Source organism: Anabrus simplex, chromosome X (genome assembly GCF_040414725.1).
Source record: "Anabrus simplex isolate iqAnaSimp1 chromosome X, ASM4041472v1, whole genome shotgun sequence".
Classification (NCBI taxonomy): Eukaryota; Metazoa; Arthropoda; class Insecta; order Orthoptera; family Tettigoniidae; genus Anabrus; species Anabrus simplex.
Window position 1 is genome coordinate 184,921,744 of NC_090279.1, and position 144,179 is coordinate 185,065,922.

Genomic DNA, 144,179 nt, shown 5'->3' on the forward strand with positions numbered 1-144,179 from the left:
AGCACTAACTACCTCTCACCAAAGAAAGAAGAATGAAAAGTCAAACTACTGCAAAACTAATAGAAATCTAAATGAATAAGGTAAGGCTACGTTTACAAACATTTTACAAAGATAGAAAGAAATTGAATTCTTAAAGAATACTCATGTGGCTGGTGTGAACTGGATTCTGGCTGATGACCTAGCACGTGGTCACATCACCTTCCATCGAACAAAGTCTCGCCCATGTCCGACGCCTTACATGCTTAGTGACTCATGGAGGAGCTGAAGATACACAGGAACTTGTAGTATTCTTCGCGGAACTGGATAACCATCTTGCAGTGAACTCGAACCAAGGACCTTCCTTCTTCCAAGTTCTCGTAGAAAGCTGAAACTAACAAAAGTCTTAGCAATAGCCCAGGATACACACACGATGCTTTATAATTTGGATGTAGACACTTATATTAGGACAACCTTAAATAAAATCGTAGCTAATTTTTCCGAGTGTCTGAATTGCTGTTTATACAGTCCTCGATGCCTTCTCTAATGTAAAGTCTTCCCGTGAAGCAAACGACGTTCAGTCTCTTCCGTAGTTGCAGTCAGAGTATTGCTCAAATTTAGCGTTCAGAAGTACAAAACCTTCTATAAAATTTTCCTCTGGAATTACCATTAATTTCCTATCCTAAGATGTAGGTGTGCCCCTTAATTACATCTAATTGGTGGATTTGTTGCATTCCTGTGAAGATTGTCATTTTTATTGGCTGCTCCAGTTTCACGTCTCTTGACTTTCCATTTATTGATCGATTGAGATCAGGCTGCTCGCCGGGTCACGTGGTACGCACACATGTGTTTGAAGGCCACATAACAGGAATTTCACCCTGCTTCCTCGTTCTCTTGGTAGGTCGGGAAAAACCGGTTCGCAAAGTGACTGGCTCGCACTAGCACGGAAGTACAGAATCTCACCCTCTTGGCGATTAAATAATGTTCCAACACGCTGATGAAATAAATTATTTTCCTTTTACTAAATTATTACCACTTTTGAAGGGGACAATATAGATGTTGATTCCCATAGGGAATCTGAAATATTTGTCCTGAATGAATAAATTTATAATACCAATATAAATGGTCGGTTATTGGACATTATAAATTTTCCAGCTAACTCATTCTTGGTTGCCAGCGTTTCGCCCTCGCGTGCTAGGGTGGTCTCATCAGTTGGTACCCAGCACACCTACCAATATGCTGGCTAGTGCATACCGTGGAGGCCACTGTGTAGGCTAACTGGAGCCACCGGCAGTGCCAGTGCACTAAGAGACTTTGTCTCATTATCAAAAATTGATGCCTGCTTGGCCATCAGATGATATAGATGTGGATTCCCATAGGGAATCTGAAATATTTGTCCTGAATGAGTAAATTTATAATACCAATATAAATGGTCCGTTATTGGACATTATAAATTTTCCAGCTAACTCATTCTTGGTTGCCAGCGTTTCGCCCTCGCGCGCTAGGGTGGGCTCATCAGTTGGTACCTAGCACACCTACCAATACTCTGGCTAGTGCATACCGTGGAGGCCACTGTGTAGGCTAACGGGAGCCACTGGCAGTGCCAATGCACTAAGAGACTTTGTCTCATTATCAAAAATTGATGCCTGCTTGGCCATCAGATAATATAGATGTTGATTCCCATAGGGAATCTGAAATATTTGTCCTGAATGAGTAAATTTATAATACCAATATAAATGGTCCGTTATTGGACATTATAAATTTTCCAGCCAACTCATTCTTGGTTGCCAGCGTTTCGCCCTCGCGTGCTAGGGTGGGCTCATCAGTTGGTACCTAGCACACCTACCAATACGCTGGCTAGTGCATACCGTGGAGGCCACTGTGTAGGCTAACTGGAGCCACCGGCAGTGCCAATGCACTAAGAGACTTTGTCTCATTATCAAAAAATGATGCATGCTTGGCCATCAGATGATATAGATGTTGATTCCCATAGAGAATCTGAAATATTTGTCCTGAATGAGTAAATTTATAATACCAATATAAATGGTCCGTTATTGGACATTATAAATTTTCCAGCTAACTCATTCTTGGTTGCCAGCGTTTCGCCCTCGCGTGCTAGGGTGGGCTCATCAGTTGGTACCTAGCACACCTACCAATACGCTGGCTAGTGCATACCGTGGAGGCCACTGTGTAGGCTAACTGGAGCCACTGGCAGTGCCAATGCACTAAGAGACTTTGTCTCATTATCAAAAATTGATGCCTGCTTGGCCATCAGATGATATAGATGTTGATTCCCATAGGGAATCTGAAATATTTGTCCTGAATGAGTAAATTTATAAATTTTCCAGCTAACTCATTCTTGGTTACCAGCGTTTCGCCCTCGCGCGCTAGGGTGTGCTCATCAGTTGGTACCTAGCACACCTACCAATAAGCTGGCTGCGTATTGAGTGCATATATAGATGTTTCCATTAAATCACAATTAAGTATTATTGTGAGGTATTGTGTTAATGGTAAAGTCGAAGAGCAGTTTCTAGGCTTTTATGACGTGTCTGCTGATAAGACTGCTAGGGGTTTAGCTGATGTCAATCTCAGTTCTGAAAGAATAGAACATTGATGATACCAGACTCGTATGTCAGACGTATGACGGAGCTACAGTAATGTCTGGTCATAAAGGAGGTGTCCAGGCAATTGTCAGACAGTCTTATCCTCATGCCATCTTCGTACATTGTTACGCCCATCAGCTCAATTTGGTTCTTCTTCATTCTGCGAAAACTATAAAAGAGATGAAATTGTTCCTATGCAATTTATCTATCTTCCACACATTCTTCTCTCGTTCTTCACGTCGTGCAGAATTGCTGAGAGAGCAAGGTTTTCAGCTTCCTCATCCTTCCCCTACCCGATGGAATTACCATTCTCGGGCTGTTATGACCGTGAAAAAATATTATCCCGAGTTGAAAAGAGCAGTGGATCATATCATAAATTCTGACAACTGGGATCCAGAATCAATCCAGACAGCAATAGGAATAGACAATATATTGAACAATCACAAATTTTTGTTCCTCCTGTGTCTCTTTTCTCGAATTTTTGTCTACACTGACCTTGTTTAGCATTCTGCAGTCGAAAACGTCTTCTGATGTAAATTTTTTTATTAAAGAGGTGAAGGTTGCTACTACTAACATCAGATCGCTCAGAAGTGATAAAGTAATTAATGAAATTGAAGAAGAATGTTCTGCTTTGTGTTCAACTGTCATGAATACTAACCAGGGTCAAAGAAGAGTTGCCTACGAGGTTCTTGATTCAGTGTTGCTTCAGTTAGAAACACGCTTCGGTAATTACGAAAGCCTTCGTTTCGTAGAACTACTTGATGAAACTAAATTTAATATTTATCGTTCACAATTTCCCCAACAGCATTTAAACGAACTCGTGGCCATGTACCCTAAAGTTTTCCATGTGGATCAACTTAAGAGCGAACTTATCAACATTTACTCTGATCCTGATAAATATATTCGACCCCAGCAACTATTGGCTGACATTCTTAATAATGAACTCCAGAGTGTGTATACGGAAACAAAAAAATTCCTTAACTTGATGCTATGTATTCCGTTAACGTCAGTTTCTAGCGAACGCGCTATGAGTGCCTTGAAACGAATTAAAACCTATTTAAGGAATTCCATGACCAACCAGAGACTGTCCAACTTGGGAACTCTAGCTACAGAGAAGGAACTGCTGTGGCATCTTAGCAAGACGCCTAACTTCAACACGAGAGTAATAGACATATTTGCTGAAATGAAGGACAGGCGGATTGAACTCATTTACAAGAATATTGTTTAAGGTGAGTTGTACGAAAATCTATTATTAACCTCTCATTAAATTTACACAACAATGACTTATATTGCTATTTTTAATTCTAAAAGTACGTTGTTATTTGACAGTTCGCCGCAGCCAATTTATTTATTTATTTATTTATTTATTTATTTATTTATTTATTTATTTATTTATTTATTTATTTATTTATTTTCGTCGTGTTTCCTATGGCGTAGCTCAGGTTATAGATCCTGCTATTATGCCCAACCATAATACACTATTTAATTTATGTTAAATTCTACAACATACTAGAACTGTGCAACTTATAGACTAACTGGTAAAGCTCATGGCATAGCCCATAGATCCTACGGTTAATATTTACAGGAAGAAAGTACATTATCTTAGATATGTTCTATAAATTATGTTCTGATATATAAGTAATGTTTGCAACAACATTCTTTTGAACAGCTGAGTACTAGGAATGTTTCTAATTTCAGCCGGCAGGCAATTCCACAGGTGGATAGTAGCGGGGAAGAATGAATCACTGTAGTGTGGTGAGTAGGAAAACTTAGCAAGGAGTTAGCTAATGACCTTGTTTGGCGATTATTTCTGGATGATAGGTACTGAAGGTCATCTCTCAAGTAAACCAGTATATTGCTCCGTAGAACGCTATGAATAACTGTCACAGAAATAAAATGAGTGCACGGAGGGTTATACAGTAGGTTGTTATAGGACTTTTCTTAGTTTCAGAGTCATTAATATAATATTGATAATATGATTAAATAGCTTTAAAAATATCTGTCTACCCAGTTATTTAGCTCACGCTTCGCCACTGCTATCAAGAAATCCTGAGGATGGGCAGGTATCAGCGACGAATTTATTAGAGAGAGAAATTCCTGTGCCAACTAAGAGGCCCCAAACCGATCATGTGCTTCTTGCTATCCAGCGAAGGAATAATGAGATCGATTTAGAATTAATAAGGAAATGGCAAACTGAGGACATATCCTGTAACCGAATGAAATCCTGGATCAGCAAAAGCAGCACTAATTGTCGATCTGTCCCAGTTCAGTTTAAGATGTGCTACAAGAACTTTCGACTCGAAGACGGCATACTTAAATACATTTCACATCTGCCTGGATCTTCTCCGGTCATCGTCATCCCAAAGTTGCAAACCACAAGGATTTTGAATAAATATCAGGATGATCCAGAAGCCGGACATCCTGGTCAAAAGGAAACATATTCTTCGATTCAACGACGTTTCTTCTGGAAACATATGCGGCAAGAAATTAAGAGCTACGTCCAAGCATGTGATATCTGTACTCGCAGTAAGGCGAACAATCAGAAGGCGAGTACTAGCATGAGAGGACGCCGACCCCATCAACCTTGGGAGGTACTCGCCATTGACCTTATGGGACCCTACCCTAGGACATCTCAGGGAAAAACGGGAATCCTCATGGTGACTGACCTATTCACCAGATGGGTGGAAGCATTCACCATCCCTGAAGCTACATCGGGACGTATCATACAACTCTTAAAGACAGAAGTCTTCAGTCGTTATGGATATCCTCGGTGTATACTCACAGACAATGGTAGTCAGTTCACTTCGAGACAGTGGTTGCAAACTTTGTCAGAATGGGGAATCAAACACTGGACGACACCGATCTACCACCCACAATCGAATCCAACCGAACGAAGAAATCAGGAGCTGAAGATGTTTCGAATTCACTTGGTTGACAAAGAACATATCAAGTGGGACCAACACCTACATGAGTCCCTTCTGGCCATCAGACAGCGGATTAATTGTGTCACAGGTTTCTCGCCTGCAGAACTTTTTCTTGGGCGTCCAATCAAGAGAACCGGCGACTGGAACTTCATCCATGGGCGAGAAGAGGAACTGGAGGGTCTTGATACATGGCATGTGCAGAACCAGCAGCGAATTCAACAGGCGCATAACCAAGCCGAAGAGCGTTCCAGGAGAGAAGCCGAGAACAACGATACACCGGAAGAAACGGAGTTCAAACCGGGAACACTAGTTCTTCGTCGAAACCATCCCCTCAGTAACAAGCTTCAAAAGTTCCACGCTGGGATGCCTCCAAAATGGCTCGTCAACTTATTCTTATATAAATATGGTCACATAACAAAACATACCACTTACAAAATCATTTCTTTATGAAAAGTCCAAAAATTTTCTTCCAAATCGAGTCTTAAAATTTAAAATCTATTCTTTCCACACCTCAAATGTATTTCAGTCCATGTTTTCCTTTTATTGGTCTTACCCCTATTATGAGGTATCTCTCAATCTGCATCAGTCCTGAGTCATACATTTGATCTTACCATAGCTCTGCAACAAATTCAAATTAAATATGAATAAAACAGAACTGTGTGGGAAGCTTTACAAAACAAAATTTTCTTCAAAGGATCCAACTTTCTCCAATAAGGCAGTTCCTTTATAAGCAAATCGCACAATGTTCAAATCATACCTTCTGCCAACATGGAGAGTCGTGTATAGCCCGTCGGTAAATCACAAGCATGTGAAATTAAACTTTTAAGATCAGCTATGTAGAAAATGAGAAGGGACAGAATCAGGAATGAGCACATCAGGTGAACTCAACAATGGAAAAGACGGAAAACTGCACATCTGAAATAAATGATCATGAAGACAACACAACACATACACCCAGCCCCCGTGCCAGGGAAATTAACCAATGATGGTTAAAATTCCTGACCTTGCCGAGAATCGAACCCGGGACCCCTGTGACCAAAGGCCAGCACGCTAACCATTTAGCAGGACTGCACAACTGAAATGATCTTGCCATGCAAAGCAAATGCAGGAGATATGGATTTCCAGGCAGTGAGTGAAATGATCTTGCCATGTAAAGCAAATGCAGGAAATGTGGATTTCCAGGCAGTGCTTACAAAGAATGATGCCCGAAAGGAAGACCAGGAGGAAGAGGAGGAGGTAGGAATAAATTAAAGACAATATGAGACGCATTGAAAGATATAATCAGAGTAGTAGTTTACATAGACAAAATAATATGGAGGCATATCGTTCACATGTCCTACCTGCCCTGCTACAAGGTTCTGATGACGATGGATGAAGGAATGAAATGTTGTTGCCTGGGAAAATGATTTGTAAACAGAAATGCTGAAACTTATTTTTGTATGGAGATATTTTGCAAAAAATTAGAGAGAGTAACATCAAAAACAATGGAACACCCGGATACAAAGTAAGGCTAATTATGCTGGGGTTCAAGACCAGAAAAGAGCAGTACAGAAAGCCGAACCTACCCTAAAAGTATAAAGCTGGGAAAAAAAAGACTTTATGAAAGACTTTATTTGGTATATTCTGTTCCTATACACCTCATGTGGCAGTCAAGAATTGCTCACAATTTCTCTTCCTTTATCACAGATGAAAGTGTAACATTGTTGTATAGGTAAGACACCCTTCTTCTTTACATTTTCCTTAATTACGAATCAGGGAGGAGCAAAATGGCCAGCCTAGAAATTAATATTTTGCTACTTTTTTGCCTTAGATGCGCATATCACAAAATATTATAAAAGAATGAAATTATAATTTTCCTTTATGCTACTTTTGACAATTTTTAATGTAAAGATTCAATTGTGTGTACCCAAAAGATATGTTTAGAAATCCAACATGGCGTGACTCAGACATTAGAATTCAGTAAACAGGGCAGCCATTGCACAGCAGTGGATAAAAATTGAATTACACCTGGACAGCAAGTAAGCCCCCATGTTAGAGCTGCAAAGTGGCCAACAGGCCTTTAATATCCCCTGGAAAATGCACAGGTTTTCTTAAGCTGTTGCACAGTGGACCAACTCGTTCAAAACCTGGATATAATAGCAAAATGGATATAAAATTTAAAAAAAACCTAGTTCTTTTTTTTTACTTTTGGGGTCGCTGATTATGAATCTGATGTCAGAATTACAACATTCAAAATGGCGGATTCAGTATGGTGGATCAATTATAAATTTAGCAGATTCGAGTAAAACTTTGGGTATAAGGTATTCTGAGATCGCTGATAATGACTTAGAAGTCAAATATTTGCCTAAGCGTGTAGATTTTTGAAAGGGAAGTAGATGCTGAAGAAGAAATCATTCAAAATGTTCACCACAGAATTATCCCCAATACACTGTTGATTGATTAAGTGTTAATTCATTAAGTAATTGTTTAATTGATTGTTCATTAATTTATTAATTACTGTGCACTGGGCGAGTTGGCCGTGCGATTAGGGGCATGCAGCTGTGAGCTTGCATCCATAAGATATTGGGTTTGAACTAGTGACGGGACTATCAAATGAAAACTACCAAATTATTCGATAGTCGTCAACTACCATTACAACCGATTGTTTCCGTTTGCATTCAGTTTTTCATTCGGAACACAAATTCCAATTGTTTCCACTTGTCAGCGCTGGAATCTGCCTTCTCTTTCGCCATGGATTAAAGCCAGTAAAGTCAGAGTTCATAGTAGAATCTATACTCTTTGGCACAATCCCCTTGACTGGTGCAAATTATGATGTAAACTAATAAAACGAATAAGATATTTGGATTTATAAACCTCTCACATAAGCGAGCAAACTTTGCTCATTTATCATAAATGAACAGATATCTGACTCAAAGTTGTATAATGATAAATGAAATATTATTGTTCACTTTATCAATAGATAAGCATGTTATAGTTTTTTATAAATACTTACCATGTATGAACCATGAAGCTCTCATGATTGAACATTAACCTTAAATGAATGGAATTATTTTTAAATTAATGTATGCAGTATTACTTGGTCCTAGGAAAATATGTTGCCTTTTCATTTAGTTGAGTTTACTGTATTCACATTACTTTAATATGGGTTGTCATTACAATAAGGTGTAAACCTAACCTTCGTGTGAAATTACCTAACATTTGTTATTTTATGAACAGACGATCTTACATTCATTAACTTGAGGTTAGGGACACAGAAATGAATTTTATTTAAAATGAAACATAATGACCACAATTACTATAATCAGTGTTTTTTAGAGCAACGTATTTCAGTTTCCAGTCGCTTCACTCGAACATTGTGTAACGTATGTTACTAGTCTCTGTATTTCCACTTAAATCACTGCGAACAAAACAAACATGCTATAAAAATCAGTAGTATACTATCACAGTCCACATTTCAACATTTGATCTTTGTAGTTAGTAGCAAATGACTTATTACTACTAGTTGCTAGCAGTTGAACACTGCAATACAAAAGGTACATTACTACTTTATAACCAATTTCAAACCGAATAAAAACTATCGAATGTACATTCGATAGTCGTGCTTCACAATTGGTAGTCTACCGATAGTTTAAAACATTCTATATTCCCATCACTAGTTCAAATCCCACTGTTGGCAGCCCTGGTTTTCTGTAGTTTCCCATTTTCACACCAGGCAAATGCTGGGGCTGTAACTTCATTACGGCCATGGCCGCTTCCTTCCCACTCCTAGGACCTTCCTATCTCATTGTCGTGATAAGACCTACCTGTGTCGGCAAGACTTAAAGCAAATTCGATAAATAAATAAAAAAGTGCATTACTGCACAATAATTTTGCTGCACAAAAGAAAAATGACCATCCACTAAAAACATGCAAATATATTTGAACACTCTAACTATACTATTAAGGTAGCAGGAGAGCCATTAACATAAGTGGAGCCATGCAGAGGAAATTTTGTAGCCAACAATTTCAGATAATATCAGTAGTATGCGAAGCAGGTTAAAATGTACTTTAGTTTTAAATCAATATATTTGATTACACCGGTTAAAAATGTCATAATTTTAAAAAGAACGCACAAAGAAAATCTGAAAAATGTGTCGTTTTTCGATTTACTGTTTACCAGCAACTGTCACGGCATGTATCATACTGACTTGCGACTGGAATGCCACCGCAGCATTTGACAAGTATGCACCAGTGTCATCTACACAAAATTTCGTGGGACTAAAGTCAGAACGTGCAGCTCTTTTTTTCCTTTCGTTTTTCCTGTCCAGATTTTCAAGTGAGCTGATCCTCTGAGTGTTGGTCTGGTTTGGTTTACCAGGGTCTATTTAGGTCAAGTCCAGCAAGCGACACAACCGCTGGTCAGAAATTTCAAACTAGTGCTCCTCTTATTTTAACTGAATGTGGTGGCAGTCCTATTGTGAGCTCTATTGGCGACAATAGCAAACTTGCCTTCATCACAGCTGGCCGATAATAACACAGGAAAAGACTGCATTTGGCACATTTACACAGTCTTGTTTTAGTTTAGTTTAGTTTGTTGCCTTTCTTATATGGCGGGGCTCAGGCTATGCCAAACCATATTATACAACAGCTTTATATAATTTACAGAATAATGTACATAAAATCATTTTTACATATATTTAATCATCCTATACAAGTAAAAATACTTCTAGGGGGAGGTTGGCAGCTCCCTGACAACCATAAAAGAAGGATCTCACTTCTCTGCTACTTCAGGTAGCGCTTTACATAATTTTTATATGCTTTCTCTGTTTCTGAATTATGGGCACACACAATCAAATTGCTACATTTCTTATATCTACAGTAGGTATTTTATAATATTATGGCCTTAACTGTTCATATCTTGGCAAAAATATTTCTCACATCAACTAACTCTGAATGGAGGCCTCCCCAAATAAATGTGCTCCAACGTAAGCGGGAGAAGGCTGAAAAGTACTGTGCATGAGGTAGGACGGGAGGTGCTGAACACAAACAGGATCTTCACATTGACAATGATGCTCATGATGGGCTATTAAAAACCAAAGAGTGGGAAAATCCACAAGGGACAGCTTCCCTACAACAAGGGGCACTGTATGGTAACAACATCAAATAGATAGTAATTTTTGCACTATTTTTTCTTGGGATAAAATGAGCTTATATATTTTTGAATTTTGAAATTCCCCTGTTGTATAGCTATCCCCGATCAAAAAAACTTTATTTTTCTTTACATATACCACGTAAATGGCGATTTACCATTGACAATGAATTACGTAAAACATCTACCAGGGGCGGTTTCTCCATAAGGTTGCAGGTTTGCGCTACCCCCATTAAATTTTTATGTTTATTTTAGGTAAACTTTTATCATTTGGATTACTCAACTACTGTATTTTTATTCAGCAAGACAAACCTTTCAAGAGCTTGAAAGAGCAAATATTGACTACAGGGTACTTAACAAGCCGCAACTCTTAGATGTTCATTGCAGGAGTCGAAAAGTTTGCAGCGAGAAGTCAACCTGAGGTAGGATGAAACTTGGGCTGCTTGAGGGGTGCGCGGGGCTGCTAGAAGTGTGCTTTTCGGCTGCTAGAGGGGTGCGCGGGGAGAGGAAAAGATAGGTGTGGCTTCTTATACATTGCTTAAATGGAGGTTTATCGACCTGGCTCCTCCTACCACGGCCAACTGGATCCCTCGCTGCGCTAAGGAGCTACCTAGAGTGACGCATCAAATCGGCCGTGCTCCTACGTAACCAACTACTAGCGAAGTCGCTAGAGACCGTTGCTGCTCAATGTGAGATTCTGTTATAGAACAGGAGTGTCATCTAGCGACACCAGATGGAAGTTCATCTGCTGGATCACGGCCGGTTGGATCCCTTGCTGCGCTCGGTGAGGAGCTAGTTGGAGCTATTCGTCCTGGCTAGAGCGACGCATCAAGTCGGCCGTGGCTGGATATATAACTAATGTCTCTAAATTTGATAATATAAACCGCCATTTCTTTCAATATAGTCGTGAGCTTTGTTATGTGCGTACAAGCTAAGTAGATTATTGATTTCATTGTGTAAACATTCGTGTCAGCATGTGTGTTTTTATTATTGTGCGTTTTTATCAGTTAGTGGTATTTTGCCAGATCATGAATTCGGTGCAGTCTTTAATGTCTGGGCCGTTTCCGCAACGGACTGCTGAGGAACAATCCGAGGTGAAACGAATGGGAAGGCCCACGCGACGTTTAATTTCGAAACCAGATACCGTACGTTACAAAAGGATATTTTTTTCAATACCGGAATTAGGCTACCTCAAAGTGTTTCATTTCAGTATGGTAAAAGAGTTTTTAAATGAAAAAATGTTAATGCGTTATAGTAATATTCCTGAAAATAGAAATATAAAATGTTTGTTTAATTTTTAATAATAAAAAGGTATTGTTGATGTATCTAGATTTGAAAATTAGCCTGTAATCATATTATATCATTGGTAAAAACTGTGCACCACTGAACTTTTAAACCACCAGCCGCCACTGACATCTACACAAATATCTTTTAAAAACAAAACAGGAATACCAAAACGAAGGAAGAAATTCACTGAAAATATCGTGACTTATCCTCTCGCACCGAAGAGCAACCCAATCACCTCCCAGCGACTGGCGCGTATGTGATACTTTTCTTCAAAGTACTTCAAACAGGGTTCGTAGTGTATCTTCTTTTCAGAATCAACTTCTTTCACCTGTGAATCATTCCTCTCAAACCTTATTGTTGGATCAGTAACAATGCTGATGTTCCTCTTCCTATCAATCGCGACAATGTCTGCACCATACCCTCAAGAAACATCCAAAATTGCTAGGATTTACTCTTGATAGAACGCCGTTCTTAAAAAATTGCAGCCAAAGACTGATCAAGGGATTACGTCCTGCAAATATTATGTGATACTACTTTACAAGTGGCTACTTGTTGATCATCAGCCCCTACCTTACAATCTTCAGTTCTTGGGCTTGTTTCCTCAGCCGCAGAATACTGCTCACGGATACTGTAAACAGTAGCCAGATCAAAGTAGTTACTGCCTGGAAAGGATCAGCTTATGCAAAGAACGTAGATGTTGGCATAAATGAAATGGCCTGCATTATCACAGGATGTTTTAAACCAACATCAGTTCATAAACTCTATCGACTTTATTGGATTTCATTGCACCTCCTGATATACAAAAGAAAGTATTAAAGAAGTAAATGGAAGAGCCACCACGTCTATACAACCAATGTTCTTCCAAATGTCAGCTGAATATCCAAGACAAGAGCTAGCTCCTGGATGATATCTCCCTTACAACTTCTGAGAACCCTTAACAAATTTAAAATTGGCATTTCGAGGTGCAGGAATGGGGTCTCTTTCTGGTAGGAAGCAGTACTGAGTGTGAATGTGGAGACATCCACGACCACCACATCTCCATGTCTGCAGGAGACTAAGCAAGCAGTGCACAAATCAAGATCTCTGAGCGGCTGAATTTTGGAAAAATTGCATTTGAGCTGTACGCGGAACACAAGGAATCGTTAGTATCAGGAGACAAAACCTTGAGGTGGCTGAATACTTCAAATATTTGAGAAGTGAAATTATGCAAGATGCAAGGTTGGATAAGGAGATCAGCAGAATGGTACAAGCAGGAAATATGTTCTAGCAGAATATAAGGAACCTGGTGTGGAACAGAGAAGTTCTTATGAAATTTAAAGAGATAATACACAAGATGTACTAAACCCCTATATTAACGTATCCATCAGATACATGGAGTTTGACAGCAAGAAACGAAGGTACAATAAGTTCAGGCCAGGGAGATGAAGTTGCCGAGGAGCATGGTAGGGAAGACGTGGAGAGACAAAGCAAGAAAGAAATGTTAAGGTCAGAAAATAAAACTAGGGGTAGAAAAACTGAGTGATAGGATGGAGAAGAATAAATTGAGATGGTCTGGGCATGTTATGAGGATGGAGGAGGGAAGGATGCCAAAACAAGTGTTGGAGGCTAAGATAGAAGGAAAGAGGGCAAGAGGGAGGCTCAGAGCAAGATGACTCTGTCAAGAACAGTATAAGAAAAAGAAGACTGGACCAAAATGCAATTAATGAAGAGGAAGAGGAGTGATGGAATGAGAGGCAATGGTGGAAAAGTGCCATCAACACCCTGACCTGGCAAGAGCTGAAATGAAAATGATGATGACAGAACATAAGTGCACAATGCATGTTGTCATCATCATAATCCTAAACCATCTCCAGTTTCCTGGGTGTGGTATATGAGCCTCTTCCATCTCATCCTGTCCTTGTACCATTCCTCCTCCACCAACTTGTCCCAATCATAACCTCTCAGCAGTACATCATTCTTAACTAAATCTATCCATTTCCTTCGTGCCCTTCCCATTGTGAATCTATTGAAGTGCGATATGGACCATGAAGCTGATTTTATGTAATCCCTTCCCATAGGTCGTTTTCCTTCTACTTTTCTGTCAAATTCCTTCCTTGCAGTTCTTTTAACTGGCACCCTCTTCATGTGACCAAACCACTTCAGTCTTGAAATCTGAATCTCATTGAGGAGAGAATCATCTATTCCTACTTCTCTAATTTTCTCATTCCTAATCTTGTCTTTCCTGATTTTCTGGATCACAGTGCGTAGTGCATGTTGTATCACAGACAATTAGATCGACTCCCACTTTCTGGGTACCTGTTCTTAGCCATATGCCACTATCACATCTGCACCAGGAAAGTATTCTTCTATTAGAGTTAAAAAATGATTGACAGTGTTCGAATGCCAAACCATGAAGAATCCAGCATTGCTGACCATATCTCTTAGGATAGGCAGGAATCTAGCATTCTGATTCAGGCTGGTAGCGAGTATATGTCTCCAGCAACCCACAACCTACCATGGCTGACAAATAAAATCAAGGTTTTTTGTCATATCTCGGAAGATCTTGGCAACCACTGCCAAGATTCAAAACTCGCCATGACAGGTGTGCCGACCTGCTGAAGACATCTGTATGCAGAATGTGGCAGTGGGACTGTACGGCCAACAGTCTAGCACACTATCAAACAGTGTCCTCTCATCACATATCGGCAAAGCCTCATACCCTTTTTGATACAAACAGCATCAACTGTGGACTATAAAAGCAGTTATTCTGTGAATTTTTAAATAGTTTCTTAAGCGTGTAATAGTAATGTATTTCTTTTTCTGATCAGACATAGCCCGTAAATACCCACATGGTGGCCAATGATAGATAAGATGTGAAGTCTGTATGGTCTGACATCTGGTCTGGTTAGCCGGTTCAAGTCCCGTTGCGGAAAACATTTTCTCCATCAGAATGTTGGCCGGCAGGGTAGGAGAGGCAGGGGTATACAATTTCTAATCAGTAGATTGTGTGCCAAAAGCCTGGATTCAGTGCCAAACCTCTCCACGGTGTACACATGGAGTGAGAGCATATGGCACTGTTGATGATGATTTGTCCGTCAGATGGGGACATAAAACTTTGAGCAGACCCTTGGTGCTATTCGAAAGGAGAAGGCTATGTGTCGGCACCGGATTTCACCCTCTTCCTTCCCACTATCATATATCACATCATTCATTTCATCTCATTAACTCTTCTGATGAGATTGAAGGGCATCCGGTCGTAAAAACTCGCTAAAAAGATTCATCTCACTTCATACCCGATCCCGTAGAGAAAAGGACAAGGGTTGGATATATATACATACTTTGTCTGTAAATATCCAATAAGGAAAGTTTCTCGTGCCAATTGTGTTCGCATATTCCCAGGGCATATTTCAGAAAATATGCATCGACAGCCTCTATAGAGTGGAGGTTCCTCATGCTCAGTTTTTCCCAGAATCCTATTCCTTTAGTTAGTACAGGAATTACTTTTACTTGAAAGAGATGCATTCTGGAGACAACTGGAAGAGACAGCTCTAAAAAAAGGGAAAGTAAAAGAAGGGAGATATGGCCAGAATTTTATGTAATGGAGACCATGATAAAGAGATCATGGTCTGGCACGAACCAAAACCAACGGCATGTCATGTATTTACTAGCTGTACACGGATACCAGCGCAAACTCTGCAAGTCAGCTTTGCTATATCAATCTCTTCTTGAAGTTTACAAACTTGCACGCTTCTCCTTATTTCCTCATTTTGTATTCTATCTCGTCTTGTCTTTCCCTGTATGCTCCTCAAGAATCTCATTTCAGCTGCTTGTATCTTACTTTGGTTCTGCTTAGTCAACGTCCAGGCTGCAGAAGCATATGTCAGTATAGGTTTATAATAGGATGAGTATAAAACCTTCTTGTATTTCATTGGCACATCTTTGTTCCATACAATGTCTCTCACGCACTGGTAGAAACTTGCATACTGCTGTACCCTTAAATCAATTTCTCCATTCAAATTTCCATCTTGTGACATGCTGCCGCTGCCCAAATATTTAAAAATTTTCACTACTTCAAGGGGCTCATTTAATATTTTTATCACTCCCCTGGATTTTCTGTTACCTCTTGTCATGATCAAAGTCTTGCTTTTCGCATTACTAATCTTCATTCCAAAATGTATTATCTCCTCATTCAACAAATCAACTTGTGTCAGTATTTCCTCTTCATTATCTCCCCAAACTAGAATGCCATCAGCAAATAGCATAGACTTTACTTGCTCGCCCATCATCTCCTCCTTGATATTATGTAGAATTCTATCCACGATGATAATGAAGAATAAGGGAAACAATACACTTCCCTGTCTTAAGCCTGTCTCAACACTGAACCATTCAGTTTGACCCACTTTGGTTCTACCACAGCTTTTGCAATTTTGATACAATGCTATTACCATCTGTATTGTTTCATTCCCAGTCTGTGTGTCTATCAATGTTTTCCATACCAAATTCCAAAGAGGTGGTACGTGTTGCAATACATAAATGGGCAGCTTGTCTGAAGAAATGTGTCCAGATATATGGCAGAGACTGAAGGAGGCCCATTAAGGACCAAAACACGTATATTTAATAGTGGTTTTTAATCAACATTTGTGCACTGACAAAGGTGGACTTCGAAAACTAGATAGTTTCTTTACTCATGGGATATAAACTTGATGGTTTTGATCCGTATTGAATTGTGATCACATTAATAACTAAACCTATGTCATAATGGTCCACCTTTTCAATACCGGTACTATATTATGCAATGTTTAAATTACATTTTAAATCGAGGAACTAGTTTTGGCCTTGGCTGACCATCAGCCTTAATGCAAAACTGTACAAACAAACACACACAAATGATGTTAAAATGAATGAAAAACATGTGGGATGAACTATGTGCAAAACACGTAAAATATGACAAAATTAAAATCAAGCTCTAAAATTCTTAGATGTGCTGAATCAGGTTAAAGTGTTCCATTAGTGCTTGTTGTTAAAATATCATTAAAATGCTGAAAAGTTCCTCTGTTGGAAATTATCAATGGTTGAATCAAGGGCAGCACACAAATATATGATTAAACACCTGGCACGTTTTTAGATTGCAGCTGGTAGAGACTCACAATTCAATGCGGTGTCCATGAAGTTAACCTTTCGTTGCGGCATATGGTGCGTGGCCAACTGTTGTGTGCCTCATGTACCCTGCAGTGAAATGCGAATATCTACCAGCTGCAGTCTAAGAACATGCCAGGTATTTAATCATATCTTCATGTGCCGTCCTTGATTCAACCACTGACCATTTCCAATAGAGGAACTTTTCACCATTTTCATGATACTGTAAAAAGAAACACTAATCAAACATTTTAACATGATGCAGTGCATCTAAGAATTTGAGAGCCTGATTTTAATTTCGTCATATTTTACGTGTTGTGCACAATGTTCATCCCAGATGTTTTTAACACCTTTTAACGTCATGTGTGTGTGTGTTTGTATATTTCCTTTAGTTATTAGATCTGTTTGTACAGTTTTGCATTAAGATTGATGATGACCAGCCAAGGCCGAAACTAGTTCCTAGATTAAAAATGTAATTTAAACATTGCATAATATAGTATTGAAAAGGTGGACCATTACGAGATAGGTTTAGTTAGTTTTCTTTACTGTTAAGTCAATACCGAACAATTATGAGATTCTTAAATTGCCCTGTACCGGAACACAAGGATGATATTAGACTTGAAACTTCTACTGGGCACAAAACCAGAATGGACATGGACAGAATGACCAAACGGGTCGGTGCGACGTAAAGCAAATAGCAAAAAAAGAAGGTTCTCTCCTCTGTGCTACTTCAGGTATCATTTCACATCATTTTTACATGCTTTTTTCATTGATACATATGCAACCCTATTATAGTTAAGTGCTACTGAAATAAAATGGCGTATGGCTTTTAGAGCCGGGAGTGTCCGAGGACATGTTCGGCTCGTCAGATGCAGGTCTTTCAATCCGACTCCTGTAGGCAACCTGCGCGTCGTGATGATGATGAAAACGACACACACTCCCAGCCCCGGTGCCAGCTGAATTAACCATTGATGGTTAAAATTCCCGACCCTGCCGGGAATCGAACCCCGGACCCCTGTGACCAAAGGCCAGCTCGCTAAACATTTAACCATGGAGCCGGACAGTGCTACTGAGGTCAATGGAACAACTGAGGGCATCTGCGCGGAGTCAGTGTGAAATCTATATGGAAGAACAGGTGTTGCACTAAGGTGTAATATTTAGACAAGTTAACCTGGAATCCACACATACAAACATAACTCAGGTTAAGAACCTATTATACGCATGCAAGAGGGCAGTCGGGACAATGTGGGGTCTAAAGTCGGCAATGGTAATGTGGATATACACAATGATTATTAGACCACTGATGACCTATGCAGCATGTGATATAGTTGTTGATTCCCAAACGGAACCTGAAATATTTGTCCCAAATGAGTAAATTTATAATACCCGTTATTGGAGATTATAAATTTCCAGCCAACTCATTCCCGATATTATAAATTTACTCATTCAAGACAAATATTTCAGGTTCCCTATGGGAACAACATCTATATCATCTCTTGGCCAGGCAGGGCATCAATTTTTTGTAATGAGACTAAGTCTCTCATAGTGCATTGGCACTGCCGGTGGCTCCAAGTAGCCTACGCAGTGGCCTCCACAGTATGCACTAGCCATGCGTCTTGGTGGGTGTGCTATTTACCAACTGATGAGCCCAACTTAGCAACTGGGGAGAAACGCTGGCAGCCGGGAATGATAACTGCATACGGGAGATAAAACTCCACAATAAGATTGGGCCTCTTAAATAGGCTTCTGATAAATTCACCTGCATACACCCCAGCGTCAGTGGGTAGGGTCTGACACATCCCACTCTCATGAGTCTAGTGTCAGACCTAAGACGAAACGCAGGTTAATAGAGCAAATGCCTGAAAAGCCATACATCTAATTTTTGATCTGATTTTTGATATGGGGGCCGATGACCTTCAATATTAGGCCCCTTAAAACAACAAGCATCATCATCATCCTCATTTTTGATATGCTCCATGGGAACTTAAAATTTCCAATGAATCACATATCGTTCACATGAGGTACTAGTTTCAGCACTAAACTTGTGCCATCATCAGCCAACAAGTCATGCCTCAAGGAAAATCTGAAAATGAACGACATTGATAAGAACATTTTCATATATACAGCCATTAAGGCACTTGAAGTTGTCTGGGTTACATCCAAAATTGTTTGGTATTGTCATACACTTCTCAAGCTCTCAGAGTACAATGTTGTTAAAATAATATGGATACCTGGGCATGCAGGCATAGAAGATAATGAAAAAGCAGATAATCTGGCAAGAAAAGGGACAGAAAAACCTTTTGTGGGCCCAGAACCAATATGTGGGATCTCTTATAGACAAGCCCGCCTATACATAGGTAAATGGGTACAAAAGAAACAAATGGAAAACTGGAAAGAACTAATAAAGAGCCCAAACAAGAAGCATACTAAGGAACTGCTGGAACTCGGTAGAGAATATATAAGATGGGTAGTAGGACTGCTGACTGGACACTGCCATCTTTGAAAGCACCTACACAGAATTGGAGTAATAAGAGACAATGTATGTAGGAAATGCTTGATTAATTAATTTCATTATGTTCCGTATTGATATCTATCATATATCATAGAAAGAAAGAGAGATCCACCTGCTCAAAACTTATTTATTAAGAGTTTTTTCTTAAAAACAGAACCGGTTTCGATTCATCACAGAGTCATCTTCAGCTGTCGTACATTTACATTAGACTACACATTCTCAATAGTAATACCTTGCCAAATATAAAACAATTTTGTATTGAATGACATTAAGTAGTCATATCTACGAGTGGTTATCCTGTTCGTATATTTAAGTTTGTTTGAAGAATAATATTAAAATGATAACTATTTGAAACACATTTTTAAAAATTTACAATACATGGTAAAACACATTCCTATGTACATTTGTACTGTCACCTTTCATTTTTGCAAATAAAACAAGTTCTTGGATCAATTCGTCAGGTATAAAAAGGTAATATGCTTGAATACAGCTTTATAAGCTCTTATAGTGTTGTGCTAGGCTTTATACCTTGTCAAGTGACGGAAGTTAGGTTGACATATACTTAATGAAATGTATCACGTTCATAATAGTAGTACAATAGGTAACTTAAAAAAAGTGTTGATTGACATATTAAATATAGGCCTAAAACATATAAAACACATTAATTGCACATAAGGCAAAAGTATACTTCAAGATGCAAACATCTATTGATGAATTAAATGAAAAGTATAAACATTCATGAAGGTATATGTTGAGTTCGTTCATATGGGGCACTACGTCATTGACAGAACTTAGCACATTCGGCAAAACAATGCAGGTTGTGTGCATTTCTATTCATCGGCAGATAAAATATTTACAATGGTTGAATGATGATTTCAATGAGTACAATGAAATAGTTCAGTTCGAATCAAAATGTAGAAAACTGAAGTGTATGACCAATGAGATGGCAGATGCTGTCTCGCTAACTGTGAAATCTAAAGTGGAATGTGTGTCTTATCTGTTACAAAATGGGTTAATTTATGTTCTCACTAGATGATTTTCTGGAGACGCAGTAGAAACTATTTAGCGCAGTGAGATTGGGTAGTGGATGTAATGACATGTCTGGCACACGGGCTGCAATATCTACAGCATTTGGGAAAAACCGAGTAAGTCCACTTTTGGTCGAAAATGAGTTAAGTGCACCAAGCGATCAGTTATGATGATCCTCGCATCGTGTAAAAACGGGTAAGTGATCTTGTGAAAAATGGCGCCATTATTACGCATTTAATTTTCGCGATAAGTCAGTTAGTATGCATTTGTACGGGTAAGTTGACTTACTTGATTTTGATCAGAGGAAGTTGCAAATAAGGAAGAAACGGGTAAGTCTAGTTCCATTATTTTGACCCTTGCGAATCATTATTGTAGTGGCTGTTAAAACCGGGTAAGTCTACTAGTATGGTTAATATTATGTAGTATAATACATATCCTGAAATCTGGTCTTGAACAAAGGATCAGCGAGTGATAGAAATGTTCTTTGCGTCCACTGCTGGTAAATAACAATAATAAAAGGACTGAAAAGGTGCTCCATGTCGAGAAAATTCTGAAATGTTTGTACCATGCAACAGTGGGATGATACTAATATATCTACTGAAACTGGTAAGATTTTATATATTTTACGTTTCTATATCTTAAGCCAAGCTCAAATGTCAAATGTTAGTTTCTGTATGTGCATTTTCTTCTCAATTAGTAACACATTAAGGATTATTTTTCATTTTATATTGGCGTTACGGACCATCTCTCATTTAAGCAACATGTGCTGTGGGTGCGGTAAGTGCTGCCATCTGCAATGTGGCTGTAAACGCAATTCTGGCGGCACAGAACAGGCAGTATAAGAGATTGAGACGGCAGTGGCTCAGAGACAGTAATCTAGGCCTGCTGAAACAGTAATGTACATTGGATGATAGTTAAATGTTTTTAATGCATTCTTAATTTATATTTATTTATATTTATATTTTTATAGAAATATTCTGCTCACCATTTCAAGGAAATATTACACTGTATTGCTGATTTTAGCCTACGAAAGTGAAACTAGAACTAATTTTAGCTTACGTGTTTTACTATTTACGGTAAAAGATACTATAATCTAATAAGATTATGGAGAAGATGTTAGGCATATTACTCCTCGTGTTCACGGTGTTCATCCATACGAGTGCCGTTAAGAGCAATCTCAGCACTTCTAGCTTTTCATTAGTGTAGTATTGACGAGAAATTGTTGCTATAAACTTATGTGTAGAAATGAATTGTCCCAATCTTTAATTTAAATATTTCGTACATATTTGCATCAAGTATTCCAACATTTATTCAGATAATGAGTTACAATTTATCGCTAATTAGCACTTGTACATTTGTCCTTGATTTAACTTTTGTACTTACTAAAATGAATTTCTATTTCTACTGGTTAATATTTTAAATATTTTAAATTCGCCACCACTAGACGTATAGTGATTATTGTTTTCTAAGTTTACTATTTACGGTAAAAGATAATTTAATCTAATAAGATTATGGAGAAGATGTTAGGCATATTACTCCTCGTGTTAACGGTGTTCATCCATACTACCACTTCATGCAAAATTTTGTTGAAATGTATTTCTCTTTCATTGTACTTTTTACATTTTAATTGGGACAGAATGAACCTCCATGTCTTAACTAGTACAGAGACCACGTACCAAACAAAGTCCTATGTTCGATTATTGGTACTGTTAAAGATTTTCCCCCTTCATTTGATAAGATGTGAAAGTTATGACTAAAACATCTTGAAGTACGTTTTCTTTTCTTTCTTTTTTCCAACTTATTGGGGTCGGTACTTGATGTTACTTGTTACAGATTTATGTCTGGATACCTTTTACGATGCCAACCCTAGGTGGACAGTGTGTTTTCATACGGTAGTACGGTACTGCGTAGTGTAGTATGGCGAGGGAAAATAATGTGGATTGGACAGTAAATTACTCTTGACGAAATTCGTTCAGTTTCGATAACCTTTTAGTAGGCCTACACACGAGAGCATGGTACCGGTACCCTTTCCGCAAGGTATTCAAATGCATTCAGGTATGGGCGAATGGAACGCTTCAGTTTTGTAAAGCCTATGGTAGAATCCGTATAAACTGCGAAATGGGACGAGGCGGTGTGGACAGGACGGCTGCGATCATGCGACATCTTGCGGTGAACTTTTTTTTGCCTTCAGCTGCGTAGAGGGGCGTGTCTTAGAATGACGTGATCAAGTAAGTTGCCAACAAGGATCATGGCGGTTGGCGTAGGTTCATGTTGTTTTGTGTATGTCCGTTGCTGCAAGATCATATATATTTTAACATTCAATACATATACATTCAATGAGTAATTTTGTTGACGAGAAAGTTACCTTTACATGTGTAACATTATTTCTTTATATGGTGTAGGTAAAATTTCGTTATCGTTCGAGCGGGATAAACATTTCAGAAGCGTGTGCAAGATTTGGTGCTTGAAAGGTATAGTAAATGTGATACATGTTTGTTCTTTCTGATGAGATATCTCTTAGCACTCGTGCACGCTTATCTGTGCAATATGCTGTAAATTCCGATGAATTACTGTTTCAGATAATGCTGCAATGTAAATAGCATGCCTCGTCACTGGCGTGAAAGGGTGCAAGTCCAATTACACCCCAGGAGAAGCGTCTGTTTCTTGAAAACGTATCGGCAATATCCGACCTGTGTCAAGCAATAAACGTTTCCTGCGAGTCAAGGAACTTCATTCGAAGTGACATCAATAACTTACGACACATGACAATTTTGAATCAGCTGCAGCATTTCTAGCAGTGAGAAAGGCCGAGAAAGAGGAGCAAACGGAAGGAGACAAGCAAGAAGATCAAATCAAAATTCGAATCCATAAACAGGCCCTACAGTGCAGTTGTAGCATAAAGCATTTGCCATTACATCTAACACTTCCACGCTTCATGAACTAATGGCGTCAGCTAAGGACTGCATTTAGAAAGACACGATTAGAAAGAAGTGAACACAAGTTTCTTTATTTCATCTGTGGAGGAAAGCTTAGTATTGTGAAATACTGTGTAGTCTATTGAGTGTTGTGGTGGAAAAAAGTTTGGAGTTGTGTAATAATAAAGCGCAGTAATAATAATTAACAAATCAGTGTACTACGTACATCAGTCTGGATAACCAAATGTCATGCGTAGGCAAATGTAGGTAAGCTATAAAAATAATACTTTACATTTCTGTATACTGTAACATTTCTTGTGTAGCAGTGGTCACGATTGGTGTTTTTAGGAAAAACATCAGAACGCCGTAAGCTTTGCTGGCTTCTAGTATCCCGCATGACACTACCATTGGTCTGGATGGGTTAGGGTAGGTTAGTGACAAAACAATTGGTTTGGATAGGTTAATGACAAAACCATTGGTTTGGATAGATTAGGGTAGGTTAGTGACAAAACCATTGGTCTGGATATGGTTCTGTTACTTTTAGCAAATATGGCAGCCCTGTACTTGCACACAATGCGAGCTCTGTCAGAGACCATACGAAGCTTGTCCGGCGAATAGGAACACATCGCAAACATTGGCCAGTAAATAGGAACACAGCACATGGTCGCATTCAGCTGATGTACACAGTCTCGAATTTGGTAAAGTTTCCGTACCCGGTGTGCGAAAGTGAGGTTAAACATCCAACATGCCGTGACATGGGCGGCGTCTCGGGAGGCTTGCCGTGGCCATAGTTACGAGCCTCTCTAAGGGAGTGTGGCCAAGGGGGCCACTGTTCTCATGACAGAGCTTGGCCTGGATTTGCAAAGATAGGTTAGAGCTGCTAAATTACATTCTTTTTCTTGCCGTGCGGGCAGTATGCGCCACGGCCATAGTTAAGAGCCTCTCGAAGGTAGTGTGTTCTTATGACAGAGCTTGGCCTGGATTTGCAAAGATAGGTTACAGCGAGTTAGGAATTAATGGTTCTCTTACTTTTAGCAAATATAGCAGCCCTGTACTTGCACACGATGCGAGCTCTGACGGAGGCATTAGAAAGCTTGTCCGGCGAATAGGAACTCTTCGCGAACATTAGCCGGCCAATAGGAACACAGCACATGGTCGCTGTCATCTCATTTACACAGTCTGTTTTAATTCTTCTGTATAAGTAACAATACTTTTTGGGGCAGGATGGTGGGTTTCTGGCAAGCATGAAGGAAGGATCTCTCCTTTCTGCTACTTAAGGTATCGTTGCACATCATTCTTATATGATTTTTACCATCCCTAAGTCTGCACACCGGGTACGGAAGCAGCACCTCGAATTTCATTCTGCTATACAAGTACGAATACAGGGCCTTTTTTTGGCCCGCTCTGCAAAAGTTCAGAACAGGTTACATTTTCCAGCGCACGCATCTAGGCGCGATTGCACTGTCATTTGTTTCTCTCTCGCTCGCGTCTTGCTGCCAACTATTCATATAAAGAACTAGTCCTAGCGCAGCGGTGCTACTTTTGAATTTACGAATCTCGTGACAAAGCCATTGGTCTGGATGAAGCAAAGGGGGTCTGGGGGTCTGCAGGTTAGAAGCCGCGAAGCGGCCTTAGGCCTCTAGTATTCCGCGTGACAAAGCCATTGGTCTGGATTGGTTAGACCATTGATCAGTGACAAAGCCATTGGTCTGGACTGGTTAGACCATTGGTCAGTGACAAAGCCATTGGTCTGGATCAAGCAAAGGGGGTCTGGGGATGTAAGCCTCTAGGTTAGAAGCCACGATGCGGCCCTAGGCCTCTAGTATCTCGCGTGGCACCTCCATTGGTCTGGGCAGTTGCGTATTTCTTGTGCACGGGTTGGTAATGGAATTCATTTTCTTCATCGCTACGAGTGACATCATATCCCATTGTGTCTCACCCAATCGAAATGCTGTAACGTAGTTAGGCGATGGACTATGGTGCGTGATAAGTTGTATTAGGTTATAAAAGCAAAATTACTTTTGGGGGATCGCAGATGGGTTCTTAACTGTCGCAGTGAACACATCTCTCCTCTACAAGATATTCCACTTAAGATTTCCAACATATTACATCCTTATCATGCTATAAAAGTAATGTAACTCTTACTGAATTTCTACCATCATCATTGATGTCTCACTCCAGTTGCCCGAGTGTGATTAACAAGTCTCCTCCACTCCTTTCTGACCTTCCACTTTTACTGCTCCATTACTTCCACTACATCCAATCCAGCTTCTCTAATGTCCTTCCAAATCTGATCCTACCACCTTCTTCTCGGTCTTCCAACTGGTCTCCTTCCCTTAACTTCTCTTTCCAATTCCCTTCTTGCTACCCGTTCCTTTCTCATTCTTTTTACATGTCCGAAATATCTCAGTCTTGCTTTCTGTATGTTCTGTACTAACGGTTGTATAATATCCGAACTAAGTCCGAATATTCGCTACTGCGCATGCGCAACTAATTTCATTATTTATCATTTAACTGTGGACAAGAAAAATCATTGTGACGTCAAAGGTATGTCACACCACCCCCTGTACCCCTGTAGACAGGCCATGTAGTACACCTGCAAAAATGTGACATAAGTAAGGGCCGCAAACTCTTCCTCGTGGAAGGAAGGGGGCGTAACACCTGCGGTGGTTATACACATATGCGTGGCTCATAATGGATTATTGAAAAAATACATAACCATGGCGAATAAAAACTGTGAAATTTTTAAGTACAAATGAAATCATATGATTTAATTTTTCATCACTAAACAGTTAAGTATTAGCGTTAGGGGTTGAAGGCAATCGCCAAGTAGTTATGTTCCTTAGGTTGGTACTTCTTATGTGCATGTGTAGATCGAAGATGGACGAGTGGTTACTTGCAGCAATTACCACGTGGTCGTGATAGTTCTGCCATTACTGTCAATTTGAATTAGCATATTTAATTAATGGCACTTATATGCCATGTAATTAAGGAATGATTCGTATATTCAAGGTGGATTTATGTACGTTTTAGGCGTTTAATTGCATATCAAAGTGAGATGAAAGTAATCTCGATTTCTTTCAAATTAATGTTGGCCTGCTTTGTAGACGATGTCAGCAGTACGTGCAATGGATATCTAAATAACCTTCTGTGAGTACCATTTGAACACACTACTTTTTCTATTCTTGCTACTGTGTGAATTTGCAATGTAATGTAGCCTTCATTTTCTGTGTGGGTAATAACACTTTTTTGGCTGGGACGCCCTGGCAAGCATAAAGGAAGGATTTCTTCCCATCTCTGTCATGTATCGCGTCATCGTTCGTACATGCGTTTCTGATTCCTAAACACGCACCCACGTTCGTAAATTGGGAACTGTTAATTACTCCATGATCATGTGCTCAAGCTGTATCAAAGCGATATCTGATGTTTTCTTCGTTTGTTTTTAATTTCCAGTATTTTAATGGTTCGTTGTAATTTTTATTGTGAATTTATATCATCAGCATGCATCATGTAATGTGGAGTGATAGTTTTCTGCTGTAACTCATGGTGTGCATAGTTTGTGCTTTTATGTAAATTTAAATGTCAGATGTTGACTCATGATGTCATAGTTTCATCATGGCCACCGTGGCAAGACAGTCTTAGCGCTTGAAAAATATTTGCATTTCATAATTACTTAGAATTTTTTTTTTTTTTTGACTTGGCAGAATTCGCCATTTAGGTTTAAAAATTCTGAGACCGGAATTGGAGATAGTCGGCTTATCTAACAGACCCGAGCGAAATTTTGGTTGCTACAGGCAGTTAAGTGGCAATAACTACCATATACCATTCTTGTAGTTCATTGAGAGTGAGAGGAAACTCAGGTTTAAGTCTGTAGAGTTGTTAGCAGGCAAGAATGGAAATGTTTCATTAACAACACCATCCTGTGATGAATCATAGAGCTCTGTGGACGTTACACTATTCGATTCACTTTTGAAATCAGAATTTTCAATACCATGCATACCTGAAGAAGTACTTCCAATTTTAAGTTGCATTGCAGGGTATGTAGTCAGGCATGAAGTACGACAGAATTATGAATTGTGTTTCATGGCTGCGAAGAAAGAAAACTGTGGATGTTGAAACACCATCTGAGTTCAAATTAATTGAGGCATTAGATAGAGGTATGCTTATGTTACCCTCAGAACTGTCTCTAATTATTGCAATTTGTGTTGTATGGTTTGTAATGCAGATCATAGTTGACAATTATATGGGCAAATTTTTAGCTTGCATGAATCAGATGGTACTTCTGAACAAATTGACTTCACAGATACTGACCAACTATCTTAAAGATTGCAATACTAGAATGGTAACAGATTCTGAAGAATCTTCTTTGTGGTCCTGCAAAGTGCCATAAAACTTGTAAATACTAGTAACCGTGGTTGTAAATTAATGTTGAATAATTTTTGAAAAAAAGATGTAATGCTGACAGAAAACTTTTAAGATATTTAAAACCGGTTAATGGGGGGTGTGGGGGTGGCAATCCTAAATAAATATACTTTTATTTTCAAATTTGATATGACCCTGGCCCAATTTTATATGGAATGGCCGTGTTTGAACTTAGATTGTAAATAAATGTATGTACAGCAAATACCATTGTTTTATTTCAATTATTTTCAGAGTTAAGGAGTTGTGAAGTAAATTCAGTGTCATAATATTTTTCGGTTCATATTGTCATGAAATTAAAATATGAGTTTCATATCTAATCTTCTAGTATATTTCAGACTTGCTGAGTATGATTTTGGTTCTCAACTCTGCTTTGTTTCCTTTCTTTTGGCACACCTTTCTCCTGTATTATTAATGTTTTTCAAAAATGATTGTTCACAGTAATTATTTTCCATTTTCAAAAACAATCATTTATTAGGCCTACCTTCTCCAAACCTCCCACTCCTCTCTCAGGGACATCATCTGTAGTGCACTCAACTTAAATGAACAAATACAGCAGAAGAATATTATTTCACGTTGTGAGCATTCCTTCAGTAGAACCGAAGAGAGAAATAGGACAATGGAAAACTAGGGTAAGTTGGTAAGTTATTTTTTTGTTTTCTCATGCAGTAACAAGGGAGTGTACTGTATGAAATGATTTTAATTAAGTAATCTAATTAGTATATTACTAAAAAAATATAATTTCCCATCACAAAGAATTGCATTGATTATTCCATTAAAATAAAAATGTCTAGAGATGCCTTTCAGTCCTCAAATTAAGCTGTTTATTTCCCCTGCACTTTTCCAGATTCTTTTTTTTTTTTTTCAGTCGCTTGCAATTTGTGATGTTGCTGTAAGATGCAGAGATTATTGTCACAGTGTATGAATACTTGTAAAATAAATAAAAATGGTAGGTTATTCATATGAGCAGATGCAAGGATCATTCGTATAAGTGCAGTTGATACCAATATAAATGGTCCGTTATTGGACATTATAAATTTTCCAGCTAGCTCATTCTTGGTTGCCAGCGTTTCGCCCTCGTGTGCTAGGGTGGGCTCATCAGTTGGTACCTAGCACACCTACCAATACGCTGGCTAGTGCATACCATGGAGGCCACTGCGTAGGCTAACTGGAGCCACCGGCAGTGCCAATGCACTAAGAGACTTTGTCTCATCACTAAAAATTGATGCCTGCTTGGCCATCAGATGATATAGATGTTGATTCCCATAGGGAATCTGAAATATTTGTCCTGAATGAGCAAATTTATAATACCAATATAAATGGTCCGTTATTGGACATTATAAATTTTCCAGCTAGCTCATTCTTGGTTGCCAGCGTTTCGCCCTCGTGTGCTAGGGTGGGCTCATCAGTTGGTACCTAGCACACCTACCAATACGCTGGCTAGTGCATACCATGGAGGCCACTGCGTAGGCTAACTGGAGCCACCGGCAGTGCCAATGCACTAAGAGACTTTGTCTCATCACTAAAAATTGATGCCTGCTTGGCCATCAGATGATATAGATGTTGATTCCCATAGGGAATCTGAAATATTTGTCCTGAATGAGCAAATTTATAATACCAATATAAATGGTCCGTTATTGGACATTATAAATTTTCCAGCTAGCTCATTCTTGGTTGCCAGCGTTTCGCCCTCGTGTGCTAGGGTGGGCTCATCAGTTGGTACCTAGCACACCTACCAATACGCTGGCTAGTGCATACCATGGAGGCCACTGCGTAGGCTAACTGGAGCCACCGGCAGTGCCAATGCACTAAGAGACTTTGTCTCATCACTAAAAATTGATGCCTGCTTGGCCATCAGATGATATAGATGTTGATTCCCATACGGAATCTGAAATATTTGTCCTGAATGAGCAAATTTATAATACCAATATAAATGGTCCGTTATTGGACATTATAAATTTTCCAGCTAGCTCATTCTTGGTTGCCAGCGTTTCGCCCTCGTGTGCTAGGGTGGGCTCATCAGTTGGTACCTAGCACACCTACCAATACGCTGGCTAGTGCATACCATGGAGGCCACTGCGTAGGCTAACTGGAGCCACCGGCAGTGCCCACCCTAGCACACGAGGGCGAAACGCTGGCAACCAAGAATGAGCTAGCTGGAAAATTTATAATGTCCAATAACGGACCATTTATATTGGTATTATAAATTTGCTCATTCAGGACAAATATTTCAGATTCCCTATGGGAATCAACATCTATATCATCTGATGGCCAAGCAGGCATCAATTTTTAGTGATGAGACAATGTCTCTTAGTGCATTGGCACTGCCGGTGGCTCCAGTTAGCCTACGCAGTGGCCTCCATGGTATGCACTAGCCAGCGTATTGGTAGGTGTGCTAGGTACCAACTGATGAGCCCACCCTAGCACACGAGGGCGAAACGCTGGCAACCAAGAATGAGCTAGCTGGAAAATTTATAATGTCCAATAACGGACCATTTATATTGGTATTATAAATTTGCTCATTCAGGACAAATATTTCAGATTCCCTATGGGAATCAACATCTATATCATCTGATGGCCAAGCAGGCATCAATTTTTAGTGATGAGACAAAGTCTCTTAGTGCATTGGCACTGCCGGTGGCTCCAGTTAGCCTACGCAGTGGCCTCCATGGTATGCACTAGCCAGCGTATTGGTAGGTGTGCTAGGTACCAACTGATGAGCCCACCCTAGCACACGAGGGCGAAACGCTGGCAACCAAGAATGAGCTAGCTGGAAAATTTATAATGTCCAATAACGGACCATTTATATTGGTATTATAAATTTGCTCATTCAGGACAAATATTTCAGATTCCCTATGGGAATCAACATCTATATCATCTGATGGCCAAGCAGGCATCAATTTTTAGTGATGAGACAAAGTCTCTTAGTGCATTGGCACTGCCGGTGGCTCCAGTTAGCCTACGCAGTGGCCTCCATGGTATGCACTAGCCAGCGTATTGGTAGGTGTGCTAGGTACCAACTGATGAGCCCACCCTAGCACACGAGGGCGAAACGCTGGCAACCAAGAATGAGCTAGCTGGAAAATTTATAATGTCCAATAACGGACCATTTATATTGGTATTATAAATTTGCTCATTCAGGACAAATATTTCAGATTCCCTATGGGAATCAACATCTATATCATCTGATGGCCAAGCAGGCATCAATTTTTAGTGATGAGACAAAGTCTCTTAGTGCATTGGCACTGCCGGTGGCTCCAGTTAGCCTACGCAGTGGCCTCCATGGTATGCACTAGCCAGCGTATTGGTAGGTGTGCTAGGTACCAACTGATGAGCCCACCCTAGCACACGAGGGCGAAACGCTGGCAACCAAGAATGAGCTAGCTGGAAAATTTATAATGTCCAATAACGGACCATTTATATTGGTATTATAAATTTGCTCATTCAGGACAAATATTTCAGATTCCCTATGGGAATCAACATCTATATCATAAGTGCAGTTGTTCGGCAAAGATTGGATGGGTCATGTGACTTCGCTCGTTCATGTGCACGCCCGAGCCTGTCTTTCTTGTTGGCCTTGGCCATCATGAATTCTAATGGTGAAGACGTCACACACACATACCCAGACTCGAAACCATCGGAATTAACCAGCGAAGGTTAAAATTCTTGACCTGGCAGGGAATCGAACCTTGGATTCTTTGGATCAAGGCCAGCGTGCTAACAATTTTGACTGGACATTCATTAAAATCAGCCCAATGTATAGAAACATGTAAATTTAAGCTAGATGTATAGTAGCCTATTTAATAACATTCATTGAAATACAGTAATCACACTGCAGAAAAATACCATCTGGGGGTGGGGGCAGAATAACACTCATGGTATCTCATGCCTGTCATAAGAGGCCGCTAAGAGGGGCGCCAGTGGTTTTTAAGTTGGGAGTGGGTTGGCGACCATGGGCCTCTTAGCCGAATCCTGACATTGCTTCCATTCACTTGTGCCAGGCTCCTCACTTTTGTCTATTGTATCTGACTTCCCTTGGTCAACTCTTGTTCCTTTCCAACCCCGATGGTATTAGGTTGCGAGGAGTAGGAAATCTTTCATTTTCACACCCTTCGTGGCCCTTGTCTTTCTTTGGAAGATACCTTCATTTTTCGAAGTGTAGGTCCCCTTCCATTTTGTGCTAATAGAGGATAGTTGCCCAGTTGTTCTTCCTTGTAAAACAATAATCACAACCACCACCTATGCAGAGAAATGTCAATGTGGGCTATCTGTGCAGTATTTAATGTAAGCTGTCCCAAAAGAAGTAAGATAGTAAATATGACAAACGATACAGGTAAACGTGCGTTTAAGTGATAAACCTCCAATCTTTCAGCCATTAGGAAACCAATGATACCCCTTTATAAGAAATCTGAGAACGATACTTCAGAAGAATAGGTACAACAACGTAAAACAAATATACAGGAGGGAAATTAAATTGGCAAAAGTTATGACCAATGAAAACCATATTAGAAACGCTAAAAGTGTAAAGCTGCTTGGGAAATTATAAATAAGGAAATAGACAGGAATGTAAGAAAGGAACCAGTTCCCATTGCACCAGATTTCTTAAATTAAAAGTTGCTTTATGTCGCACTGACACAGATAGGTCTTATGGCAACAATGGGACAGGGAAGGGCTAGGAGTGGGAAGGAATCGGCTGTGACCTTAAGTAAGGTACAGCCCCAATACTTGCCTGTTGTGAAAATAGGAAACCACTAAAAACCATCCAACAATAGGGTCCGAACCCACTACCGCCTGAATGCTGGATACTGACCGTACTTAAGTGACTGCAGTTATCATGCTTGATCAAACCAGATGTCCTTAATCATTTTTTTGTGAACTCAATATGAAATATTGTCAATCCTGGTAATTATTCTATAGAGCGACAAGACTCAACCTACAACTATGCCTACAGTCAAAGGACTGATGAGGTCATTTAACTGACAAATCAAAGTTCACATGGGAAGAAGTGACACTGTGTGATATAAAAAAAAAATAGTTACAGAACTTAGTTATTCCAAAATAGAAGATTATTATGGTCTGTCCAACTCCCTTTTCAAATAAATTGATTTAATAGTGCTATTATAATAATTCCGTGTGGCTATTTCTAGCCGAGTGCAGCCCTTGTAAGGCAGACCACCCGATCAGGGTGGGCGGCATCTGCCATGTGTAGGTAACTGCATGTTATTGTGATGGAGGATAGTGTTGTGTGTGGTGTGTGAGTTGCAGGGAGTAGTCCAAAGGTCAGTGTATGTTTCTTCTATATATATTCATGACTTTCTGGGTACTTATCAGGAGGTAACTGCATGTTATTGTGATGGAGGATAGTATTGTGTGTGGTGTGTGAGTTGCAGGGAGTAGTCCAAAGGTCAGTGTATGTTTCTTCTATATATATTCATGACTTTCTAGGTACTTATCAGGCAAGTCTGTACTCTATGCAGATGACATTACTCTCATAACAGAAGATAAAGAATTAGAAAAATGTAGTTACTCAAAACAGGGTGAGGTACCTGGAGTCATTGGCATGGGAGAAAGGGAATAAATTGATCTTAAAATGCAACAAAACTCAAGAAATTTTCTTTTATCTACACAATACAGCTAGGGAGGGCAGCAACAAGTCTATGAAATTGTTAGCATTCCATTTCAATCAGTCACTACAGATCTGCATCTAGGGCAATCACCCAGGTGGCAGGTTCCCTATCTGTTACTTTCCTATCCTCTTCTTAAATGACTGCAAAGAAATTGAATATCTCCCTTGGTAGCTTATTCCAATCCCAAACTCCCCTTCCAATAAACAAATATTTACCCCAATTTGTCCTCTTGAATTCCAACTTTACCTTCATATTGTGATCTTTCCTACTTTTAAAGACACCACTCAAACTTATTCGTCCACCAATGTCATTCTACGCAAATATCTCCACTGACAGCCCGGAACACACCACCCAGTTGAATACGTAGTCTTCCTTCTCCCAAGTCCTCCCAGCCCAAACTTTGCAGCATTTTTGTAACGCTTCTCTTTTGTCAAAAATCGCCCAGTACAAATCAAGCTGCTTTTGTTTTGTTTTTTCCAGGTCTTGAATCAAGTAGTCCTGGTGAGGGTCCTATAAACTGGAAATATATTCTAGTTGGTGTCTTACCAGAGACTTATATGCCCTCTCCTTTACATCCTTATTAGAACTGCTAAAACCCTCATAACCATGTGACCGAGCTCGATAGCTGCAGTCGCTTAAGTGCGGCCAGTATCCATTATTCGGGAGATAGTAGGTTCGAACCCCACTGTCGGCAGCCCTGAAAATGGTTTTCCGTGGTTTCCCATTTTCACACCAGGCAAATGCTGGGGCTGTACCTTAATTAAGGCCACGGCCGCTTCCTTCCCACTCCTAGCCCTTTCCTGTCCCATCGTCGCCGTAAGACCTGTGTCGGTGCGACGTAAAACAACTAGCAAAAAAAAAAAAAAAAAGCATAACCATGTGCAGAATTCTGTACCCTTTATTTACAATCCCATTTATGTGATTACCCCAATGAAGATCTGTCCTTACATCAACACCTAGGTACCATACTTACAATGATCCCCAAAAGGAACTTTTACCCCATCAATGCAGTAATTGAAACTGAGAGGACTTTTCCTATTTGTGAAACTCTCAACCTTACTTTCAACCCCATTTATCATCATACCATTGCCTGATATCCATCTCACAACATTGAGGTCATTTTGCAGTTGTTCACAATCTTGTAACTTATTTATTACTCTATACAGAATATCATCATCCACAAAAAGCCTCATCTCTGATTCCACTTCCTTACTCATATCATTTTTATATATATATATCTATTTATACAAATGAGCTGATGCGACTGGAAGGGTACCACACAAAAATTACCAGTAACACAGTTTGTTAATTTGTACTGTTTACTTTGGTCTTCAAGGTGGCACAGAATCTCTACTGTCTACTAACATTCCAACAATTGGCCTATTCTTTGTAGCATTTCGAACACACTACATAGCCACATGTCTTGCACTTGGCACACTCCTTACAAGTCTTCCAGTCTTTCTTTGAAGAGCACACTCAACTCAAATTTACTTTCTGATGCACTTGTATCTTCAGTATAACCAGACATCTGCTGTAAAAGTTGCTCATCATCAAAATTGCCCACCATAACACAAAACCAACTAAGACCATTTAACAAAAAATATTACACTTCAAAGATGACCAGATGACTGTTATTTATAGCAGACAGTGTACGAGAATGAGCTGAACACAACTGCACCTCAAAGCTAACTGAAGAGTGGAGGAGCAGATAGTGGTCCAGCTCCAGGCTTCCAACTGCTGATACAGGAAACTGAAATTCTGTGTGTCTCGGGTCTTAAAGCCATCAGCAGATAAAAATCATATTTTAGAAGGTATAATAACTGTCGTCCTCTCCTAAAATTCACATCTACAGCACGAACAATAAAGTAGGATAATTCCATGGGGCTCAGGATGTCTTTACATGGCAAAAGAAAGGTACAATGTACACTATTTAATGACAATTTTTTTTTTAATGTTCACTGAAATCAAGGTATTAATTGAAATCACTACACTGTACAGGAAGTTGTCAATGTAGGCAGTACCGATACATACAGTATTTAATAACACTCATTGAAATCAACACATTGATATCATCACACTGTACAGGAAATTGTCAATGCAGTCTTTATGTACATTATTTAATAACACTCATTGAAATCAACACATTGAGATCACTATCCGTGTGGGTGGTAGAATAACACACGAGATATTCCCTGCCTGCCATAAGAGGTGACTAAAAGGGGCCTCAGTAGCTCTTAACTCGGGAGCCTGAGCTGGCAAACACGGGGCTCTCAACTGGGTTCTGGCGCTGCTTCCACTTAATTGTGCCAGGCTACTCACTTTTATCTATCCTATCCGACCTCCCTTGGTCAACTCTTGACCTGACATTATTATAGCGTATAACAAATTCCAACTTGCACGTTTGGGAAGTCCCACCACTTTGAAATCTTACAATTTTCTCAGATTACAATAACATTCATTTATTTTAAAACATTACTTGGTACATGTTTCGTTTTGCATGGAAAACATCTTCAGCTGTGATCTTGAACGACAGTTAAAATATATACAAAAACACAAGTAACATAGGTAAAACACAATACAGTAGTGTTAACCCAAAAAACAGTAATTATACAGTTTCAGGTGTTTACAGACTTAATTGTGAAAAATTCTCTGCTATGAGTGGTCACATGGAGGAGTCGGGACATACATATACCTCAATTGAACAAGATCTGGAGGTAATAAAAAGAGTGAAGAAAGGGTCCCTCATGAATATAAAGTGGAGAACCTATTCATTACCCTCGACAAGTTCTATAATAATCACAATCTGAACAAAAACATAGAAGATAGGAATCCTTTGTTTGATTCAATACCTCCCTTATTAAACCTACTCAGCATCAATAACAAAACAGGCTACAGAATGAAGAACTTTTCCCCACCTAGAAGGACCATTTCCCCTCCACCTCCTTTTGCACCTGCTGTTCCCCCTCCCTCCAGCAAGCATGCAAGCACAAACAGATGCAACACCAGAGACCCGGTGTGAGTCAGCCATGAGGGGTGTCAGGTGGTCAGTGAACTTGAGGCCTTAGTAAACATGACAGCTGAACCACTTTTGCTATCAAGCTTTAAAATTAGTTCTTTCCGCATTTCGATGCAACCACATCACAAACAGTTGCTTTACATCTCGAACACAATTAGTCCATTTCACCTAGCAAGGAAATTTCCATTAACATCAAGTGTTGAATGTTACAAAAACTTGTTGCTTAGCTGTACACTACTGTTTTAATTATTTATTAAGAAATTTGAAGACCTCTTTATCTTAGGATAATGGCTTTTCATGAATAACACATTCTTTATATATTTATATTCTTTATATATATTGTGTTTTTGTGTATATTTTAACTGTCATTCAAGATCACAGCTGAAGATGTTTTCCTTTAAAAATGAATGTTATTGTAATCAAAGAAAATAGAGGCCTCAGTAAATGACAGCTGATTCACTTTTTCTATCTAGTGGTGGCTATTTGCTTCACGTCGCACCGACACAGATATGTCTTATGGCGACGATGGGATAAGAAAGACCTAGGAAGTGGAAGGAAGCGGCCGTGGCCTTAATTAAGGTACAGCCCCGGCATTTGCCTGGTGTGAAAATGGGAAACCATGGAAAACCATCTTCAGGGCTGCCTACAGTGGGGCTCGAACCCACTATCTCCCAATTACTGGATACTGGCCGCACTTAAGCGACTGCAGCTATCAAGCTCGGTAATCTAGTGGTGGAACCTCCCAAACATACAAGTTGAAATTTGTTATATCTAATAACTCCACCACAGATCAAGTTGAAATTTATTACCTGTAAGAATGGTATTAGAGCACTCAAGGCCAAGGGTGATTTCATTTTCATGCCCTTCGTGGCCCTTGCCTTTCTTTGGCCGATACGTTCATTTTTTGAAGTGTCGGATCCCTTCCATTTTTTCCCTCTGATTAGTGTTATTTAGAGGATGGCTGTCTACTTGTACTTCCTCTTAAAACAATTATCACAGCCTGAGATCCCTACACTGAACAGAAAAATGCAGTGGTGACACGTGACGTTTTGAAAAGTGTTACCACACTCCTCCTTGACAGTATATTAGTGCTCGCGCCTTCTTTCTGTAAGCTGTACTCTATTCTGGACTTTCCAAACTGAATCATATCGGCAAGTGTTGATGTGTGCTCGAGACACCTCACGGTGTATCTTTAAAACTCTGAAACTATATAAATTCTCAATAGCGTTGTTTTCCCAAGCATTCATTCCTGAGGAAAATGGAACTCACAGCCAAAAATACAGTTTATTCACTTTTGCATAACCAAATAACCAGTGCAGATTTCTGTACCACGAGTCATGAAAATATCGTACTGTTCTTTTTGATTTCTTGAATAAATTCTTAAGAGAAGGCGTGGGTCTTAACTTTTTCAATTAGGTTTTCCTTTACCTTCAAAGTTTCCTAAGGAAATTGGTGTGTTCATTAAACTTTCTATTATACATGAGCATTCTGGGCCCACCAACACATTGCTTTTCGAGGTGGAAGTGACAGCACTCATTTTAACATTTAATAAGTTGTGCAGTACTATATGCTATCTTTACCTAAGACAAATTAAATATAAATTCACACTAACAATAAAAGTCACATCATATTTGTTACCGTATTTTGGTGGTAGTTATGCATGAAAGAAGGTGCTGGGTGGTGAATAGGTCTCAAGCTACTAAAGTGAAATTAATTTTAAAATTTAACCAGGTTATATTTTCTTTTCAAAATTAGGTAACAACAAATAGAACAGGTACTTAGTAGCCAAAACACGATTGAAAAAAAATACATTTACATAGGTACCCCATTTGGGGCTTCAAAAGTCAGAAACATAATTCTTGGGCAATCAGCTCAGTTTTACCCCAAACACAATTTTAACAGAGGGGCAGAAAACCCCATTCATACCTAGGAGCCCTTGCTCCAAATTATACTGAAAAGCCTCCTCGAGGCATACAACATACAATTTTCAAAAGAGCCACACGCTCTCAAATTTGAGCCTCTCCCAGGCCACACCAAACTCCACCTTTAAGCTGTCCTCAAAGGACATATACACAGGGGTAAAATACCCAACCTACTGAGGTCTATTAAATGACAAGAAGGTTAATACATGACCTTTAAAATACAATTTGAGGGGAGGCGAACTTGCACTCCTAATACACTTTGTTTAAGACCTACTTGGCCTTAGGCCGTTAGTGCAAGGGCTAATCCCATACTACAGAGGTGACTTAAGAAAATAACAATTTACATTACATTACGGAAGAATTGGTTGAGAAAATAAGTTCACCTCAAGACAATGTGAGTGGGAGCTCGAGAGGGTTAGCACTCTCTATCCCAGTATGTAGCTTTACAAGAGAATAGATGAAAAGAGAAGTTATATTTTAGGAAAAGGTTACATAGTGGAACGCTTAGAACCCGCCCCGAAAGTTAAACTGCTGAGCTAGCAAAGAAAGAATTTATTAATCGGCCATTACCTTGTTGTTGACCGCTGCCGAGGAAAGAGGCGCTTCCCGCCTCCTGCTATGTACTTAATACACTGAAAGATGGAACAGAAGTGGCCCGGAGACCCAAAAATCAGCAGTTTATATCCTCTCGCGGAAGGTTCTAGGCGTTAGGGGAATGAAAAACACCCTCCCACAACGTCTTTATTGGGTAGGACCCCGCAACAGATTCAAGTTGGGGGAAGACACACCAGATTGGTCAGAAATTAATAGAAGAAATTCGGGATTGGATACATTCATAACAAGGGGAAGAAAGGGGTAAATATTGCCAACTTAAACAATGACAGAAAGAAATTTAGCAAAGAACAAACATTTGAAATAAAAATTTCTCCAACAAAATAGTTCTTTGACTCCGCACTAGGTTGCACTATTGTTGATCTTCAGTAGTGTCCTCTAGAAGAGAAAGTTCACACTTCTTACTTCAAGCTAAACAAAAACACATCAAAAATGACACAGTTCAAAAACTCAAAGTTTTCCACGTGGTGACATCTTCTGAGAAAGTAGAGAATTAATAGCGTAGATAAAGTTCAGACTTCCTCCAGCAGAGGAGTTTCAACTGGCGCACATTTTAAATTAGCGGCGTGGAGGTGTACCGCCCGGTACAGACCTCCCCCCCCAAAAGTTCCACCAGGGGTGACACATGAAGTCAGTTTGAAACAAGTTCCAAGTTATGATGTGAATATGAAGATAGATTGCAGAAGCATTTATGAGATTTTCTTAATTTGGTAGGTTACAGTTTCAACATTTTGTTGTTGCAGGTGAAGTAAAGTCTTTCTGTTTGTAATAGTTGAATTCTGAAGATAAACTTTTAAAAGGTGATGAAAAATTTTGCAATGTCCACCAAATTTTGTTGTTGAATTCCCAAGTGTAGTCATCGCTTATAGTGACTGTCCATGTAGTTGATGTAGGCTAAGTTGGATGGCCAGACCGGCCGTTACAGCTTGCGTCCAAAGGAAACCGCTCGGACCCCTCAAGTACCCTGAGATACCGCTCGCCCGCACTATGAGGGGAGCAGAGGTGTTGAAGTACGCCGCGCCCGCGGTGAACAGATACAGGCTGCGGGCATGTAGCAGGTCGTGCGCCGCACATCTGCCTAGGCCGGGAGGAGAGCTCCGGCTCGCCGTGCACATGCCGTCCTCGAACCCAGCCGCGGCACAGCGCCGCGCGGCTGCGGGGGCACTGAAACATTAAAGCTAGGCGGCAGAATTGTGTTGGACTATCATCTTCTTTGAGGGTACAGGCTTGTGGAGAGGTTGAGGGGCCAGCGGCGTGCAAATATCCATGGCATAAGTTAAGCCACCGTATAAGGTGAAGCAGGAGACGGGAGCGTGGTAATGGCCGTGGCAAGGACAGGATGGCAGTTTAACGGATCGGGGCAGGTTTTACAAAAGGCTTACATCTAAAACCAAAATATTACAGAAGGGGCAGAATGCTTTAAAAGTGAAACTCAAAAAAAAAAATATATAACCTTCATATCCTTTCAAAATAATATGAAGCAAGTTAACACAGAAATTACACCAGTTTCACCTGGGACAGGTGAACCCTAAATATCCTCTCGGTGGCTGGATTGCTTAATAACAACGTAACCGGGGTGAGAAAATCGAGAATGATGCATGGCCCATGAAATCTGGGGGCAAGCTTGCCCGCGGGAACAAAATATTTGACCATCACCTGGTCACCTACCTTCAAAGTGGTGGGTCTCCGTCCACGATCATACCTTTCCCTAACCTTTTCATGAGACACTTTAAGATTGGCTTTAGCCTTCTTCCAAAGATCTTTAATGTTGTCCGGATCTATTGTCTCGGGCAGAACGTCACTCAGAGACCAGAGGTTCGAGAGCGGCGTGTTGGGAACAAATTTGAACATCAAAGAAGCTGGAGTAAATTTGTGTGATTCATGAACCGCCGAATTCAAAGCAAAAGCTATCCAATGCAGGGACGTGTCCCACCTGGAATGATCTTCATGATGATAGGCAGTAAGTGTGGACCTGAGATTACGGTTAACCCGTTCAGCCAGAGATGGTTGAGGGTAATAAGCAGAAGTAGTTACATGAGAGATGGACAAGTCAAAACAGAATTTACGAAATAAATTAGATGTAAAAGCCTTAGCATTATCAGATAATATATATTGACACGGACCAAAAGAAGCAAAAATAGAATTTAAGCAGGTAATGGTAGACTGAGCGGTAGCCAGCTTAGTCGGAAATAACCAAGAAAATCTGGTAAAACCATCTACGCACACAAAGATGAACTTGTTAGCATTACCCTTTGACTGGGGGAAGGGTCCTACATAATCGATATACAGGCGTTCCATGGGGCGCGACGCTTGATGCGAAGACAAAAGGCCTACCTTGGTGGACATGGTGGGTTTACTGAGCAAACAAGATTTACAAGCTTTTACAAGTTCACGGATTTCACCGTCCATACCTTTCCAGATGAACATTTCACGAATCTTTTCACGAGTTTTAAAGATACCCAGATGCCCTCCTAATGGGGTCTCATGATAATACTTGAAGATCATAGGTACCAGAACAGCTGGAACGACAACTTTCATCATCTTGTCATGCCTCGAAGGGCAACATAAAACACCATTCCTCAGAACATAAGGGACAACATGTTCCCCAGAAGAAAGGGTTTCCATTATCGGAGCCAGCGTCGGATCTTCACGTTGGTATTTCTCGATATCCCTAAAAAGCATGGGAGCATCTGTTAGGATGGCATTAACCTCAGATAGCATGGACTCGGGAGGTGATGAACTGTCGACCTGTTCATGGTTCTCAACGTCGTCTGAAAACATACGGCTGAGTCCATCAGCGACAACATTTTCGGTACCTCGGATATGCCTGACATTGAATTGGAAGGCAGAAATACGGATGGCCCAACGGGCTATACGACCAGTACGACGCGGCCTACCTAAGACCCAGCTTAATGCTTGATTATCTGTCTCCAGGTCGAATTTGACGTGTTCCAGATAGAGACGAAACTTTTCTAAGGCGAATAAGACTGCCAAACCTTCGAGCTCATAGATGGAATACTTGGCTTCTTGAGCCGACAATGTCCTAGACGCATAGGCGATGGGTCGCCTCCCTAGTTTAGTCTCTTGAAGAAGGACTGCAGCTACTGCTGACGACGATGCGTCGGTTTGGACAATGAATTTCTTCGAGAAATCAGGCATAGCAAGGACAGGGGCATTACAAAGAGCTAATTTAAGATCTTCAAAAGCGGCTTGTTGAGAAGGTCCCCACTCGAATTTGATGCCTTTCCTACGAAGAAGGTTTAAGGGCGCCGCTCTGTTAGCAAAGTTAGGAATGAACTTTCTAAAGAAATTCACCATACCAATAAACCTGGCGATGCCTTTAATGTCCTTGGGAGGTTTAAAATCACGGATGGCCTGTGTTCTAGAATGATCGACCGCTACACCATCGGGTGACACAATATGCCCTAGGAATGACATAGAGGGCTTAGCAAAGGCAACCTTGGACAACTTAACAGTTAACCCAGCCTTACGAAGGCGATCGAGAACTTCTCGCAGATGATCTAGATGTTCTTCAAAAGTCTCTGAAAATACGACGACATCATCTAAGTAGTGATATAAGTACTCGAATTTGATGTCGGAGAAGACCCTATCTAGTAGCCTAGTGAGCACAGCTGCCCCCGTGGGGAGCCCGAAAGGCACGCGGTTGTATTCGTATAAATTCCAGTCCGTGGCAAACGCTGTAAGGTGTTTAGACTCTTCGGCAAGGGGAATTTGATTATAGGCCTGATTCAAGTCCAAGATAGTGAAGAACTTGGCCTTACGAAACCATGAAAAACAAGAATGAAGGTCAGGAAGGGGCACAGATTGCAACACCACCTTCCGATTGAGAGCCCTGTAATCAATGACAGGCCTGAAGCCTCCTTGGGGTTTCGGGACTAGAAAAATAGGCGATGAATACGCCGACTTAGAGGGCCTAATAATACCATCCTTCAACATCTGATCGATAATTTCTTTCAGAGCCTTCATTTTAGGTGGAGATAGCCTATAAGGTGGAAAACGGACAGGAATCGAATCCGTGACCTCAATTTTGTATTCAATAAGGTCAGTAACACCAAGAGTATCAGAGAACACCTCTGGAAATGACTGACATAATTTACGAATACTATCAGCCTGCTCCTCATGTAGATGTCTAAGGTCTAACAACATCTCATCCTGGGTAGGCGAAATAGATGAACATGACACAGAATTACACTTTAACAAGGGAATTTTACAATTGGACGCAAATTTGAATGTGCACGACTTACTCTGAAGATCGAGCACAAGACCAGTGTGAGAAATAAAGTCCGCTCCCAGTATGATGGGGCAAGACAAGTGCTTAGCCACAAACAATTTAATTTTCCATGTAAATTTAAAAATACGAATTTTGACCAGTACGGAACCTAGAATTTCTAATGGAGATGAATTAGCCGAAACATATTGAATAGGAGATGAGACATAGTCAGGTAGTTTACAAACAGATTTCAATTTAGAATACCATTCAGCCGAAATAATCGAACAAACACTGCCTGAATCTAAGAGAGCTGTTATAGGCTCGTTATTTAACTCAATCTTAAGGAAAGGAACAGGTGCGGGGGTATCCGCCGCAATCCTAAGACACTCTTTGGGGCATTCAAAAGATGTATTCGAAGACTTATCGTTCCCTGAATTCTCGACCTTTTTTGCCAGGGGCTGAGCCTTGGGAAGCAGAATTAGTTGACTCAGCCGAAGCCACTAGTCACTTTTGATTGTTGTTGGAAGTTACACCAGAAGTTGAGCAGGAGGGGGAGCTATTTAAGTTGGGACAATTCTTGGCAATATGTGAGAAAGCCCCACATTTAAAACAGCCTTGTGATGACCCGGCTCCATTCCTTGTCCCACTTGACTTGATCAGTGGACACTTGTCGCGCAGATGGTCAGGCGACCCGCAAGCATAACATTTACGGGGATTGACTGGTCGGCGAGGTGGAGGCCGAGTGTTACTAAAGGAAGGCGGGGGTTCTTTCGCGACACGCAAAGAATCGGCGTATCTAACTCCTTCCGCTGAGACGGCCAATGCTTCAAGTTCCGAGAAAGTTTGCGGGCACGCCGCAAAACACAAATATGACCTATAGGGAGGTGAAATTCCCTCTACAATAGCCTGTACAATCTGATCTTCAGGAAAATGAAGGGCAAACACCCTAGTATAAAACTTAATGTCCTGTATGAAATCAGCCAAGTTTTCATCCAAGCGCTGTACACGATAATAGTACTTCTGAATAAGGGAGGACCTGGCCCTAGCAGGGATGAAGTTAGCTAGCAAGTGGGCATGGAAATCCTCAATAAATGATTGCTCGGCAATGGCTCTTACGATTTTATCAGAGAGAATACCAATAGCATACGGATAGATAATTTGCAAGATTTGACATGGAGAAAGAGAAAAAACAAGGGCATGATCCTGAAATTCCACTAGAAATCTTAAAAATGAAATTACATCACTGGTGGTATTAACGGAAAACTTAGAGATACCTCTGAGCAACATTGCCAATGGATGAGGCAAGCTGCTAAACCCGGGTGACATAGTAGGTAAAGGTTTCAATGGTAAGGAAGTTAATTCAGAACGGATGTTACTCAATGATGCACAACGTTCAGATTCGTTGTCCAATGGGGCAGGGATAGTTTGAGCAGCAACGGTTATTCTATTAACTTCTCCCTTGGGAGGCGCTTCCTCACTACCTGCATTCACTATGGTGGGTTGATCAGATTTGGGAGGAACTTCCCCAGTTAACAATTGAGTGACCTTACTAGATAATTCGGAAATATTTTCCAGGAGCGTACTAGCTTCCTTCCTCTGAACGTCATTCAGTTTTAGAGACAACAGATCGTTAACCCTATTCGAAAAATGATATAGCCTGCCTTGCACACGCTTAATTTGATTAGGAGACGGATCATTTTCATCAAAAAAACTAACTACAGAAGCTAGCCCAGTAACATTCTCCGTGATCGTGGAAAGAGAGTCGTCAATTTCTTTCTCTCCCAAATTGGGGATGGAAATGGGCAAATCAAGGGACTCTCTAAGCTTGTTAGTGTCTATTGCAACCGTGCCTCCAGATTGCACATTTCTGATAGTTAATTCATAGATCAACTCCTCCTTGCGCAAATAGTTAAGAAGGAGAACATCGCGAGGGCCGGGCATGATGACAGACCAATTTTGAAAAAGTCAAAAAGTTCCAGCAACTGAGAAAATGGTTAGAGTTCGGATCAAAACAATGTCTAGCCGTCAAAAGGGGCTAAATTGAGACCCATTCAACCACGCTCTGCTACCACTTGTTACCGTATTTTGGTGGTAGTTATGCATGAAAGAAGGTGCTGGGTGGTGAATAGGTCTCAAGCTACTAAAGTGAAATTAATTTTAAAATTTAACCAGGTTATATTTTCTTTTCAAAATTAGGTAACAACAAATAGAACAGGTACTTAGTAGCCAAAACACGATTGAAAAAAAATACATTTACATAGGTACCCCATTTGGGGCTTCAAAAGTCAGAAACATAATTCTTGGGCAATCAGCTCAGTTTTACCCCAAACACAATTTTAACAGAGGGGCAGAAAACCCCATTCATACCTAGGAGCCCTTGCTCCAAATTATACTGAAAAGCCTCCTCGAGGCATACAACATACAATTTTCAAAAGAGCCACACGCTCTCAAATTTGAGCCTCTCCCAGGCCACACCAAACTCCACCTTTAAGCTGTCCTCAAAGGACATATACACAGGGGTAAAATACCCAACCTACTGAGGTCTATTAAATGACAAGAAGGTTAATACATGACCTTTAAAATACAATTTGAGGGGAGGCGAACTTGCACTCCTAATACACTTTGTTTAAGACCTACTTGGCCTTAGGCCGTTAGTGCAAGGGCTAATCCCATACTACAGAGGTGACTTAAGAAAATAACAATTTACATTACATTACGGAAGAATTGGTTGAGAAAATAAGTTCACCTCAAGACAATGTGAGTGGGAGCTCGAGAGGGTTAGCACTCTCTATCCCAGTATGTAGCTTTACAAGAGAATAGATGAAAAGAGAAGTTACATTTTAGGAAAAGGTTACATAGTGGAACGCTTAGAACCCGCCCCGAAAGTTAAACTGCTGAGCTAGCAAAGAAAGAATTTATTAATCGGCCATTACCTTGTTGTTGACCGCTGCCGAGGAAAGAGGCGCTTCCCGCCTCCTGCTATGTACTTAATACACTGAAAGATGGAACAGAAGTGGCCCGGAGACCCAAAAATCAGCAGTTTATATCCTCTCGCGGAAGGTTCTAGGCGTTAGGGGAATGAAAAACACCCTCCCACAACGTCTTTATTGGGTAGGACCCCGCAACAGATTCAAGTTGGGGGAAGATACACCAGATTGGTCAGAAATTAATAGAAGAAATTCGGGATTGGATACATTCATAACAAGGGGAAGAAAGGGGTAAATATTGCCAACTTAAACAATGACAGAAAGAAATTTAGCAAAGAACAAACATTTGAAATAAAAATTTCTCCAACAAAATAGTTCTTTGACTCCGCACTAGGTTGCACTATTGTTGATCTTCAGTAGTGTCCTCTAGAAGAGAAAGTTCACACTTCTTACTTCAAGCTAAACAAAAGCACATCAAAAATGACACAGTTCAAAAACTCAAAGTTTTCCACGTGGTGACATCTTCTGAGAAAGTAGAGAATTAATAGCGTAGATAAAGTTCAGACTTCCTCCAGCAGAGGAGTTTCAACTGGCGCACATTTTAAATTAGCGGCGTGGAGGTGTACCGCCCGGTACAATATTATAACAGAAAACAATAATAACACAAATTATAGCAGTGCACTTTTGAGCAAGGCAGAAAGAATGGAGAGAACCAACCAACTTTGTAAGTGTTCGTTACCACTTTGCATTGTGGTAACACAATGAGAGAACGTAGGAGCCGACTTGGTACGAGGGTACATCTCAGTGTCAGGGGGAGAAGGGCTTTGCTTGGTGTAATAATACTCGCCGAGCTGTTAGAAGAGATTCAACGTGTATCCACTGCCTGGAGTTGGTAACAGTCTCTTTCTCAGCTTTGATGGTGGCTATCTACTGTAATACAGTTCTCGCAACACATTCCGGTAAAGAAATAAATATATTAATATTAAAGAGTACTATATTTTTATATTTTCAAACTGTTATCAGTGGTAAGAGTGGATACTAACAAGCTTCGCCACTGGAAAAATGTCAATGTAGGCTGTACGTAGAACATTAAACACCAAGGTATCAATCAGTTTATTCATTTCATCGCTTCCCAGAACTTAGGTTCCCCTTTCAAGACAGGAGAGACTTGGTTAACAACACTTTGGGGTCTTCTATAAAGCCATTAACCTGATGAGACTAGCAGGCACTATAGGGATGTACACAAGACACACTCAACATCACCTATAATACATATGTGAAACGTATAATTAAATATGTAAAGGAGGTCACAGTAAATAAAACATGTTTACAACAATTTGAAAGAATACAATCAAATGCCTTAAGATTAACATCAGGAGCAGTTAAAACAACACCAATCACAGCACTATGCTGTATACAAATAACCCACCGATACAAAGATTAATACAAAATAAAAAAAGTGCAATAAACTTAGTTAAAATGGAAGCTTCATGAAAAGCAAACTGGGTACCCAGAATAAGACACAGTGAATGATTAAAAAAGCAAGAAACACCTATAACTGCTAGTAGAAATATTTTAAAAGCACTAAGTATACGGTACCATTTGAAATTGAAACCACCCCTGAACCAATAAGCCCATTGGACTACACCTCAATACAAACCAACCTACCTCTCCCTGATAATCTCAAAAAGAGAGATGGTATTGTCAGTAATGCTGACAAGCTCAGCACTTCGTATGCTAAACGAAGAACATCCTGAAGATCAGTGGTTAAGAAGCTAGGCTGTCCTTTGTTAGGTACTCCCAGATAATCTCTAATGCATATGTCATGACGGGGGAGGTCTTGATGTGGAATAAGGCTATTGCTGTCTCTATAGATAATTGTCGAAGAACTTTGATGTAATTCATTGCTGAGGCTGCTTTGTCTCTGATGTGTTTGGTAGATAATCACAAATAAAACCCTTGAAAAATGGAAGAAAGGAACTACCCAACTTACTACAATGAAGAAATGAAAAAAATGACCTATGGTACAAAAGAAGCAGTGGTGATCTTCAGATTAGAAACAGGACATAATTGCTTAGCTGCACATCTAGCTACAATCAAAATATACCAGATAGAAAAGTGTACCATCTGCAAAATTACTGGATGGACCCGAACCAACAAAAACAAGGCAACTTACCAGCCCTATACTGGACAGCCAGAAACAAGATGAAACAAGAATCTGTTGTTCCCTAATAGATCTGTACATTATTACTTAAAGCCATATGTTACAAGACATCAATTGAAATCAAGTACAGTAATTAACAACAATTTATATCATCACACAGTACAGAAAAATGTCAATGTAAGCTATATGTACAGCACTTAATAATATTCATTCAAAGATTTTTTGTCTTTTGCAATACATATGATCTGAGTCATCATCAGGCCCACTAAGAAGATTCTTAATGGCCTGCTTTTCCACTAGACTGGGTTTACTTACAGCACTTTCATGGTTACGTTTCAGTCTCTTTTTAGTACCTTCAAAGCGAATTTGCCTATTTACAGTTTTATTTGATGGTTCCCTGTTTGATACTGGTGTAGCAGACTGACACAAACCAATTGCCACATCTAGAGCTCTTTCTAATTTCAGTGCATGTTCAGCATCAAGTTTGGTATTTGATACGTATGCTAGTAAATGGTTCAACTTTGATTTAATTCTGTCATTGGAGTCATGCATTTGACTATTGTGTAGTGCAATTAGCTTGTGATCATGTTGCTCAGTTTCATTTCGGCTTACAATTGTAGTGTTCAAACCCTTAGGTGTATTTCTTACAGCACCCAACATGCTGCAAATGCTATGTATATGTTTACACAAATTACATCTTATGTAATAATCACTGCACTCACATGTAAACATATGGACACATACTCTACAGTCTTTGCATACAAGTTCACAACCTTCACGACATACATTGTTCAACAACTTCACAGTATAATACTGGTTACTCCTCTCAGACTTCACATCCCATACATTTTCATCCTTTGCCACAATGTTATTTTGTGTAATCAACATACCCCTTCTAAGCCTATCATTAATTTCTTTTAATCTAAAGGTCTGCTTACCTTTTATTTTCTTCCTCAAAACGGTCAAATAACTTATCTCGCACTAATTTCATCAATGCACCAATACATTTGTCCACTCGTTTTGCTTTTTTTCCTTCCAAAAAAAAAATTTCAATGTTTTATGCATGGATTCAAGATACATGTTCGTATTAATCCCTAGTCCTCTACGATAACAGTATGCCCAACACTCTGGCCTTCCAGCATAATATTCTTGGAAATATTCCCCAAACAATTTGGTGTTTTCTGTAGAAAGCAACTCATTTAACAAAGAATCCAATACCTTACAAAATTCATCTTCATCAGTTGTCTCCATTACCATTCTTATACTTTTATATACAAGAACTTTCAGAGTTTGATCCCCTTGTACCTTTTTGAGCTGCTTACGCCAGTTCCTATCGACATGCCAAATACACAGCAGGCGGTGTTCAGGACGTTCCATTACATTAGTCCAAGCATTGTAAAACTCAGGAGCATCATCTGACATAAACACTTCACATGTTATTGACCCTACCTTACTTTTTAGCACATTAAAGAAATGTGTAAGAGTATTGGTATCAACACGATTTGAAAGCAAAAATGCCACTGGTATTCCTTCACCATATTCATCAACAACCAAAAGTGATGTTAACTGAAAATCATACTGATTGGTACCATGAGTGGAATCAATACAAATCTTCTTGTTACCAAATTGCTTCAGTAGTGACTCTTGAGCAGATGTCATTATTATCAGAACAAAATCATCATCTTTGAACATTTCAGACTCACTCACCATTCCTTGTGGTTTATAGAATAAAACAGGAGAACAGTCAGTAAACTTGGACATCTGCTGAACCCACAAATCTACACTTACAGCATCATTTTTATGAAATTGAGATTCACTTTTTAACAAAAATTCTTTCTCAATATTCCTAAGATCTTGTCGACTAAGGAGATGGATTCTTTCCACGGACTGTTCCATGTTTATGCTGCCTCTTATATCATCCAAGATTCTATTGAAAGATATGCCCTGTTGAATTTTACCTGAAATTATAGAAATAGGCTAATATTAATACTAATTTCACAATCATCAATAGTAATATGCAGCATGCTTCCCCTGTATATAAAAAAAACAACTTACCTGCTATTTCAGCTCTTTCTCCCTTGGAAAGATTTAAGTATGTTAGTGAACATTCATGACCAATGTGTGGTGTGAATAATGTGGCTTCAAATAATTCGCTATCGGTATGTTCTCTCAGTTCAAGTGTTGAAGGACAGCATGAACCCATTTTCACCAGACGCTGGCTTCTCTGTGCTTTTCTTGAATTAGGCATTTCTTTACTTGAACCTGAACGGTGGCAAATGAAATATGACCTTTTATTTTCATTTGATTGTTTTATACCCGTCACTTTCATATAAGAGCATTGCATTTCCTTTTCTTTCGCATCCTTCCATGAAAGAAAATCTGTAAGAAAAAAATATAGCCACATTAGTGTGCTTGTTTAATAAAATATGGGAAAAACATTAGTGCGCTTGTTTAAGAAAATATGGAAAAACAGGCTTTCTAATTATTAGTCTGTTATTGTACTGTGTACTTACCGGCTAAAGAACTGAATACTTTTGTTTCCTTGAAAATGTTTTTATTATGTGTTTCAACATAATGGTCTCGTAATCCTTCGTATGTTTTGTGATACGAATCGCACAATGAACAACTCAATTTCTTTTCATCTGAAACATTAGGTTCTACTTTATGAATGTTTCGCAGATGAGCAAATAAATTCTTTCTTACTGTGAACTGTTTGTCGCAATATTCACATGTTCTTTCCATTATCACAATGAAAAAGAGTTATCTAAAATATGAAAAGAATCTCACTGCAAAATAGCTTTCAAGAGACACAACCCTTGACCGTGAACTACTTGTCGCACCCAATAATTACAACGAAAAGCAGTTGTCCAAAATCGTAATCGTAAAGAATCACAATGCAACAATGGCTTTCAAGAGACACATCGAAGCGGTAGGACAGAACAGAAAACATGAACTTCCGCCATATTGGAAACTTACTTGATCACGTGGTTCTAAGACACGCCCCTCTACGCAGCTGAAGGCAAGAAAAGTTCACCAGGTGGGCCGGCACAAGGTTGCACTTGACAGTTGTAAGTCATGTTGGCACCACTACACAAATGAAATGAAGAACGTCACCCGTCAGTCAGAATCACCAATCCACTATTTTTTATGTCAGATACAGTTACGCATTTTATTCATGTTAATTCGTATTTAATTCCGTATAGTGTTCATAATATTTTATTTGCCTACACAAATATGAGCATTTAAAATATATTATAAGGTTTAAGCGAGCTACAAAATAAATACGAACTATTTTCAGTTGATTGTTGTTGGCAATATAGGTAGTATAGTGCTGCCATCTATAAGTAGCTTGACTACTGTTGAAGTGTTGCCGTTTTGTCTGTCGCCGCTAACACGTGGTCAGGTGTGATTCGCACGTTTATGAAAGTTTTGTTTTCATTTTGAGATAATTGTGAAATTTTATTTTAACGAATGCAGTGCGATGTCTCGGAAATGACAACATAGTCATGAAGCGCGAAGTGATAATCCTTTGAGCCGCGGAGTGTCCCTTAAATAGTCAGGCATTAGAATTAGTGCGGAGAACTCGTGAGTTTTACGAGAGGGAGACGAAATTCGTACGCTTGTATAGCCGTCTCTCCGTTCCTGTAGATCATGTTGTGGATCGCATATCTCAAACATTAGGGCTTTCAAAGCGTACTGTCATTCAAACAGGTGTTCGCCTCCAAGAACAGAAGAAAAATGTGACTGGGGTACATAGCAATAGCGAAAACGGGGCTGTTAGTAGGGACTTGTTTCACAGCACTCCGGGAAAGAAACCAATTAAGCTATCGCCTGTAATAGGAATTAATTCGTTCCAGGCTGATGCAATACGAAGACACGAGTACGATTTTTACAGCTCAAAGTCCCTTCTGTCATTGTTATGGACAATGCACGTTACCACTCCGTAATAATGGACAAGACCCCTTCTTCGAGCGCCCGTAAAGAACTGTAAGTGGAATGGCTGCAGTAAAGAAATATCCCAGCGCATATGTGTAGGCCTACGACTAAATTAGTCGACACCGGGCGAGTTGGCCTGCGGTTAGGGGCGCGCAGCTGTGAGCTCGCATCCGGGAGATAGAGGGTTCGAATTCCACTGTCGGCAGTCCTGAAGATGGTTTTCCATGGTTTCCCATTTTCACTCCAGCCAAATGCTGGGGGTGTACCTTAATTAAGACAACGGTCACTTCCTTCTCATTCCTAGGCCTTTCCTGTCCCATCGTCGCTATAAAACCTATCTGTGTCGGTGCGATGTAAAGCAAATAGCAAAAAAAAAAAAAAAAAAAAAAAAAAAATATATAGTCGACGAGGTAGCGAAGGAACAAGGGCACGAGGTTATTAGGTTGCCGCCGTACCACTGTCACTTCAACCTCACTGAGTTGGTACGGTATAGGGTGAAGTAAAACATTACGACGCACTTATAAAACGTCCTTCACAGTTACTGAAGTGGAAGGACTGTTCCGGGAGAGTATTGCTCCAATGGATGCGGCTTTGTGTAGGAAGAAATTTAGCCATGTCGCAGCATTCATTAATTTGGAAATGGCAATACATGGCATCATCATTGACTCTCAGGAGTTGATGATCTGCCTAGACGATGATGACAGTTACAACGAAGGCGACGGTAGTGATGGCAGTGAACTGGAGGGTATCGACCCTCTGCCTTTGTGAATCAGGTATGAAAATAAGGTTTCTGAATTTTCGTAAATTTTATAGAATTTACTTGAAATATTTTGTGTTAGCACCGGTGTATATTATTCTAACATTTATTGGTGAAGGTGTACATGAAGTGAGATCCTTGTCGGCCGATTTCTTCCGTGTTTTCTAACATCGCGATAATAAGAACTTCGTAGTATAATTATCTCGTATAATTTTGTGCGATGAATAATCGGTGAGTTGAAAGTTCAATTTTTGTCGGCAGATTTCATTTGTATTGTGTATCATCGCGATGACATTAAAAACATTTCTCCCATGTTTTTAAAAACACATGTGTCGTGCAATCAGCTGTTGTTACAGCGGCAACATCGCTTCGTGCGCCATTGCAGTGTGACCAATATTGTGCGCAGCTGTCATGTGCAACCTTACGCCGGCCCACCTATAGATGTCGCATGATCGCAGCCGTCCTGTCCACACCGCCTCGTTTTTAAGTATTGCCGTATAAACTCCGTGTTTTACTGGAAAGCTTCTCTTGGGGTATCTCACGTGTTGGTGGTGGCTGTCAAGTGTAAATGATAAATAATGCTTGATTTAAAAAAAATCTGCACATTTTGCGGTTCGACCGAGGATGTTCTCCTCTATAATGTCTTCGAGCCAAACGAGGAACTGAATGCATACTCGGTAACGTTGCCTTTCAGAATAAAAGACAGTCTTCAGATAGAGGTATGGAACTTGGATCAATTCCGTCTCTCTTATTGTTTGAATGAAGTTCCTGCTTTTACTATAATAACAAGGATGTAATATACTACAAAATAACGCTGTACGATTTCGTTACAACAGTTGGGCCACTGGTTGAACACTACCGGCGTAAGGAAAGTGTTGCACAGTGTTCGTTACTGCATACCAGTGCCTTACCATCAAATATTTATAATACGGAAGTTTTATATAAGCCTTCTGCTAATGGTTTTTGAAATAATAAGAATTGAGTATAAATTTAATAGTTGATAACTTGGGATATTTTTTACCGTCTTTTCATGTAATAAATATGTGTTATTCAAGGTTAAGTTTGTTTACAAAACTTCTTTTAGGAAGGAAGAAGGCAAGAGCTATTTTATTTTCTTACATATATCTAAATACACCAGTTTTGAACATCCTAACAGCTTTAATGTATATTTTTACAACGTATTTTCTTTTTCAATTTGCAGACATCTTGAACAGTACCTAATAGTTTAATGCTTAAAAGTTGTCACAGAATATAGTATTTGTTATTGTTAATTGTTCTGTACAAATGTATACATACATCGAAATAAATCTCGGTTTCGATCATCATAATCGCGTTAATAAGTTATTTTTCATATAATAAATACGATAAACATGATAAACGTGAATGGGTGACAGTTTTCAACATTGTTTACAAATATCTTCTTATTTGTCAGTTTAGGTTTTTTTAAATGATAAATTAGCTGTTTCCAGAACTTTTTTATAATGAGGAAGGAAGCCAAAAGCTGTCATTATTATTATTATTATTATTATTATTATTATTATTATTATTATTATTATTATTATTATGGAAAAATTAAAATCCACAGACTGTTTCCATTCATTCGACCAGGTCAGGAATGAAATGAATGAAGCCCCCATCTAGCGGCGAGGATAGGATCTGTGCCGACTGCCGAAGCCTGTCGCACTCCTCTGTGGCAATGATTAATGACTGACAAATGAATTAAAGTGATATTGGACAGATGAAATGAAATAATATTGGAGTGTGTTGCTGGAATGAAAGATGATAGGGAAAACCGGAGTACCCGGAGAAAAACTTGTCCCACCTCCGCTTTGTCCGGCACAAATCTCACATGAAGTGACCGGGATTCAAGGGCGCCCATAGGATAGTTTGTCGGGGGGTTGGGCCTGAACCTGGGGGTATGTAGTATTTTAATACTTTGGAAGATGAATGGCGACTTGTATTCCATGGTAGAATACCACCCACAGTATCCGCTACCACTTCTAACTAAGCACATTCAGGAGGAAGTCCAATGAAGTATTTGCTGATGGTATCGTGCTTGTGGCCGATAGTCTGAGTGCACTTCAAAATAAGTTCAACAACTGGAAGGGTGTAATGGAGAAAAGCGGGCTAAAGCTTAGCAGATTTAAAACGGAATACATGTAACCTACTGTAATTTTTCAATGGATGGCCAGATAAGTGAAAGGCTGAGTAGCAATACTGTGAAGATCATTCTCAAGTATCTTAGTTCAGTGGTACAGAACGATGGAGACATAGGTAAGTATGTCTTCAGTAGAACACAGATTTATAGGCCCTAAAAATGCTAAAATAGGCAGGCCAAAAGGCATTGAAAATTTGAGAAATAAGCACTTAAAAAGACACTAAGGATTCAACAAATAGGCGCTAAAAATTCAATAAATTACAAAAAAAAAATTCAAAAAATTAAATAAGTGGATTCTAAATGAGACAAAATAGATTATTATAACACTTCTATTTTAATTCCCAGTATACTTACAGTACTCCACATAAGACACCGTCCACACAACTAACATTATAACTGAAGTAACCAAAACATCAGTAATGTCCTTTATTCTAAAATAAACTAGCGTATTTACATAAGGTGATACATTTTTGTAGGATAGCAGTAAATAATTTCTTCTAAGTTTCGATTCATGGGGAATATCCCTTTTGGTATATTTTTCAAGAAATCTCCTGAAAATTGGATGTCTACTTTTCTCCTTGAAATATTGGCGGCAGTCATTGCGACACAATTCGGAAGAGAATTCACTCTTGGTCTATGTCGTGTATCTTGGGATGAGAATGTAAAGCTGGTGTCCCGATATCTTTTCAGTGTTTTTCTGATGCATGAACATCTGTTTGTGTTGTTCCAGGTGATATACTTTTTTTACATTTGAACTAAAACAGTGGCGTCATTGTAACAATTCACTTAATTGAGTAATATGCCCAAAACACAAGTGGTAATATAACCATTGATTTGACACGTTTATTGAAAGTAAAATTGAATGGTACAATAGTAAAAGAATGTCAAAACGCAGTGGTACTTCTTTCACACAAGCTTGGCAGAAAATTAATCTTCCCTCTGTGGAAAAAGTTGAATCTGTGGCAATCCATTGCTTCATTAACACACTTCTACAATTTTTCTCCTGTGGCATTTTCAGTTTTCTGTAGCAAACGCACATAGTACAAATACATATGGAATAACCTGATACGTGCTTAAACATCTGTTTTAAATTTACTGTAGTAATATACCTAGAATCAATCAATCAGTCATCAATAATCTGTATTTAGGGCGGTCGCCCAGGTGGCAGATTCTCTATCAATCGTTTTACCTCATATTTACATTTATTTTTAATTGTTTACCTAGCTTTTTCTTAAATATTTTCAATGAGCTTGGAAATTTATCGAACATTTCCCTTGATAATTTATTCCAATTCCTTACTCCTCGTCCTATAAATGATATTTGCCCCGATCTGTCCTCCTGAATTCCAACTTTATCTTTGTATTATAATCCTTCCTACTTTTAAAAGCTCCACTCAAGCTTATTCTTCTACTTATGTCATTCCACGCCAACTCACCACTGAATTAGTGATTCAATTCCATTCTCTTTTGTTCTTCTGCAGGAATTCCATAATTGTCTACTTCGGTAAACAACGGCCTTGTCTTACTAGTTTTATCACATCATTAAGCAAGTTGTGAAAGGTCTCAAATTCCATGCCAGTTTACAGGAAGTGTCAGGCTCTCAAAACAATTACGCTAACACTACAGTATGATTGCAAGTACTAAACGGTGTGGACCAAACGAGTTGGCCATCCATTTAGGGGCGTGCGGCTGTGAGCTTGCATACAGGAGATAGTGGGTTCGAACCTCACTGTCGGCAGCCCTGAAGATTGGTTTTCTGTGGTTTCCAATTTTAACACCAGGCTAATTCTGGGACTGTACCTTTATTAAGGCCACGGCTGCTTCCTTCCCACTCCTAACCCTTTCCTGTCCCATTGTTGCCATAAGACCTATCTGTGTTGGTGCCATGTAAAGTCAATTGTAAAAAAAAAATATATAGTATGGTAAAAAGAGGACAAATTATCTAAAAAGGACAGATTTAGGCATCAGCGACCAAAATAAGCACCAACTTATCAAATAGGCATTTATAGGTAATATAAAATTGCAGTTTTAGACTTAGCATGAAACTGGTATATAACCTAAAAGTGTAACTTTCAGATCTAAGGAATAAAATAGGCAAAATTCATGCCTTAGTCATCGGTGAGATAAATAACTCAGTGGCTGGAAAAAATGGCGGACAGTGGCAGGTGCTTTATGCTACAAAAAGATGCCCTTACACCTTAAGATGTACAAAAATGGCAAGTTAGTTCGTCCAGCCCTATTATTTGGTTCTGAATGTTGGGAAAGCGAAAGGAAGAATGAGCATAAACTGGTTGTTGCTGAAATGGAAATGCTGCGATGATGAGTGTGAGATAGTGGTGTAGGAAGAGGGTGAAACCCAGTGTCTTTTCGTACCCTACTCCTGTTGAATAACACCAAGGGGTCTGCCCATCTGACAGACGAAACAGCATCATATTTCCTTGCTCCATTGCAGAGAGGTTTGGAATTGAAACCAAGCGTTTGGTACACATCTGTACAAAACGCAGAACAACTATGAACATGAAGGCAGGTGCCAGATTTGCTCGCCTGCCTACTCCAGAAAATTGAATAGTGCAGTATTCCCTAGAAATTAGCACGCTGGCAAGCTGTGCTTGATATCTGTATTTTTTCTACGCACAGAAATCATTACAGATTTTAATTGTTAAAATTTCTGAAGCTGTTTGCCCAAACCTTGTAATTCTATGACAAGGCATTATAGCAGTATCAGGTTAATGTGGTGGAAGTTTAAGACTTGCTGTCAGCTGAAGTTTTGTATTCATAATGTCTCTCAGCGAGCCGAGTAGCACTCAAATGCTTGCTCATAAAATTTTACACAGTCAGGTGAGAAATATAATTTACAGTGTGTATGGCTCTTTAAAGAAGCTATCGAGTACAGAAGTCTGTGAGAACACAAATTTTTCTCTAAGCCGGAAGCTGATGGCTCAAGCTTGCAGACACACCGTGTTCAATATTCTTTCTGAGTGCAGAAACAATATTGAAACGGAATAAATCCACATCACTGGGGAGGTGTCTCACAGATCAGTAACGTGCAAGAAATTTGGACAAATTTGAAAACTATTTTTACACTGAACAATATTTAGATTGTGCAATAACGAAGAATTTCCAGTGGCTAAGAAATTGGTGGAGTTATTAATGAAGGGGAATATCCACCTTAAGACTTCTGTATCTTCCACATACCTGCTATTGATACCCCCTCCGTTTCAAATATAAGCAAATCAATGATAGTACGAAATTCCTTTTAGAAAGAAGCGACATTATTGCTGCCAGACAAAAATGTATGTGTAGAGTGTATACTCTACAGACCTCTGGTGATGACAGACTTTTCTTCTATCTGAATTAATCAGAACCACTCCAGGAGGGACAAACGGCAACATTCATCCGGAAAATGGGGCCTATGAGTACGAAAAGGAGGCAGGCTGATGATACATCATCGGTTTTTCATTCCCGTCCTCACAGCAAGGATTCGGATTATCATTTGGAAATTAGTACTGACTCATTTGAAGACTGGTTTATTCATGACTACCTGAATTACTTGAAATAGGGATCGATCGTAATAATGGATAACGCTAACCACCATTCCCAAGTAATAGATAAAACCCAATACCAGCTCTCGTAAATCAAATATACAACAGTGGCTGCAGGAACACAACAATTCATTTTTCTTGCTACTGAGCGAATTTGCTAAGCGGTTAGGTTCACGTAGCTGTGAGCTTGCATTTGGGTGGGTTCAGTCTCCACTGTCAACAGCCCTAAAGATGGGGGTCCCATTTTCATACCATATCTTAAGGCCACTGTCCCAAGTCTTAGCCTTGTCCTATTCCATTGTCGCCATAAGACCTCTTTGTGCCATTGCAACTTTAAATCCATAGCCAAAAAAAAAAGAGTTCTTACCACACATAGAACACTTAAATGCCGTTGTTTCTTTGGGTATCTGAACATTGCATTCCACTGTTAGTCCTGGTTTCACCTCAAAACCACCAATAGGCAGCAACTAGCAGGGCCACTATAACCAAAAAAGTTCTGGAATACTGCAGTGCTGTCATTTTACGAGGAAACTTCTGCATCATTCAGTTAACCTCCACTCTCCTGATCACGTGTCGTGTTTGCAGAGGAGAGTGTGTTCCATTACTATTGGCAAATCAAGCCTGTTAACCCCTAGAGGGCGCATCCTTGGGTGGCATATAGGGGGACCCTACAAATTAGTAGGGCTGGTTGAAATACTCAATACAATGCCTGGACCAGCAGGCATCCCAGTTCCTGGGGGTTTGAAAATACTGGGACACCCTCTCTCCAGGGGTCTCAAATAAGGAGGGCCCAAGCCCAGGGTATGGGTGAAGACCCCAACAGCATCAGTGGCGGAGAAGGTGGACTTCGGTATGGCATTGGTGGCGGAAGAGGGGAAACTTGTAGCGTCTGTACTCCAGAGGAGTGACTACAGAAGGCGTCTGTACTCCAGTGTACCGGCCTAGAATAACACCTGGCAGCAGGTAATAAAATGCCTTTGGGAATGGCGACCCTATCGTAATAATAGCTTATATGTGGTATGGTACTAGGAAATCAACCTCGGAAAAGGCTAGGGCATCCCCTGCTTAAAGCGACGTGCAGTTCTCAGGGTACTGGGAGAGCTGTGGAAAATGGGCGACCAGTAACCAACATTAAGATAGCAATAGTAAATATTATGACCCTGACAGGAAAGGCGGAGGAAGGAGTAGATTTCATGGAGAAGGAGAAGGTGGAAATGATGAGGCTGAGTGAAGTGAAATGGAAAGGTAACGGAAGGAAGAAATTGAGGAAAGGATACACATTATACTGGAGTGGTGGCCAAGAGGCAATAAATGGAGTGGGACTAATCATTTTGAAGCAATTGGAAGAGTATATTGAAGTGGTAGAATGCGTTAGTGACAGAATAATGAAGATTAGACTACAGATGAAGAATGAAGTGATGGACTTCATACAAATGTATGCACCACAGACTGGAAACAGGGAAGAAGAAATTGAAGGATTCTTGGAGAAAGTAGGAGGAAATTTCAGGCATGGAAGTGGTTATTATGGGAGATCTGAATGCACAGGTCGGAAACGAGAGACAAGGAAAGAAAGAAGTCGTTGGACCATATGGATATGGGAAAAAGAATCGTGAAAGGGAGGAACTAGTGGACTTATAATGGGGAATACATGGTTTCGAAGGAAAAACAGCAGGAAAAATGGAAGCGGATGTAAGTGGCAGTAAAAGGACGCTGTATGGACTTATAAGAAGTAAGAGGACAGAAAGAATTAGCACAAAGCTAGTGGAAAAGGAAGATAGGGTATTGTTAACACACCCAGAAGAGATAAGGAGAAGATGGAAGGACAGAAGAATAAAATCTATAATTGACTACTTTTTGGTGGAAAGGACTAATCGCAGGAAGTTGATGACTGTGACAGCTTTACCAGGAGAAGCATTTGATGGGGACCATAGAGTTGTGGTGGCAAAATTATGGTTGAGAAAAATGGAAAAACTAAAAGAGATCAGAGAAAGCAAAATTAAAGTATGGAAATTGAAAGACAAAAATGTACAGGATGATTTTCAGGAGAGATTGAAGCAACAAATCCCAGTTACTGAAGTGGAAAATGTAGAAGAGGAGTGGGCCAATTTAAAAAAGGCATTTGTTAATGCAGCAGAGAGTTCTTGTGGCAGGCTATCTACAAGAGTGAATGAAAAGGAGACACTGTGATGGAGTGAGGAATGTGGTGAAAGAAAAGAAAGTAGCCTGGCGAGAATGGAACCGAGATCAAACAGAAGAAAGCAAAAGGAAGTATCTCAACAGCAAATGGAGATGTAAGAAAGTGGTAGGAGAAAAAAAAGAAGAAGAGTTGGGAAGAATTTACACAAAAAATGTAAGTAGCTGTAAAAGGATGCTGTATGGACTTATAAGAAGTAAGAGGACAGAAAGAGTTAATCACAAAGCTAGTGAAAAAGGAAGATGGGATATTGTTAACACACCCAGAAGAGATAAAGAAAAGATGGAAAGAGTATTTTGATAAGCTATTGAATGTGAACAACTGTACAGGGGAGATAGGTGCAATACAGTGCGAAGGCTCAACAACAGAGGATGATAGAACTATGCGGGAGGTAGTGTTAGCGGTACAAAAGATGAGAAAAGCAACAGGGATGGAGATGAAATCAGTGTGGAAATGATAAAGGCTGCTGCTGTTGGTTATCAATGGTTGTACCGACTACTAAAGTGTATGTGGAAACACAAATGTGTACCAGAAGACTGGAAAAAAGGGATGATAATACCAGTGTTTAAGAAAGGGGACAAGAAAGTTTGTGGTAAATATAGAGGAATCACACTTATATCGCAGGTAGTTAAAATACTGTAAAGGATATTAGAATGAGAAGAAAGATTGAAGGAGATTTACAAGAGGAACATTATGGCTTCAGGAGTGGAAGATCTACAGTGGACCCAATCTTCAGCATGAGACAGCTGATGGAAAAGAACTGGGAATATGGAAAGGATTTGGTCATGACTTTCATAGATATAGAAAAGGCATATGATAGTATCCCCAGAGAGAAGGTTTGGGAAATCATGCTTAAAAAGAGACTCGGATGAGAAATGTTAGAAATGGTGCAAGCATTGTACAACAACTCTGTTAGCAGAATACTGACCCCAGTTGGAAAGACAGAATGGTTTAGGAATAAGACTGGACTAAGACAGGGGAGTGTGCTGTCACCTCTTTTGTTTATTATGGTCATGGACAAAAGGAAACAAAGGAAGCCTATGGAGATAAAGATATGATGTTGTGATCTGGCAAAAGAACAGCAAAGAAGTGCAACAACAACTAGATGTACTGAATGAAAAAATTGAGAAGTATGGCATGAAAATCAGTACAGAGAAAAGCAAGAATATGGTGATGTGAAAATTGAAAGTCAGAGTCTGGAAATTGTGGACAGCTTTAAATACCTAGGAAGTGAATTAATGGAAAATGCTAGGGTGGACATGGAGATTAGCAGAAGGGTACAGCAGGGCAATGCATTCTACTAAAGTGTAAGAAAACTTCTTTGGAGCAAAGAAATACCAAGTAAAAGTAAAGAGGTAAACTGACTTAGCAAATGTCATGGGATAGTCACCTAATAGCACGTGGGGCCTCCTCTGGCCCTGCAAACTGCAATGAGACGCCATGGAAGTGAGTCGACAAGTCCCTGGTAGTCCTCTGGACGCAGCTGACACCAAATCGTTTGCAGAGCTGGTCTGTTTGTGGGTGCAGGATCCATGGCACGGAGCCTGCATTCCAGGACATCCCAGATATGCTCGATAGGGTTCATATCGGGGCTTCTGGGTGGTCATGGCAGTCGTTGGACCTCTGCTGCATGTTCCTGGAACCATTCCCGGGTGACGTGGGAGCGATGTGGCGGCGCGTTATCATCTTGAAACACTGCAGAACCGTCTGGGCGCTGGAAGGCCAAAAATGGGTGGAGATGGTCTCCGAGCAGCTCAACATACCACGCACCATTCCAAGTCTCTTCCAGAACAACTAGGGGGCCCATTCCATACCAGGAAAATGCACCCCAGACCATAACAGAGACACCAGCCCCCTGGACCACACCTTGGAGGCAGGCGGGATCCATTGCTTCATGTGGTCTGCGCCATACACGGTGCCTCCCATCGGCAGGTGCAGTTGAAATCGTGATTCGTCAGACCATATCATGTTACGCCATTGTTCCAGTGTCCATCCCTGGTGACTGGCGACAAATGCGCCTCGTCGTGCCCGATGACGTTGGGTTAACAGTGGCACCCGTGTGCGGTGCCGGTTCCCATACCCCATAGAACCCATGTTTCTACAGATTGTCCACTGGGAGACGTGTCTAGCATGGCCTGTCTTGAATTGAGCCGTGATTTGTTGCACGGTTGCCCGTCTGTCACTATTGATAATCCGTCTCGGATGTCGCCGGTCACGGTCATTGAGGGCGGCTGGACGGCCGGTCGTTCGTCTGTTGTGGACGGTGACACCCGCATTCAACCATTCACGATACACCCTGGACACGGTTGATCGTGTGAAGCCGAATTTCCGCACCACTTCCGAAATCGCACTTCCCATCCGTCGGGCACGAACACCATACCCCGTTCGAACGGTGTCAGCTCACGACGATGTTCCATGTTACACCTGTCACATGCACAGACACTGCTCACAAGGTCTCCTATACAACTGCCGCTGGCACAGGGAGTGTGTGGTGCGCAGACAACACACCTGCGCATCAGTGCTCCGCTATCCCATGACATTTGCTCAGTCAGTGTAATGTACAAAATGTACTATGTACCCATACTGACTTATGCAGCTGAGACTTGGACTTTGACTAGCAGGCAAGAGAGTAGAATTGAAGCCAGTGATACGAAATTCCTAAGAAGTATGATAGGAAAGATAGTGAGAAGTGCAGATGTTAGGAAGGAAGTTGGGATAGGAAAGCTTAATGAGAGAATTGAAAAGAATAAACTAAGGTGGTTTGGACATGTAAAGAGGATGGACGAGAATAGAATTCCCAGACAGATGCTGGAGGCAAAGTGCTAGGGCAAGAGAGCAAGAAGAAGACTTAGAACAAGGTGGATTGAATCAATGAAGAGCAGCATATGAAGACGAAATTTTGACTAGGACAAACAAGATCGTGTAAGAGAAATGGTGGAAGGAAAGAGGAAGATGGAGAAATACCATAAATATCCCAGCCTGGCAGGAGCTGGATAAGGGGAAATGATGATGATGATGATGATGATGATGATGATGATGATGATGATGATGATGATAATGATGATGATGAAATCAGGACATTTTAAATCTATAGAATAAAATAAGAATAATATACAATCATACATTTTAAATATTATTGCTAAAATTACAGTTCATGTATACAGGTTTGACTTCCTACTGCAGTAAGTCATACCTCACATCGTAAACAATTTTTTTGCCACGTTCTGTAATTCTTCCTCTGTAATAGACTGTATTATACATGTTATTTCAGCCTTCACCTCTTCCATAGTACGGGGATTATTTTGGTGGTTGATCTAGGGGGTCATAAACCTGTACTAATTATCCAGTGATCAAAAACTGGAAAAGAGCGGTTTGGGATGTGTCACTGTCCTGTTCAGCATATCCATAATCCTTTTCTTTGTATGTCAGTTCATTAAAAAATGGGCACAAATTGTTCTCACATGCACGCCTGTATTCACGCGCTCACCAAAAAATAGTCCCAATTATCCACCGTGCACTTTCTGCACACGATACTCCTATTGTAATGAGATGCAGTGGCACTTCCTGTTTAATATGCGGGTCCTTGGTACTCCACAGTTGCATATTTGAAAGTTTACATGTCTAGCAAATAGAACATTGTCTCTTTCAGACATAAATATTAGCTGTGGATCCAAATTTTCATTGTAAACACTTTCACAAAAGTAATTTCAGAACCATAATCTTGCAGCAAAATCTGTCTGGTAAAGTTCCTACACATGTGCGCTGACCCCCGGATATGTTCGCTTCCTGTGCTAGACGATTAAGTGATTTTCTGGAACTTGGTGCTAACTGTGGCCGAATATCACTGAGTTTATCTTCAGTTAAAATTTGTTGTTTCTGCTTGCTCTGTACATATTACAAGTTACAAACTTCATAATTGTTCCATATTGACTGTGAGATACTCTAGAATGAAAGACTTGAAGATTTACACCTTTTCAATACAATTCCAATCATATTTAGCAATTAAATTACAGTATCAAACTTACCAGAACATGTTTTGACTCGAGAGAGACATTTTCAGCTGCTTGTTAATAGTTTAAATTAAAGTAGACATAACGGACATTAACAGATAATACAGATAATACAGAATAGTCAAAGACATTTAAATTTCCTAAAGCTTAACAAGTATGCACCGAGTACACTTGAAATGAAAATTGGTGCTTAGAACTAATGATAAGAGTCTTATGAACAGAACGTCATCAGTTTCTTTATGTACATTTAAAACACACTTTGAAAAAAATATTTCCTTAAGGTAAAATTGTTGTAAGGAGCGACAAGAGGACACTATTTTTCAAATACTGCATTTTATGCATTCCACAGCAGTCTTTAAGTTACCTGTCATAATCCAATGTGGTTGTTTTTCCTTCAAATTGCAGGAGTTTCCCCCTCTTTGATTTGGATCAGTTGTTGCTTCACAAGTATATATGTGTTGTCAGCAAGAATATCATGAATAATGGGTTCATATTAACCAAATGCAAGGACAATTTTACCTTATGCTCTCAAGTGGAAAGAGGTCAGACTATTTCAGACTCTTTTGAAAAAAGAAACACTGATTTGGGCTGATTCTTACATTATGAACGTAATTTTCTTTCTCCTTCTGGAATCCCTCTTCCTGTTCTCTGCTTGTTGATTTTTGTCTGTAGTCTAGTGTGTTTACATATATATATATATATATATTTTTTTTTTTTTTTTTTTTTTTTTTTTTTTTTTTTTTTTTTTTTTTAGGGAAAAAATTACATGTTATTGAATAGGATACGTTTTGCTAATATTTGCTGAATTGTGCTGTTTTAGTGTTGTGAAGTTCTAAAATTATCTTTTTATTTGCAGGTGGTTCAAGGGGATGTGATTTGCCACAGATGTTTGTATTCAGTCAATTCCTTCTATTTCTTCAAAGAATTTACTACACAAACCTACAAGAGCCTGCATAAGACTATAGAAAAGGTGAGACCACTCCATGAATCTGTACTCTGTGTAGAATCTTTTTCTGTATGCCGTCAGCAGTTATAGGTTTGACATTTTTCATCCACAAGGAGTTCAGAATTAGTGAGGGTGTTTCCAAAATTTAAGTTTTGTGAATCTGTTGTACAGGCTACTTTTCAGTAAGAAGGACATAATGAAGAAGACATACTTTTATTTTTCTGCATGGTCTCTAAAAATAATGACATAGTTTTCATTATTGTCATTTATACTGTATACCCTGTTTACTTGCATAATCCCCTCCCCCCCCCCTTTTTTTTTCCTTAAAATTTACAGGGCAAAACTCTAAGGGGAAAAATACATGGATGTTAATGTGGTGACTACAAAAAATTTGGTCATAAAATTGAGATAAACAACTTCATAAACATTTATTTATCAGTATATACATATATACAGGTTTATTATTTTAAAGAACAAAAAACCAACCTCCTATATTAACAGGCTGCCATGAATGACAAGCTAATACAGATCACATGTGATGGAACTTTCCAAAGGAATAAACATAGATATTACCATTCATAGATTTCAAAGTTCTTATCAATAGCAACTTTATGCGCCGAATATGTGGTGGCTCAGGATCCTAATGGAACCTCGGGGGGGGGTGTTATAGTAACTATTTTGTGAATGCCCTCCATGAGTAGCTGGAAACGCTTCCATGTGTCGGTGAAGTGTCGAGGTATGGTGCCGCGTGCTCCGACCATTAGTCGTGTTATTTCAGTCTCTTGAAGATTGTATTTTGACTTGATTGTGGGTTTGTAGATCTCTTGTTTCTCTATATTTACCTCTTGCGGTAGACCTTTGTGGTGTTCAAACCATACAGTTGGGTCTATGGTGAAGTCTTTGGGCTGCGTTCTCTGAAGGCTATCATGTCGATATGACAAGAACTGCCATTCATGGCCGATCCACAAATTTTTCGTGGTCATTAAAGGCCTTCTTCTTCAGTTCTTTGGCTATGAATGATCTAATTTCATGCCATTAAGTGTTTCGCAGAAGCTTTCCGTGTTTACAGGATCCTAGGACATGAGCAAGAGTTTCTTTCTGCAGCACCGCCAACAGATTGTTGTCCAGGGATCTGTTGGGCACGGAGCGCACTGCAGAAACATTTGCCATTTTTATCGCCTCTTACCCCTCGTTACTAGACAGGCCACTGTGATTTAGACCCAAGAATTTCCTGGTGTATACTCTTTGTATAGTTCTACTCAAAGCCCTCTTCGAGTTAACCCAATCGCATCATTTGACGACCCTAGCTCGTCATAGTTATTCGTGGCATATGAATCAAATGACAAGCTCTGCTCGCGGCGATGCACAGCTGTACATCAATCCATATAGTTCAGTCACTAACCCACAGACGCCACTTGTATGCATTCTGAGCTGAAGTTTTCACATGTGGCTTCGGTTTTTTCCCTTTCAACAGGTTCTCACACACTTCCGGAACAAGAGATAAGAGAATCTTTTTTCACATAATTTCGCTCTTGTCAGTTGCCATCATGGCGTCAAGCAGATATGCTGGTGTTGATGAAGAAGGAATACGGAAGCTAATAGATAGTGTTTTAGAGAGTGATATTGAAGGCAGTGATGTTTGGGACAACGAAATATACCCTGAAGTCCTTAGTTCGAGTACTAGCGATGCGTATAATAGTTCTGATGACACGGAAAGTGAAGCAAATAACGACGGTGTGCCGAGTCTTTCGAAACGAGCTCGTACCTCGGCACAGACTAACTTGACTGACTGGAACTGGACAAAAAGTGACAATAAACCTGTTGTACATAAGGTTAGTGATTACAGTGGGGTTAGTGAAAATTTATTGAAAAAGTTTGATACGCAGCCACTATCTGAACTCTCAGTTTTTTTGTGAATACATGAACCCTTCGTTTGACAAAATATCTGTCAAGACAAATTCATATGCAGCAAAACAGTTGAGCAATCCTGACAGAAAAAAGTTGAAAGACGATGACAAATGGTTTGAGACTACACCCGACGAAATTAGGGCATATTTTGCGTTAGTTATAATAATGTCATAAGTGCGAAAGTCAAGAATACAGTTATACTGGAGTAAAAACAGGTGTATAAACACTCCTATTTTTCGTGAAACCATGAGCAGGGGAAGGTTTATTATAATTTCACGATTTTTACATTTTGTTGACGATGAACAAGTCGATAGTAATGACAAACTAAGAAAGATTAGGCCTATAATACAACATTTCTGCTCCAAATTTTCAGAATTATATTTACCTTCACAAGACATTGCTCTAGATGAAAGTCTAATGAAATTCAGAGGCCGCCTTTCATATGTCCAGTGTAATAGGTCTAAACGTTCTAGGTTTGGAATAAAAATTTACAAAATTTGTGAATCAAGTTCTGGCTACTGTCTGTCTTTCAAAATTTATGTAGGTGATGATGTAACGGATCCAAGTCTGCCAGCAAGTACAAACGTTGTTCTCAACATGTGTGAACCCTTGTTAGGCCGAGGACATACATTGTTTTTAGATAACTGGCAGTCTTCCCCAGATTTATTCAAAAGGCTACACGACAAGCAGATGAATGTAATTGGAACTGTTAGACAGAACCGAAAAGACATGCCTCGCGATATCAGTAAGAAGAAACTAAAACGTGGAGAGTACGAGACCTGGGCTGCCAACAGTATGTTGTGTGTGAAGTGGAAAGATAACAAGGATGTTTGCTTTCTCACCACTAAACACAAATCAGCTGACATGACAGGGACAGGCAAACTCAGACGAAAGAGAGGACAAACCCCGAGGGAAGAAGTGATAAAGCCCAAGTGTGGCCTTGAATACTAGAAGGGGATGGGTGGTGTTGACCTTCAGGATCAGGTTACAGCTCTGTTCCCCGTCATGCGACGCACAGTAAAAGGATATAGGAAAATATTCTTTTACCTCCTAGATATGTGTATTTTCAATTCCTTCACTGTGTATCACAAGATCGCTGCTAACAGAAAGACGAGCTATACGGACGTCCGAACTAGCATTGCGCAGCAGCTACTAGAGACTGTTCAGTTGCCGGAGTACTCGGTTCGAGGTCGACCTTCAGCGAGCACCACCCCAACCAGATTACAAGCTAAATCATGGGCCCACTTTCCTATGCGTATTCCCCCTACAGAGAAGAAATCAAAAGTCACAAGAAGGTGTGTTGTGTGCTACAGCCAGGGTAAAAGAAGCGAAAGGTGCTGGCAGTGCAAAAAGTGTGGCGTAGCTCTTCACTTAGAAGAATGTTTTGACGTGTACCACACCCAGCAGATGTACTAAAATAGCGGCATTGATAAGTTTATTACTTCGTGATCATGCATGCAAATTTTCAGAAAGGAATATTTACTGGTTGGTTTTGTATGATTTTCTAAATAATACTGTGATGACGACGGCCGTAGAGCGGTATTTAAATGTGATTTCTTAGTGAACTCCTATGGTATTTAAATATGAGGCGAATGGGTTAATGAACACCAAAAGCAGAATTCACAATCTCTTAATTCATGCCAAATTTTTTAAATGTTGTACAGACCGTTCTGGGCCTTTACAGTTTTTAATATCACAAAATTTAAACAGATGTATGACTTTTCGTCAAAAGCCGTGTTCCAAGTTCACAAGTGGCGGCAATACAAGTGAATTTAATCTTGGGGTCAGCCATAGCAACACAAACATTGCTTAATAAATATCAGGCATAAAACGTGCGCGAATCAAAATTAGCTTATTAAATGCGTAAATAAAATCAGCTTACCAGTCCTTTACTCTCCACAGCTTTCTTCGGCAGCTATACCGGTAGACAGATAATCTTAATTAGCAGAGTTGCTCGTACCTATCTGTTGTGTCGTCCCACATCGTAATTCTCCAAGCCATCCATGGCCTAGATATCCTGGTCTTCTTATAATAATAATAATAATAATAATAATAATAATAATAATAATAATAATAATAATAATAATAATAATAATAATATTGTTTTTACATCCCACTAACTACTTTTATGGTTTTCAGAGATGCTGAGGTGCCTGAATTTTGTCCTGCAGGAGTTATTTTGTGTGCCAGTAAATCTACCAACACAAGGCAGATGTATTTTAGCACCTTTAAATACCACCGGACTGAGTCAGGATTGAATCTACCAAGTTGGAGTCAGGAGGCCAGAGCCTCAACCGTCTGAGCCACTCAGCCTGGCCTGATCTTGAACTTCTTACAAAATTGTACAAAATTATTTGGATTATCCTGGTAGTCAATACTAATATGAAGCTCTTCGCAATTGTGTCTCTTGTGATCGGATTCCAAGCTCAAAGAATCCAAGAGCAGAATTGTTCAACGCTGGGTCTCTTAATACTGTCCCCTTTTTTTTTGTCGGTTAGAAGGAGCCAGATGCCAGTCATTCCCCATAAAACCAGTGGAGATAATCTTGGTATGATTTATTCATCGAGACATCCAGCGACTGTAAAATTGATGTTAGCTCACCTGGTATTATGGTGTTGAGACGGGACATCTAATTTTTGAAAGGCTTCACTAAATGGACACGAAAACTGCCCAGAACAAGCATGGAGTTTTTATGAAGTAAAGCTTCAGGCCGTCGATCCCACACAACTTTCAGCCAGTCTTTCAATACACTGACTTAGCAAATGTCATGGGATAGCCACTTAATAACGTGTGGGGCCTCCTCTGGCCCTGTGAACTGCAGTGAGACTCCTGGAATTGAGTCGACAAGTCCCTGGTAGTCCTCTGGACGCAGCTGACACCAAATCATTTGCAGAGCGGCCGCCAATGCTGGTCTGTTCGTGGGTGCAGGATCCATAGCACGGAGCCTGCGTTCCAGGACTTCCCAGATTTGCTCGATAGGGTTCATATCGGTGCTCTTGGGTGGCCATGGCAGTCGTTGGACCTCCACAGCATGTTCCTGGAACAATTCCCGGGCGACGTGGGAGCGATCTGGCGGCGCATTATCATCTTGAAACACCGCAGAACCGTCTGGGCGCTGGAAGGCCAAAAATGGGTGGAGATGGTCTCCGAGCAACTCAACATACCGCGTACCATTCAAAGTCTCTTCCAGAACAACTAGGGGGCCCATTCCATACCAGGAAAACGCACCCCAGACCATAACAGAGACACCAGCGCCCCGGACCACACCTTCGAGGCAGGAGGGATCCATCGCTTCATGTGGTATGCGCCATACATGGTGCCTCCCATCAGCATGGTGCAGTTGAAACCGTGGTTCGTCCGACCATATCACGTTACGCCATTGTTCCAGTGTCCATCCCTGGTGTCTGGCGACAAATGTGCGTCGTTGTGCCCGATGACGTTGGGTTAACAGTGGCACCCGTGTGCGGTGCCGGCTCCCATACCCCATAGAACCCATGTTCCTACAGATTGTCCACTGGGAGACGTGTCTGGCACAGCCTGTGTTGAATTGAGGCGTGATTTGTTGCACGGGTGCCCATCTGTCACTATTGACAATCCGTCTCAGATGTCGCCGGTCACGGTCATCGAGGGTGGTTGGACGGCCGGTCGTTCATCTGTTGTGGACAGTGACACCCGCATTCAACCATTCACGATACACCCTGGACACGGTTGATCGTGTGAGCCGAATTCCCGCACCACTTCCGAAATCGCACTTCCCATCCGTCGGGCACCGATCACCATACCCCGTTTGAACGGTGTCAGCTCACGACCACGTTCCATGTTACACCTGTCACATGCACATCCACTGCTCACAAGGTCTCCTATACAACTGCTGCTGGCACAGGGGGCGTGTGGTGCGCAGGCAACACACCTGCGCATCAGTGCTCTGCTGTCCCATGACATTTGTTCAGTCAGTGTACATCAGCTGAGATCTATCCAAGATCCATCCTTGTTCCTGCACTCGAATGACAATGTCATCTGGAAGATTGCACTTCAGCAGAGTTTTTCTTTTGAAAACGACAAACGGTGGTAGCTTTTTGCTGTCTGCCGTAACTACCAACATGACGGTTCACTGTAATTAATACGGTCGACACACCCTCCATGTGCACTGTTGTACTTTGCAGCATATCAAAATAAACAGGAGTTTGGTCCATGTTTCCAGTTTGAGAAAGAAGACAACAGGTTATTTTCTCATCTAAGTTTGATGGTGAATCTATGAAATTCGATTACAGTGGAACCTCGATATCTTGTAACACCTCGGGTGCAAAAGTTTATTTTGAGTTATCGAAATTTTGAGATATAGAGAATACCGTTTTTGAGCATGTATAGCACATAATTGAATCATACGTATCTACGGGCTTATACTGAATACATTATTTTTAACAGTATTTTAAAATATACAAACAAACTGTATTTTACAGCATCACTTTAATTATAACACTTATAGAGTAACTTTTTAGAAGACAGGATACAGTACATACAGTAGTGAAACAAGAAACATACCTAACACCTTTGGGAAGAATCCGATAGTATCTTCTGTTTGTTACTGTTAACCTTTCCTCCCTTCACATTGAAACTTCTCGTCAACAGTACTCAGCTGAGATTTGTAAATGGAGCTTGTCATCTGGGACTTCGGGGGTTGCTTTCATACGTGACCGGTAATTAATTCACACCCGAGAAACAGCGAGGCTTCACTGATTTCCTGATCATTAGAAGTTTCAGTTTTTCAGTTCCCAACATGTTAGCTCTCAACACTGTAACCCTTTCTTTACTTGTTAACTTAGTTAAGTTAGTTAAAACCTACAACCTGTTATCCAGTCATTGACTGGGTCAGGGATGTAATGAATGAAACATATATAGGCTGTTATTAAAATGGGGTCGCCACTCCCAAGGTGATTTTTATTAATGAGTGATAAATGCTATGAAATGATAATGGAGAGTGTTGCTGGAATGAAAGATGACAGGGAAAACTGGAGTACCCGGAGAAAAACCTGTCCCACCTCCACTTTGTCCAGCACAAATCTCACATGGAGTCACCGGGATTTGAACCACGGTATCCAGCGGTGAGAGGCCGACGCACTACCGTCTGAGCCACGGAGGCTCCTTACTTGTTAACTGTTCCTCACAAACCACAAATGCCGTATTTCACAGTTAGTGTTGCACAAAATTCGAGTTACAGAGTATTTTTTGCTTGAAGGGATGAAATATTTGCTTCGAGAAATCAAGAAATTTGTGTAACCGAATTTCGAGTAATAGAGAAATAAATACACGTGAAGAATAGGACAGATGGCCGAGAAATTTAAGTTACTTTGAGGTACTGAAAATTCTAGTAACGGAGGTTGGAAATATCAAGGTTCGAATGTACTTTGCTCGTGTAATCATGCGGTAGATGCTGAGCCAGCGTGGTTCGTCTTTGCAGGCTAAGTCCATGTCTGCGCACAAAACAAACAGCCCATCCCATGCTCACCTTACATTGTATACCTATACTGTCACTGTTTTTGCTACATCCTTAGCTTTCATCTGCATCATTTCATATGATTCAGTAGTGCCATCATTTCTCAATTCCACTAAACAGTCAAGCACTTCTTTCTCGGCCTTAGGAAATTTTCTGCACTTTGAGCCGCAAAATTATCGACATGTTGATTTAGCTTTCTTTAATTCTTCTTTCTGAGCCCAGTTGTAGCAAATTTATTTTGGTTCTACAACATACTCCCTTCTCATGCACTTGTTCCCATACAAACAGTAACCCCTGGGCATTTTGCGGATGGAAAGCAAAGTTTCCAAATCGAAAACAGGCTATGCGAATATGGGACTGAAAAGAGAGAGTTTGCTTATGTGGTAGCGGGTGAAATATGTTAATTGAGAGCTATAACAAAATCATGAGAGTTAAAAATTATGGATTGGAAGACTAGCTATGGATGGCTCACATTTGAAAACAGGCAGACTTCAAAACTCCTTTTCGCTGGTGCTACATGTCGAAATCCATCGCTGCCTCAAATGTGCCAGCGTGGCTTTTGGGTGCCTTTGGGAAGGGGTCTTTTGATAATCGTAATATTATTGCTCAGACTAAGCTTCGTGTATACCAAGGTATTGTTATACCATCTCTTACATATGGATGTGAAACAAGGACTACCACTGGGCAAGTTGGCTGTGCAGCTGCGAGCTTGCATCCGGGTGATAGTGGGTTCGAGCCCCACTGTCAGCAGCCCTGAAGATGGTTTTCCCTGGTTTGCCATATTTCACACCAGGCAAATGCTGGGGCTGTACCTTAATCAAGGCCACGGCCGCTTCTTTCCCACTCCCAGGCCTTTCCTAGCCCATTGTCTCCATAAGACCTATCTGTGTCGGTGGGACATAAAACAAATTGAAAAAAAAAAAAAAAAAAAAAAAACATAGACTACCTACAGATGCCTTGAAAAACATCACCAACGTTGCCTGAGAGGGATCCTGAGAGTTAAATGGCAAGAACGGTGCACTAACACTTGTGTTCTAGAAGAAGCAAACTCCACCAGTATTGACGTCATAATTATCAAGCACCAACTCTGTTGGACAGGCCACATTGTTCGCATTGCCTGAATTCTGCCTGCCAAAACGAATTCTGTATTCCCAGTTGATGGTCAAAGACGACACGGAGGACCACAAAAGCGGTACAAAGATACACTAAAGTCCAGCATGAAGAAGTGTCAAATTAAAACTGACAGTTGGGATGCTACTGTATTTGATTGTTCAGTATGGCGCGGTAATGTCTTCGAAGGGACTCGGCTCTTTGAGCAACAACGTCGGAAAATAGAAACTGACAAGCACAATACTGGGAAACGATGGGAACTTCTGAGGAAAAATAATACTACACGGCCAGCCCCTACCAGACCAAATATATGTCATCAATGCGGTAGAATCTGCGGCTTAAAGATTGTCTTGCTCTACAGCCATCTAAGAAACCACAAAAAATGAATTTTGAAGAAGACAATCATACTCGTCAGCGAGTGATAGCCCATCACATTTGTGACTGTGGAATGGTTGCATCCCTGAACAACTATGTATGGAACTGGAATGGATATTGTTCCATTTAAAAAAAGTAACTTGATATCACTGCTTATTAAAGCACAGAATACATACTGCAGGATCATCCATGAGCCTGTTATTGATATTCATCGAGGTAAAGATAGCCTGTCATAGTTGGAACCACTTGAATTTGAACAAAGAATGAGTAGGTCGGTTTGAGGAAACCATGGTTTATTTTGGGAAGTTTCCTGCATGTAATAAATTCAATTTACTGAATTAAATGTTCAAAATATGCTCTATTGTTTGCTAGACAGTTATACAGCCTATTTCAGAACTCCTTGCTAATCTTTTGGAGTGTTTCTTAAGCAGTCCATGACCGAGCGAGTTGGCCATGTGGTTAGGGTTGCGTAACTGTGAGCTTGCTTACGGAAAATGGTGGGTTCTAATCCTACCGTCAGCAGCCTGTGAAGGTGGTTTTCCATGTTTTTCCCATTTTCACACCAGACAAATGCTGGAGTTGTACCTTAAGGCCATGGTTGCTTGAAAGTGGGAGCAGTATTTAACTGGAATACACAATTTTGCCAACATTAATTGTAAACGACTGGGTTCGGATTAATTTGCACACTACTGTAGGTGTAATGTTCCTTGAAATGTATTGTTTTACTTTCAATCTGTCTGTTTGTTGCAGCTATGTTCCACACCTGATAATAAGACTGATGCTGATGACGCCAGTGATGATGTTCAAATACTCGAAGAGAAAATACAAGAGCAGTCCATGGTTAAGTTGCCAGACCAACAATTGCCTGCTAACCCAGCGACAGCACCCAGGGCCTCATCGAAGGCTCCGGCTGCTAACCCAGAGACAGCATCAAAGGCCTCGCCGAAGGCTCCAGCTGCTAACCCAGCGACAACTTCAAAGGCCTCACCGAAGGCTCCGGCTGCTAACCCAGAGACAGCATCAAAGGCCACACCAAAGGCTCCGACCGCTAACTCAGTGACAGCACCAAAGGCCACACCGAAAGCTCCGGCTGCTAACCCAGCGACAGCATCAAAGGCCACACCGAAGGCTCCGGCTGCTAATCCAGCGATAGCACCAAAGGCCACACCGAAGGCTCCGGCTGCTAATCCAGCGACAACACCAAAGGCCACACCGAAGGCTCCGGCTGCTAACCCAGCGACAGCATCAAAGGCCACACCGAAGGCTCCGGCTGCTAATCCAGCGATAGCACCAAAGGCCACACCGAAGGCTCCGGCTGCTAATCCAGCGACAGCACCAAAGGCCACACCGAAGGCTCCGGCTGCTAATCCAGCGACAGCACCAAAGGCAGCACCGAAGGCTCCGGCTGCTAACCCAGCGACAGCACCAAAGGCAGCACCGAGGGCTCCGGCTGCTAATCCAGCGACAGCACCAAAGGCAGCACCGAGGGCTCCGGAAATGGTAGTAATAGACATTCCAGGAAGCAGTGGTACCTCCAAAAACATCACAAACCAAAGAGCCCCTCTTAACAATAATGAACCTGTCAGGAAGGGCAAGCGACCCTGGACTTCACCCATGAGGACTGCAAGTATCCGTCTCAAGTGCCATGAAGAACAACATGCGGCTAGTCTCGACTTTAGGAACGAACTAATAGAGGTCAATAACTCTCTCGTATCGCTCGAAGAAGCCAGTTCAGTTGAAGGAAGATGCAATGTTTGTCTTAAAATATTCGCTAACACATATTCGTTGAAACGGCACCTCGTTTCTCACTCCAGTCTGCGGCCGTTTGTTTGTCAAATATGTGATAAAACTTTTAAGGACCATTCCTATTTAGTGAAACATGAACGAATTCATTCAAGGCCAGTCAAACGGCTAACTTGTGTTTATTGCGACTTACCCTTTACACAGCAGAGTAGTCTTGATAAGCATGTCAAAAACACTCATTTCGCAGATAATAAATCGGACTCAGATGTAGAAGTTACCACCCAGGTTGTAGTAGGTAATAATAGTGATGATGGAGAAGTGTCTTCATCTCCTGAACACCCTGTAGTGTGCAGGCTTTGTCTGAGGACGTTCCGTGACGTTGAAGGCTTGAACAAGCACAGGGCAGTCCACGAAAAAGAAGTGTTCCAGTGTGGAAAGTGTCAAGAGACATTTAGTGAACAATCAAACTTGGAAAAACACAGGAATTACCTTCATTCAGTTTGTGAAACCTGTCTCCGTCCGAAGTTATACGAGTGTTGTTGTGAGTCTAAAAGGAGGAAAAGAACTGCAAACCGGCTTATCTGTCCCCACTGTTCTAGAGCATTTCCTGATTCATTTGACCTAGCAATGCACATGAGACGTTGCAGGACGGAAAATAAAAATATTGAGAAGGAAATTGTTCTCATTGACTGAATCATACTTGCCTTTGAGTGGCATGTCTGTGATATTTTGATCATTGATTGTTAGGTCCCTAAACAAAGCTCTATTTTGGTGCTAAATTTCAGCAAGAAATTAAAAATGAATTTTAATAGTTTCCTGGTGCCAAGAGTACGAAGGGTATTTAAGTTGTAGGATCTCTTATTTTTTATCTCAAATGCTCTTTAAACCAAACCCCAAAAACTTTTGTCACTTCTGCACATAGTCTCCTTCTACACGTATACATTTTTCTTAGCGTTGCCGCCATGATTGCTGCTACAAAAAAAAGCTCCTTTTAGGGGTGTGTGTACCTCACTGGAAAATGACTGATGCAAGAGCAGCATGACTGGAAAATATGCGACGCTGCAGAGTGTCTTTGAACTTAGGGAAGAACCAAAAATCACTGGGTGCAAGACAGGTGAGTGAGGAACATGATGAATCACTTTGAATTTGTTGTTAAGGAACCTCTGGAGAAAGCTTCTCACATGTTGAGATTGTCATGAACGTTGGTTTGCACCAGACCTGTGATAATGTCCACCTTGAGGCAGTCTCTTCCACAGTCGTGCGGCAGTCCTGTATTATAATCTGTTGCTCCACTCTTGCAGTCACGTCAGGTTGGCTGGTGCTGGCCTGAGGCTGGTTTTTTTTTTTTCACATGGTGTTATGCATTTGTGGAATTTTTACACTCATGAACGCATGATTTTCACATCAACAACATCACCACGTGTCTCACTCGATGATGAATGTGATACCAGGCAGGTGGAGAAGATGAATGATTACACACTTCTTACAAGCAACTAATCTCATGTTTGTTCCGTTCTGTTAGAATAAAATTTATTGTAGCCACCTATTCAATACAAATCACCGTTTGTGGTGATTAAATTCTAAGTGATTTGTATACGTACATGCCCAAAAACAGGGCAAAACATGTACCTATGTAGTGTATACAAATCACTTAGAATTTAATCACCACAAACGGTGAATTGTATTGAATAGGTGGCTACAATAAATTTTATTCTAATAGAATCTTACTTACACACTTCTTGCAAGTGAAAGTAATCATTCTAAGTGTCTGAGACTGCTGGCTGCAGCTGCTGCCATAAGGATGTCCTTGCTTTTTTTTTTTTCAATGTGCAAGCATTTTGGAGAGAAAATGAGGAGACTTAGAACTTGAATGCACCTTGTACTAGTGTTGGGATAATCAAATACAAAATAATCGCTTATTCGATTATTTCATTTGATTCGATTATATTTCCAATTTGATTATTTTTCGACTATTCATTTGAATGAATGAGGCAATTCAATAGTGAATGTTTTCTATTCGATTATTTTTTTCTGTTATTCATTCGAAACTCCATTCGAATTAGAGGCAATCAAATAGTGAATATTTTTTTCCATCCGATTATTCATTCGAAACTCCATTTGAAATAGTGAGGCAATCGAATAGTGAATGCTTTCAAAATAATCGAATAAAAAGTGATGTTATTAGGACAGTTGATTCACTCATTTAGTTTCAGCATTGGAGAAATGTTTGGAAAAAGGCGTTTCTGTATTTTTCGTAGGAGTTCATCTATTCGCTTATTTCAATCAATTATCCATCCAACACATTTAAACTGACAAATTTATTCATGACGCATCTAAATATTCTATGCGATACAACTGAATGATATTTGAAACTCATTCAATTATTTTATTCGAGTATCTAAATAATCGGATGGAGCTTGTTCGAATATTAAAAGTATTTGATTATGCCATCACTACCTTGTACTACTTCTATGCTTTTCAAAATATGGAGAGGAATTTTCAAGAAAATGATGGGTCCATTTTTGACTAAGTTGAGATCTCTACAGTTTTCATCACCAAGTAAAAAAAAAAAAAAAAAGTAATAATAATCTATTACTGTATTTATACAGCACTATCTAAATAATTGGGTGAACTTCACTATATGCACCTCAGGCAAGATGGCTGCCGTTTTATTGCTAGCGGCTTAGTTTTAGTTGATAACATGATTATCAGTTAAGATACCAACTATTGATGAGAAGTCTCTTAGCAACCTCAATTGGCATGGACAGACTGGTTCGTAGTGACACGTCATTGGTCTAAATCATCAGGGCTGCATAATAAACACCCTCCCCATCTACTGATTAATTTTTTTTTATAAAAGTAAATATACCGTATTTACGCAAATAATCTCCGCCACCGAATAATCCCTGCACCATAACTTTAGTAAGGCTGATTTTGAAAAAAAAAAAATGCTAACATTGACCCAAATAAAACCCGCACCCCAATTTCGTGCCTCAATTTTTTTAAAAAGTATGTGGGTATTATTCGAGTAAATACGGTATTCCTAGGGGCGTATCGGAGGGTGGTTATCCTTGGCAATGCAAGTAATACCATATAGCATCATCATCATTTCCCCTTATCCAGCTCGTGCTGGGTTGGGGTATTTATGGCACTTCACCATCTTCCTCTTTCCTTCCACCATTTCTCTTCCACGATCTTGTTCCAGTCTAAATTTCGTCGTCTTATGCTGCTCTTCACTGATTCAATCCACCTTGTTCTAGGTCTTCCTCTTGCTCTCTTGCCCTCGCACTTTACCTCTAGCAATTCTACTCTCTTGCCTGCTAGTCAGAGTGCAAGTCTCAGCTCCATAAGTCAGTATGGGTATATACAGTAATACATTTTGTACATTATCTCTTTACTTTTCCTTGGTACTTTCTTTGGTCCAAACGAGTTTTCCTGCACTTTGGTAGAATGCATTGCCCTGCTGTACCCTCCTGCTAATCTCCATGTCCACCCTAGCATTTTGCATTAATTCATTTCGTTGGTATTTAAGGCTGTCCGCAATATCCAGACTATGACTTCCAATTTTCACAGTGCCCTTTCCTTGCCTTTCTCCTCTTGACATCATCATATAGCCTATATGTGAATAATCCCTGCGTTATTATAATTTTAGGAACAGAATTTAAAAGTTTGTTTTTGCTAATTGTGTTATTTTGAAAACTGTAAATACTACAGTACAATCAATGATAAAATTATGAAACAATTTATGGTGTTGTAATGTTCAAAATTAATTTACTGACATCTGGTGTGTATTGCTGATTTGGAAAAGTAAATATGAATTTCTCTGGCACAAACTGATAACAGATCTCACGATCTATTCTTCATAATTGATTGAGAGACACTTTGCAGTGCTAATTTTCCTACAAAAACTGAAATTATTTCATTCAAAAAGCATTAGTGAGCCATCCTCAACCAGCTTTAAAACCCATAATTTTTAATGATCTTCTACTGCTATTGCTTTCAATTAACACATTTCACTTGTGACTGCTCATTGATCACGTATCCTGTCTTTAATTTTTTGTGAACTTAGCTTTTTTTTTTTTTTTTTTTTTTTTTTACCTCCCAGCTGTTACCATTTTCTGTTCAAGACAAGCTTTATTTTTCCTCAAATTACATACCGCAACTCTCGTCCACATCTTACTTTCTTCCTGCAGCAGGATTACCTGTTTGCTCTGCCTCTTCAGCAGAGGTGCCAACTATTACGGATTGTCCGTAATTATTACGGATTTCACCTCACGATTATGGAATTACGGTCAAAGGGGAAAAAGAGAAAAGAAGGGAAAATGTTCAGTCCTTTCTCCTAAATCACCCTTGTTTCAATGCTTGTAAGTTGGCAGTGATACTTATTCGATCGTGACTTCCTTTTGCTACCCATAAGCGTTGTAAAATTCATTGTGAATGAGGGAGCTCAGGCGCTACTCTTCTCCACTATAAATCCTTCAGTAATGTTGTATTTGCTGTGTTAAGTGTACCTGATAGTTGACAGAAATATTGAGAAAGAAGTGAGGCCTACATTAAGCACATCTGCACTGGAATCGCTTATGGTTCAGAAGACGAAAATGTCATCACAGTGAGAAGGATGCTTCAAGAAAAACTACACTGAAGAGCAGCTGCTGCGTGAGAAACAAGCTACAAGGAATGTTTTATCACAGAACTAACAGGTTGTGTGCAAGTGTTATTGTGTGATATGATATACTTTCAAATAGATTGCTAGGGGGAAGGGCAAAAGGGGTGTCATTATTGAGAAGGAAGGAGCATGCTTTGGACTTAACTCAACATTCTTCTCGGCGACGGAGGGCGATTACTGATAATCCACTTCAAATGTTGGCACCTCTGCTTCAGTAGTGTGGAGCTCTTCTTTAACCATGAGCAACTTATAGTGAGAATTAACTCCAGCCATCCAAGACAGATGCTGCTACTTAAACTGATGCCATGCAAATCACACAATATGTATGCAACACACTTCTTGCTTGTGGTGGGAACAGAGTGGGCAGAAAAATACTGACCGCCAGATTTCTGTATATTACATGAAATAAATTTCATGATTTAGCCAGTACCAACAATGAATCCTTGTGATGAATGAAACAGAGTAGGAGTCCACCTTTTCAATACTCATAAATGGAATCATCATCATCGTTGTCCGGCTCCATGGCTAAATGGTTAGCATGCTGGCCTTTGGTCACAGGAGTCCTGGGTTTGATTCCCAGCAGGGTCGGGAATTTTAACCATAATTGGTTAATTCCCCAGGCACGGGGACTGGGTGTATGTGTCTTCATCATCATTTCATCCTCATCACGACGCGCAGATCGCCTACGGGCGTCAAATCCAAATACCTGCACCTGGCGAGCCGAAGTCCTTGGACACATCCCGGCACTAAAAGCCATACGCCATTTCATTTTATCATCATCATCATCGTTCATCATCACCAGTTGCCCAGGTATGGTGTATGAGCCCGCTCCACCTTTGTCCGTTCATGAACCACTGTTCTCTCCCTAGCCTTCTCCCAATCTTGTTCTCTCTCCTCAATGTCTTTCTTCACTAGTACTATCGAAGGGTAGTGAAAGGTCCATCAATTCAGTACCATTAGCTTAATATAGTGTCCTATATAATTGGTACTAGTTTCGACCCTGCATACATTGGGTCATCTTCAGCCATGATCTAATTGGAAACATCTGTTTACATACAACCAGTAATAAAGAATACAATTTGGTATGTCTTAATTTAAAATCTAAGTCTAAAACATTGATGAAGTCTGACTACACATTTAAAATTGAATCTAAAATGACACATTAAAACTGTCATGGTTTGTGTTGAACTATAAGAGATAAGAATTTCATATTGTTCCGTATTGAAGTGATTTCACTAATAAGTTAAAAGAAAGTATAAAATGGTTCAGCCTTTCAATACTATTAAAATAAAAAATGTAAGTTTACATTCCTAGTTAATAAAAGTTGGTACCGGTTCCGACCAGTATTTTTGGTCATCATCAGCCGATCACAAATAGGTGTAAAACAATGCACAGATAAATAAATTGCAAAGTATAAAAAATTCTGTACGTTGCTGATAATGAAGAATAAAATCTTTAGGGAGTACTGTGCGTTGAAAGATGCACAGGTAAAAATGTGAAGTTTAAATGATACTGTCAGATGCAGTTTATGAAGCACTATAACACAGGTATTTATCAGCTGCAGTTTATAAGGCACTGTACAATTTTAAGGATACTGCGCGTCAATTATGAACGTTAGTAAGACATAAGTGTTAGAGAGGACTGTACGGCAAGAAGTCCATAATCAGATACGTATCCAAATATAGTACTGAGCAAATTCTTGACGAGTTCAATTGCAGTTTATGAGACACTATAATTTTAGGGAATAGCACTGCCCGTCAGTAGATCCAAAAATTATGAAGAACTCTCCGATCAAATACGCAAATGTTCTACGGAGCAAGTTCCCGAGGAGTAGATTAGCACTGTGCTTTTAAAAGTTTGTTAAGTTAGATGTTTTAGAGAGCAACTATACAGATAAGGAATACCAGCTCCCAGAGCGACTTAAGAACACTTGATTATCAAATCAAAATCTCTTTATTTGCAAATGAGGTGTCTACCTCGGTGGCAAATGGTACACTAAAATACATTATTGTCAAGCACTAAATTTTAAATTAACAGGAGACGAAGAAAATTTTCCTAGAATACAATATTATACAATTTACGCTAATAATTTTTTCTATTAAACACACACATCATCCTTAATAAATTTATATTGTTTACAAAATTCTACTTATAATATCTTACAAACATAGTCAACTCATATACAGTACGGTATGTGAAATTACTTCTAATAATACTATACAACTGGTATAAGATTAAAATTAACATTGAATTTATTTACATATTTATATTTTACCCATTTTGGAACCTAAGTAGCATAACTATAAGGACATTGACATAGTTCATCAAAGACATACCAAATTGTATTCTTTATTATTGGTTGTATGTAAACGTATGTTTCCAATTAGATCATGGCTGAAGATGACCAGATGTATGTAGGGTCGAAACTAGTACCAATTATATAGGACATTATATTAAGCTAATGGTATTGAAAGGTGGACTTTTCTCTACCCTTTGATAGTGATCAGTTGTCAGTATGGACCACAATGAAATTCATAACTTACGATTTCTTCACCAGATAAGTCCATTTTTCTCTGGGTCCGTCCACTGGTCTTTTTACTTTTACTTCTCTTTCATATTACCTTCTTGCAGTCCTGCTTACACTTGTCCTTTTTCACATGGCCCGACCACTTCAGCCTTGCTTTCTGGAGCCTTTGTAGTAGGGAGTTTTCTATTCTCACCTCCTCTCGGACTTCTTTTATGCCTTATCTTGGCCTTCCTGGTCTTTTGTATCATAGTGTGTAGGAACTTCATTTCTGCAGCCTGGAGTTTTGAGTTGTCTTGTCTCGTTAATATGGCAGTTTCCAGCTGTGTGTGAGGATGGGTGTATAATAGGATTTATATAATATTTTACCTTTCAATGAATCTTGTTTAACCCACAGCATTTGTCTCGCATCGTATTGAAATTTAACACTGTCCAATTTGGTGTGGGGCCGATGACCTTAGATGTTTGGCCCCTTTAAACAACAAGCATCATCATCATAAATTTGGTGTAATTTAGTCTGATTTGTGGTTCGTCATCTCCCCTCTGTAACTTTATCACCACTGTCTTAGCCTTACTGATGTTTAAATCATGTCTCTTAAAGCTGCAGTCGCTTAAGTGCAGCCAGTATTCGTTCGGGAGATAGTGGGTTCGAACCCCACTGTCGGCAGCCCTAAAGATGGTTTTCCATGGTTTCCCATTTTCACACCAGGCAAATGCTGGGGCTGTACCTTAATTAAGGCCACGGCCTCCTCCTTTCCAGTCCTAGACCTTTCCTGTTCCATCGTTTCCATAAGACCTATTTGTGTCGGTGCGACGTAAAGCCAATAGCATGTCTTTTAAACTCGCGACTCCATTTCTGCAGCTTTTCCTCCCCATCATTTTCGGTTTCTCATCTACCATGTTGTCTGCAAAGAAGAAAATTTTGAAGTATTCATAAACGGAATACATTTACATATTTATTAACAGTACATGTTTCGTCCCTTTGAGGAACATCCCCAGCTGTAAGAAGATTGAATACAAGGAGTCCAAAAAGCTGCGTCAAACGGCACCAGAAGCGAAAAGCTCATCAGTATTGCTGCTGACGCACCGCATGCACCATGGCTCCTGTGCACAAAAAATGTTATTGAAATATTTCAAATAATAATCCAAAATGCACGATGACACAGAAATTAACTCCGTTAAGAAATGAAAGCATTATGATACGGCGGAAATGGTTACCGATATCCGAGCTACCGCGAATGAGTTGACCAGATTTCACTTAATTTTAAGGACACAAGATTTAGTAACATTCTTTCTGTTTTAATATGTTTACCAATTTTACTCTTCGCTGCACACCTTTTTAACATTAAGTGTTATGTCTTTCTTTTTGGGACTGTAAAATTCAGCACATTTGGATCCCTATCTAATATCAAATGCATTTTGAACCTTAGTGTTCCTTCAGTATGTTTATGTACTCTTTTTAGCTAACTGTTTATTGTGTATCTTCAACTTTTGGGACTTCATGTACTCAATATTCTTACAGCTGAGGATGTCCCTGATAGCAACAAAACCTGTACCGTTAATAAATATGTAAATGCTTTGTGTTTATGAGTATTGAGCAGTATTAACACGTTGAGTGCCAGACCAGAATTCGTGGGATTTCTGTCTATTGCCATGAGATAATGGTGCCAAGTTACTCCCTGTTACCAAAACATTCACAGGCCTAACCAGTTAAGTTATCACTGAAATGAAGATATATATGTGATATATTAGGTTAACTTATCATCTATATTTGCTCAAATAGTACGACCCCGAATGGGATCGTATTGGTCATTATGAACTGTAATATCGTCCCTGCTCTGGCAAACTAACGAATCTGCAAATTGTCAAAAGGTTAGGAGAGCTGAAAGATGTTCTGATTACTCATGTCAAATCAATGTTTACATTTAATTATTGGTTTTATGTGTTAGGCATACAGAACTAGCTGCAGATGTGAGACTTTGTCAGAGGGTAGACAATATATAAATAACAAAATCTAGACCAGAACTTCAGAACTACAGATTCCTTAGTTTGTCAGTTTCGCTAGTTTGCCAGAGTGGGGACGATATGCGATCACACACAATAGTCCTGATGCTCGTTATTACTACTATTAATCCTGGCTGTTTCTTGTATCAAAACCCCATCTTCATTTTCAATTTGAGACTCACTTTCAGCACTTTCTGAATTGTCACTACGTTCTACAATCTCGTCGTCTGTACTTGGTTCGAAATCACTCTAACTATATTCTTCATTGATATGATCATTGTCAAACTTGTTCAAGAAATCATCCAGACGATTTGCGGTGTGTCTTTTACTGCTCAAATTGCTCATAAGATAGTAATGGACAAACTAAGAGACACCATACAAAATTAAGAGCACTGCTCACTTACACAAACAACCCACAAGGTAGACAATGACTTTGTCAGCTTACGAAGCGCTCCTGACGTACCCGTATGGGGCCACACCAAAACAGTAATTGACGAATGAAAGGTGGACTATGCACTTCTTAAATAGATGGCTAACAGATGGCAGGAAGAGGCTTTGTACAGTTTCGAAACACACACTTACTCTGCACCCAAATGTGTTTACACAGTTTTCGATTTCGAGTGCATGTACAACCCCATAAGGGGTCATGGAATTCAAGAAATTGAGAGCTCTCACTTACCCAAGTGGGGTCGCTTAGCACTTGGCGTGTTAAGATGGTGGACTTGACTCTTATTTTATTTAACACAAAAATTTCTGTGTGTCGGGAGCACTGTACCAACCTTGATCCCAACTTTTTGCCATAAAATTTTCACAACATTATGTGGTGATTATTCACAGATACTGTATACAGTAAGAAAAGTTACGATGTATATGATTTACTTTTTCAAATATAATTTATGCTGAGGTGCGTACAATAAAGTTTTACCTATAATTGATTTTTTTAAAAATCAATTCTTAAATTTTAGAGTGCTTTTTGCAAAAATTACCGTATTTCTCCGAATCCAAGATGACCACTGCATTTTCCTTCAAAAAATCAGGCTTAAAAAGTGCCTTGTAAAATCATATGAATGTCTTTCTTGTACGGTACGCATTATTAGACTATCTTTGTCTTCACGCCAATGCTTTAGTTATGCCGTATTTTTTGCGGCTGCACAATTATTCTTTATTTCTGCGGGTTAATAACCATTAACTTAAAATTGGCATCATAGTATCAAAGAGAACCCATTAAAAATTTCCCGGCAATACCTGTTTCATGTGTGTCTACAATACAACGATCCATCAGGAAAATACTCCTGCTGTCTATAAAACTGTTACTTTTACTCAGCTTCAGGTACAACCAGCTGCCGCTACATGCGCGTCTCACTTGCCAGGTTCGGCAGACTTCAACGGCTAGCGATGTATAGGCCTCATAAAGGCGCAGATGTTGAAGGTCAACGAATGAGTATATTGTGCCGTGGTATGGCCATTCCAACGATAAGATATCTATTAGGTTCAACCTTTTCAATACGGAAACATTAATGAAGTTCATATCTTTAAATGGCCATTCCACTCGTGCATTTTCTGCACACATTTTTTGTACAGTACGAATTTTAAGCTATCTTTGTTTTCACTCTAACGCCGAATATTGGCTTTAGTTAGGCAGTTGCACATTTATTCTTCATTTCTGCATGTTTAATAACCATTAACTTAAAATTGGCATCATAATATCGATGAGAACCTGTTGAAAATTTGCCAGTAATACCTGTTACACGTATCTTTACAACGATCCATCACGAAAATATTCCTGCTGTCTATAAAACTTAATTTTACTGAGTGCCAGGCACAGTAGATGCGTTATAACTCTGCCACTGAGTAGCTGTGGCGTTTCTAAGAGTTTGAAGGCTCACATGTTTTGATGCCATTCTGCGGATTTGAGAAAAGTTTCTGTAGAGGCTAGGAGAATTCCATTCTCTCTTCATTATTTCCCAAGATCCAGTGACATTACACAGAGGCACTGTACAACCGGTTGCTGCAGCTGGTGATGTGTAATGAAGAAGTAGATGTTTATTGTCGACGAGTTTTGTGTGTGCACGCGCACAGGGCATGAAAAGCAATGGCGTGGTTACCATGTGGTATTCATTACTGTTAGGTCACAAATGCAAGACGATCCTGGATTTTGCCCATGAGATTCTGAGAAAAAAACTGTTATCTGAATTCGGAGAAATACGGTAATTCCAGTTATCATGAAGGAGAACTGTTTTGTTCTGGAATTAGAAGGGCCCTATTTTCTTGAAAGTCCATATGTACGTGGAATGGTATGCAGAGGAAACAGCTGTATCAGACTACTCTAAAATAATACGGGAAATAGACTGGCAGCTTATTAGATCATGCCGAAGAGATGTTAAATACAGAACAAAAATGGCCAACTGAATCCACAACTTTTGGATTTTGTGTTGGTTGCTCTCGTGATTGAGGTACGGTGGCCTAGGCCATTCTTGTTCTGTGAGCTTTATACGTCTTGTGAAAGATAAATATTCACCTAGAATGATAATAGTTCAGCTGTGTTATCAAAAATTGTTAAAATATTAACCAGTTTCTAGTCACTTGAATGAAATAATATCTCAAAACTTATTTTTAATTTAGCTCTTTCTAGTTAACGATTTAACAACCTGTGAGAAAACAGAAACCGAAAATGGTGAAGTTCATTAAAACTCTTTCTAGTTGACTGTTTAACTACTCTCTTGACAGGCATTTTCATTAACTCTTTTACTGCTTCACTTCTTACAAAATAAGAACCATTAATTCTGGATTTATATCAGGAATTTTTTCAAAATCTAAAAAAGTGGTTATTTGTGTGTATTTTAAGTCATAGCATACACCGTATAATTTACAAAATCAATCCATTCATTGTCCTTGTAGTCCAGCCTGAGGTCCTTGGTTCATTCATCATTACTAATGTCTGCCGCTCTGTGGCAATTTAGCCACTATCTTTGCTGTTATTTTCTACTGGTACATCATCGCTATCATCACCACTTTGATTGTGCACATTTACAGACATTTCTGAACCCAAATCTGCCACTGTCTGTCATTACTGCTGTATTTAATAATGTAATTCTTTCTCCCCATGCATATTTTTCCCCACCCTTAACCTCTTAACCGGGGAGTTTCCACTGTGAAACGAACATTCGTAGCAGGGATTATATTTTGACTGAACATGAGTTAATTCGTCACGCCCATTATTCTTCCACGAATGACGAAAAAACTCGTCTTACAGCTGGGGGTCATCTGAAAATTTGTGTTGCGGAAGTTAGCGTCGCAAAATGTATGACATTAGTGTAACCCTAGCAACCGTGCAGGCTATGTCTTATGACTAGAGCCCGGATTTCCATGCAAATGCATGTTTTTAAATAAACTGATTACACTTCTCAAACTTTGCAAATATTTGTTTTTATGGCTTAATGATTCCAAATAACCGTTCTTTTTCCCTGCATGTTTGCATGTTTTGGCCTTTTTAGGAAAAATATTTTAAAGATTTTGGATTTAATGGGGAATATTTGGACTTTTAACATTGCATAATATGACTTTTCTTCTGACTTTAGAGATGGAGAGTATGTATTCCTGGCATCCTGTGTTACAACCAAAGTTAGTACAAACAGGAGAGGACCGATAATCCAATTAACCTAGCACTTTCTTATCTGTTGCCTGAGTAAACTGTGACGTAAGCTGGAAGTCACCACGTCGATCTCCGTAATTCTTAGGAATAAGGTGTCCCAGTTATACATTGCTGTAAATTCAAACTTAAATTGTGTATTACTCATTGATGGCTCATTTGTTCGTCTATCCTAGTCGAACAAATCAAAACTTGTATTACACTTCGCTTCTATAATGCCGCTTTACTGAGCTTACAAAGTTTGGTTTTGCACTGAACCCCCTTCCGTTGTTATTCTGGAATTTCCTACCCGGAACTCTCACTCGTCACACTTCTTTGTTATCGCAGCAGGCAATCCTTAACAGTTATTGAGGACATTCAAAAAGTGTCTGGAGTCATCACATGGAGAAGTAGCTGCGGCAACTAGAGATAGATCAAACAAAGTGATCCGTTCAAATCCTGACTTTGAATTTGTCAAACTTATATAAGACGTCACTTGTCCCAAATTTCTCCATTTAAGTATGCACCTGTCACTTCTTGTAACGTAGATCATTTTTTGTGTTTAAGAATGTGCTGACAGATAAACAGATGAGCTGAAATTAAAACAGTTTGGAGAAATTATGGTAGTTGTTGTACAATGTTTCGCCCGGAGGCCCCGGGTTTGATTCTCAGCCAGGTCAGGGATTTTTCTTTCGACCTGAGGGTTGGTTTGAGGTCCACTCAGCCTATGTGATTAGAATTGAGGAGCTATCTGACGGTGAGATGGCGGCTTCGGTCTCGAAAGCCCAGAATAACGACCGAGAGGATGCGTCGTGCTGACCACACGGCCCCTCGTAATCTGCAGGCCTTCGGGCTGAACAGTGGTCGCTGGGCAGGCCAAAGCCCTTTTGAGGGCATAAGTGCTGTGGGGGGTTGTACAATGTTTCAAAAGGAACTGAATTTTGATAGTGCATTTTTTCCAGTTCATCGTGCATATTTTGAGATTTGATAGTGCACAGAAATCCGGGCTCTACTTATGACTAACGATCATCTGAAATTAGCAGCCGTTGATGTATGGCCACTACCGAGAGACATATTTATAATCATTTGATTTTCGTGAAGGGAAAAATTATTTCTTTCGATTTGCATTGGTAATTCAAACCATAATTCAGTATTTATTTTTAATTTTTTCCCCTTATTTAGGATTATTAAAGACCATGTCAAATAACTATAAGGCATTTCTGGAAGCATTTTTGCAGTCATTTTGTGTTGTGCCATCACATGTACTATCTGCGCACTTTTTATCGATAAATTTGTGTACGGGTTTGAGGAGTAAGGAGGGAGCAATTCTGGTTCCAGTAGTACTGCCAACTGAATGGAAATGAAATCTGAATTGAATCGATAATATGATCGATCGATATGAATTTTGCTAAACCTTTGTTATCTTAAGCTAACAACTGTGTCATACACACATTATATAACATTATATAACATTTCTCGATGCGAATCTTATTCCTAGAGTGAATTCTATAGTTTGGCTTTGCTGTGTAAATAACAACAGTACTAGTACGTAAAGTGTACGCCAGATGTCGCACAGCGATGCATAAGCGATTCATAGTTTGTGTTTCAAAGGTTGCCAGTACGAATCTCGAAGATTGCCGAGGTCGACCAATTCAGCACTAGGGTGTAAATCTATCCAGAAAAGGTGCGCAGATAGTACGCTACTGGGGTAAACAAAAATGAACAGTTGCAGTGTGCCAAGAAGACAGCCTTATCATGTCGGGGACAAAAATTATGTTAGTATCCAAAAATTGAAAAAGAACTGTTAAAATATGTAACTGAATTAATGCTATAGTTAAAGGGCTGGAGATTGCAAAGGGAAGCACCTTAAATCAAGTAGAGGGTGATTCTGTTGATTTATCTTCGAAGGAGGACGTGTCTGTGCCAGCAAATGCTGAAGGACCATACCAAAAAAATATGGAGTTATTTTATTGTTATTGTTATTTTGTATTCAAAATTGAAATTCACATTATTTTCCTTTTGTCATATAAGGTTCAGTATTGTATGGGTTATATCAAAGATTTTTTGTTCTTTATGATATATGTACTGCAGCTCAGTATTTTTCCCGCAACATTGTCTCGTAACGGTCTTTTCAGGCGCAGCGATGTTGTAGGTTTTTTTTTTTTTTTTTTTTTTTTTTACAGTATAGCATGACTGAAATTAAGAGACAAAGTTAACTGTATACAGAGGAGAGTACAAGCTGGAAGTTGTAAAGTTTCTTCGTCATGTTGTTTCATGTAGCAGTGAAGTCTCCAAGATGAACAGTTTGTTTTATTTGGAAATAGAAGCTAAGTGAAATGTACAATTTGAGGAACAAGTCATCAAATTTTGTAAAATATAGTGTGAGTTGTGTGATTTTATGTTTCCGCAGAAATCATCTGAATCCTTTGTGTTGTGGCACTTTGATTTTATACTGTCTTTATAAAATAAGATAAGAAATAGAGGACTTTGTAAAGTTACATGCCCCATGTGCTGTGGGAAGATGCTTCCTGCTCAAATGGAAAGATGCAGAGAAACCTGTCTGAAAGACTACCCCTCTTGAAGACAGACTTGTAAATTGTTTATCCTTGTTTAGGGCCATTAGAGACCATGTTAAATAACTGTAAGGCATTTTTGGAAGCCTTTTTTGCAGGCCAAAAGCATTGCATTCTTTCTCTAGCCACCTGTCTTCTTTCTTCTGTCCAAGCGCTATTGTGCGTTTGCTCATCTTGGAAGCCTACTTTGTTACTGAAGAGGTAACTTAAAATGAAGTAGTATTTACACGTTTCGGTTATTTATAAGGTTAGAAATGATGGTTCTATAGTGCCTTGCTTTTAATGTATTCCAAGAAATTAAAATATTTGCCAGCTTGTTTTCAACATCTTTAATGGTATATTCTTGAAATACTTTACAAAGAAAAATCTTAAAATCGGAAAGCCGGAAAGCATGCTTCCCGTAAGTCCTTACAAACCTCCCGCAGTAAACACAAGTTTGAAAACGCGAGTTTCCCTATTTCACATCGGATGGGAAAATAATATTCTGTGGCATTTCAGTGAGTGAAATGTGTTTTATATTTCCTCCTAACAAGTTACCATCAATATAGGAAACTAAAAATGCTGTTTTAATTTATTCCTATTAAAATACGTACAATCGAACCTGCGTAAAATATTCCTTTAGAACCTGTTTTTTCATATTTGAAGGCTATTTTTTTAGGCACTTAAAAATTCGAGGTTTAGTTATAACACACTCAAGAAAGGCTTAAAACTCTCTAGTCCTTACCAATTTCTTGGAGAGATAAGAGGCACTCTTTATCACAGTTTTGTTGCAAAAGTCTACATTTTGTATCTGCGTGAGTAATGAACCGAGCAGGGCATACCTAATAAACTCAGGAATATTCCCACTCCCAATTTGGAAAGAAGCTCAGTGATATTTGTTTGTTAGAGGTTTAACTAAACTGTTCAGTACAGTTTTAAAAGCTGGTGCAAGAGGTGGGGGTGGGGGGTGTGTGTCATGACTAGACCCTGGAAGTTGGGTAAATTGCCTTTTTTTTTTTTTGTCTGGGTAGATACATTGATTAAAAGTAATAATAATCATCATCAGTTTTCCACTCCAGTTGCCCGGGTGTGGTTTACGAGCACTCTCCACTTGTCTGTCCTTGTACCACACTTCTCTCAAGATGACATCCCAGCTGACTCCTCTTGTTCCTATGTCCTCTTTCACTTGGTCCAGCCATCTCTTCCTAGGTCTTCCTACTGGTCGTTTTCCGGCCACGACTGTGTGTATCCATTGTTTTGCTGTCCTATCGTCCATTCGTTTGACATGGCCAGACCATTTCAAACGGGCCCTTGTCACTTTTTCATTCAGGGATGGGTACACACCAGCTTCCTCCCTTGTTCTTTCATTCCTTACCCTGTCCCTTTTTGTCTTCTGTACCATAGTTCGTAGGAACTTCATTTCTGCGGCTTGTAGTTTGCTATCCACTTGTTGGGTTGTTGTGCAGGTTTCTAGGCCATATGTTATTATGGGGGTGAAGTATGATTGGAATAGAATCTGCTTTTATCTTAAGGGAACTTGTTCGTTCCAGATGAGGTTCCGAACTTAATGGTAAAACTGAGCTGATTTTTGAATGCGGTTGTTAATCTCATGTTGTATTCTGTTATCACTTGAAATGATGCACCCAGGATATTTATATTGGTCTACTGTTTCCAGCTGTGTACCTTCCAGCATTATTTTTCTTTTCTTCCTCTGCCTGTTGACAGACATAGTAACAGTTTTCGATTTATTTATTTATTTGATTTAAAGTAATAAACTTAATTTTTTATCCATATTGAACTGAGATTACAAAGCTTAAAAAGTTTTAGGGTCCACCTTATTCAGTACTGTACTATTCCATCTAGACAACAAATTGTACAGTATTGAATAAGGTGGACCCTAAAACTTTTTAAGCTTTGTAGATCTATCAAAGTGTCAAATAGAAATAAACATTTTTCCGTATATTTGGGAACTATTTTAGCTTCTGTTGCCTATTTGAACATTTAGTGTTTTTTTTTTTTTTTTTGTGCCTTTTATGAGTTGTGGAAGATAGGAAAAACTAGAAAGGTTCCACCTTTTCAATACAAAAATGTTATAGGTTTATTTATAACATGTATTTGCACTTGGGACTAGTTTCGACGCTGTGTTGGCGTCATCATCAGCCAAAAAATGGGAAAATAGGCCAGTGTGTAGGCATTCATATTACACAAGGTGTTACATTAAACAATACCAAATCTTGCAAGGAGATAAAAACATGGATGAATATAGAAACAAATGAATCGTTGAGAAAGCAAAAGTTATACATGTTAAAAAATAACCTTAACTACACATCTTGCAGTGCGAAAATATTCTTCTTGAATGATTCCTGAGTATAAAACACACGCGCACACATTTCTGAAGAGCCAGCAGGCAGGACAAAGTAAAGTGAAACCTTAAGGGATCTTCTGAGAAGAGTTCATCATTTTTCTATGTTCCGATTAAATAATGAAGTCTCCCTTGAGTTCCTGATAAACATACACAACAGGAAATTCTCCTTCACTCTCAACAATAGCTATAAAGACCAACGGTAGATTTCATTTTTCAAAGACGTGAAAGCATGATCTTGAACGTGATGTAACTCCTTTCATTTAACCCATTTTTTACACAAGGTGTTACATTAAATAATATATCTCACGAGGAGATAAAAACAGGGACGAATGTAGAAACATATGCACCGTTGAGAGAGCAAAAGTTGTACATATTAAAAATAAGCTTAAACACATAACTTGCAGTGCGGAAATATTTGAATTTGAAAGATTCTTGAATAAAAGACGCACGCGCACACACTTCTAAAGAGCCAGCAGGCAGGAAAAAGTAAGGTGAAACCTTAAGAGTTCTTCTGAGAAGAGTTCATCATACTTTCAATGTTCCGACTAACTAATGAAGTCTCGTTTGAGTTCCTGATAAACATACACAACAGGAAATTAAACAATATACATCTTACAAGGAGATAAAAACAGGGAAAGTTATACATATTAAAAATAGTCTTAACCACACATCTTGCAGTGTGAAAATATTCGTCTTGAATGATTCCTGAATACTAAACACACGCGCATACAATTCCGAAGAGCCAGCAGGCAGGAAAAAGTAAAGTGAAACCTTAAGAGTTCTTCTGAGAAGAGTTCATCATTTTTTCTATGTTCCGACTAGCTAATGAAGTCTCCCTTGAGTTCCTGATAAACATATACAACAGGAAATTCTCCTTCACTTTCAACAATAGCTATAAAGACCAACGGTAAATTTCATTTTAAATATTGTGCAGAGACGTGAAAGCATGATTATGAACATGATATAACTCCTTCATTTAACCCAATTTTTACACAAGGTGTTACATTAAACAATACACATCTTACGAGGAGATGAAAACAGGGCCGCATGTAGAAACAAATGCATCGTTATGCATATCAAAAATGAGCTTAACCACACAACTTGCAGTGCGAAAATATTTGCCTTGAATGATACCTGAATACAAAAACGCACGCGCACACATTTCTAAAGAGCCAGCAGGCAGGAAAGAGTAAGGTGAAGCCTTAAGAGTTCTTCTGAGAAGAGTTGTATTTTAAATACTGTGTAGAGGTGTGAAAGGATGATCTTGAACATGATATAACTTCTTCATTTAACCACCTATGAAAGTCTCTCTCTATATTACATAGCTTCAAAAACAACCATTCTGTAGATGCACAAAATAATCTTGTAATCTTCACAGGTCCGGTATTCAGCTCGACAAGAATATAGAATTGGTATTCAGGAACACGTTTTTGAGAGTTTGGAGGTTGACTGTGCCAGTATTTGTGGTGTATTGTTGCAGCATTACGTGTAGGGGGGGGGCAGGTTTCTGTGATGTTTATTGCGGGACATGAGGCGGAAAAGCTATGTCGCGAGATGAAGAAGAAACAGAGCGTGTTGTATAGTTTAGGTCTGGGGAGCGGCCATTGTTGGATTAGGAGGGGGGAGGGGAGGAGTGGAAGGAAGGGAAGTATGGAGGATGATGTGGTGAAAGTGTGTGGCGTGACAAAGTAATATGCATAATCTGAAAGACCGATCTGTTTTTCGGGATATTCATGTTTTTGAAAAATTCAATGAGAAAGTCGAATAGGATCTTTGGTTTCTCTGAGATATCATTTAAGTTTAGGTTGGGATTGAAATATTGGTCTAAATGAATATAGAGGTTTTCAGTGACGTCTAGGAGAGAACCTTTGTTTAGAATATCTAGTACCTCAAGATCTTGATTTATTTCAGTAAAATTGTGCTTAAATTCTTTTATATGTAGGCCGACTGCGGAAAAACGGTTGTGTTTTATGGCATTGACATGTTCTGCATATCTGATTTTAAAGCTGCGTCCTGTTTGCCCTAGGTAAGAACTTTTGCAGTCTTGGCAAGAAAACCTATATACACCTGATTTAGAAAAAGGACTACTTTTATTTATTGATGAAGAGTTGTGTAGAATCTCTGTGCTTCTATTGTTAGTACGAAAGGCTATTTTAACGTTGTGTTTTTTAAGGACGTTAGTGACGTTGTAGATTTCTTTATTGAAGGTAAATGTGGAAAACGTGGCAGTGCTAGTATTGTCTTTTATTAGGGTGGTTTTTGGGCGGTGTCTGAATTTATTGATTATTCTTTCAATAAAGGATTCATTATATCCATTGAATTTTGCTATAGAGCGGATGGTGTTCAATTCTTTATTTAAGTTTTTTCTTGACATCGGAATTTTGAATGCTCGGTCTACTAAGCTATTATATGTAGCCGCTTTGTGTGTTTGGGGGTGTAGTGAGTCATTTCTTATAGTAGTGGCCATTTGAGTGGGCTTTCTATAGATACTATATGTGAACGAAGAGGGGTGCCTATTGATTGTTAGGTCTAGGAAGTTGATGGAGTTGTTTGTCTCTGATTCTAAGGTAAATTTAATGTCATGATCAATGTTATTAAGGTTTTTGAGGGTGGATGGTGCGTCTTTCTTAGATAATGACTCCTTTTCGATAGTTAAGAAGGACCCAACACAATCAATTCAAAGGCAACTGAAACAAATTCTAAAAAGCACATCTTTTCTCCTCACTGAGCAAGAAAAACAAAAGTTAATTACCATGAACCCAGGCCTACCAACAGCTAAAGCACTACCCAAAATCCACAAAACCGGTGTCCCTATTCGACCCATAATAAACTACAGACCAAGCCCCTTATATAAATTATCTCAGTTTATCCAACAATTTCTTAATAAACATTATAAATTCTCATCAAATAAATCTATCAGGAACACTATAGAATTAGTGAACAAACTAAACAGTTTCAAGCTTCAACCATATCATTCAATGCACTCCTTTGATATAATCAACATGTATCCCAGTATAAAAACCAACTCATTATTCCCGATCATCGAAAAGAACTTACTTGCCAACAATCAACTAAGTAAACTAGAAGTTCAAGACTTTATGACCATACTAAGATTACTAATTAACAATAACTACTTCACATTCGATAAGATCATTTACAAAACAAGATGGTTTGGCTATGGGTTCACCAGCCTCAGGAATTTTAGCAGAGATCTACCTTGATTTCCTAGAGCACACCGCCATCGACAATAACATCAAATTTGCTAATATCCAATTCTGGGCGAGGTACGTAGATGACACATTTATAATCCTAGATGAACGCTCCATAGACGCACCATCCACCCTCAAAAACCTTAATAACATTGATCATGACATTAAATTTACCTTAGAATCAGAGACAAACAACTCCATCAACTTCCTAGACCTAACAATCAATAGGCACCCCTCTTCGTTCACATATAGTATCTATAGAAAGCCCACTCAAACGGCCACTACTATAAGAAATGACTCACTACACCCCCAAACACACAAAGCGGCTACATATAATAGCTTAGTAGACCGAGCATTCAAAATTCCGATGTCAAGAAAAAACTTAAATAAAGAATTGAACACCATCCGCTCTATAGCAAAATTCAATGGATATAATGAATCCTTTATTGAAAGAATAATCAATAAATTCAGACACCGCCCAAAAACCACCCTAATAAAAGACAATACTAGCACTGCCACGTTTTCCACATTTACCTTCAATAAAGAAATCTACAACGTCACTAACGTCCTTAAAAAACACAACGTTAAAATAGCCTTTCGTACTAACAATAGAAGCACAGAGATTCTACACAACTCTTCATCAATAAATAAAAGTAGTCCTTTTTCTAAATCAGGTGTATATAGGTTTTCTTGCCAAGACTGCAAAAGTTCTTACCTAGGGCAAACAGGACGCAGCTTTAAAATCAGATATGCAGAACATGTCAATGCCATAAAACACAACCGTTTTTCCGCAGTCGGCCTACATATAAAAGAATTTAAGCACAATTTTACTGAAATAAATCAAGATCTTGAGGTACTAGATATTCTAAACAAAGGTTCTCTCCTAGACGTCACTGAAAACCTCTATATTCATTTAGACCAATATTTCAATCCCAACCTAAACTTAAATGATATCTCAGAGAAACCAAAGATCCTATTCGACTTTCTCATTGAATTTTTCAAAAACATGAATATCCCGAAAAACAGATCGGTCTTTCAGATTATGCATATTACTTTGTCACGCCACACACTTTCACCACATCATCCTCCATACTTCCCTTCCTTCCACTCCTCCCCTCCCCCCTCCTAATCCAACAATGGCCGCTCCCCAGACCTAAACTATACAACACGCTCTGTTTCTTCTTCATCTCGCGACATAGCTTTTCCGCCTCATGTCCCGCAATAAACATCACAGAAACCTGCCCCCCCCCCCTACACGTAATGCTGCAACAATACACCACAAATACTGGCACAGTCAACCTCCAAACTCTCAAAAACGTGTTCCTGAATACCAATTCTATATTCTTGTCGAGCTGAATACCGGACCTGTGAAGATTACAAGATTATTTTGTGCATCTACAGAATGGTTGTTTTTGAAGCTATGTAATATAGAGAGAGACTTTCATAGGTGATTAAATGAAGAAGTTATATCATGTTCAAGATCATCCTTTCACACCTCTACACAGTATTTAAAATACAACTCTTCTCAGAAGAACTCTTAAGGCTTCACCTTACTCTTTCCTGCCTGCTGGCTCTTTAGAAATGTGTGCGCGTGCGTTTTTGTATTCAGGTATCATTCAAGGCAAATATTTTCGCACTGCAAGTTGTGTGGTTAAGCTCATTTTTGATATGCATAACGATGCATTTGTTTCTACATGCGGCCCTGTTTTCATCTCCTCGTAAGATGTGTATTGTTTAATGTAACACCTTGTGTAAAAATTGGGTTAAATGAAGGAGTTATATCATGTTCATAATCATGCTTTCACGTCTCTGCACAATATTTAAAATGAAATTTACCGTTGGTCTTTATAGCTATTGTTGAAAGTGAAGGAGAATTTCCTGTTGTATATGTTTATCAGGAACTCAAGGGAGACTTCATTAGCTAGTCGGAACATAGAAAAAATGATGAACTCTTCTCAGAAGAACTCTTAAGGTTTCACTTTACTTTTTCCTGCCTGCTGGCTCTTCGGAATTGTATGCGCGTGTGTTTAGTATTCAGGAATCATTCAAGACGAATATTTTCACACTGCAAGATGTGTGGTTAAGACTATTTTTAATATGTATAACTTTCCCTGTTTTTATCTCCTTGTAAGATGTATATTGTTTAATTTCCTGTTGTGTATGTTTATCAGGAACTCAAACGAGACTTCATTAGTTAGTCGGAACATTGAAAGTATGATGAACTCTTCTCAGAAGAACTCTTAAGGTTTCACCTTACTTTTTCCTGCCTGCTGGCTCTTTAGAAGTGTGTGCGCGTGCGTCTTTTATTCAAGAATCTTTCAAATTCAAATATTTCCGCACTGCAAGTTATGTGTTTAAGCTTATTTTTAATATGTACAACTTTTGCTCTCTCAACGGTGCATATGTTTCTACATTCGTCCCTGTTTTTATCTCCTCGTGAGATATATTATTTAATGTAACACCTTGTGTAAAAAATGGGTTAAATGAAAGGAGTTACATCACGTTCAAGATCATGCTTTCACGTCTTTGAAAAATGAAATCTACCGTTGGTCTTTATAGCTATTGTTGAGAGTGAAGGAGAATTTCCTGTTGTGTATGTTTATCAGGAACTCAAGGGAGACTTCATTATTTAATCGGAACATAGAAAAATGATGAACTCTTCTCAGAAGATCCCTTAAGGTTTCACTTTACTTTGTCCTGCCTGCTGGCTCTTCAGAAATGTGTGCGCGTGTGTTTTATACTCAGGAATCATTCAAGAAGAATATTTTCGCACTGCAAGATGTGTAGTTAAGGTTATTTTTTAACATGTATAACTTTTGCTTTCTCAACGATTCATTTGTTTCTATATTCATCCATGTTTTTATCTCCTTGCAAGATTTGGTATTGTTTAATGTAACACCTTGTGTAATATGAATGCCTACACACTGGCCTATTTTCCCATTTTTTGGCTGATGATGACGCCAACACAGCGTCGAAACTAGTCCCAAGTGCAAATACATGTTATAAATAAACCTATAACATTTTTGTATTGAAAAGGTGGAACCTTTCTAGTTTTTCCTATCTTCCATTCTCAGTTCAATACGGACCAAAAATGAAACTCTTATGTTTTTATGAGTTGTTACGGATATTTTCTTCTATTATTTATATGTTAAAACTAATAAATGGAAATAAATTAAAAATTTGGTGGACAGTATTAGCAATAAGTAATAAGTGAACATTGATGCTTTTACGGTCCGTACTATTGACATGATACTGTATAGGCAAACACAATATAAAAACTGTGTTTGGCACCGCCACTAAAATTGCTCACAGTTTGAGTAAAACCAAGGACAGATTGTCCCCACTTTTACATCCTGGAGTATACGAAATTCCCTGTACTTGCGGTAAGGTATACATCAGCCAAACATGCCGGTCCATTGGTACCCGTATCAAGGAACATGAATGTGTTATTCATCTCAACCAGCCAGACAAATTGGCAATAGCTGAGCACGCTCTATCGTCGGGTCATGATTTCATGTTCCAAGAGGCTCGAGTTCTTACCCACACTAGAAACTACAGGTCCAGGATTATACGGGAAGCTGTGGGAATTCATAGAAATCCTAATAATTTTAACAGGGACACTGGCTATCAATTAAGTAATACCTGGTTGCCAGCCATTAAGGATTTACGTAGGTAGTTCCCTTCTCTGTCCCTGTCCTTCACTATTGTTATTTCATCTCGGTGTTTTCCGAATTCATATGTTCCTCATCGCCAGATGTTTCATTCCAGGCTTGTGTCAATGTCATACACCTGTCAATGCTATATATTACGTACGCATGTTATGTGACCCTCTTAGACTGATTCTGATGGTTCCGTCAGCTTCCGCTGCGAAAGCTAGCGCTGTGCCGCGTCCGGGGAGCCATCTGGTGACAAATTAATATATCATTTCTACTTCTATTATTACGTCTAAATTTCAAAAGCTTATTGTTTAAGAAGCCTTTCTCGTGGACAGTCGAGATTTTCTTCTGATGACACAGAGCACAGTTCTCTGCGAAACGTAAAGAATTTCATCTTATTTTCTTGATACGGCATAAGCCCAAAGCCTATACAGTATCATATCAGTAAGAGAACAATTTCACTGTAACTTAATAGATAAAAAATAACATTTGAATAATAATTTTGTATTATGCAACTCTCTCCTAAAAATGTCGCGCAACAAGACAACTGGTCGAGATGGTTGCCGGGTCCCATACCTGCTGTGTAAGTTTAAGGACTAAAATTGATACAGATGTGTATTAAGTCGCTTGCATTAAACCATCTTATTATTTTAACGTCCATTTTTTGTCATTGTAAATGCTTATTTTAATTAGTTTTACTGCTTATTTCCAAAATGTTAAGTGCCTATTTTAGCCAAAGTAAATGCCTAAATCTCGGGCTCTAGTCATGACAGTTCATTTCTTGTCACGTGCTGTGATGGTAGAGATGTCTAAGAATGCAAGAAGCATGTTATTTCGTGTAAAGATTGCATAAAAAGAATACTCAATAGTAAAAGTGGCTCATCAGAAAGGAAGTTAGCCAAAATACTTTAATGTAGCAGAACTCGGATCAATTTCATTTTAAAATCGAAAGAGCATTTAAAATGAATGGACAATTTGGGAAGTGAAATTTGTTGAAGAGAAGTTAATGAAAATGAAACAAAGTTCAGTTTTATAATTTATTTAAAGGAGAGTACTATTGTGTAAAAGTGTAAATAAACTATTCTTGAAGTCACATATATTTTGCTTCCAAAGTTCAATAAAAAGTTTATTGAAAATTGTCTTCCCCTTTTAAGTGACCACCCCTCTGAAAAACAGTAAGTGGTTGCTTAATACAGGTTTCACTGTATATTAAAATCAGTAGAAGAAACATGTGTTATCAGTATAATCAAAAGGAGTACATTTATATAAAGTCTTAAACTGTTAATGGCAGAGCTTACAGGTGTGCAGATTTGCACATCCCACAGTGTGTGGCCAATGAATTAAATATTTTCTTTCAATGTTTTTCAGTGTGGTAAAAGAGGAGAACATGTACCACAATTATGTACTTACCTTAAGGTATTTGATGTTAATCTGTGTAATTATAAATTCAAATATTTTCTCATTTGTGTTTTCCCAGCCTGTTTACTCTTCATGTTCATCAGTCATCTTCTGTGTCTTTCTTGTGATAATGTTATGGAGCTTGTGATTGCATAGGTAGTGAGCTTGTGCTTGATGCTGTCAGTGGATGTTTGATGAGGGAAATTTGTGGTACGCCATACAGTTTATGTCCATACGGAGACGAATCCTGGTGAACTTTTGCTAAACTCTACTTGCATTCTTATCTACCTATATAGAATTCTTGGTTTTGATAATACTACAGTTAGCGAGTACAGAAATTTACTCAGACTGCATACACTCAGAAGACTCACATTTAAAAAAAATCAGGGCTGTACAATATTAATAGCACTATGATTCTCACGAGAGAGTTAGTGCAAGTTGTGATTGCAGTAGCATTTGCAATTTAGTTGCTGTTTGTATGGATGGGACTGATGTGTAGATGCACACTCGGAGTACAACTTTACAAAGAGTACACATCAGTAAACTCGGTTGCAAGATCATATTGGCCTGTCTTGTAACGAGTGGAGAGAGGCTATAAAGATGACCGCTAATGTTTCTGCGGTACGCTCAGTGCCAGGCAGATCCCTGGACAACAACCTCTGTCGGCATTACCACGGAGAAAAAGAAACTCTTGGTCATGTCCTGGGATTCTGAAGACGCGGGGAGCTCCTAAGAAACACACAGCACCATCATATCAGATCCTTCATTGCCGAAGAACAAGAAGTGATTCAGTGTACATGAGGAGGTCTTTCTTTCTTTATTCGTGTCAGAAGTATCAACTTATAGATATTTAACAAAAAGCAACATCTACATTTCTACTATACAAATATACAAGTCTATTATACAATCACAGATAGAGCAACAATATTCAAGAGCTAGATGATGCTTGCCCAGTATTGGGCGACGTCAATAGCGTTGGGGGAGGCTGCAATCAAGTCTTTCATAGTGCACATTGAAGGACATAAAACACACTGACATAGATGTTGGATCGTCTGCTGCTCTCCGCAATCACAAAGTGATGAATCACTTGAGAAGCCCCACTTCCGCAAGTTTACTTTGGTTCTGCCGACTTCTGTACGGAGTCTGTTAAGGGCTTTCCATACTGTCCACTTCTCCTGGTGTCCACATGGAAGACTTTCCTTTGGCTCTATCCAGTTGGAAAGGTGGTGGATTCTTTCTTTCCACATTGTGACTCTAGCATTCTCTGCTTTCCCCTCAAGGTTGACTGATGTGCGGAGAAAACTTTTCCTAGATTTTAGCCTCTGTGTGGCTGGTTGGTATCCATAGAGAGGATGTGCTTCTGAAGAAGTTGCCTGGAGCCTTTCTTTGTTAGCTGCTACCTCCCTACGAATCTCACCGGGAGCAATACCAGCTAAAAGTTGGACCTTCTCAATGGGTGTAGGTTTCAAACATCCAGTGATGATCCTGCAGCTTTCGTTTAAAGCTATGTCGACCTGCTTCGTATGAGCTGACCTGTACCAAACTGGGGAGGCATATTCTCCTGCAGAATAGCATAGAGCTAGAGCTGATGTTCTAATTGTTTGTGGTTGTGTTCCCCAACTTGTTCCTGATAACTTTCGTAGAATGTTGTTTCTGGCAGCTATCTTTTGTTTCAGGTTTTGGCAATGTTTCTTATATGTTAATGTGCGATCCAGCATAACTCCCAGGTACTTTGGCGTAAAGCAGTGTTCCAGTAAGTTCCCCTTCCATAGTACTTTGAGTTTCTGAGAGGCCTGCGCATGCCGCAGATGGAACGCACAGATTTGAGTCTTAGCTGGATTTGGTTTGAGTTGGTTTTTCTCATAATAGTTACCTAGCTCTTCTAATGCAGCAGTTAAAGAGATCTCTGCTTCATCAAAGGTATCAGTTTGAGTAGTAAGTGCAAGGTCATCGGCATAGATAAAGCTTTTAGTATTTTCTGGTAATGGCTGGTCATTAGTGTAGATGTTGAAAAGAACAGGAGCCAGTACACTGCCTTGAGGTAGTCCATTCCTTTGATTCCTCCATCTGCTTCGGCGTCCTTGGAATTCGACAAAAAAGCGACGATTTTCCAGGAGAGTAGCTATCATCTTGGTTACCTTGATGTCTGTAATCATTCTATAAAGTTTGTGTAATAATATCCTGTGATTTACTGTATCGTAGGCGGCTGAGAGGTCCACAAAAGCCACACCAGTAATCTTCTTCATTTCAAACCCGTCCTCGATATGCTGGGTTAGATGTAAAACCTGTGCTGTGCAACTCTTTCCTGGGCGGAAGCCACATTGCTGAGGGATTAGGACTTGGTCTACTACTCCCATTAAGCGATTGAGCAGCATTCTTTCCATTATTTTGTATAGGTGGCAGAGTAAGGAGATTGGTCTGAAATTTTTAGGGTTCGAAGGTTCCTTTCCAGGTTTCAGAAATGCGATCACCTTGGATTTTCTCCATATTTTTGGAATTTTTAGGGAAGTAAAGCAGTTGTTGAAGAATTTTAAAAGCCATGCCTGTGTGGTTGAACTGAAGTGTTTTATTTGTTCTATTGTGATATCATCTAATCCTGCCGCTTTTCCATTTTTGGCGCATTGAATCGCTTTCTGTAATTCCGTTATTTCAAATGGCCGGGATAGGTTACTGGACTTCATTACCTCGCTTTTTAGGATATTATGTTCCATCTTCCTTATTGGGTGATTTGTTTTCCCATTGATGGCAAGCTGATTTGCGATTTGGTTTGCCGTAACATTTGCATGGACTGGTCCCTTTGTTGGATCGTTGCTAAGTCGTTTGAGAAGCTTCCAAGCCTTTCGGCTATCCCTTGACATGTCAGTTTCCTCCATAAGTTTGATCCAAGCATCTTTCTTTGCCTCTGCAATTGAGGAAAGCAGTTTCCTTCCAGCTGAGATAGTGTCTTCACTTAGTGGATCTTCCTGAAACAGTGAAATATATGTGTTCATTTGGGCAGCTGTGTCTGAAGTTAGACCTTGTATATAGTTAACTCTACATCCTCGTGGTATGGAAGCGCGGGAAGCTTTCTTCACAGCTTCAACAAACTGATCATAAAACTCTGGTGTTGGGTGGATATCTGATATTATTTTATCAAGGGTTGAGCTGAACTTCTCCCAGTCTGCTTTTTTGAAATTATATCTCCTTCGAAACGGAACCTTTATTGGTTGAATTGCAGAGAAAAGTTGACACATTACAGGCCGATGCTGGGTATTTGGAATAGGATTGCACATTGATTTCACACATTGCTGTGCCACGTGTTCACTCACAAATATCAGGTCTGGGTTGAAGCCTCGTCGCCATCTACTGCTGTTAAAGGATGGAGGTAGTTTGGGGTCATGAATAAGTTGTAATTGGTAATCATCAGCCCATTCTAATACAGCTTCTCCATTATTATCATCATCTGTATATCCCCATGCACTGTTATGGCTGTTGAAGTCTCCAACCACAAAGTTTGTCTTTTGCTTGAAGTAGTTATCTGGAATTTTAAAGGAGAAATCTACATTTGGTGGTTTGTAGATGCCCGAAACGGTGCAGTTACTGAGTTCCACAGTTATTATCTCGATTTGATTTTCATTGGTGGTTGCAACAGACAAAATTTGTAAATTTGGTTTGGCAAAAACAGCACTGCCATACTGTCTGTGGGGAATCTCGGCCACAAGTCTCATTCCCGCTATTTTTGGTCGCCATAGTTGCTCATCCCTGTGAGTTTCCTGAAGGCATAATATATCACATTTGTAAGTTTGACAAAGCTGGTGTAATATTCCTTCTTTAGATGGAGATAAACCTTCAATATTTACAGATATAATGGTTAGTGTTGGTCTTGATAAAGACCGTTCTGAATATAGCGATTGGGTCATATTGACTGGTAGATACTTCTGGAATGCTGACGTTCAGTTCAGTACTGGAATTTTAATCCAGGTACCTATGCAGGGGCACCACGAGCAGGAATCAGCTTCACCCCCATGAGGAGGTATGCGGACTAGCCATAAACGGCAGTTTGCAGAGAATTGACATCATAGCCTTTAAAGACAACAGTTCTCAGGGATTCGTCATAGATCCGACTGTCAGGCTCTAACACCATAGCGGTCGGCCAGAAGAGGTCAATCTAGAAAAGATTAAATTTAAATACCACCTTCAGCGAATTGAAATAATAGGGATAATGGTCCGAGTTTGTGGTACCGTACCTCGTCACTTTGTCGCTGCGTGGAAGCGCTTCCAACTTCCATTGAAGCTCATCCCCGAAATTGTGACTCATCCTTCGAGGTTCATCGAGATACTGAGATACCACCTGTACAGCACTGAAAAGGCCGCACTAATTATACTGTTTCTTTATAATTTAGAGTTTTCTTCAATTAATAGAACTGTATAGATAAAATTGGATATGTTTTAATTTAGTAGCCTGTAAATACAGGATGTTTTTCCTAAATAAATGAAAATGTATATAGTTTATGAACATGTACATGGGCAGAGTTTTTTAAAAATGGGGTTGTGTGGTAACTCATAAATATTGTGAGGCTTCCCATGTCCAAGAAGTTTAGAATCCTGGAAACAGTTCCTGATCAGAGTAGATGGATGTTCTTGCTGCAGGCAATCTTTCGATTCGCACTGCTTTTTTAACGTCAAGTATCCGTTGCAGTGGTGTCTACAACCTTTCTGGTTGTCAGCTACCATCCAGGAATATCTTAACGAAGTACATAAAATCGTCAGAAGGAAAGAATTAATTGTGTATTATACACATCAGCAGTGAAATTGAATCTTGTCAGTGGTATGGGATGAAAATTGTCAGTCCACTTCAGCACTGCTTTGACCTGCCAAAAAAAGTAGCAGATTGAGAGGCTGAAGATAATGTGTACATCAAGGAAGGATGGGTTATATCCTGTTCAAGTCGACCAGATGAAGAAACTTCAGTAACATCATCACGTGACGTTCGATGTGGTCTGGGTTAACCATAGGAGACGTACATTCTAAATCAGCTCCCATCAACCGGTTTACAGTGTCTGTATGGGCTGCAATTTATTATCATATAATGTTGGACATTGTCAAATGTGAGTGAAAAATCAAATGGTTGTAACTTACAATGTAATACACAAAATGTATGTGTTATTGTATATTTGTAATTACATTTCAATCCCTTTCACATAAATCACAACTTACTTGCAGATGCAATCGCGAACTCCCTGTGATTGGGCATTCATTTTCCATGTATGAAATAGCACAAGTTACTTTAAAATGGGTCTAAATTGCTGAACTTGTTCTCATGGGTTTTCTCCGATGCTTATCAGAGTCGGACAATAGGGTAAGAAGTGGCAGAATGAGATTATACTTTCTGTTTTTGTTTTCTAGAACTGCTTGGATTTTCACTTGTATCTTGTGACTAATAATTATTTCCTGGCAGAACTACAGAGTTGTACTCTTGTTCTTTATCAACCCCAATTGTATTGACCTTATAACGTGGCCCTTTCATTTCTTCAAGTGCTGTCTTTATTCATAAGGTGGTGTGGAAATGTCTTCTTACATCCTGACAATTGTCTATTTTCTCCATACACCTGAGATTTGATTAGCAAGAAGAGTTCTGCAGGATCTATAGCACGAGTTAGAGATATAGCCTCTGTTAATGTAAGGAGTATTGTTAGCCAGATCTGTCTTCTATCGTACATCAGTCATTTCTCTGCATTCTTGTCCTTATTAATGATCACCTACATCAACAAATACAGGGCCATCATAAAAGAATACCGGTATTTTCAAAAATAAAATATATTGAGGTGATTATGGTCTTAAAATTAACAGGAAAGAAGCAAGGAATTTTTTTAAACCGCTGCTAGTAATCGTTGCCCGATCCTTACCTTCGCTGGGTGATGTAACTCTCACTATGAATAACGCATCTGCATGTGTCATGTGTAGCCAGGCCTGTACGATATGAACCGCCTAGGGAAAAGTTCAGTGCATCCTTTGGTTTGTGGATTTCAAATAAAACTTGCGTGTTCAACGTAACTTTAGAGAAAATCACTGTCACGATGCAATGAACCATAAAGCCATTCACTGATAGTACAATCAATGTTTAACCAAAGGAAAATCACCTGGCAATCCAGGAACATCAGAGGATAATGTTGGGCGTATTCGCTCATCATTTGTTAGAAGTCCCAAGAAATCTTGCATGGTGGAGTTTGCAGTTAGGAATGATCGCTGCTTCCATCGCAACAGTCACTCCAGACATGCTCCAGCGAACGAGGCAAGAAATTATCGACTCTGTGTCTGTCATGCCTGTAATGGGAGACACACAGGAATGTATTGAGGTATATATTAAAAAAAAAAAAAAAAAAAAAAGTCTTTCCTGATTGCCTCAATATGATTATTCTACTTGAAGCAGCAATATTTTTTAAATATGGGTATTCTTTCTCAGTGACCCTGTATATAACTTTATATACCTATTTGTTCCTATTTCTGCAGTGCTACCCTTCATGAATTACATCTGTGTACTGACTGACTTTCTGACTCTTCTCTTCTCTTACACTTGCCAAAATTTTACTACCTTTTAAGTCCAGAACAGATCCAGACTTAACCACCAACCTCTATCTTGTTGGGCTTAGTGGCTCAACATTAGATCACTAGCCTTATGAACCCAAGTTGGTAGGTTCAGTTTCGGATTTAGATGCCTCAAAACTGTTGATTTACTGACACTTGAAAGTTGTTCTTCATTTCCAGTCTTGTGGGTTGGGTTTTGAATCAAGGACGTCCACAGTTCTCTCTCCTTCCCTCACTGCCTTTCTTTCTCCAGTATTTCTTCTACTTTTACTCCTCTATACCCTACTTCTTCATTGTCTTTTTCACATTATTTTCTCTGTAAATACTCGCTTTGCAACTTGGTCATCTTCCATTCTCATCATGTATCCATACCATTTCTGTTTACTGGTCTCTACCTTGCCTTGCAATTTTCTAAATCTGGTTCTCTCTCTGATTTTTACAATTCTGATCTTAATCTCTTTGTGTGTTTCCAGCTGAACCTCTAAGGAACTTCATCTTGGCTGCATGAATTCTGCTTTCATCACATTTCATTGTTGTCCACGTGCCCGCTGCATATGTCAAAATTGGTGTGTAATATGCGGAGTACAGTATTTTTCTGGGACACCCTGGTTCCACACTAGATTTCATACACTGGTAAAACCCATTGACTTGCTGGATTCTCTTTCTTGGTTTATTTTTCCATCTTCTGAGAATATGCTCCCCAAATATGAAGATCCAGCTCCTCAGAGTCTCCAAAATCTGTTAAAGTAGTTATTTTATTATCATCATTATCTCCCTTCCCTCTCTTATCAGTCTCTCCCATACCTTCTGTAGTCTTCTGATCCCTTTCTTGAAGGACTCTTCTACCTTTTATATTGTTGTTATATCAAAATATATGTTTTATATGTTGTGCACAGGAAGCCATTCTTCCTAAAAAAAATTTCCAGCTTGATTACATTGCCTGGCTTTGTGTCAATTTGTTTTAATAGTTATACATGTTAGATTCAGTGAGTCGTCGTTCATGTTGTGATCCCTGTACAGTTTTTCTTTAATGATTGTTTTTCTGCAACTGTCGGAACAGATTGTGTATGTTATCCAAGTGTTTACTTTTTGGATCATTCAAAACTATGTTCTAATCTGTCTTGAAGATTTCACCAGGATTAAAGAGGGAACTCTTGTGGGTTGTTATTTTAATATTGAAGTTTTTCTGTGATGTATTTTAGATTGCTTTTGTCTTGGTAAACTTTTCCTCACCTGGTGCTCACCTCATAAGAGTTTGACTGCACTTCTTTTGAATGTATATTTTTTTAATGTTCCTTTTGTCCATTTTATCAGAATTTTTAGAGAAATTAAGTTAAATGTGAGAAGTAACGAGGGTCATACTGAAGTTAATGAGCAAAAGTTTTTCTTGAACCAGGATGTGTTATTATTGAAAGACAAAGAAGAAGAAGAAGAAGAAGAAGAAGAAGAAGAAGAACACCACACACACACTGTCTGTCTAAAGCAGGGGTTCTTAACTCTTTTTTTTTGTCACAGACCTGTTTGAATATCATGTGAAATGTATGAACCACCTCCCTGTAAAAAGGAGCTTAAACACAACTTTTCGTTAAGAAGGGAGTCATGCTTTTCATTGTTGTCTCAGTTAAATGTAACCTAAAAGCTTTCCAGTCTCTTGAACACACAATTTCAATACAATAACATACATGTCAAAAAAACTCATTCTTAAACAAGGAATAAAAATACACACTTGCACATAATTTTACTAAAGAATAGAATTTTAACTCATGTTCCCAATGGTAATACAGGGACATTATTTTATCTATTGGGGTGGGGATTCTCACTCACCCAGTCTGCGAGCCTGTCTCCCGCCGCGCACTTTGCCGTAATGTGGTTCTCGGTGGCACAATATGCGGAGTACAGTATTTTTCTGGGACACCCTATGCAGTCTGCTGAGAGCTTGATCAGCATAAGGTTCAGTTTAGTCAAATGCTCACGTGTTACATAATACCTTCATAAAGTACAGGAAATCTTACACGCTGGCTGCATTGAGATGCTCCCGATAAGCCTTTTGATGCTCGACATTGTTGATTCAGGACGTTCTGTAATTTTGACAAGCCGCTCTATTCTTTTTGTGTTTTTGATGAAGCCATTTATTTTTCATGCATCACAAAATTTTACGAAAGGAACTTTTTTGCACCACGATTTTCTGAAATGTTCATTGTTAATCTCTTTTTTTGCCATATACCTGTTGAACCCACTGAGATAAATCAACTGACACTTCATATTAGACGTGTTAACACGCGGTGCAGTGATTTTACCCCCTCAAGGTGTCAGCGCTATTGCATCACACGATAATGTCATTCTCCCTGTTAAACACACAATTTCAATTTTAACGAGGAGAATAGTTTCCTAATGTGAAATGAATCAATCACTACTGGCATTTAGGGCAGTCGCCCAGGTGGCAGATTCTGTTGTTTTCCTACCCTTTTCTTGAATGATTGCAAAGAAATTGGAAATTTAATGAACATCTCCCTTGGTAAGTTATTCCAATCCCTAACTCCCCTTCCTATGAACGAATATTTGCCCCAATTTGTGCTCTTGAATTCCAACTTTATCTTCATATTGTGATCTTTCCTACTTCCTAAAGACACCACTCAAACTTATTCACAGAGCTCGATAGCTGCAGACGCTTAAGTGCGGCCAGTATCCAGTAATCGGGAGATAGTGGGTTCGAACCCCACTGTCAGCAGCCCTGAAGATGGTTTTCCGTGGTTTCCCATTTTCACACCAGGCAAATGCTGGGGCTGTACCTTAAGTCCACGGCCGCTTCCTTCCCATTCCTAGGCCTTTCCCATCCCATCGTCACTATAACACATATCTGTGTCGGTGCGACATAAAGCAAATAGCAAACTTATTCATCTACTGATGTCATTCCACGCCATCTCTCCACAGACAGCTCGGAACATACCACTTATTACATGTCATAAACCTCATATTTTATCCGTATGGAAAGTTGTTACAACTTAAAATCCAATGAAAGTATTTGTTAATACACCTATTCAGTACTTTTTATCCACTTATATGTGGTTACAAATATTTATCACTTTCGGGACATGTTCTTACGATTGGCTTCAGTTTCCACGTTATGCCTAATTACTCTTAGAGTGTTTAATTACCTTCAGATTTAATTTAATAACAAGCTGCGACCTTAACCATGTCTTTTGACAGACATTTTTCTCTGTGTTTGTGACATCGCTTGTTTATAATGCATATACATATTGCGTTCAAGAAATAGTACACAATTTATTGAACCATTTTATTAGAACTTTAAATTTTATCCAAGAAGATGAACCAGTTTTAATCTCAGACTACATTATTTTAGAATGACCATAGATAGTGCTCCTTTGATATTTTATCATGAGTTTATCAAATGTCATCCATTTCACAATATATGTACCAATATTTTAGATAATCAGGTTACAAGGCTAATTTTCTAGCTTCTATTTTGGTGTTCATGTGTGTTTTTTTAAGATTGTATTCAAGGCTGAAGATGCCCTTAAATGGGGCGAAACATGTCCCGAAATTGATAAATGATTCTTTATATTTGTAACCACATATAAGTGGATAAAAAGTATTGAATAGGTGTATTAACAAATACTTTCATTGGATTTTAAGTTACATACCACTTAGCTCATCTCCTTTCTCCCAAGTCTTCCCAGCCCAAAGTTTGCAACATTTCTGTAACGCTACTCTATTGTCGGAAATCGCCCAGAACAAAATCGAGCTGCTTTTTCTTTGGATTCTTTCCAGTTCTTGAATCAAGTAATCCTGGGGAGAGTCCCATACACTGGAACCATACTCTAGTTGGAGTCTTACCAGAGACTTATATACCCTCTCCTTTACATCCCTACTACCGGACGAGTTGGCCATGCGGTTAGGGATGCGCAGCTGTAAGCTTGCATCCGGGAGATAGTGGGTTCGAACCCCCACTGTCGGCAGCCCTGAAAATGGTTTTCTGTGGTTTCCCATTTTCATACCAGGCAAAGCTGAGGCTGTACCTTAATTAAGGCCACGACCACTTCCTTCCCATTCCTAGGGCTTTCCTATCCCATCGTTGCCATAAGACCTATCTGTGTCGGTGTGACGTAAAACAAATAGCATTACATCCTTACTACAACCCCTAAATACGCTCATAACCATGTGCAGAGATCGGTACCCTTTATTTACAGTCATATTTATGTGATTACCCCAATGAAGATCTTTCCTTATATTAAGACCTAGGTGATCCCCAAAAGAAACTTTCACCCCATCAACGCAATAATTAAAACTGAGAGGACTTTTTCCCATTGCCTACTGTCCATCTCACAACATGATCAAGGTCGTTTTGTAGTTGCTCACAACCTTGTTACTTATTTATTACTCTGTACAGAATAACATCATCTGCAAAAAGCCTTATCTCTGATTCCACTTCTTTACACTTCTTCCTAGCACCAACCACCCATTGGGTAATTATTTAGCACAGCTAGGATTTGTGCTGCCGTGCACGGTAGCTTGCGACAGAAATAACCAACAGACAGAGAATGCAATTTACTCTAGTTCTTAAAATTAATTTTATTTAAAATTAATAAATATTTAAATCAAATGTGACAGTGCAGTAATTTCATTATAATAGGAATAAAATAATTTAATCCTATTTTACTATTATAATCATTATTTTAAAGTACAAAACAAGAAGGATTATCTAAAATATCAAACTGTTGTGATAATTGAGGGATATGGTAGAGAAGCAACTGTCCATAAATGAGTGGGGCAACACTACAACTTATCTCTTTTTCAAAAGTCATTCACATCTAGTGGACCATTCCAAATTGGTCATCCGTTGCATCATTGTCACTGTCTTCTAATAAATATTTGGCTATTTAATTACAGTTAAAAATTTCAGTGTCTTTTCCAGTCCAACCCATATTCGTGGTGCTTTCAATTGTTTCTCAGCACTTGCTGATACAGAGAAGAAAATATATAACAAGGAATGGTCAAATTCACGAACTAAATACTGTGTGTGCACAATGTGAAGAAAATATATACAAGAGTCCGGCTCCATGGCTAAATGGTTAGGGTGCTGACCTGTGGTCACAGGGGTCCTGGGTTTGATTCTTGACAGGTTTGGGAATTTTAACCATAATTGGTTCATTCCGCTGGCACGGGGGCTGGGTGTATGTGTCGTCTTCATCATCACGAGCTGAACTTGTCCTCGGACACTCCTGGCACTAAAGGCCATATGCCATTTAATTTTCATATACAAGAAATGGTCAGTTTCACAAACTAAATACCGTGTGTGCGTAGAATACAGCAGTAAACACCTAGCGAGTCCATGTCCCACAGAACAGATGTATACAGCAAAAAGATCAAACTGTGAACATTTGAGAAAATCGTGGTACAAAATAAGTATGAAAATTAATTTCATAAAATGTTGCAACACACGAAAAATAAATACTGACACTATTGCTATTCCTCTGAAGCTAGTCAGAGAATCTATGCAAAGATGAGCAATACTCGAACTTAATAAACAGGATAGGGTCTAAAAAACTCACCAGTAGACAGCAGAATGGATTAAATAGAGATTGCTGGCTAATATAACTGAATAGGTTTTTAATTTCAAAATTGCCGAAAGACATCGAACCTAATACATAAAGTGCTGTTGACACCTTTAGGCGCCTAGCTCAGTCAGGGGTTTAAGATGGCCGAGCGTTGTGAGGGGAGTTCCGCCCTATTGGAGCCCCAGCCAAGCACATGTACTGCCCCAATGGTCGCAAATGATTTAAAATTTATGGTCTTGAAGATGAGTAAATTCGTTTAGAATATGGAATAATATTTGAAACCCATACTCACAGGTACTTTCTTCAACAGCACCTATCACACGGTACATATTTTACATGAAAACTTGCAGGTGTGACCTTGACACAGCCTTGTTCGATTTTTTTTTAACTGTTGCTCGTTAATTTTAGTATGTCCTTCGTAAAAATATTTTTATCGGTTTCTAGTTCCTCTTTCCTTGATACAATAATATTTTATTTTAAAGATTATATTCTCTGTATGTGCACTCTATGGGATTTTTTTCATAGCAGCATGGGGAGAAGATTAATAAATTAAAATATATTTTCTGTTAATGTTGTACTGTTTATAATATGCCTATTGTTTCTTGGTGTAATACCATAGGAAATAAATATAATGCAAATTGTGCAATCATGTTATTTTATTTTTTAACATAATGATGGCATGATTTTATCTTTCATCATCATAAGTGAATTAGGAGAGTCAGTACTGCCACAGAGAGTGCTGGAAAGTCTGGACTTCTTGCCATTGTTCACTGTTCCATTAATGAACTGTGTGTCGTGTCTTATTCACTGATGTGCAACTGTTCACTACGTTTAATCGTGCAGTGTGTGCTCGCTGTTTCTTGATTCAGTTCAGTTGAGTATACACTCGAGAGCCAGCACTAGTGCATGCCTTGGCTGCCGAAGCTCTGTTGGGACAACACATCCGGGCTTACATCAGTGCTTCATTGTAGCCAGAACAGTGCTGAGGCTGATGTAATGTGCGATGCTTCATAGTGGACAAGGTCTAAATAGTATGCTTTATTTCGAGAGACCTTTACTGACATTTCTGTTGAGGAAAAATTTCCAGCATTCTGATGTAACTCAAAATACTTCGTGTACAAGTGACAAATTTCATAATCGGTTCAGTATTGACTTCACGATTTTGAACATTAAATCTTTCTTGAAAGATTTAAAACAAAGTCAAAGGGGAACTTTTTATATCAAGTCCCAGAAGAAGAAATTTAACATTTATTTTGCTACTATCATATAGCATACTTAACGTTCCGCTTTGGCGTACTTTTATGACAAAGAAATACTCTTATTTTCATTAAACAAGGTACAGTCAAAACAAAGCTTAAAAGATGTTTCCCCGGTCCGTTTGTCCTCATTTAAAAAGCATCTGTTTTGCTTATTTACACGTAAGACTACTCTACATCCATACCGTTACTACTGGTTTTTACACTCTAGAAGAAATTTTAGACAAGAAAAAGACTGCATGTTGTTATTAAAGTTTTAAGTGTATTTATTATTTCTCATTGCGTGTAACTGGTAATTGTCAATATAGATCACAATGAAATTTGTAACAATTAATTGTTAATGTCATATATCGTCGTTGCCGGGACAAAACCTCCTATGTGATAATATTTTTGGAGACATACTGACCCTGAAGAACGAGACTGCCCTGACAATATTCACACAATATTGCACCTTAGAGGACAGAACCTTATCGGCCAAAGTTCTAAGTAAAAATATTTCACACAGGAGGTTTTGTTCTGGCAGCGACGATATACTCTGTTTAAGAGATGGATGAGTTTTTGTGATTTCTCTATAAGAAATTTTGCATAACTCTATTGTCTCTCATCTCATTTTTATCATGTCTTTATGTGACCACCTGTTTTAAGATCTCTCCCACAATTATCAGTAGCTAAAGATGATCCAGGGTGGGTCAAAACATTAACTACTGTACTTGTAAAATACAACTGTAATTTCAATTTTTAATGAAGTGGATAGTCTTTAACTGTATTCAAAAGGTGGACCAGTTAAAATAATTTCTTTTAAAGATAGATTTAATGTGTGTATTTTTTTTTTTTTTTTTTTTTTTTTTTTTTTTTTTTTTTTTTTTTTTTTTTTAAGGGTAAAATCTGCAAATTGTAAATGAGTGGATTGCACAATATCTATTACATTTATTTTAAATTATTCTTTGTAAGACTTTACTACCTGTAAATATTCATTAAAAATTATAATGTTATGAAATTTTTTGTTAGAAGTAATTTTCTTGAACATGTCTGTTGAGAAAATGTTGTCCAGTTTGCACAGCGACTTTGAAATTGCAATATATCGAGAAGAGAGTATGAGAATTCATGTATTTTCTTCCTGTGTATTTGCCATTGTGTTTCTTTTATTGATCTAAAGAAATACAATGATTAACTGTTATTGTACCTCACCTCTTGACCTGGCGTATGTTAAAATAGTCGCTTTATTAAGTGGTGTTGATGACTTCTTTAATGTTGTTCTAATATTTGTGGAAAAGTAACTGAAAATAAACAGAGAAATATTGATGTAATTGAGTAAAGAATGTTTTTGTTGAAGACATGGCAATCATGTTTGTTTTAAGAATGTTCCCATGACCTTTTAAGTTTTTCAGCCCGTTGAAGCACTAAATATAACACTTAGGGCGGGTTGCAAGAACTAATTTATTGGTCCATCAGATGCTAACTGTTCAATAAGCTTTATATAGAGTTTCAAGAAGGTTCGATAGTGCTAATGGTTCATTAAAGGATCCAGTAAGTTATAGTTGTGATTGCCTTCCTCTTCATTACATTTCATGTCACACAATTTGTTAACATTGAGTGAAAGGAATTTCGTCTACATCCGATTCAGGTATGTATACCTTCGTAGTGTACTTGTGTGTTACCGTACGTAAGGAAATTTGATTATTTATTACAGTCGAACCTGGATATCTCAAACCTCCATTACTCAAATTTTCAGTATCTCGAAGCAACTTCAATTTCCTGGCCGTTATTCCTATTCTTCACTTATATTTATGTCTCTATTACCCAAAATTCCATAACACAAATTTTTCAATTTCTCGGAGCAAACGTTTCCTACCTAGAAGAAGAAAATATTCTGTAATTCAAATTTTGTGCGACATTAACTGTGCAATACAACATTTATTGTACAGTTCATTTACATCATCCTGGTCCACCTCGGTATGCTTGCATAGCGGCTTACCTGTCCACTCCTGGTGTGTTGACTAAAAGCAGTTGGAGCTGCTTAAGCCCTCTCCTGTACCGTCAGCAGACGAGGCGTTACTGCTCTTTGATTGTAAATGATAGTGTTTTCATGGCAATTGAAAACTATGTGAAAGAAAGCAAGCTTGAGAGTAAAAAAACAGAAGAAGGTGTTAATGGAAGTTTCATGTTGTTCTACTCTATGTATTTTGTCTTCAACAAGTTGCTATAATAAGTGTTGTAATTAAAATGATAAAGTATGAGGTTAATCCCAAAAATAAGGGCTCCTATTTTTTTATAAATACAGTACAGAACTCTGTTCATGTGGCTGTTGTTCACAATATTGTGAAGAGTGTTTCCTGCTCTAGCATATAATTGTGCGCATGCCGGGCTGAGGCACTCAGTCTTGCTTTGGCAGCCGTTGAGAATGGAGCTCCTGTTGGATGTTATCATCAAGTGCGAAGTGCGCGCAGTTAGTCGGTTTTTAAATGCAAAAGGTACTGAACCGATTGAAATCCATCGCCAATTGACGGAAGTGTATGGCGAGTCGTGCATGGATGTAAAAGATGTTTGTAATTGGTGTAGAGGTTTTGCAGCCGGTCGGACTGAAAATCACGATGAACGAACGAAGGAGTGGGAGACCATCAATTTCCGTTGAGACAGTCGTGAAGGTTGAGCAAATCATCCGTGAAGATCGGCGGATCACTCTGCGCTTTGGTTCCTGAGGTTTCCCGAAGCGCCGCTTACAACTTCCTGAACAGCATGGCGGCGAGCTGGTATGACATGGGCATACATAAACTGTTACAACGTCTACAAAAATGCATCGACCAAAATGGTGATTATGTAGAAAAACAGCTATAGATATTCAAGCTGTAAAATGATGTAAACCATTGTAGAAATAATCAGGTCTGTGTATTTATAAAAGAATAGGAGACATTATTTTTGGGATTACCTTCATACTTCAAGTTTGTTTTTACATGGTTAAATAACAATAGATACATGATTTGATCATGTGCTATACTCGAAATTTTGATAACCCGAAATAAAATTTACTTTCCTAGGTGATTCGAGATATTGAGGTTCGACTGTGTTATCATTTATCCGTTCATCAGAGTTATGTTCAACCTTCAACAAATACTTCCAAGGCCAAGAATTTTCAGAAACAGGTCTAATCCTATAGAAGATTATGATGATATTAATTCTAAGTGTAATTACATGTAATTGGTCCTGAAATAGAAAAGGAAACATCATGTAGTATGGCAGTATCTGCAACGAATCAAGTACTAATTACCCTGTGTTGTTATGCTGCAGGAAGATTCCAAAGAAAAAAAAAGCTTGTTCACAAATCTACAGTATGTCAAATAATTAAGCGTGTGATAACTAGTATTTGTAGGCTTCGAAGACAATTTTTACAAATGTTGAAGCAATAATTTTATTTGATTCGTAACTTTCCAAATGCAGTTGGGGCTTTGGACTGCAGCCACTTGCAAATTCAAAATTCTGGTGGAAATGAAGGAGAAATGTTCTGGAATAGAAAATAAGTTTTTACAAGTAATGTTTATGTTGTTTGTACCGCAAAACTGAAAATAATTGATGTAGACACATATTGGCCCGGATCAGTAATTTATTACAGTACCATATTTGGTAATACTTGGTATTTACATGCTAAATTTGAGAATAATTAATTTCCATGTTGTTTTCTTCTTGGGGGGAATGGTCTCTAGGACGTGGCATAACGCTAGCGTTCGACGCGGAAGCTGACCGAACCATCACAATCAGACTAAGCGGTTCAATAACGTGTTTGCGTATCATATGACAGGTGTAAGACATAGACATAAGCCTGGAATGAAACATCTGGTGACGAGGAACGTACGAATTTGGGAAAAAAACGAGCGTGTGCCACGTCCTAGGGGCCATCTGGTGGTGAATGAACATACCATTTCTACTTCTATTATAATATTCCAAATTAAAAAGTGTCATTGTTTAAGAAGTCTTTCTCGTGGACAGTCGAGAATTCTCCTGAGGACGCAGAGCACAGTTTTCTGTGAAACGTTAAGAATTTCACCTTATTTTCTTGTCACGGCACAAGCCCAAAAGCCTATGCAATATCATGTCTATAACAGAATGGCATGTTTTGTTCAGCAAGAACATACAAAATTCCTATAAAGGAAAACAAAATGTTCCACTTTAGTCAATACAATGTAAGTCTTAAATAAGCTTTAAGTTCTAATACAAAGAATGGTACACATTTTGGCCATTTTCTAGGCCTTCTTCAGCCAATGGAAATATGTTACAATGATAAACTTAATACAAGTGACAAAGATACTAAAGACATTTGTTTACATCACCATATTCAGCTCTAATTGCTCTTTCCCCATTTTGAAACTTATGTTTATACACAATTCTTCAGACGGTTGAGGCATTGGCCTTTTAACTTCCACTTGACAGGTTCGATCCTGGCTCAGTCCGGTGGTATTTGGTATGTCAGGCCTTGCTACATATAAGTGACTGATCTTCGAATTCTTCTGGTTTTATGATTTTAAATTGCGCAGTACTAACCCCTATTGTCTTATATTGCTTCTTGAACTGCTTTTGTGAAAGACTTATCCTTTAATTTTTTGTTTTCGTATACATTGTTTTTGTATTTTTAATCGGCTGATGATGACCCAGATTGGTGACCGAAACCGGTAGTGCTTTTAACCAAATAAGAATGTAACACTACATATCTTATTTACTTGTATTGAATAGGTTGAACCACTTAATTTCTCGTTTCAATTTAATTGTAATAGAGTTAATGGCATGTAAAAGAACTGCAAGTCAAAATTCCGGCACCTCGATGTCTCCGAAAACTCTCAAAGTAGTTAGTAGGACATAAAAGCTCCCCTTATTCTTCTTCGTATTCTTCTGATTAGCGGAGCAATAAACACCTAAAATTAAGTACAGAAGGTCAACGGACTGACTAGCCAGTTGGACTCTCGCCAGAGACAGAATACTGGTATTACAACTTGCCTTCTATGCGAGAGTGGAGTGAAGTGAGAACTTCATTAAATAAGTTCCAGATTTTAAGTTTTTGAATAGAAATAAACATAAATATTAATTCTTTTCTAAAGAGTTGCATGTTATGGCTGTAGTTTCCCGTTGCTTGATATGTTGACACTACTATATTGCTGAAAGCAACGGGAAACTACAGCCGTAACATGCAACTCTCTGTATCAATGATGTACTGGTGATGGCTTCCTCCTGGGTGAAATATTCCGGAGGTAAAATAGTCCCCCATTCAGATCTCTGGGTGTGGGCCACACAAGAGGGGGCAATCATTAGGAAGAAGGATATTGACATTCTGGGAGTTGGAGCGTGGAATATTAGAAGATTGAATTGTTGTGGAAGGTTAGAGAAACTAAATGCCAAGCCTCCTTGGCTGAGATGGCAGCCTGCTGCCCTCTCACTGCTGGGTTCAGTAGTTCAAATCCCGGTCACTCCTTGTGAGATGTGTGCTGGACAAAGCAGAGGTGGAACAGGTTTTGCTCTGGGTACTCCAGTTTTCCCTGCCATCTTTCACTCCAGCAACACACTCCAATATCATTTCATTTCATCTGCCGGTCATTAATCATTACCCCAGAAGGATGTGACAGGCTTCGGCAGCCGTCACAGTTCCTATCCTCGCCGCTAGATGGGGGCTTCGTTCATTCCATTTCTGACCTGCTCAAATTACAAAACAGGCTATGGATTTAGAATTTAAGTTAGTGGATCTGAAGAGGATGTGGTTGTTATAAGTGAAGTTCATTGGCAGGAAGAGCAGGAATTTTGGTCAGGTGACTACAGAATTATCATCACAAAATCAAACAGGGGAAATGCAGGAATTGGTTTAATAATGAATTAGAAAATAGGGCAGCGGATAAGCTAATATGACCAGCATTGTGAAAGACACCAAGCCAATGCCTACCACATTAGTACAGGTCTATATGCCTACTAGCTCAGCAGATGATGACAAAATTGAAAGAATATACCAAGAGATAGAAGATTTAATGCAATATGTAAAAGGTGACGAGAATCTAATTGTGATGGGAGACTGAAATTTAGATATAGGCCAGTAAGAGAAAGTAATGCTGTAGGAGAATTTGGATGGGGACAAAGGAATGGAAGAGGAAGTCGGTTGGTTGAATTCTGCACTGATCATAATTCAGTCTTGCTAATACTTGGTTCAAATACCACAAATGACAGCTGTATTCATGGACGAGACCTGGAGACATTGGAAGGTATCAAATAGATATCATTATGTTTAAGCAGAGATTCAGAAACCAGGTGTTGGATTTCAAGCAGGAGCAGGCATGAATTCTGACCACAACTTGTTGGTCATAAAATGCCATCTGAAATTGAAGAAAAGAAGGAATGCAAGGAGATGCGATCTAGATAAGTTGAAAGAAAAGAGTGTGAAGGATTGTTTCAAGGAAAATATTGCACAAGGACTAAATGTAAAGGCTGATGGAAATGACAGGCTGTGGATTTTCATTTTCATGGAAATACAATAGAGGAAGAATGAGGTCAGTAGGGCTGTTGAAGAAATGTTAGGAAGAAAGGAAAGATCAATGTATAAGTCAGGAGATACTAGTCCTGATTGACAAACAACAAAAATACAAGAATGCAAAAAATTATGAGGGCAGAAAAGAATACAGGCAGTTAAAGAATTAAGTAGATAGAAAGTGCAGCAGCTAAGGAAGAACGGCTGAAAGAAGTGCGAGGATGTCGAAGGTTGTGTGGTCTTAGGAGAGGTAGTTACTGCATACAGGAAAATTAAGGAAACCTTTGGAGAAAAGAAAACTAGGTGTGTGAATATTAATAGCTCAGATGGAAAAACAATTCTAGGGAAAGAAAACAAGGCAGATAGTTGGCAGGAACATGTCCAACAGTTTTATCGAGGTGAGGAAATAGATGACGTTCTGAAACAAGAAGAGGCTGTCGATGTTATGGAATGGGAGACCCAATTTTGAGGTCAGAATTCAACAGAGCTTTGGGAGACCTAAATAGGTACAAGGCACCTGGAATTGATGACATACCCTTAGAATTACTGACTGCCATAGGAGAAACAAGCATGGCGAGGTTATTCCATTTTGTGTGTACAGGAGAAGTGCAATTCAGTTTTAGGCAGAATGTTGTTATACCTATTCCCAAGTAAGCATGAGCTGACAAGTGTGAAAACTATCACACATTAATTTAGTATCGTACGCCTGCAGAATTTTAACACACATTATTTACAGAAGAGTGGAAAGAGAAATTGAAACTGAGTTGGGAGATCAATTTGGCTTCAGAAGAAATGTAAGAACACGTGAAGTAATCCTGACTTTTAAGTCTGATCTTAGAGGACCACATTAAGGAGGACAAGCCCACATATATGGCGTTTGTAGATCTAAAAAGGCATTCAGTAATTTTGATTGGACCAAGCTCTTTCAGATTTCAAGACGATCGTGATGAGATACTGAGAAAGAAGAATTATCTACAATCTGTTCAAAAATCAGTCTACAGTGATAAGAATCAAAAGCTTCAAAAGAGAAGTAGCAATCCAGACAGGAGTGAGCCAAGGCTGCATTTTGTCCCCACTCCTTTTCAATGTTTATATAGAACAGGTGGTAAGGATTTGGATAGGGAATCAGAATCCAAGCAGAGGAAATCAAAACCCTGAGATTTGCTGATAATATTGTTATTTTATCTGAATCTGGAGAAATTGCTGAATGGTGTGGACAGAGTCTTGGGGAAGGAGGCCAAGATGAAAACAAAAAGTAACAGAGTGCAGTCGAACAAAGTCAGGTTATTCAAGAAATATTAGAGTAGGAATGGAGTTCTGAAAGGAGGTAGATGAATATTGTTACTTGGATAGTAAAATAACTAACAATGTTAGAAGTAAGGAGGACAAGCACAAGCAAGGAAGGTTTTTCTTAAGAAATTTGCTCACTTCCAGCATTGATACAGGAATTAGAAATGTGTTTTTCTAGACTTTTGTCTGGAGCGGGGCATTGTATGGAAGAGAAACATGGACGATAACTAGCTCTGAAATAAAGGGAATAGAAGCTTTCTAAATGTGGTATTACAGAAGAATACTGAAGGTGAGATGGTTAGATTAAACCACAGATGGGGAGATCTTAAATCTAACTGGTGAGAGGTGATCAATTTGGCTAAATTTGATGAGAAGAAGATACAGAATGATAGGACATATGTTGACCAAGGTATGAATATGACAAGCAGATAGAGCAGATGTAGGCTGCAGTAGTTACATAGAAAATGAAAAGTTTAGCAGAGGATAGAGTGGTAAGGAGAGCTGCATCAAACCAGTCTATGCACTGATGACTCAGACAACAATGTTTTATGATTATAAGCAGTGTGTACTGAGATGGCATGGAATACCAATATAGTTGGTCTGTTATTGGACATTATTCATTTTCCAGCTAACTCATTCCTGGTTGCCAGCGTTTCGCCCCAGTATGTTAGCTGGAAAATTTATAATGTCCAATAACGCACCAACTACGTTGGTATTATAAATTTGCTCATTCGGAACAAATATTTCAGGTTCCCTTTGGGAATCAACATCTTTATCATGGCGTGGAATGACAATAGTGGACAAATAAGCTTGAGTGGAGCTTTAAAAAGTAGAAAAGATCAGAATATGAAGATAAAAGTTGGAATTCAAGGGGACAAACTGGAGATTGGAATAATTTATGAAGGGAACTGTTTGGTAAATAACTGCTAATGATTGATTGATTGATTGATTGATTGATTGATTGATTGATTGATTGAATGAATGAATGAATGAATGAATGGGACTAAGGGGTAGACATACAGTTAAATTAGTTGTTGATCTCCTTAAGATAAGCTTCATTCATTCCTGTGATTATTTAACTTGAGTGAATTGATAACATTTTTAATATAATGTTTGGTTGAAGATTGCAAGTCTCTAAAATCTTGAACACAAAGAGATCAGATCCCAGACTCTGCCACCATGGACAGAAAAGAGGAAGAGTACAGAATTTAAAAAAGAGAGTATTGGACACGGATCACCGCCGGGAAGTAGCTGAATTCAAATTAGACTGGTTCACACGTAGCTAAAGGCTTCAGTGGGGGCGGGGATTAGCTCAGTGTCAGCTGCTGGATTCACACCTGGAAATCAGAGGTTAGACTGGCTGGCTCCCATGACCCTAGAAATACCTGGGATAAGCTTAGGAAAGTTCAGTACAATAGTTTCAGCCTATTGAGATAATACTTGAAAATAGTTTTGATCTAATATTCAGTATACACTAAAATAAGTCACTGTCTTGAGGATATAAAACAACACTTGAAAATTCTTATGATATATAAATAAATTATTAAACACTTGTATATAAAAGCAATTGGTGAAAAGTTAAGATAGAATAGATTGATGTTAAATTAGATCTTGATTAGTGTTATGCTATCTATTTTTTTATATGTATGGCCAATTAGGTTTTTAAATGTTTTAAGACTTTATGGCTGATGATGGTCTAATACCAATAGGCTGAAGCTGGTATCATGATTAAAATAAATTGAAGTACTAATTTTTGTATTCTATTGACCAGGTGGATTACCTCATTTGTCTACAATAATTATATTGTTATCAGTACGAAACATGAAAATTATAAACTTTGAGGAAATATTTGGTTGAAGTATCTCAAGTAGTTCTCTTACAAGAATACAAACTGGCAGACAAAATAATTTATTTTTCATGCATTGGTCTTCAAACCATCTGAAACGCCAAATATAGGTGAATTGCAAATGAAAACGAGCAATCTTGGAAGTTTATTTTTATGTATATATTTATTACTGTTTAGCCCAGAGAAACCATCAGTAAATGCCAGCAATCGGTCTGCCATAGAATGCTTGCGGAGAGTGAGGAACTTGCGTCATAGAAATTCTAATGCGAGGAATAAACTTCTTCAGATACTCTATAGCAGTAACGCCCACGTTAAAGCACTTATTAATGTCTAGCCAGGACAGACTTGACATATGTCTTGCTATTAGTTCTACAGGAAGATCTTCAAGATCCTGGCAGTGAAATTTAAGAACATTCAGCCTGTGTAGTTTGGTCACAGTCTGGAGGCAAGCTTTGGTGAACCCTTTGTATCCTGTCAATGATGCACAACCGTAGAGCGCGAGATCCTTCAACTGTTCTACATTCTGAAGATATGATATGCCTCTCTCTGTTATGTAGCTGTTCCAGCTGATACATAGACATGTTAGTTCTTTAAGTTGCTGTAGAAGTCTCAAACTCTCATCGGTAAGTTCTTCACAAGACAGTGTTATTCTCTTCAACAGTGGGCAGTTATTTACTATCACTTTGGTAACTGTATCATTATAACTATAAAAACAAGATATATTTAATTCCACCAATTGGTCTATATTCTTGTTGTCAAACACACTCATCACATGATGCACATCTATCTCCACACTCGTCCATGTCAAGGATGTCATGGTTTTCAGCTTTCCCAAGGCCTCCACTTTAGCATCGTGATCACACAAATGCACATTGAGTTTTTCCAAGACTTTACATGCCGATAGCAATGACAGCGAACAGCATCCATCGCCACTGCATTCTATATTTAATGTACGCAGGTAATTCTTCTTCCGCTGAATTAAATACTTGAGATCGCCCATCTCATAATCCACTCGAATTAGTTCTAACTCTTCCAAATGCGGAGAACCATCTGCGATTCCTTTCAAAGTAATGAAACCAAAGTCACCATGAATACATAGAGTCTTAAGGTGCATAAATTGCCCAACAGTTTCACAATTTTTTGGACTCATTAAAATGTTGTCTGTAATTTTCAAATATTGCAAACTGACACATCTGTTACATAAAGCCTTCAAAGATTTAATACTCATGTCCTGATGTGTGTGTAACAATAATTTCCTAAGCTCTGGACAATTCTCAGCAATCACAAGAAATATTTCGTCCTTAGGAAACCTACGCTCCTGTAAGTCTATGACTTGTAACATTGGTGACAGCTGAAGCATGTGTGTTATGTTGGTGAGACTGTCTCTCCTGCTGGGGCGATACACTATCCTCCTCCACACTAGAGGAGCTTGTGATACTCTCTTCCACCGACAGCTCACAAGTTGGATGGACTGCACCAGGTCAGCATGACAGCAGTATGAAAATATCACTTCCAGCATTTCATCAGGAAGGTCACCCACATCTGTAGTCATTTTCATCTTGACTGGAAGCAAAATTAGTTATTTATCACATATCAGAATGGCAATAAATCATATATTGGGTGTCTCACCTAAGGGTCGTCAGGTGCCTTTTCTCTGACCGAGCGAGTTGGTCATACGGTTAGGGTCACACAGCTGTGAGGTTATTACAGACTATAAATCTCATGTTAGATCCATATTTATGGTTGAACTTCTTACAAACTGTGCAAAATTATGTTGATTATCCTCCTAGTACTAATGGAAAAGCAATGGGAGTACAGGAATGATATGGTGATGACATTCATTGACATTGAAAAGACATATGACAGTGTCCCCAGGACTAGAGTTTGTAGTGCAAAAAGGAATTGGACAGGGATTAATAAAAATGATCATGGCATTGTACAAGGAATGTTGTAGTTGTGTGCAAACACAAGTTGGTTCAAAATAACTAGTGGGCTGAGACAGGGAAGTGTTCTGTCACCAATCCTGTTTACAATAGTAATGGATGACATCATGAGAACAGCAAAAGCAGCATATGGAGGAAGAGAAATGAACATGTTGTTATTTGCAGATGATATTGTGATTTGGGGAGAAGACGACAGGAAGGTTCAAGAACAGTTGAATGTGGTGAATGGGAAGATCGAAGAATGTGGATTGAGAATAAGTGTAGAAAAGAGTAAAACTCTTGTTGTTACTAGAGGGGATAAAGAAGGGAAAGGTCAGATTAGACTTGCAGACAAGCCCCTCGAAGTAGTGGAAACGTTCAAATACCTGGGGAGTGAATTAATGGAGAATGCTCGACTGGATGCTGAGATTAGTAAGAGGATTGAAGCTGGAAGTTGCTTCGATCATAGTGTAAAAAACATGTTATGGGACAAAGATGTGCCATTGGAAGCAAAGGATACTATGTACAAGATGTATTACGTACCCATAACAACTTACGGAGCAGAAACTTGGATAATGACAAAGAAGGATGAGAGTCGAATACAGGCATCTGAAATGAAGTTCTTGAGAAGTATGATACAGAAGAGTAGAAGAGACAAAATAAGGAATGAGAAAATCCGGGAAGAAATTGGAGTGGAAAAAATGAATGATAGAATAGAGAGGAACCGATTAAGATGGTTTGGGCACCTACAGCGAATGAGTGATGAAAGAATGCCAAAAAAGGTGATGGAAATGCAAATGCAAGTAAGGAGAGGCCGTGGACGACCACGATTGAGATGGAAGGATACAATCCAACGCAGTATCATAGGAAGAAACCCGGACTGGGACACAGTGTTGGAGGAGGAGTGGTGGAAAGACTGAAGAAAGTGGAGAGGAACCATATTTGCCCCTACCCGGCTATAGCTGGATAAATGGAAATGATGATGATGATGATGATGATGATGATGATGATGATATCCTCCTAGTCAATAGTCAATATTACATCCAATTAAGATGAAATTTTAGATAGACATGTTTCGACCCAGGATAGGGCCATCCACAGTAAAAATATCTGCAATAAACTAAAAACATTAGACCCATAATATGAAGTGCTTGTTAAAAAGTTTTTCCTTAAAAAACATGAAGAAAGTTAAAAATATGAGTTGAGAGCTGGACTCCGTAATCAGAGAACACGGATAATACAAGTGGGCTACGTAACATTAGAAAACAGATGGTTCAACTTCAATAACAACTTATATATGTCAGCCTGTGACTAAACACAATAATTAAATCAACAGTGTACAGATATCAGTTGAACTGCATCAGGGGACAATGAGAATATTACAACAAAAAGGCCTCCAGCTCAAAAACTGTTTTAATGATCACTTCGTATTGTGTCAAATGTTTCTAGTTTATTGCGTATTGAATTTAAAAGGCTAAGGTGAGTGACAGCCCTGCACTCTTTGTCATAATGAGGAAAGTTTTATATGGATGAAATTCCAAAAGTGATTCAGAAAGAATATTTCATAGTACATGAGAAAATTGAATAAAGAACTTTTTTGGACCCCCAAAAGTGTTTGTCCCCCTCGTAAAAGACGTTCCCATAGTCATCCCTACATAAACGGTCCATTTGACGACGTGAATACAACAATTTTTTATAAAGCAGTCAAGGTGCTACAAGATGATTTAATCATGTCATCTAGTCCGACTCCTTGGCCGAATGGTCAGCATTGAGGCCTTTGGTTCAGAGGGTCTTGGATTCGATTCCCGGCCTGGTTGGGGATTTAAATCACATTGATTAATTCTTCTGGCTCGAGGACTGCGTGTTTTGTTTGTTCCAACACTTTCCTTTTCATATTCAGATAATGGACTACACTACCAACCAGCACAGAAACACGCAATAGTGATTACATCCCTCCATATAGGGTTGGTGTCAGGAAAGGCATTCAGCCATAAAACAGGGCCAAATCCACATGTGCTACACAGTTCACTCCTACAACATGTGTGGGAAAAGCATTAGAAGAATAAAAGGAAGATATGTATACAGTGTGATTTTAATCTTCAAGATAATATGTAAACAAGAGAACTTTTAATACAGTACATATCACCATTTCATGTATCATACTTTTTCAGCTTTTCATTAGCACTTGAGGATGTCTTTAGTCAAAAAATTTCACCAGCTAGCTGAAGATGGTCTAAAGAAAGACTGAAACATGGCCTGGTGAAAAACAATGTTTTTTTATTATTGTAATTTTGCTGTAGTGTAAAGTTTTTTTAGGCTGGTCCCATACTGTAGGCGTAGCATGCCTGCCTCTTACCCAGAGGCCCCGGATTTGATTCCTGGCCAGGTCAGGGATTTTTACCTGGACCTGAGGGCTGGTTCGAGGTCCACTCAGCCTACGTGATTAGAATTGAGGAGCTATCTGACGGTGAGATAGCGGCTCCGGTCTAGAAAGCTAAGAATAACAGCGGAGAGGATTTGTCGTGCTGACCACACGACACCTCATAATCTGCAGGCTTTTCGGCTGAGCAGCGGTCGCTTGGTAGGCCAAGGCCCTTCAAGGGCTGTAGTGCCATGGTGGGCGGGGTTTGTAAAGTTTTTTAACATTGCATTGTATTGAAAGGTGGACACAATATAATAATTTTTTAGTAAAAATAATTTTTTTAATACTTTTCTTGTTTTATTGTTACCATCAGTAAATATCCTTGAACGGAATATCGCACTAGACTAATTTGAGTCCGTTCTGTCAACTGGGCACTAAAAGTTACACTTTCAGTTTGTTTTTTTTTTTCAATGAGAAACAAAACGATGTTTTCCATTGACAATGGACGTCGCATGACATACTTAATGAGCAGTCTTTGTTTTGGGTTGACTCTACCTACGCATTATAAAAGTGAAATTGATAACATCTTCCAAAATACCGGAGAAAAGGTGCCTGACGACTCTTAGATGAGACACTTAAAATAACTTATCTCTGTCAGGACCTCTGTGACTAGTGGATCATACTCTTAGGAAGGTGTACACAGAATTTTAACAAATGTTTTTACACTTGTAATAATTTGTAATGTTTTTAATGAAAAAATCGTAATGATAATAATAAGTGTGATTTGATAGATCTTTCATGAATGAAAAATGTAATTCTGTTTTTAATATACATTTTTTTTTTTCAGGTATGAATATGGTATACCACAAAAGATCCTAAACCTTATAAAGTATATGTATATAAATGCAACCCTTGTTCCGTTTCTCCCTGGGATTGGGTATGAAGATGAATCTTCATAGCGAGTTTTTATAACCAGATGCTTTTTTGACATCAACCTAATCAGAGGAGTTAATGAGATGAAATGCATGACGTGGTACATGATAGTACGAATGGAGAGGGTGAAAACCGGTGCCAGCACATGGCCTACTCCTGTCAAATAGCACCAAGGGGTCTCCTCATGGTTTTATGGTTTTATATGGACGAATCCGTATCAACAGTGTTATATACCCTCTCACTCCATATGAGCACTTTGGAGAGATTTGGAATTTAATCCAGGCTTTAGGCATGCAATCTAGTGATTAGAAATTGAATACCTCTCCTACCCAGCCTGCCAACATTCTGGTGGTGAAATTTTTTGAACCAGCTGGGGATAAAGGATATATTTGAAGGTTATAAATGTCAGGCTCTGCATGTTGGACAAATTACTGAACCTGTAGATGTGACATTTGGGGTTTGACAAGGATATTTCTTTCTCCAGCACTCTTCCTGCTTGTGTTGGATAATATGATGAGCAAAAAGTAAATAGAGATTGAAAAACTTTTTTTTTTTTGGCAAGTTGCTTTACATTGCACCGACACAGATAGGTCTTATGGTGACGATGGGACAGGAAAGGGCTAAGAGCGGGAAGGATACAGCCATGGCTCCAACATTTGCCTGGCGTGAAAATGGGAAATTACGCAAAACCATCTTCAGGATTAACTCCCGATTGATGATAAATTGTCTATACATGATAATGATATAGAACAAGTAGACTCCTTCCTACATCTTGGGAGTACTGTTACTACAACTGGAAGAATGGAAGAAGACATCAAGAGCCATATATAGGGACCTGAAAAAAATCGCATTTGCGATAAATGCAAATTTTTAAATCTTGTACTGAATCCAAGCCTACGGTAATTCTAATTTGGAATAAAATAATTTTTACGTATAAATAGAAGTGCGACAAAATTCAAATTGTGACCTAAAATGCAAAATTAGTATGAATATGCGATTTTGGCATGAATTCTGCAAAAATGTGCTATTTTACTGGCAAAAACAACATATTTCGTCAAAATTGTCAAAAATATTCAAAACATGATGCATTAATCTTTCGACCATCCTGATCAATGAAGAAGAGTAGCCGATCGATTGATGCTTGCTGACTTTAATCGATATTTACAATGGGAATAACTTGGGAATAAGATCTGCAGTGTCTTCCTACAAGGGTGTAGAAGTACATGGTAGTGAAATACCATCACTCTGTTATCTATATAATTAAGTCAGAACTATGAGGCGAGGAAGTACACATGATGAAGAATGCATGGTTGATAGCAATGACGACCTGATGGAGCAAAGTCTAGCACACCTATCCCTCTCCCGGTCCCCACACCCATCTGACATTCAGCAGCATGCCTCACGTGGTGCAGTGAGGGGAGTGGGACGTAGAGCCTCGGCTGCAAGATCACTCTCTGATGCCTTACTCTCAGAAATACGTGTGACGTTTTTTCTCATTGCTTTCAAGTTTTGCAAATGGAACCATGTATCAGATGCTTACATCATAATGTGCTTCCATCGCTCTCATTTGAGGTTTGGGCTTTAACCGATAGCCTTGGTAGCCCTCAGTGTATACCACTGGTAAGTAATACATGTTTCAAACCTTCTTGGGTCATCCTCTGCTACTGATTTCTCATGGAAGACATCTCACAAATCTTTAAAATATGTTCAAAGTAAGACATGATAAAAATGAAATATGAAAAATCAATGAACATTTTTTTAAAAGAATTATAAGCTACATACAATGACTTTCTTTGTCTTCGATGTTTCTTTTTAATTATAATGACAATTAGCGACATTGTAAATGGATGGTGTTATACATCAAATGGCTAAGTGACAGTTGCCTAAAGAGTCGGTCTAACTGTTCGAATACTCACAGAGCTTTGAATTTAAACACAGAAGAAAAAATCTAAGCGCCACTATCATAATGCGAGGTTACAAGTTATGCATCAACCATCTATCTGCCTTATTCGAAGAACTGATTCGCCAAGTGGTATTTAGCGTTGTGTAACACCCTCCCATATATCTCAGGTATATAGTACGAGTTATTGCTATAGGGCCAGCAGTGCATTATCATTAGTGCATGCTTGTTTTTTACTGTATCACACTATGAGTGTACAGTGGCTGTTTGGATTTAAGTAACTTAATTTCACCAAGCAGTTTAGTAATACACACAACAAGGCCATAAGTTTTCATTAAGTTCATGGAATGGAATGGAATGGAATGGAATGGCATATGGCTTTTAGTGCCAGAAGTGTCTGAGGATAAGTTCGCCTCGCCAGATGCAGGTCTTTCGATTTTACGCCCTTAGGCGACCTGCAAGTCGTGATGAGGATGAAAGGATGAAGATGACACATACACCCAGCCCCCGTGCCAGAGAAATGGACCAATTAAGGTTAAAATTCTCGACCCTGCTGGGAATTGAACCTGGGACCCCTGTAACCAAAGGCCAGCACGCTAACCATTTAGCCATGGGGCCAGACATTAAGTTCATAATTAATTATAAGTCATCCACTAAGGCTGGCACAGGTGGTAAAGGTGTACTTAGAAGGATGTTGGTTCAATTCATTGTCAGGTAGTCAGAATTTAGGAATGATACTACAACTTCCCTCTTTTTCTGCTATTTGTTTTACAAGTTTGACACTTATTTGCATTTGCCTGTGTGTTTCTATGAAATTCTTATATAATAAAATAGTAATAGGTACCGGTATTGAAAACCTAACATTCTGTTGCTGGTTCTTGGTTATTAACAATAAAATCTCATTATTATAAGCTATAAATTTCATTTTTGTTCCATATTGAAGTGCAATTGTAAGAAATAAATTGACAAGTGGGTCCACCTTTTCAATAAAATATATAGGTAAATAATATTACATACTTTTATGTATGTAACAAAATCTCACATAGTGACGCTTAACTTGTTGTCCCATAGTCCTGATCATCAACAAATTAATCGCCACAGGTTGGTACTTAGCTGCCTGATGCTTATCTTTGGTCTGTACACTGCAAATATGGCTAAGTTAAATATGAGGAAAATAAGGGAAATATTGCACTGAGTTTTCTTCTGGATACTCGCATTACGTGCACCACATTACGTAACTGTACCAAATATTTATTTATTTTGACTAAAATATCTCTTCTAAGATGGTTTTAAATATGAAAACCTTTGAATGCTTGTTGCTCAAAACTAAGATTTGACGCATAGCCACTTGATGCAGCATAACATCATCCAAATGTATAAGAGAATTTCTACTGGCCTATTTATTATTAATCAAATAGTATTTTTTCTGTTTACTGTAATATGAAACTACTCCACATTTACACTATTGCTATTGGCTATCATAATTAAGAAGAAACATTTTACTTTTATCGTGTCTTATGTGCAACATTTTTTTCAAGATTTTTGGTATGTCTTCCATAATAACTTAGTAGCTGAGGATGTTCCAACAAGAGCCGAAACATGTTTTTATTACTACTTTTAACATTACTATATTTACCATTTATATTTAAGTAGATAGTCTAATTTATATAAAAAAGTTGAACCAAAATAAATCAATTCTTGTAAAGAAATATTGTTATAAATTGTCAAGTCAATACAGAACCAAATATGGAATTAGTCACTTAAAAGAAATGGCTTCCACTATAACAAAAAAAAGAAAATCAATTGGAACATGTTTCCCTCTTTAAATGATCAGTACAAATGAAAATAAAATCTTTACCTTGCAAAAAAAAAAAAAAAAAGTGCAGACAAGTCAGTATTTAAAAGAGTGAGTGCAGACAAGTCAGTATTTGAAAGTGTGCTAAGTCAGTAACTACTGGTGTTCCTGTTGCAGGAAGAAGAGAGGGGTCAAACATAGATAAGAAAAGGGCAAGCTATCTGCACTCCTCTATTTGGCATCAATTAGTATCTTTTGCAGTGATAAGAAGTACAACCTTCATGACCTCTTCTTTCTTAGATGAGGACAAACAATTATGCAAAAATTTTGCAAATATGTTAACTGGGACATAGAAAATTTATTTATCTAGCATATGATGCAAACATGACAACTGAAGTAATTTCATTTTTGTTATAGTGGAAATAATTTCTTTTCAGTTTTGGCTCGGTTAATTTGTAACTGTTAGGTTCCTCACTCTGACTAAACTAATTTATGATTAAATAAAATTTAATCAAGCAATCACTACTGATCTGCATTTAGGGCAGTCGCCCAGGTGACAGATTCCATCTCATTTGTTTTCCTAGCCTTTCCTTAAAGGAATGCAAAGAGATTGGATATTTATTGAACCTCAAGTTTTTTTGCTAGTGGTTTTACGTCATACCGACACAGATAGGTCTTATGGCGACAATGGGGTAGGAAAGGGCTAGATGTTGGAAGGAAGCGGCTGTGGCTTTAATTAAGGTACAGCCCCAGCATTTGCCTGGTGTGAAAATGGGAAACTACGGAAAACCATCTTCAGTGCTGCCAACACTCGCATTAGAATCTCCCGGATGCAAGCTCACAGCAACGTGCCCCTAACCGCACGGCCAACTCACCCGGTCCTTGGTAAGTTATTACAGTCCCTAACTCCACTTCCTCTAAATGCATATTTGCCCCAATTTGTACTCTTGAATTCCAGCTTTATCTTCATATTCTGATCTTTTCTACTTTTAAAGACACCACTCAAACTTATTCGTACCAGGCGAGTTGGCCGTGCGCATAGAGGCGCACGGCTGTGAGCTGGCATCCGGGAGATAGTAGGTTCGAATCCCACTATCGGCAGCCATGAAGATGGTTTTCCGTGGTTTCCCATTTTCACACCAGGCAAATGCTGGGGCTGTCCCTTAATTAAGGCCACGGCCGCTTCCTTCCAACTCCTAGGCCTTTCCTATCCCATCGTCGCCATAAGACCTATCTGTGTCGGTGCCACGTAAAGCCCCTAGCAAAAAAAATAAATAAATTATTCATCTACTAATGTCATTCCATGCCATCTCTCCACTGACAGCTTGGAACATACCACTTATAATACCAATATAGTTCGTCCGTTATTGGACATTATAAATATTCCAGCTAACTCATTCCTGGTTGCCAGCATTTCGCCCCAGTGTGCTAAGTTGGGCTCATCAGATCGTAAATAGCACACCTACCAAGACCCTGGCTAGTGCATCCTATAAAGGCCACTGCATAAGTTACTTGGAACCACTGGCAGTGCCAATGCACTATGAGAGACTTTGTCTCATTTTCAAAAATTGATGCCTGCCTGGCTACACTAGGACGAAACGCTGGCAACCAGGAATGAGTTAGCTGGAAAATGTATAATGTCCAATAATGGATCAACTATGTTGTTATTATAAATTTACTCATTCGGAACAAATATTTCAGGTTCCCTACGGGAATCAACATCTGTATCACATACATGAGACAAAGTCTTTCATAGTGCATTGGCACTGCCGGTGGCTCCAAGTAGCCTACGCAGTGGCCTCCATGGGGACGATCATCGCTTCTATAGCCAAGATCCACACAGCATCATCTCTGAAGTGGACTAATCATTAATTCCACGCAACGCCTTTTTTTTGCTCGGCTGGGGGCCTCCACAACTTTACTATTGCACCCAGCCAACCTCAATAAGCAAATTGGCCTGACACCAAGTTTGAAGTCGGCCTTCCCATCATGCCAAACTCCCTTATCCATGATGTTGAACTCGACTATTCTGAAGACGATCTACTCCATTTCTTCCGCATTAACTGCATCCCAGTTACCAATATATCTTGGGTTCAGGTGAACTTTGTCCCAACAAGTCGGGTCCTTATACAACTACCCATAGAAGACGCCGCACAGCAGTTGATCCAGGACGGTGTGTATATTTCCACCTCCAGGAATCGAGTGGAACCTTGTCCGTCGTACTTCGACAGTGCTTTTGAGATGCCTGATGCCTGCAACAACATTGCCACCTCCATGGATACCAACTCCACAGACTTTGTCCTCATACTATGCCACCCCTATTGTCACCACCACTACTGCTACCACCACCACAATCACCTCTGCTTACACCTCCCCCAACATTCCTATAACCACGACCGTTATGTCCCATACTTCCTCCCTTCTGACGTCTTCTCTCCCCATCCGTCTCACCCCTGATCAACCTATTTCTCCGCATACAACTGTCCGGTTATCCACCGATAACACCGCCACTTCTCCTCCTGCAGATACGGCACGTCAACGATCGTCGCCACGACTGCCCGACTGCACCTGTGTTGTTCGCAGAGTGGACCCACTAATATCAACAGAAGACATCGCCACTGAACTCCGCCTGGCAGGATTGCCCGTTCAAAGAGCTACCCAGATTTACAATACTTCTGGACCCACATACTTAGTGAGACTACATCTTGAGAATCTTGACGATGCCCAACATCTTATCGGCATTGGTACACATCTTCACGGCCGCCACCATCAGGTCGAACCCTCACGCTCTCCTGCCTAACTTTTGAACCGCCCTAACACATCCCGTCACCGTCCCCGGCCAGCTCCTCCATTCCATCCACCTAGTCCACATAACCGTTCTTACCCTCCCCCACCTAGCTTCCCCCCCCCAATATCGCCCACAACCGATCTCCGTCTCTTCCTCACTTCCCTAGTCAATATCTCTTCCTTATTTCACATCCTCGCCCTCCAACTTACCCCTAGCACCCTCGCATACTAACCCTTCATTTCCCCCTTAGTACTATCCTCTAAATTTTCACTCCTCAAACACATCCCCGGTATTTACATACCCGCGCACACCTCCTCATTCCTTACTTCGAATTACCCTCCTCCTCACACTATCGCTCCTTCCCCATCGAGCCAAAACTCCTGGCCAGGGAGGGAAATGAAAACATAAGAAAAAAGCCTCCATGGTATGCACTAGCCATGTGTCTTGGTAGGTGTGCTATTTACCAACTGATGAGCCCAATTTAGCACACTGAGTCGAAACGCTGGCAACCAGGAATGAGTTTGCTGGAAAATTTATAATGTCCAATAACGGACGAACTATATTGCTATTACATACCACTTAGTCGATTAACTCGTCTCCTTTTTCCCAAGGCTTCCCAGTCCAAACTTTGCAACATTTTTGTAACGCTACTCTTTTGTCGGGAATCACCCAGAACAAATAGAACTGCATTTCTTTGGATTTTTTCCAGTTCTTGAATCAAGTAATTCTGGAGAGGGTCCCATACACTGCAACTATACTCTAGTTGGTGTCTTACCACAGACGTACATGCCCTCTCCTTTACATCCTTACTACAACCTCTAAGCACCCTCATAACTATGTGCAGAGATTCTGTACCCTTTATTTACAATCCCATTTATGTGATTACCCCAGTGAAGATCTTTCCTTATATTAACACCTAGGTTCCCCATAAGGAACTTTCACCCCATCAACGAAGTAATTAAAACTGAGAGGACTTTTCCTATTTGTGAAACCCACGACCTGACATGTAATCCCGTTTATAATTATACCATTGCCTACTGTCCATCTCACGACATTATCGAGGTCATTTTGCAGTTGCTCACAATCTTGTAACTTATTATAGAATAACATCATTCGCAAAAAGCTTTATCTCTCATTCCACTTCTTTACTCATATCTTTTATATATATAAGAAAACATAAATGTCCAGTAATACTGCCTTGTTAGCCCAATTCCTGGGGGCTTTAAAATACTGGGATACCCTCTCTCCAGGGGTCATAAATATGGAGGGCCCTTGGCGTAGGTTATGGGTGAAGACCTGAACGGCATCGACGGTGGAGAAGATGGACTTTGGTACGGTTGAGATGGCGGAAGGGGCAAACCCGTAGTGTCTGTACTCCAGCGGAGTAGCTACAAAAGGCGTCTGACTCCATGTTAGGGGCAGCCTAATTTGAACCTGGCAGAAGGTAATAAAATGCCTTTGGGAGTGGCGAACCCATCGTACAAACAGCCTATAAAATGAGTGCAAATAAATCGAGGCCTCAGAAAATGCAAGGGCTTCACCCTGAAGTGACGCGCAGTTTCCGGTGCTCTGGGGGAACTGTGAAAAGTGGGTTACTAGACATCACAAGAAGTGGTATCATCAATGTCATGACTTTGAATGGCAAGGTAGAAGAACTGATTGAGTATATGGAGAAGAAAGACATAGCAATGATGGGAATACGTGAGACAAAATGGAAGGGGAAAGGTCAAAAAGAATTGAAGAAAGGGTATAGATTATATTGGAGTGGAGGAATGATGGCAAAAAATGGTGTTGGTGTTATATTGAGAGAAGATCTAGCACAATATATGGACAAAATTGACCAGATCAGCGACAGGATAGTTGAGAGTGGAATCAAGGATTTTTGTACAGGTTTATGCACCCCAATCAGGGAATGCAGACGATTGTTTAGAAGAGTTTCTAGAACTGGGAAGTTGTATTGAAGTCAAAGAGGTTGTAACAATGGGAGACTTGAATGCAAATGTTGGAACAGACAGACAAGGAAAAGAAGAGATAATTGGCCCCTGTAGTTATGAAAACCAAGATGAAGAAGGAGATTTGGTAATAGATTTTTGTAGAAGGAATGGATTAATTGTTGGCAATATGTGGTTTAGAAAAAAGAACTCACAAAGAATAACTAGATATGGTTTGGGAGATAGAAAGACAAAGACATTGATTGATCTTATTCTGGTAGAGAAAGAGAAATGTAGACAACTGGAAGATGTGACAGCAATGCCAAGAGCAGATTTTGAAGGAGACCATAAAGTGATGGTAGCCAAATTAAGACTTGGTAAAATAACAAAGTTAATAGAAAAAAGTGAAAGAAAAATAAAGGGATGAAAGTTAAAAGAGAAAGAAATAAGGGAAAAGTTTCAAAAGGATCTGAAGAAAGAAATTCCCAAAGAGGACGTGAACAGTGTGGACATGTTTCAGGAATGGATTTGTAAAGTGTGCAGTAAACACCTTTACAGGAAGATATAAAGGGAAGCAAAAAGGTTTTGTATGGTTTGGTGAAGAATTGTTTACGAACTAGGGAAGATACAAAATTTGTGAAAACTGAAATAGGGCAGATATTGATGCAAAAAGATGACATACTAAAAACATGGGAAGAATACTTATCAGAATTGCAAAATATTAAATACAGTGAGCTGGTAGATGAGAAGGAGCAAAGGGAAACAATGGGGAAAGAGGAAGAGCAAGAAAAGGAGACATCGATGTAAGTCGGGGAAGCCATACAAAAGATGAAGAGCGGTAAAGCAGCAGGACTGGATGAGGTAACTACGGAAATGATAAAAGCAGCAGGACCAATAGAGCTACAGTAGCTGTATAGATTATTTAGAATAATCTGGAGGAAGAAGGAGATCACAGAAGAGTGGGAAAACGTGATAAAAAGGAATGTAATAACTACAGAGGGAACACCCTTATAGCCCATGTAGCTATTTGAGAGAGTATTGGAAGGAAGACTGAGGAGGAAGTTAGAAGGAGAAATGGAAGAACAGTATTGTTTTAGGAAAGACAGATCAACATTTGACCTGATCTTTACATTAAGATATATGATGGAGAAAAGATGGGAGTTTGGAAAAGACATAGTGATGACATTTATTGACATTAAGAAAGCTTATCACAGTATGCCCAGACAGTTGGTATGGGACACATTAAGGAAAAAACAAGTTAACAGAGTGGAAGTGCAGATGATAAAAGCTGTGTACAAAAATTGTGTTAGTAGTGTGAAGACTAGTATAGGTAAAACAAAATGGTATAAATTTGAAACTGGTCTCCGTCAGGGAAGTGTACTAATCCCCCATACTATTCATCATAGTCATGGATGAAATTCATAAGAACATTAAAAAGAGATTGGGCCAAAAGCCATGTTGTTTACAGATGATATAGTGATATGGGGTGAGAATGAAACGGAAGTGCAAAAACAAGTACAGTAGATGCATGGAATCAAGAGATAGAAAAATTTGGGATGTAAGTAAGCACAGAGAAAAGTAAAACAATAGTGATGACAAGGGGAAGGAAGGAAGGAAAGAAGGAAGGAAGGAAGGAAGGAAGGAAGGAAGGAAGGAAGGAAGGAAGGAAGAGGAAAGATAAAACTGAATGGTAAAATTCTGGAAGTGGTTAAAAGTTTCAAGTACTTGTAAAGTGTGATCACAGAAGATGGATAGATAACCGAGAAAATTGGGAAAAAGAATAAAACAAGCAAACAGCTTCTACCAGAGTGTACGGGGTATTTTGTGGAACCAAAATGTCCTGCAGAAATGTAAGAAAGTATTATATTCAACCTGTTATGAGCCCATACTAACCTATGCAGCTGGATCGTGGACTACAACAAAACAAGAGGAGAGTAGAATACAGGCAGCGGAGATGAAATTCCTAAGAGGTATCGAGGGCAAGACCAGAAAGGATAGAATTAGAAATTAAAATACAAGGCCACAAACCTACTACACTGGCATAGCAGGGGGAGAAGTGATATTCCCACGTGGCGCGTCCCAGGTGGCGGATAGGGGGGTCCTAACCGGCTTGCCGGCGGACTTGAGGGAAATAAAATACCTACCTCTCACAGACCAAACACACTACCCCCTGTGGGTGGGGGACGCACATGTAGAATACACCCGCGGTATTCCCTGCTCGTCGTAAGAGGCGACTAAAAGGGGCAACCAAGGGATGATCAAATTAGAACCATGAGACTACTTGTAATTAGTACCATCACACAGGGAACACCATGGGTCGCATTTACTTGTGCGTAGTACCACTATGTTAGGTACGCAATAGGTTTGTGATTAGTAGCGACAGTGTGTGAATCAGGATGAGGGTCTTACCATACCTGTGATTCGTACCCCTATATGAGCGACACCATGGTTTTGCCCTGCCTATGCTTAGTTCCCACTATGTGAGGAATACCACGGGATAGTTCGGGTCCCTGTGGTTAGTCCACTTATGTGAGGAGCGCCATAGGTTTGTGTTGCCTGTAAATGGCGCTGCAATGTATGAAACACCTTAGGTCTCTGTTACATGTGCACATTACATTACCTGTGAGTAGTACCATAATGTGTGGAATACCGCGAGTCTACGCTACTTTTGATTAGTACCGCCAAATGACAGATAGCATGGTTCTACTTTCCTAGCGATAAGTACCATTATGAGGGGCTGATGACCTGGATTTTGGACCCGCTTCGACTACAAGCATAATCTATTCAGCATCGTGCTATAGAAGCAGTCCCTTGGTCGGTAATACTATTGTTTTGTGCCAGATTCTGTGCATGTGAGGCACTGTGGGTTTGGTTCCACTGATCATTTTAAATTCATATCCATCCATTCGTTCTTTGTCCTCACGCTTTGAATTCTGGTCAATGGATGATTTTGGACTTTTAATTTGTCATAATATTTTGTCTCATTAGGAGCCAATGACTTTGATGTTAGGTCCCTTTAAACAACAAGCATCATCATCATCATCATCATTGAAGAGATAAGGAAAAGGACAGGAATCTTGAAACTTCAAGACAGGATACAAGCAACAAAGCTAAAGTGGTATGGGCATATGATGAGAATGGGAGAAGAAAGAGTGCCGAAAAAGGTTTTTCAGAGAAGTTAACAGGAAAGAGACCATGAAAGAGGTGGACAGATCAGTGTGGGAGTGCATAGAGAAGAGGGGAGGAAAACGAAAAGATGTACTTAAAAAACAAGAAGAGTGGTGGAGAGACAGGCAGCGATGGAGGTTCTTGATTCACAACCTGACCCGGGAAGCTGGAAACAGGAAATGAAGATGATGATGATGAATACTGCCTTGTGGAATTCCTCTCTTAATTATTACAGGGTCCACTATTCGCCTACTCTAATTCTCTGAGTTCTATTCTCTAGAACAGGGCCATCCAAAGAGCGCTCCCCGAGCGCTAGCGCTCTGGCCGCGCTCCAAGCCAGTGCTCCGAGCGCTTTGAGGGAAGGTAGTTTCGGTAGTGGTGGGAGGAGTTTGGCTAGCTGAGCGAGCGGTCTGCCCGCCGGGCCGAAGAGAGCATCCGATTTTTTAGTGTGCCACTGAGATTTTATGTTTGAAAAAACACAATTTGTAACGGCATTACAGTGCCCACCACAGGGATTATTACGGTGATTTGACAGACGCCAGTCGCTAATCGAAGTTGGAAGAATTGAAAGAAAATTTCAAGCAGCACTGTTCTGTAGATATTATTGTTTTAATTTTTAAATGCTTATTTACAAACGGGAATGTATAAATGATTGAATTATCTGAAGAACACTAAAGTTGTGACTTGCCGTATTTTTGTCTGACAGGAGAATGAGGAAAGTGAGGTTGGTGGACCCACTTTACGAACAAGCTACAAATGTTCGTCGCAAATTGCCAAAGCTGGGAAACCCTTCGCGGAAGGGAATGTAATCAAGGAGTACCTAATGGACGCGGCGGCATGTATTTGTCCTATGGAGCTAGTTGAGAAATTTCACAAAATCTCTCTTTCTCCTCACACTGTACCTCGCAGAATAGACAATACGGCCGTTGATATGGAACAACAATTAATGGAGAAGGCAGCAAATTTTGTATCCTTTTCCATCGCCCTCGATGAATCAACCTACATTGCGGACACAGCTCAGATCGTTATTTTCATTCGAGGATGGATGACGATATTCGGCTCACCGAGGATTTCCTAGACTTGGTAGCTCTCAAAGACACCACTACCGGTTTCGATATTTTCAAAGCAGTGGAGTGTGTTTTTGAGTCAATGGGATTAAAATGGGAGCAGTTCACGAGTGTAACGACGGATGGAGCTCCTGCATTACGTAGTCTACGCACGGGGTTCCTCAGCTATGTAAAATTAAAAATGACTGAGAGCGGTACTACCCTAATGGCGGCGATCCAGTGCTTGATACACCAGGAGGCAATCTGTGCAAAAATCGCCAAACTTAAAGACGTAATCGGAACAGTTGTGCGAGTGGTAAATTTTCTTCGATCCCATGGACTCACGCGCCGTTAATTCAAAGAGTACCGGGCGAGTTGGCCGTGCACTTAGGGGCGCACAGCTGTGAGCTGGCATTAGGGAGATAGTGGGTTCGAAGCCCACTGTTGGCAGCCCTGAAGATGGTTTTCCGTGGTTTCCCATTTTCACACCGGGCAAATGCTGGGGCTGAACCTTAATTAGTACCTTAAAGGCCATGGCCGCTTCCTTCCCATTCCTGGGCCTTTCTTGTCCCATCGTCGCCATAAGACCTACCTGTGTCGGTTTGACGTAAAGCAAATAGCAACAAAAAAAAAAGTCAAAGAGTTCTTGGATGACATCAAAGTGGAGTATCCGGATATCCCGTACCATGCAGAAGTAAGATGGCTGAGCAAGGCGAAGGTGCTTCATC

At 39.3% G+C, this 144,179-nt stretch overlaps 2 protein-coding genes across 5 annotated transcripts; one reads left to right on the forward strand and one right to left on the reverse strand.

Moving 5' to 3' along the window:
* Window positions 1-47,537: 47,537 nt before the first annotated feature.
* On the reverse strand, window positions 47,538-50,610 carry LOC137503373 (uncharacterized). The gene is made up of 2 exons (XM_068230949.1): window positions 50,463-50,610; window positions 47,538-50,365 (listed from the first exon to the last, which is right to left on the reverse strand). The coding sequence occupies exons 1-2, from the start codon at window positions 50,608-50,610 to the stop codon at window positions 49,398-49,400; spliced, it is 1,116 nt and encodes a 371-aa protein (XP_068087050.1). The 3' UTR covers window positions 47,538-49,397.
* A 3,017-nt stretch (window positions 50,611-53,627) lies between these two features.
* LOC136886017 (myc-associated zinc finger protein) lies at window positions 53,628-109,666 on the forward strand. 4 transcript variants are annotated; one of them, XR_010861674.2, is made up of 4 exons: window positions 53,628-53,819; window positions 65,860-65,973; window positions 75,587-77,693; window positions 109,619-109,666. XR_010861674.2 is itself a non-coding variant. In XM_067158727.2 (3 exons), the coding sequence occupies exons 1-3, from the start codon at window positions 53,679-53,681 to the stop codon at window positions 77,270-77,272; spliced, it is 1,941 nt and encodes a 646-aa protein (XP_067014828.2). In that variant the 5' UTR covers window positions 53,628-53,678; the 3' UTR covers window positions 77,273-77,920. The 4 variants fall into 4 exon arrangements, 3 of the variants coding, with proteins under 3 accessions (XP_067014828.2, XP_068086649.1, XP_067014829.2); XM_067158727.2 differs by lacking the exon at window positions 109,619-109,666 and having other exon boundaries at window positions 75,587-77,920; XM_068230548.1 differs by lacking the exon at window positions 109,619-109,666 and having other exon boundaries at window positions 53,628-53,777; window positions 75,587-77,920.
* Window positions 109,667-144,179: the final 34,513 nt, after the last annotated feature.

Coding starts and splice junctions, on each gene's coding strand:
- LOC137503373 (XM_068230949.1), bottom strand. CDS start 50,610: ATGGGTTCATGCTGTCCTTCAACACTTGAACTGAGAGAACATACCGAT. Junction 50,366..50,462: donor AGAAAGAGCTGAAATAGCAG/GTAAGTTGTTTT, acceptor CTATAATTTCAG/GTAAAATTCAACAGGGCATA.
- LOC136886017 (XM_067158727.2), top strand. CDS start 53,679: ATGCTTGATTTAAAAAAAATCTGCACATTTTGCGGTTCGACCGAGGAT. Junction 53,820..65,859: donor AAGACAGTCTTCAGATAGAG/GTATGGAACTTG, acceptor TTTTATTTGCAG/GTGGTTCAAGGGGATGTGAT. Junction 65,974..75,586: donor TGCATAAGACTATAGAAAAG/GTGAGACCACTC, acceptor TGTTTGTTGCAG/CTATGTTCCACACCTGATAA.